Here is a 121,896-nt window from a genome sequence, read left to right as displayed (position 1 = left end):
ACGCTTTGGCATTGGCTTCGTCAAGTTTGGAAGGACTCGCCGGGTAGAGACACACCGCCGACTGCCCAATTCCAGCTGAACGAAGGCGCCGGCAGCGCAGCCCGCTCCCATCGGGCGACCAATCAAAGGGCGCCGGGCTGCATTATATAAGGAATGCGGCTGCCATTTTGAGGCAGCGACGGGGCCACGCCCACGCTGATAAATAATGAAAACATGTCGTCCGCCCCATTGAAAATAAACTCTGAAGTTAGCGAAACTCATCATAGAATTCTTTATCACAACACCACGCGCGCTTGTCTAGTTGTGAAATCTGTGTCCTGTGCGCTGGCGTTTTTAGTTTCGACGACGAAAATAGTTGAATTCGGGCTTAAAACAGCGGGGCAGTTGGCAGGCGGTAAGCGGTACGGTCAAAAGCGGTACAAAGGCTCACACACACACACGCACACATATATATATACACATATATAGATATAACACAGAGCAAACAGGAAACGGAAATCGCCAAAAGGCGGTAAACAGTTTGAACGCCGACGCCAAACCGTTTAACCGTTTCGAGTGCGCGTAATCCAATTATCCAGTCCAAAAAAGTCACCGACGGCGGCCAGTTAAACGTTCTTTAACTTCCTAGGCAACATTTTTTTACTGTGCTTTTTTTCTCAGTTTGTTTAAATACGCGCTTAAATCAATTAATAGCCCAACAGAAAAATAAAATAATAAATAAAAGTAGCCAAGCAGAAACTAACCGGTTAACGCAAAAAAAAAAGAAATAAAAAGAAAAGTGCCAGTGAATACGAGATAATCGAAGCAAAGCGAATCGAATCGAATCGAATCGAAGCTAAAGAAATATAATACAAAAAAAAAAGGGCGCAATCGAGCGGGCCCAGTGCTTTTGATATTTGTTGATGTCCTGCATGCAGGACTCGCGATAAAGCTGTCCCAGTAAGTGCTTCAAAATTTACTCGCCAACCACTTTCGACGCCTCCAGGGCGTTCAAGCTGGAGGAGGATTTCGTCGGCGGCTGCATGACAATGTCGATGTACTCGACGACGGATAAAATGAAAATGTCAGCGCCCAGTTGTTTTCCAGGACGCTACAGTCCCTCCTATCGAAGTTCGGAGCAAATGCGTCGCTGCATGCCAAATCCATCTGTAAGTATCGCCAGGGATTCCCGTTGCACTTACTATATCATTCCCATCGACCGACATCACCGTGTGCTCCATACCAACTCATAGGTTGAGGCCTATTTCTGATGGACAGGCTCCTTCGTAATCCCGTCGCTTATTGTCTTAAATGAGCATTCTTATGACAGTCCCCCTTTGTGTTCTTTTCTTGGTTCTTTAAAAAACCCAAGTTGTTTCCCAATTATTAACATTAAGCGTTTATAGCGAACACATCTCGAAATCAGAATTTCCCAAGGAGTTATATTATAATAAACAAAACAAAAATAGTACAACTATTTCACTGAGAAATATACATCTTTCATAATTTCTACAACTAAATCACCATTAGTTTCCTTATCCTAAACATGATAAATAAAACAAAACGGAAAGCAAACAAAAACAAAACATTGATTGTGTACTGAATATGAAGTTTTGCTTGTAACAATCATACAGATCTTTTGATTGTATTAAAGTAAACTACAAATGTGAGTAATCTTCCAATTAATATCCAACTGTATTTACTTCAGTGCGCTTCCTGCTCTTTTTTGATATATTTGGTAACACAAAATAAACAAAACCCTTCAGATCTTACAATCGTATGACTTCACTGAGCTAATGAGAAAGATTACTTTATTAGGTGTCCCAGATAATGTCGTCTCAATTAAGCTTAAAACGATATACAAATTATTTAAAAACATTTAACATTTATATCCATAGATATTGATCATTTATGAGACAGTTATTATACTACGGCATATCCTTCCTTCTACAGATTCACATCTCATCATCTTGCGATTCTATCGAGGTATGATTTCTACATCAGTACGTTTTCTTCAGAATTTCCATTAGTCATTGCAAAACTAATTGATTTTGCGATGGTATATAATCAAAAACTTTCCGCAATCATAAAGCTCCAAGTCATCCCATCGGTTATGGACTATAATGATGTTCTTACAATTAATGAACATTAATTAATCAATTTAGTTCACTTGACCTTGAGAGTCTTAGCTTTAGTTGCTTGATGTAAGCTGAAATCATAAAAATAAATAATATTATCTGGTTCTGCAATAGAACATTTCCCATTATCTCCAGACTGAAAAACGTTATATAAAATCAAATATAAAAATACAACAATTTACCGGGACTACATAACATTTTAGACTTAAAACTATATAAAGTTTCTGCAAATTTAATGTTTTCCGAATTTGTTTCTGATAAAATCCAATTACGAAAATGTTTTCTTAAAATTTCTTCCGCGGGAAATAATCTTGCATTTTCCAAATAAATTATAATGAAGGCGAGGATATAATATGATTTAATTTGTCTTTACTTTGTTTAATTCTGATAAGCTAATGTGCCAATTATTCAAATAATTATTTAAATATTTTACATATTTCTTGTGTGATGGGATCTAATGAATACTTTTTAGAACAACCTGTTCATTTACGTATTTAAAAAGGGGACTTAAAGAACACGATTCGCATTTCTCATTAAGACCAAGTTAGTAGCTATGGCAAAAGGGGAAAGTTAGCCATTGTAGCATAACCTGTTCCTGTGACCCGCAAATATGAGCTCCTTTCATACTTTCCTTCGCATTCCGCAACTGAATAAAATCCCCCGACTTACAACCCAGTTCCGCGATATATAGAGCTTAGGGATGCCCTGTTTTTCTGTTTTCCTGTTTTCCTGCCTGAATGCATTAATAACGAATAATTTGGAGTATTTGGCAGGCGTCTCGCAGTTTGCCAAGTGTCCTGCTGAATCTTTTATGAGCTTTGAGTTAAAAATTGAATGGGAACATGAGCAGACATTAAATGGTTATTACTGACAGTTCTCAGACAGGTTTATTGATGCCAGTCTTCTGGCCAGGATTACAGGTAAAAACGAATAGGAAACGGCCATGGATTTGGATATGGAAATGCATATTCATTCCTGCCCGCGAGACTTTTCCGACAAAACAATCGTCTTAATTACGGCATGAATGACGCTAAAGTTTCCCGGATTCCGTTGACCGGTTTTATGGGTCTTACGTTGCCCACTAAACCAACCCAAACTCAAGGGTTGTGCAGTAACCTTGAAAAGTGATTTGAAATTCATTTGCATTAATTATTTACCAACTATTTGTATGCGCTGCTGACCAGCTAGACAAATAAAAAATGTAAAAGCACAGAGTAGAAGAACAAAGACGGAGTAAAAATACGAGCTGGCTGAATGAAAATGGTTATACCCTTAGTGAAAAATGCGAATTTAAGAGGTTTTTAAAAGACTTAACAAATTAAGTCAAAATAATAGTCTTAATTTATATAAATTTAAAAATAAAATATTTTATCGAGCTTTTTTTAGCTTATAGAAATGATGACTTTTAAAAGACTGATCATTTTTAAAGCTATTTTTAAATATTAAAAAAAAACTGGTTAACATCAGGATTTATCAGATAGGATTAATACAATTTTCAGAGGCAGCAAAGCTTGAACACCTTACTTTTTCAATTAAATGTATTATAATTTCTTAAAGCAAAATAGTTTTCTTAAATGAGATCATGAAAAAATGTTTAAAACAAATAGAAAAGGTGATAAAAAGTTGAATAACGTCTCAGAGTTACATTGCGGCAAAATAAAGTGCTTAGAGTATGGAGTTTTTTAAAGTCTGCACTTTAATTTCAATTTAAGTTAAAAAACACCAATAAAAACTAAGTGGCCCGGCAATTTATGGAGGAAAAGTGTCTGATATTTTCCCGCCAAGTAATGCTACCCTTTGCTAGGGCATAAAATGTGCATAAAAAAATGAGAAAAGAGACTTGGAAATTGTACGAAAATGTCCAGGGCCGGGAGAAAAAAAAAGTTGATTGCCTGAACAGGTGAATGGCAATGGGGATACTGTTTTTCCCACCCCGCCGACCACGAATTTTCCTCGGATTTTCCAACCCCGCCTGCAAGTCCTTAAATTAATCCCACAGTGAAGCACTTTAAACACAAAAAAAAAGGTGGAAGAGGCAAAAAAAGAAAATCACTTCAAGTGTATTCTTCTTTAAGAGGCAACAACTACATTTGCTTATCGGATTTATCCTCTAACACTCATCCCCCGACCCTCCCCTCACCCTATGCAACTTTGACCTCTCACCCCCTTCAACTGGCCGTTAGCCACTTTTCGGCTTTTTGGAAGCTGCCAGCGGACCGAGTTGTTGAATGATCAAAGCGGCGGATTTATAGGATTTATGTGCTACCCTTGGCTGGGCATTAAGCAGGGAAAACGCAGGGGAAAAACCCGGGGGAAAGCGCAGGGGGAAAATACCAGGGGGGTGGGACACCGGCAGAGACGCGCTTTTTGGCTGGTTACAAAAACACTTAACGCCTTGCAGTCCATTAAATGGAAATTTGTCGCCGATCCCCTGGACCGAAATGTACTCGTCGTTGAAGGCAGAAAAACTGAAAACCGAAAACCGAAAACCAGAGAAGTGTGATTTCCAGGGGCGGGGACTTGGGCAGTGTCACTTAAGTTGAATTGTTTGCCTGCCGCGTTAAATGGACAGCGGCGGCGTTAATTTGATTTAAATATTCATAAACTGCATTAAATGGCCGCGACATTAAAACGAAACCAGCAGGAAAACAATTGACAAATTATTGGCAAAACAAAAATAAATTAAAGCGAAGGTTGCAGGAAATGTAAAACCAGTAATTCACAAAATGGAAGAAGTCGGATAACAAATTGGATCAACGGATTAGCAGCAAAGTTTTAGCTAAATGATGTTTTGCCATTAATATATCGAAACACGTTCTAAACATATACTCCAAGTAAAAACAAATTAATTACCCATAATAAAAGAAAACAATTTTTAGTAAAACATGGAATTGTAAAAATTCAACTTAAAACATATTGTTTTGTGTTTACATTTAATATACAAAAAACAATTTAAATATGCGATCAGTGATTTTTTGTGACAAATTTTAAGTTACACAAAACTTATTCAATAAATCCAAAAAAAGAGATCTACTACTTTATTGTCTTTTAATACTACTTTAATATTTATCGCAACTTAAATGATATCCTGCGGGTGTTTTAAAGTATTCCCTTCGTTCGAATTTAATTACTCCAGAATTCAGAGGCTTGTTTTGCAGCGCAATCGATAAAATTAAGCATTCAGCAATGCGTATCTATTTGCACACATCATAAATATTAAATTCCCACAAAAATACAAACAAAAAAAAAAAACAAATTATATATATAAGGCACACAAATACCCACAAACACACACACACACACACAGGCGTCGAGACTCACGTGGAGAAAAAAGGACACAAGCAAACAAGTGCGAGACAGAAAGAGAAGGACGAAAAGGAAAAAATAAAAGTTCACTTGATTAATTTTTCACACTAATAAAGAATTTATGTGCAAGTGTCAACCTGCACTGCATGTGTGTGTGTGTGTGTGTGTGCGAGCAGGTCAAGACAGAGTTCTGGCCATCTTCCATCTCCTTTACCCTCTTTCATTCCAACCCCCTCCCCCCTTTGGCGGCTAGGCTCCTGGCCTAGGTCGTGGCTAGAAAGAGATGGCACCAGGTCCTGGCGCTGCATAATTTGATGAATGACTGCGCATATTAATTCATAAATTAATTTACTCTTGCGTTGTGGTGCAAAATTTATTGGCCAACAAACTGTTGCGAATTCTGGTCAGGAGTGTTTTCCGCATTTTGTTAGTCCTGCAGAGGGCAATAAATGTATATTTGCAAGATGTTAAATAGGATTCATTCTAGTTTTAGGGTCCTTTTGGGAGCTGGAAGTTATCAAAACCAGTTTTGACCACTAGTTACATATTATAGGCCACTTAAGACAAATATTAATATCTCTATTTTAGGCTGTTTTATCAGCCATTTAATTCATCATTTATTTGTTTATTTATTTGTAAACTTAGGTATAAAATAAAGCTACAGAAAAGTTGTCAACCAAAGCTGCTGGGTATTTCGACTACCTATAACTTCTTCTTTTTTATAAATATTAAGTTATTACATAATATACAACATATAGGACCAAACATAATAAATTTTAATTGGCTAGGATATTGTATTGGGGGATAAACATTGAGTTCTTAGCCGTAACAAAGAAAGGTGTATCAAGAAATAATACCATAAAATATGTAGAATGTTAGCGGTGAAAGTCAAAATATAAAAATAAAACACATTAAATTCTTGAATACTAATTCTATGAACTTAGGTACTGAACTCTTAAAGCTGTTTTAAAAAACCGTCCTATAAAATAAAAGAATTTAAAAATATATCGTAGAGCTTTACAATCGTTTAGTGAAAATACAAATTCGTATATATAAAGTAATATGTTTGCTAACTATTTAAAACTACAATTAGGGACCGACTTAAGATCCCAAGTTCTCCAAGTTCTTCCATTTGTTTGGCCTTTATGTCTCGGCCCAGAAGAAGTAATTTCTTTGGCATCCCGTATTGGAAGCACGCATAAACGTGGCCATTAAGAAAACTGTCGCACTGGTAACAAGACCCCCTCCCACCCCCTCCCTCCCGTTTTGCTGTCAGATTATTTGCACAAAGCACCCCCCCTTCCCCTGTGCCACGCCCCCACCGAGGACGCCCCTTTTCGACCAAGTTTAAGCGGAAATAAGGGGTCGGCCATGGTCGAATGGTAAAATGGTCGACTGGTCGAATGGGCCAAGACGTCATTAAGAATGCACAACATTTTGATTTCTACAATGGCCGCCGCCCGGTTAATGCGGACCTCCTTGGGCCGAAAAGAGACAGACAGCTGCGGAGAGAGGGAGACGGATAGAGCGGGGGCGACAGAGAGGGGTAGAGCCTTACACAGAGATAATACAATTATGGAATTTTAATGTGGTATATAAAAAAAAAAGACTTTTGAAATCATCCTAACTTTATTTTGAAGACCAATAACTTAAGATTTCATTATACAAACTTTCATTTGTGTAAGATTTTTAAGGCTTATAAATTCCATTTCAAAATCTGCATCATATTTTTAACCTTATTGTTACCATCTTTAATTTACAGTTTTTGTTTTTTAACATTGTAAGCCCACAGGTTTTAATAACAAACAATTGTTTTCGTAAAAAATTTTTAAATTGGATATTCCTGACTCCAAAGTTGGACATTAGAATTCTGATGGCCAGGTTTTGACTTAGGTGTTTTCTATTTATTTGGTTCTTTACTGGCAATCGTTTAGAGTTTTATTTTCAATATTTCCAAAGTAAGTGATTTTTTAAACTTTGTGCTAGTTTTTGTCTGGGTCGCAAATAATTCTTTGAATTTAAAAGAAAATGTTTGAATGCCCATTATTTTTCCTGTGTATCCGCTGGGCCGTCGAATTACGCCTTTCGCCTGGAAATGGGCCGCAAAACGTGAGCGATGCCAATGCCGATGCCGATGCCTTTTGGCCATGTGGGTTCCATCTCATTCACACTTAACCCCCTCCATTTCCGTCTTTCGTTTTCGTCGTGCGGCGTTTTGAAGTTTGTGCGCATCTAAATAATTGATTAACTGAAAAATTCGTGCGAGTTTCGTATACAGAAGGAGTTTGCTGCATGCACAACATATATACATATATATATATATATATATATGTATATATATCTATATATAAAATATAAAATCGATAAGACTGGAATAATAAAGACGACGACGACGGCGACGACATGAAGATGAACAAGCGGGCACGGGATCCAAAAAACTTTTGATATTATTTATTTAAAAACCTGCTAGTGGAGCGGTGGGAAAGTGGGATGTCCGTAAAAATCAATACAAGCCGAGCTGGTTAAAGGCTTTAAGGTTCCAGGATACATTAAGTCCTTGCTTTTCTCAAAAAACAAAAATAAAATAAACAAAACACAATCAAACATAATTGCTGCAGTGGCACATCAATCTTGACACAATACTATCGCTGTTTGTTCCGTCTTTTCAGAGTCGTTTATTAGAAGATGCTTCCCTATTATGCAATTCGTGGTCAGCACGTCAGAATGTAAGTTATCATAAACACTACAACTACAACTACAACAAACCAGTAATCCAGTTAACCAGTAAACCATGTTTGTCTTGACTTGATTGATTTTCGTTTTCTGAAATTCATTTTTGATACGTATACATTTGATCTCGCTCGCCGACGCCGACCTATATATATACACAATGCCTCAGTATATCTATATGTATGCCAACGTGTATCTGACATCGAACTTTGCCTTTGTTTAACCCAAAAATTCGAATTGGATTTGGGTGATATTTGTTCTCTATTCCCAATTCCCTATTGTTTCGATTGTGTTCTTGCCTGCGGACCATATAACCATGTATATCCCTGCATCCCCAAAACATATTGCTATCACTACCCTTCCTTCTTTTCGATCACTGATTCCACTGACCAGCGATCTTCTTTTCTCCACTCCAGGGTGATATCTTCGCGGGCATCAACGACGGCATCCTCAGCAGAGCGGAGGCCCTGGCCGCCGTCGACATCCAGAAGCATCAAGCCCAGCATGTACATAGCCAAATGCCCTCCCAAATCAAGCACGACGTCATGTACCACCATCACTCCATGAGTGGGCCCCCGCAACGTCCATTGCAGGTGAGTGAATCACTCCAAAGTAATATAATGTTTGGGGGTACTAACCAATTTTAATTCAGATATAGGAGACCTCCTTAACATCTCTTTAAGCTACTCTTTCTATCACTTTCTTTTGACCTGCTAAGACTTCTTTAATTGGTATAATGATAAATCATAAATATTTTAATCACAAAACAATACAAATTAGTAAAGTTAGTAGGGCTCACATTGAATGGGTATTATGTTCACTTTTGGAATTTGAACAGATAAAGTCTGAGTGACATTACAATTTAGCTTTAAGAGCTAGACTTACTAAAAATATTAACTGTTTTATTTTTTTAAACCTCCAGTTAACAAGTCCAAGTCTGTGAGAAAGCTTAAATTATCAGCAGCTTATAACAGAAAATAAAACAACCTTTAGTCCATCATTTCTCTTTAGTAAGTCTTCAACGTACTTGTGTTCTATAAGCTTTTAAAAGGAAACAATTCCTACGACATCCGTTTAAATTTAACATCATTCTCCACTTTAATTCCAGAACCACTAAATATTAAATGAATCGAAAATGTATTCCTAAAGCTTTAGTTTTTAATAACCATTATTTATTAAAAAACGACCTGTCTAGGAATCTGTTATAATACTTTAAATTAAAACCTTTGTTGTTTTAAGAACTTGTCTTATGGGAACCTATAATTTACCTGTAAAATAGTAGTTTCATTTCAAATCCATCACATCGTTGTTTGATTAGCCAGGACAGCATATATGTATTGGGCAAAAGTCCCGTCCGGAAGTTGGAATCCAATGGTTGATTGAACCCAACCAGACCCCCCTCCCCTTCCCTCACTTTTTGTGGTCACCTCTTTGTAAGTGTATGGGTCGGATATGGAGTATTAGCCAGTATCTAGAATGCTGTGCTGCAATTTATGAAAGTCACTCCGTGATGAAGAGGTGTATTGGTGGGGGAATGGATTCGGAATAGGAATCGGAATCGAAATCGGAAACGGAAAGGGCAACTGTCGCATTGGGACAGCCGAGAACTTCAATTTCCGTTTTCGATGGTCACACGCATGTCTATCCACAGACACACACGAGTACGCCTGTGTGTGTGTGTGTGTGCGGTTAATTTGAAATGTTTCTTTAATAAAATTAAAATTGTGACGTGTAAGCCTTCTGGGAACGTGCCACGTGACGGTCGTTTGCCAGGTAAGCACATCATGATTCGTGTCGTTAATTGTATTGTACTTCAACTCGAACTGGGCGTTCCGCAGCGAAGAACTTTCCAAAGGGGGTTAAGGCCCGCATGGTGGTTGCTGCTCTATTAGAAGTTGATTGTAATCAAATTACACAAGCAACCTGTTCTTTGTCCGGGCCTCCAGCTAGTTGTTCTAGTTGCGTTGCTCGTGTTGCTGTTGCTGTTGCTCTAGCTGGTGTTGCTGCGGTGCTCAAGTTGCTGCTGCTGCTGTTGCTGTTGCTGTTGCAGTTGCCACTTGTTTTCGGCACAATCGAGCATGACGAAAGTGCGCCCTGTCCGCGGTGGTTGATGTGGTTGTGGACAGCCTACCAACCCACCCGTAGGCAGAATAACCCCCCACCCAACGCGAGTGGCAGTCCCTCCTGGCACATAACCCATAACCCATATCCATTCCCAATTGCCAGCGCGTGCTGTCCTTAATTTTCGGCGAACACACTCGCAAGCAGCGCTCGAGTGTTTCGATTTCGATTTCGGTCTCAGGTGCCGGCCAACTCTATCAATCACCCACACTCCAGAGTCCTCAAACACCCCCGATATATCTCCAGTCCCACTCCGCACACGATCTCCGATTCGATTGTTAACAAATTGGCTGTTCCGGGAAGAGGGTGCCCATAAAAAGGCTTATTAATGAAGACTGGAAATCAAAAAGCTCTCCGGTCTCAAAGTCTCGAATAACAACAGCAACTTTAGATGATTGGTAAAGAAAGAAAGACTTGACAAATTGTTTACAAACAAAATAATTAAAGAACACAAATAAAATTAAAGTTATTTTAGTGACAAAACATTTTCTCTTAAATCAAATGGTCATTCACAAATAACTCTTTCGTGAATAGCATATATTTTAAGAAAGATAAGTTTATGTATAAGCAAATACAAATTAATATTTAGTAATAAAGAATTGATTTATAATTTCAATATATGAAATTTGTGAATGTTTGGAGTTCTTTGCTCTGTTCTTAATCATTTCTTAATAACTGCCAATGAAGCTAAATTATTTGATTTACATTATTTGCTGCGTAAGCTCATTTAAACCTTCCTTTAAAACCATTATCATTTCCGTTAAAATCACCCGATTTAAATGGTCTCTTACCCATGGCTTCTGCATTATTTTAGGACTTGAAATACCGCTAGTGCTTTGGAGAACCAAACCTGGTCATAACCCTTCGATGGGAGACTTGACACATTGTGGCAACCGCAAAGCAACTGGGCAACTGACCCACCCAACCATAAGTCCGCAGTCCCACATCAAATATTGAGACCCCAAAGCATGACTATGTGGGAATAGCCCAGTGGGAAACAGCTGGACATTCGGCGCTGTAGTAAAGATATGTCATACCCCAATATTTGGTACATCGAAAATAGTTTATTTTTAATGGCGAACATGGGGAACGTTGCAGCGGGCGAAGTCCTGGCGCATCTGGTGCAATCCCTCGCCAATTTTACCCAGTTCGCGGATCATCTCCAGGCGATCGCGGTAGATCTGTTCGTACCGCTGCCTTTGCCTCAGGAAACTGGCATGATAGCGTCGCCACTCCTTGATCAAATCATCGGCTGACTCCAATCCATTCCCGATGGAGTGCTGCTCATTAAGATCGCCCTTCAACTCGGCCTCCAGTTTTGTTTTAACCTGTTTTATTTTGGGCACATCGCCTGGTGTTTGATTAGCCTGGGGTTCGTAATGCTGCAAGTCCTTCAGGAATTTGACATAATAACGTCGCCACTCCTCGATCAAATTATCAGCTGACTTCACTTCATCTCCGACGGCATGGTGTTCATGAAAATCGGTCTTCATCTCGGTCTCCAGTTTGGCTTTAACCTCTTTTGTTTTAGCCCCAGCGATTAATTTTTTGAACATCATTTTTGGGTTTGGTTGGTGTTTTTGCTTAGGCCTCTTTTTGAGCTTAGGAATCACATCCTCTTCAGTCTGCCTTATAACATCTGACTTGATTTGTGACATCAGTTCTGGCTTAATGTGCGATTCAATTTCTAGTGTTTTAACCTCCACTTTCTTTAATGGTATAACCTCCTGTTTGGTCTTAACGTATGGATTTTCTATATCCTTTTTTGTTGACCTAAACTCTTTTATACCCTTTAGTTTAGTTTTTGAAATAGCCTCGGGTCTTGACTGGGACATAGTTGTTGGCATCTTTTTTCCTTTTGCGATGGCCTCTGGTTTTGCAATACCCGCTGGTTTGAGTAGAGCATTCAGATTTGTTATAACCTCTTGTTTATTCTGTGGTATATCCTCACGTTTTGTCTGCTCTGCTTGTATCATAACCTCTGGTTTTGGTATAACCTTTAGATTTGCTATAACCGCTGAAATAACATCTGGCTTAATCTGTAAAACATCCTCTGCTTTTGATTCCGGCATTAGTTTTGCTCTATCCTCGGCTTGTCCTATAACCTCTGCATTTGTTATACCCTCAAGATTTGGTATAGCCACCGATTCGTTTACAATCTCTGGTAGTGGTTCAATTCCTGACTTTGCCACTTGTTCTTCTTTAACCACTGATTTCACCTTTCGCTTTGGTTTTGGCGGTACCTCCGGTTTTACTCTAATCTTAGTTTGTTGTTTAACCTCATGTTTTTTTATGGCTTCCGCCTGCACATTTAACTTTAATGCTTTCCTCAAAATACAACATAAGCGACTATGATTTTGGACCTGACAAATTCTCACTTCTGGCCAGGAATGTCCTTTTCGCATTCCATGAACTCTATAGGATAGCATTCTTCTTTGTTCGCCAAAAGCAGTTTTAATTTTGAATCCTTAAAGCTGTTTAAATATATAAATTTAAATTTATTTTGTTCTAAAGAAGTTTATTTTAACATCTAACCTTTTACTTATAACGTTCTGATTTCTTCTAATATTTTCCGGAAAATGAATCGAATTGAGGATGACAATTAATTCAGAGTATCATTGTTTATCAACATAGTATAGTATAGTATCAACAAATAGTCATAGGAACAACACTTTCTTGACGTACAAAAAAAAAAACTTTTAAAAATATCAAAATAAAACTAACGATATTTAAATAATACTCAAGACCTAAAAATATAACCTCTTAAGTTAAGAAATTAAGCTACAATCAGTGCTTTTTACCCATACTTTTTACTGCCCATAGTTTGTTTTTAAGATAACTAAAATAGTTAATAGTTTTCCCATGGGTTATTTGTATGGATGTAGTCCCAGTCGAGTAGTAGCTATTTTCCAAGGTAAAGTTTTGACAGCCTTGGTTTTCAAACTCCTGATAATTGTGATTCAACTTGCCACCTGAACTCTCGCCTCCCCCAAACCCTTTCGCACGGAACACCCCAACTCCGTGGAGAAACTCAGTTACGGAGATGGAGAGCTTGGCTGTCAGAAAGTCTGGTAACATGTGTCATAATCGTTATGCCAGAAGACAGAAGGCCCCCAGCGTTATGGCTATGGCCATGGCTGTGGCTGTGCCACCGGCACAACAACATTACAAAACTCATTAAATTAAACTAATTTACGAGCCCGCAGCCCCAATCCAACTGGTTTGCAACTGGTTCTCGGTTTTGCGAGCATATGAAAAGCCAATTATGTGGAGAGGCAATCGCAATAAAAACGAGTCGGCGTCGGTGGCGGCAAAAGGGTAAACAAGAGTAAATATAATGCTAATTAAAATAATCATATCCATCATAAAACTCGCTGCTCAGTGGGGTGGGTCCAGAGTTCAGAGTCGAGAGTCGATAATCGAGGGTCCAGGGATTGTTGTCAGGTTGTCAGAACATTTGTAACAATTACGGCAGCGGCAAATATCCATTATCAATTTCAGCCCAACTGTGCCAAATGAGCAGGGGATAAGTTATTTTTCGGGATGAGCCGGGCTGGCCACTTTGCAGGCATTTATCACAGATTTTTCCGGTGCCGAACTTATGCTCCGATCTGGTTATTCTACATTTTCCGGCCTCGCAACCCTCGCCCCAGTTCACTTAATTCAATTTAAATTACACTTACATATTTCCGGCCGGAGCACGGGCATATCCTGTCCATTAGTATTCGCAACATATGGCTCAATTTCCCTCGAATCGCTTTCCAAGCACGCACCGCCCAAAGGAATACTGGATTCAGGATTCAGGATTTGGGTTCAGGTCGCAGTTCCTGCAGTTCCAGCAGTTCTTGCAGTCCAACCAACCACAAGTGGCTTATATTGAAATTCATTTAGTGCACCTGTTTGATTTTTCCTGTCCCGTGCGGTCGGCATATTGTTTTGTAAATATCGTTAACTCACCATTGCCACTCCACACGCAAGCCATCTCCATTTCCATTCCCATTTCCACTTCCGCTTCCTTTGGCCCTTTGTTTTTATTTAGTTGGCCCAGCGGCGACAGGCGACAACAGCAAATATTTGTGTTTTGTGCACATTAGAAACAACTTACCGCTAACTAGGGTGGCTGCCAGGGTGGACCTTCGGGGGATCCCCGGCGAAGGCTCACAGGAAAATATCCCGGGTGCTGATGAAATGTATGTTCCCAAAAAGAGAAACTAAATAATGTGTTTGTAGTTGTGGGCTTTATATTTTTTTGGGATTCGAGCTCTCCTTTACTCGCTTTATTTTTCTGTACGTGTGAACTATCAAAGTTGGTCAAAAGCTCCCTTAGCCATGTACTCATTAAAATTAGTAGTAGTGTCAACTTATCAAAAAAAAAGACAATTTTAATATTTTATTATGAACTTACTCCCGCCATTTTTAAAATTCAATAGGAATAGCTACTTACGTTTTAAAAACGAAATATTGCCACTCATTTATTGAAAACATTTAAATAGTAATTTTTATAAGTTGGTCTCTGAGACCTTTAAATCGAGCTTGAAGTTTCTACTGTAATTCCTAAGGTGAGATAATTCCTATTTGTGTAACTTTCACTTTTAGTCAATTGCATTAAAAGGAAATTTAAAAACTCAATTTTTCCGAAGATTAACATTACGCCGCTTTTTTTGGAAATGACAAAAAAGTTTTGATCGCCTTAAAATGCAATTGTTTGAGGTATCCTCTCTCCAGCAATATCATAAATATTTTACGCGCACCACATTTAAAGATCTCAGTCCATTTAAAAACAAACAACAAAGTATTCCACTTAAGTGCATTAAAACTAAAACAATAATCGCAGCCATTTAGAAACGTTTTAGAACTTACTGCAATTTTGCTTAAGTCGTTTTACAAAGTCGAATTGCAATTCAAACAGAAGGCGACGTTCACGCATTTAATTCTTGCATAGCGGACATTGAACTTTACTTTTCTCCTTTACTGGGGAAATGCGACTTTTTCGAAGCTAAAAAGCCAACTAAACAAACTTGTCCGTCAGCAAATGCATTGGGCAAACAACTGATGACATTTTCTTCTGTCCGGAAAATCGTTTAAATTGGCCAATTATCGATTGACGTAATGCTTATCGTCTAGCCATTAGAAGCAATGTCTGGTTATCGATTACGCTGCCATTTATCGTCGGCTTGATTGACTTAATTAAATGTGTAACCATATGTAATGTTGACCAACTGAGAGCCATAAAAACCGTAGCCACAATATGAACTCATCAAATATAGAAGGAATTATGATTATTAATGCATTAACTTTATTTAGTGGCCGGTCGGGCATGTTGACGTTGTTTTTGCTTAGGTGAAAGTTCAATGTCTGTCTGTGAAGTGAGCATGTTTTCCATTTATTTATTTTATTATTTGCGCTGTGCAGAAAGCTTTGTGTCATCCAGTGACAATTTACCGAGCCCCCCCCCCAAACCCCGACTCCATAGTCCTCCACTTTCCCCTCGATGTTTCCTTTATTTATTTATTTAGTTTCCTTTTCTTCATCAATTATTTAGGTCCTGTATGTGTTCGTCTTTTTTATGGCCGAGACAATTGAAGGCACGGAGCACAGGGACATTCCGAGGGAGTAGAAAAAAAGAAAAAGAAAAAAAAGAAAAAAAGAAAAAAAAGAAAAAAAGAAAGAAAAAAAAAAGAAAAAAGAAAAGAAAAGAAAAGGACAGCGACACCAGGACACTACCATCGCTCATCCGCCAGGTGGCACCGCACCACTAGTTAATAGTTCCACTCAATTACACGCAACGGCGCATTAGGATTTCGACTACAAATTGCACTTTCTCCTTGCAGTTTAATGCATTTTTAATGGCCCGCTTCAAGAGAACCCGCTTTTAGCCCTAATCGCCTGATTGGCCAAATTGCAGATTACAATCGGCTCAGAGCTCTTGCGGTAAATCGAAAAACAAGACAAATCGGAATTAAACTCCCACCAACAACCAACTCAAGCTTAAGAAACGCTTTTGTAAATGTAAGCTATTACATTTACAAAAGCGTTTCTTAAACTTGAGTGCACCTTGAACCAATCAAAAGAGTGTTTTCAAATTAATAAGCTGCGAAATCGCAAGGAACTTCGCATTATAATTACTACTTGTAGATTTGCCTAAAAAGATGAAAGAAATGGCCTAATGGAAAGACTTTGATTTATCTCCTACAAAATCTAATATTTTTCTCTAGTTAATAAATATACATAGGTCTAATAGCTATCGAAATATCCTAAGTTTAAAGACTTACTTTAAATTAAAACAATTTGTAGAAATTACTCATAATATGTTGCAAATTATTTTAATAAAACTAAAATATTTAGGAGTTTTTAACAGATAAATCTGTAAATCAAGTTTTTCAATTATATGGTCCAAGTTTCAGATTTAAGAATTTAAAAAATATATGAATACGCTATGAGCTAAAAATAATGCCTTTAATCATTTTCAAATAATATCTGCAAGTGTTTACTTATAAATTTCAACTGCTTAAAGATTTTTTTTAAAACTCAGGGATGGCTTTTTAACCAACATCTGTCCACACTTACACGCACCTTGATAAATCGGCTCTAACTAAGTCGAACCCCCTGCCCCCAAAAAAAAAAAAGGGTTGTGACAGTTAACAGGTTAACCTGCTTAAAATGCACATCAACGCATCACTTGACCCACAATCCCCGCACTTCCACATCCACCCCCGGACTTCCCCGGTAATGTATGGCATATGTAGATGCCAGACTCTCCGGGACCAACTTCACAATTATCAGTTACAACTGTGACGAGGGATGGTCGCGGCAAATATGTTTTCTTTTTTGCTGTTTGCCGTTTTTCAATAAGACTGTTATTTACTTACACCGAAGTGAGCATCAAATTGATCGTATTAATGGCCATAACTAGTTTATCCCGCCCATCTTATCAGGGGCGGATTATACACGCAGATTTCCATTACAGAACAATGGGGGGGTGGCATGATATTGGGATGATATTCCTGGGAGGGGTCGGGTTGCGGGGTTATCTATCAGCCAAACGGAACATTAATGCAATTTCAATGAACCTTGCTACGGTCAAAACATCGAGCAAAATCCGGGGAACACTCTTTTTCGATTTGCGGCCTCCTGTTCCGGGACCAAAATCCACATCCAAACCCAACCCAACCGAAACCCACCAGAAAACCCACCCACTCAGAGCCGCAACCACCACGAGATGCCATTCCACCTGCCCGGCTGTTTGATCCGCTTGTTTTTATGCCCGTGCCCGGCACACAATTTGTTTTAGCCGTGTGGAGTAGAGAGGTAGATGGGTAGAGAGGTAGAGGGGTGGGGGGTTATTTTCCCTGATCCCGGATCCCCGGACCCGGCATCTCCCACAGGAATTCCCAGGCAATATAACTGAAAGCAAAAATGAAGATAACAGTCAGCACGGCAAGTGCAAATCCACCCGTCCATTTAACAACTTGTGCCACCCCACACGCCCACCCGAAATCCACTCCTCGATGTCCTCCTCCTTTGGTCCTTCCCCTTCCCCTTCCCCTTCCCCTTCCCCTTCCCCTCCCTCTTTCCCTTTTTTCGGCTAAACCAACTAACTGCCTTTTTACTCGGCGCGTCTGTGGGCGATTGGCGTGGCCCTGTTTGATGCTTGTAAAGACCACTTTACCCGCTATAATAAAAATAAATCATAATATTTCCCTTGCCCCCCGTGACCCCGCCCCTGGGCACAGTGGGCCGGATCTTTGATTTTATGGACTTTAAGCTGGCCTTTGTCGGGATTGGGACTTAAAGTAGGTTGGTTTATCAGCGTTTACGCTTCAGCATTAATTCTCATTAAATTTCAATAGTTTTTTATGGCTTGCTTATTTATAGTAACACATTTAGTAATTTGTTTTAAAAAACTCTTTTGGGGGTAAAATTTGTAAAATAAAATTTATTTCTAGTTTGAGTACTGAGTATTTTATTTATTATTTTAAATACAAGTTCTTAAATGTTTTTAAGACAAATTTTGAAAGTATTTGTACAAATTAAACCAACTAACTAAATCTTATCGTTTTTTAATAACGAATGTCTAGCGCTTTAAAATGTGACAAAATCCTTTTTTTATATACATATATATATATATCAAATATGATATGATATGATATGATATATATCAAATATGATATGATATGTATGATATATATATATATATAATATCATATTTGATATATCATACATGAGGTGAACTGAAGGTAAATGATATTTTCAGGTAGATAGGTTATATCAATTTCCCCCACTGTTCTACCATATCCCAACCACTGTGCCATTGTTTCTCTTACCATGTTTCCACCAGTAAATTCTGGATGCTGGCTGCGTACGCTTCCCCGGTTCTTGTTGCTCTCGCTGTTATCCCGTAGGTTGTAACCCCGGATAATGTACTTAATGCATCTACATATTAATGTCGCACCGCCGGAAAAGGGAAGGTGAGGGGAGGGTGAAGTGCAGGCAAAATAACGGGAGGGGGAATACGGTGAGATGAGGGGAGGTGGGGATGTGGATGTAAAAAACCTGTGCAACCCCCGGCTCCCTCGTGTTCGCTACTTTGTATGTAATTTCTATTACCACCCCCTCCCCCTTGGGCGTACGTGGAATCCCCCGTGTCCTTGTGTGTTTCTATGTGTGTGTGTGTCTGATTGTTCGTGTGCAGCGTGTCGTTGTGCTTTTTGTTGTTGTTTTTATTGCACAGACTTGCGACGCAGCGTGTGATTGCCACTTTCCCTCTGCACTACGAAAATAAATTTCCCAATTTTATCTCAAAATAAAAATGTAATTTTTTGTAGTTTTAAGGATAACTGAGTCAAGGTTGGAATATCTTTTAAAATTGTATATTGTATTGTCTTGCAAAAAAAGTAAGCTGTGAAAAAGATGGTTTTTTATTTTGAAGCTATAGCGCCTAAATACTTAACTACCCTAGTAAATATTTGCGTTACATTTATTCTTTATTCTAAACATGATTCTTTTATTTTTTAAATTAATTATAAACAAGAAAGGAAGCAAACTTCGGAAAACTGAAATTTATATACCCCTGCAGCTATAAAAAATGTAATATTCTATAATAATAACTTAAGAAAAATATAGGTCGAATGTTGGAATGTCATACCTCGTTGAATTCGTTATAAAATTACCAAACAAGTGGCGTTCGTAGCTAACAAATTGTTTGTTTTTTAGTTTTCCCAAAAAAATTTAAAAAAAAAATGGCCAAAATCGGGAAAAAATCAGTTCGATTTTTCGGCTTTTTTATTAAATATAGAAATAGTGATCGAATGTTGAAATTTTCTCCCAATGCATTTTGGTTTTTGTTTTTCCGAGTGTTCCCTCCCCCTTTTCCACTTCACCCTCCTCACCTGAGCACCACCGCTGCACTTGTTCATCGCCGTGTGCGTGACGTGGAAAAAAACACGCCGGAGAGGGTAGTTGGGTGGTTGGGTGGGTGGGCCATGTTTCCCCGGCCATAGTCCTATTGATATGTCTCCCAGTAGAGAAGGCCGGAAAGCAGCCGGTAGAAGAACCGTTAAGCTGGGACCGCAATGTGTAAAAAATTACGAGCAACATTGAAGTGGGAAACAAAAAAAAAAAATTACAACAGGAGTGGGCGGGAAACGTTGGCAGGTGGTCGCTGGAGGCGGGAAAACTCCGGACTTGCCGGTTTTCCACAGCTCCTTCATTATTTTCTTCTCTCACGCGTGATGAGCCAGCAACAATATGTTGCCATTAACCCTGAAACTTATTGCAGTGTATGCGTGCGTGTTGGTTGTTGTTGGTCGGCGAAGTTTATGAGTCGTCTGTCAGGAGTCGTACACTTAAAGGAGATTGGAAAATATTTCGGAATATTACCAGTAAAGCAGATCGATTAAATGGAGTGAATTGTATAATATACTAATGCTCAATGATATATGTTGGTAAAAATATACCGAGGAGGCTGTTTAAAAATAAGTGAAACTATTATATTTAAATTGAATTTGCAAATAAAACTTGTGCTTTTCTTTTCTTGTAAGGGAATTCTTTTTTATTTTGTTTAATTTTTTTAATTTACCATTTTTATAAAATATATTAAATGGTTTTTTAAAAAAATGCTTATAAATAGCTTTGCACAACGGAAATTTTTTATTTTTGCAAAAATTTCAACTTATTACGCAGGATTGGTTTTTAAATGTTGGTTAGTGATAAAAAATAAAATATGTTGTATAAATTAAATTGAGTTTCTTATAATTTAATTTTCTTGACCAATTTTGATTTATTATTAAAGGACCTCATTTCCGAAGATATAAAAATTAAATAACCATCAGAGTTATATACATTGAGTTTGAGAAGAATGGAATGTCCTGTTAAATTTGTTTTAGCTAAACTCTTAACTAGTATTATCAATATTTATCAATAAGTAAGAGAAACTAAGATTTATGGGTATGGGAAACTTATTTTGCACACTCCCCTAAGAATGTCGAACCTTTTTGCCTGCCAAACGGCACTTCGGGCAGTGTAGAATGTCCTGGGAATTCCCTTGAAATTCCCCTTCCCCCCTCTCCACCTCCCCCCTCCCCAGGACGCTGCTGATCGGAAAGGCAGGAGCAAAAGGTAAAAAGTAAAAGTAAGTAAGGCCACGGCTCACATCCCCCCTTCCCCTTCCCCTCCCCTTCCCCTTGGCCGCTGGCAGCGCGTCTGGCGGATATAAAAATAAAATAAAATCTATTACGTGGCGAACCACCCCACATTTATGCGGCAATTTGTTGTTCCTTGATTGTGTCTGTGTGTGTGTGTTTGTCGCCGGGGTGTGTGTGTGTGTAAAATAAGCAAAGTGTATCATTTTCCCATTTGTCGACCCCTTTTCGCTTTCCCTGGTCCACAGGCACTTCTCGCACTTTGTCTCAATTCCCAAAACTGTCGCCCCGGCAGTTGCAATTTATGAAGATTTGTGTGTGGCCAGGATGGAAACGAAGGGGAGGACCCAGGATTCTGGGCACTCCATCCACGATTCTGGATACAGGATTGAAGGACTCTGGAGTCGGCCCCGCCCACTCGCTTACGCCCTCGCCCCCATTCGACTGCACTTGTTTTGATTTGTTTGGAATAATAACAGATGCTTACCGTTCATATTATTCATTGTTAAAATTATTAACGCTTGACAATAAAAATTGGTATTTGAACAGCACTCGAGAAAAGGTTGCACCCCTCCAATATTGGCCTGGGTAAATTGCAATTTGTGCAAATATTTATGTACATTGAAAATTACTCATTTGTGTAACACCAATTAATTTCAACAAACAGCGGCAGCCGTACAACAATGGCCAAACCATTTATAAAACTTTGCCGTTGTTGTCCTTTGGCTTGCTGGTTAAACAAATGGTTGGAAAATGAGGTCCTTTGTTTCCCCAAAATAAACGATACTGTTGCTGTAGCTGTAGCTGTTGCTGTTTGCTGTTTGTTTTGCGGTGCCAAGCAGGACACAGGCCACAGGATACTGGACAAGCAGGACCACAGGACCACCACTGTGTGGTACAGTGGAGCCTGCCTCCCTTGCAGGTGCACCCTGCCGAAAAACAGTTCAATCAGCCCCAAAGTTGCTGCGGGGAAATGGTTTATGTTATATGCTATATGTAATATGTTGCTGTGGGGGAAAATGGTAGATGGTCGATGGTATGTGGCTGGGAAGGTGCGATGAACCCAGTGTGTTGGCTCATTATAAGGACACTGCATTCCCTGCCCTCTTCAACACTGTTTACACTGCAATTTTTCAAGTTGCGCTAACAAATTGCAGCTAATTACTGACCCACGAAATGGAATCCCTGCGAAATAAGCTCACATCCAGCAGTGGCGTAAGTCCTGAAACCCTCACAGCAAATGGCACTCGAGAACTTCAAGTTTTCCACTCAATCAGAGATAATAAGAACAAATGGGTATGGGATGGACGAGGGTCGCACAATTTCACAAGGGGAGGACACCTTAAACACTATCTTTTTTCCTGCTCCAAATTGAAGAGCTGAGAGAGCTTATAGCAACATGGTCTAGAAAATATGCATTTAAATTTTAGAAATTGGGATTTCTAGTAACTTCCTTTTCATTTTGGCTTTTCTTAATATTTTTCAACCTTCACAGCTCTGTCTGTCATCAAAAAACTCAATAGAATGTTGTTAAATTTGTTCACAAATAATATGGGGATATGTAATGAGAAATATCAAGCTTTAATCTTTTGCAATATATTGTTCCAATGCCTTGAAAATTGTTCGATAAGGAAATACAATTTTTTATACTTCCTCGGAAACAGGTTTTAAGGCTTAAACAATTTCAGTATTTGAAGGAGTTTTGTTAATGTGATAAGAAAAGTGATTTCTATATTATAAATAAATTAAAACGTTATCCTTACACATTTTAAGACGAGATATAAAATTTATATATACGGAATAACTGGAAATCTTCATGTTCCGTTTCTGAATTAAAAACCTCAACTCAAATGTAAAAATGTAGTTTGTGAAGCGTCAGGCTTTGATTTTTCATTCGTTTAGTTTTTAAAAAAATAAAAGGTCACCATCCCCGAGTCAAAATTTGTTTCAAAATTTCAACGCACCGCAAATAGTGACGATAACGTTGAACAGTCCGGTAAAGTCGAGAGTGCAGTGCAGATCCTGTTCCGATCAAGTCCTAATTCCGCATCCGCATCCGCATTCGTATCCGTATCCGCATGCGTGTCCCATTTAATGTGCGAATTGAGAAAATAACACCTGAAAAAGGATTTAAGATTGCAGGTAGACAGAGTGCGACTGAACGACGACACTAGACCGCGAGCGAGTGAAAGGGAAGGAGAGACAGAAAGCGAGAGGCAAGATACAGAGGTCAAGAGTGCAAGGATCAATATTTACCATAAAAAGTTCAGTGAAAGTAAGTCAACAAAAGGCTTAAAAGATCTTAGATCTTAAAAAGCCAATTAGCTGTTCAATTAGAAACTTACCTTAACGACTGAATCGCTAAATCGTTAAATTTTTGTCAGCTATTTAATACAAATTCATATTTCATAAATTTCGGCATTTAAGCATTCTCTGGGCTGTTGAATCGCTATAAAATGGAGTTGCCTGCCCTTTTTTTTATTAACCAGTCATAGCAAGTGAAAAATACTAGTATCGCGACTACAATTCGAATTAACCATGTTTGTAGGTCCCAAATATTAAAAAAAATTCAGTTTTGTATCCTTCTCTGAATAGCTAAACACTTGTGTTTAATTTTCAGCGAATCAGTCGTTTATGGAATACCCCAAATATTCTAAAACTATTTCCCCTCTAGCATAGAAGTGACTTGGCAACATCAAGTAGTCGGTCAGTTATCTGTCAAGGTTTTAAGAGACGTACAAAAACGAAACGAAAACAATCAAAACGAGAACAAATTGCTGAAATCAAAAAATAAATCAAATTGCCTGCAAGATTGCAGTATTACGAGGTCAAGAGATTATACAAAAGAACAAGTCTTAAGAACAGCAAAAGGAATCACCAAGATATATTGGTAATTGAAATATTTGCATAGTAACCTTGTATTTAATCATTTCACTGACAAATCAGGATTGCAGAAACAAATAGAAAAAGACACACCTCATACAATTTAATACACAAAAGAAGGTTGCAAGATTATCAAATAGCAGAAGAAGAGTAGGACCTAAAGCGGAGCAAAAGCTGTTACTAGAACAACTAGTGTTAGCCCAGGATCAAAGCGGGAACGTGCAGCAGCTCCTCCAAATCCTAGCCAAATCGGTTTCTCCGGGTGGTCCAGAATCAGGGTGAGTCCCTGACCTAAGCAGCACCAACGGCGTCCCAGGCGATTGTGCGATCCAGCCCGGACAACGTTGCCGCGGCACGCAAGAACGAGGTTGCCATGGCCGAGGTGCTCAACCTGGACAGCATCATATCCCGGCTGCTGGAGGTGCGCGGTGCCCGTCCGGGCAAGAATGTCCAGTTGTCGGAGGGCGAGATTCGCGGCCTGTGCCTGAAGTCCCGCGAGATCCTGCTGGCCCAGCCGATACTGCTGGAATTGGAGGCACCGCTCAAGATCTGCGGCGACATCCATGGCCAGTACTACGATCTGTTGCGCCTGTTCGAGTACGGCGGCTATCCGCCGGAGGCCAACTACTTGTTCCTCGGCGACTATGTGGACAGGGGCAAGCAGTCGCTGGAGACCATCTGCCTGCTGTTGGCCTACAAGATCAAGTACTCGGAGAACTTCTTCCTGCTCCGTGGCAATCACGAGTGTGCCAGCATCAATCGCATTTATGGATTCTACGACGAGTGCAAGCGCCGCTATACGATCAAACTGTGGAAGACCTTCACCGATTGCTTCAACTGCCTGCCGGTGGTGGCCATTGTGGACGAGAAGATCTTCTGCTGCCACGGCGGCCTCAGTCCGGACCTGACCTCCATGGAGCAGATCCGCCGCATAATGCGGCCCACGGATGTGCCGGATCAGGGGCTGCTCTGCGATCTGCTGTGGTCCGATCCGGACAAGGACACCATCGGCTGGGGCGAGAACGATCGCGGGGTGAGCTTCACCTTTGGCGCGGAGGTGGTGGGCAAGTTCCTGCAGAAGCACGACCTGGACCTGATCTGCCGCGCCCATCAGGTGGTCGAGGATGGGTACGAGTTCTTTGCCAAGCGCCAGTTGGTCACCCTCTTCTCGGCGCCCAACTATTGCGGCGAGTTCGACAATGCCGGCGCCATGATGTCCGTGGACGACACGCTCATGTGCTCCTTCCAGATCCTCAAGCCCGTGGAGAAGCGCAAAAAGTAGATCTCCGAATTTGCAGACATGTATCACCACTATATCGCTATCGTAACGCCACACTACACCACACATACAGCTCCACTCCTGCACCTACTCCAACACACACTCCTACACCCACTCCAACACCCACTCCAATAACCACTCCCACACCCACTTCCTCCTCCACTATCACTCTCATCCACATTCACGACATGTCGACATCGAAACGAATCCAAATCATGATTGCCAGACATGTCTGTCGTCAACTGGATCGAAGTAAACGCCTTGGACTCCATCTTGAGTCTCCATGGGATTCGATGTACTGATAGTCCTAATCCGCACTTTGGTTGTATATAAAGAAATCTATTGAGTTGAAAGAGTTGTTTACTGATCTTGGGGTTAAATTGGTGGGCTATAGATTGGTAGATATTATATAATAGAAGAATGAAAGTCAGCCTTAACTTCATGTTATTTTCACACTAATCTTTAATTTAAAAAGTATTTCTATTTTAATTCATTTTCTTATGATTTAAGTTATTTCCACAACTAAAAGATGGTAAAAACTATACAATTTCATTTAAATTCAATTGTATTTGACATAATATCTATTATATAAAGTCGTAACAAAAATCGAAATATCTGTTTGTTCTACCAACTTAAATATTACTTAGTAAAAAAGCCATTTAAAACTGGTTATGTCAAAAATCCCCTTACTGTCGTTTATTTTAAATCCTGCCCTAATGCTGCCACCCAGAAAAGTATGCTACAAAATCTGGCAGAAGGAAAAACTCGCCTCTATCTGTTCGTGCTAGGTGACAAAAGTCACCGCCATAATATATTAACAATGCTTAAAAATTAATGAACAATAACAAAGCGCACACACACATGCACACACACAGAGAGGGAGAACGCGATATGGGGAGAAAGAGATGGAGGGAACGTGTGCTGGGCAGACAGATTACAAACAAAAACAAAGACAAAAGATACAACAAATTGCGCCAAAAACGCTTTATTATGTCAAAACAAGATGGAAAAAAATAGAGAAAAGGTACCCAGTGTGACAACAACAAATTACATTATATATATAATGAGGTCATTTGCGCGTAAACAATCGGGGGAAATGCCAGAAAAGAAAATAGGAAAATGAATGCCAAGAGAGATAGAGACGGAGAAACCCAGTCACATGTTTATCAACAAACGGCAAATAAATAAATTATGTTCGCAAATTTGTTAATAAATTATGAAGCGGGCGACCAAAGTCAAAGCTCAAAATTAAAGGAAAGTAGGAAACAATTCTTAGAAGGAAAAAAGTCAACGACAACAGAATGCTCTTTTTTTGGTCTTTGAGGTTTCATAATTAAGAAAAATAAATAGAGGTCAACATTAATAAAAAGGATTAGAAAGTGTATTTCCTAAATATATTTAGAACAAATAGGAAACAAAGTTTTGAGTTGGGTAGTGTATGAATAACTTATAAAAGTATTAGAGATTCCAGAAAGCAAAGGATTAATAATATACCAAGCAGTAAATGTTTTCTTTCTATAAAGGTTTGTTCATTTATGAAAGAACATAAGGAATTGGAAAAGTAAATATCTAACTAGATTTAATGCATTCGTGTCGATCACTATCTATTAATATTTACAAATATGGCAGATTACTCTTATCTCTGTTAACTAATTCTAATTTAAAATATATCAAATAGTGTTAGTCATATATGCCCAACATCCTGGACAAATCAGGACTCACTCACCTATTTTTTGTAGGGTATTTCTTACTTAAAATGGCGTCTTCATGCACATACACACATACACACACATTATGCGCTGTGTGTGAGTGATGCTCGGTTGACGTCGCTGCTGCAGCGCAGATATATGTATATATAAATTTATATGGCCATATATATATAGATGTTGCAGCAGAAAATCAATGCAGACAACATTTGGCAATTTGGCAGCAGTGCAATTGTTTCCTCTTTTTCCGGTTAGCTACTCGTATTTATTTGTATCCTTTCTGTTGCAAATTGTCTTCTATTGTTGCATTTGATTTGTCCTCTGGACAAAAAAAGGGGTGGAGATAAGTGGCATGCCACACCCACACCCCACTCATACCCCTCTTACTCGCACACCCACCTCGTCATCTCGCTCTGTCTCTGATGGTTCAGATCTGGATACATTGTTTTCCATACACTAAGAAAAATAGTACCTTAACTTGGTCAAATTGTTTGATTACATTGATATTTATTGAATCTAAAAAACAGGATAGGTAATAGATTTTTTAAATATATATATATTGGAAGATTAAAGTTTAAGATTAAGTTTTTTTAAAAGGTATTTAAATCATATCTCTGCACTTATTCTTTAAATTTACATTTCAAATACATTTTGTGATTATTTGATAATAGGCCCATGTAATATTTTTGTTATATTAAATGCTTGCCTAAGCATTTAGCTTTCTTTATTAATATTTTATTTAACGATTTTTGTCCTCCTTTTTTATATACTTCTTGGGTTCTTTAAATAGTTTTTTCTTGATTTGAATCTATTCTGATGAAATAAATTCTTTCAAAATGTTAAATGAAAATCTTTAATTATATTTTAAATATTTTTTATAATTGAGCGGATCTGTACTTGATGTAATATTTCTATAATCTTCAATTTTTTTGTGTAGATTTCTTTCGTGTGAACTTTAAGTTAGAATTTGTGCTGCCGTTGGCCCCCTTTGAATAATTTTATTAATTACAAATTATGCGCCTAATGAAATGGCCAGCAGTGGGACTTTTCCGAAAGTGGGTGGGTGGCTGGTTGTGAATGAGGATGCGGATGCGGATGAGGACAGGGACAGGAACAGTGGGTGGTATATCCTTCGATGCCGACGTTGACGTTAACGGTAGCGTTAACGCTGGCAGCGACATCGGCACTGCCCACATGAATTTTGCATAAGCCCCAGCCAACCACAATGCAGCATATCCCGCTCCCCGCTCCCCGCTTCCCCGCTTCCTGCTCCCCGCTCCGGAAAATACTGCTCTACGGCTCTACGGCTACGGCGGGTTTTTGGCCACGGCTGCGACTACGGCTCTGTGGGTCCACGGCCAAGTCTCCGTCTCCTGGTCCGGATCTCCACTCTCTCGCTCGCTCTCTGGCGCCCTCTCCCTCGCGCCAGTCCCCTGATTTTTGGGTCCCGCTTCCCGGTTTTGCGTACGCGCAGGGTGGGTCCATGCTCTCTGCGACGAAAGAGATGGCACTAGCGATGGCGAAAGAGACGGCCTGCTCCCTCAGAACGCCCTAGTAAGAGGGAGATGGGCAAAGAGAGTGAGAGAGAGAGCGGGAGCGAGCGAGAGAGAGAGCGCCAAGGGTGCAAACCAATAACCGTCAGACTAATTTTGGGATTGGTTTATAATTGAAGAGTTTGCCATTGTATTCGGCACGAAAACTTTGGGTCGGGGGTTGTCTACATCTACATAGTTTTTACCATCCACATAAACACACAAATACCCAAATACCCAAATACATATATGTCTTATTGTTCTCCATAGGCCGCTCCTTATCATTTTAGAGTTTTACATAATTGGGCAGGGGTCCGGTTGCGGGTCCGATTTTCCGTAACTGTGTCCATTTTCCGGCTTTCCGTCAGTGGGGGCGTGGTATGTTTGCCGACTGTACATAGGAGAGCAGAACTAAGCGCTAGTTTTACCCGCCCGACTGCGCCACATTCACAAAAAGATAAATAAATATGAGTGACCCCACCCACAGCCCTCAGAAGCCCACCGCCTCCCCTCCCTTGGCCCCTTCAAATGAAAATGGGAGCTGGGAAAGCTGGTAAAACATTGCGGGAAAGGAGCAAAAAGGGGGGAGAGAGAAAGAGAGAGGGAAGTAGGGACTTAGAAAGAGCTAGGAAGAGGCCATCCGGGCTATTTGGCGTCCTGTTGTAGCATACTTTTCAGCTGTAATCAGTTTAAATGCTTAACAAAGCAACACAAAGGCAAAAGGAGGGGCACAAGGAGCTGCTGCTGCTGCTGCTACTGCTGCTCCAGCTTTTTAGTTGCTATTCATATTTGTATAAATAATTGAACAATTCTATAAATATTTGATGCCTAGACAAAAGAGTTGCGAGCGCCCTCGTATCCGTATCCGTATCCGTTCCATTTCGTTTCGTTTCGTATCGTTTCGCTCTCAGTCGCTTATGTTTGTGTCTGTGTGGGCCTGATTTCCCGTTCAATTAAAGCTGCCAAAGGGGATCCTTTGGCTCCTCGAAAACACCCCCCCTTCCCCCTTTCGGAAAAGTAACAAGTGCAGCTCGAGTAAAAGGGTTGTCAGTCATTCTGAGAATGGATGGGGGTAGGCCGAGGACTTTAATTAGAGGTAGCTTTAAATACATTTCTTATGCCGTGAGTGGAAAACTTTACAAATTATCCGCTAAGGGGGGCTTTCGACGGGGGGCGTGGGCAATGATTAGAATGTTAATGATTAGCCCCATAATGATGGTGTTTAAGATAATTCCATTTAAGTAGATACACGCACACACAAAAAGATAATTATGTAGGATTTGTATTTATCTATCTTGGGCTCTTCGACTTTATGTAAATGTGCATTAGTATATTTTTCATAATTCTATACAAATATAATTAACTATTCTATTGACTAAAGGCAAACATTTAATGAAACGTTAATGTGTTGATTTTGGGATATTATGTTAATATCACAATTATATGAGCTATTTTATTTAAGTAACAAAAGTATTTTATTTATAAGATTTGATTCACTTAAAAGTGGTTATTGAAGAGACAAAATATTAGGACTTGTTTAACAGAAAGATTTTCTTAAAATTATATTCATATTTTTGGATACTAAAAGAGATATGTTTGTTTTCAATATTTCCATAATATATATTATATTTAATGAAACGTTAATGTGTTGATTTTGGGATATTATGTTAATATCACAATTATATGAGCTATTTTATTTAAATAGCAAAAGAATTTTATTTATAAGATTTGATTCACTTAAGAGAGCTTATTGAAGAGACAAAATATTAGGAGTTGTTTTACAGAAAGATTTTCTTGAATTGATATACATATTTTTGGATACTAAAAAATATATGTATATTTTCAATATTTCCATAATATATATTTATTTGGGGTGCTGGTTTAATTAATTTAAAAGTTTTTCACATGCTAATTTTTAATGACGGTTTTTCTCCTCTCTCTCAATGCTATTTAGGAAAATCCTTTTTCCCGACAGATGCACCACTCGATGGACCAACTGGACATGCTGGATCCGACGGGCTCGATGACCACGTTGGCGCCCATTTCGGAGTCCCCACTGACGCCCACACACCAGCACCTGCACGGTTCCTATCACAGCATGAATCACATGATGAGCCACCACCATCCGGGCACGTTAAGTGGCCACACGGGGGGTAAGTGATGCTCCTGCTCCTGCTGCTGCTCCTGCTACTTCTCCGCTCATGGACACCTCTCTCTCCCCCTTTCCACTCCCCCCTCTCCGCCGATCTCCAGGACACCATGGACACTCAGCGGTACATCATCCTGTTATCACGGCGGCGGTGGCAGCCGCTGGCCTGCATCCCGACACCGACACCGATCCCCGCGAGCTGGAGGCGTTTGCGGAGCGGTTCAAGCAGCGGCGCATCAAGCTGGGTGAGTTGCCTGATCAAATCCAGTGTTAAGGAAAATAGTTAGTAAGTCCAAGCAAATTTTATTATGAAAATATATAGGAAGTATACGTATGTATATAAACCTATGTTACAACATTTACATAAGAGAAAAGTAGAGGAAACTTATTAATTAATATAACAAATAAAGCGTGCATTGTAAGGATTAAAAATAATATATAATTCCATGCCAATTTTATATCGAAAATAAACCGAGTTATGCCATTAAAATTGCCATCTAATAATTAAGCATTGTCAGTATTGAATAAAATGTAACCTTTTAAACGAACTTATTGAAAAGACAACATTATACAATAAAATACAAATTTTAAATTTAGATTTAAATAAATAAAGCACTTTTAAGCATATAGTTAAGAAGGCATTTGGTATTGTAGAAGAGGCCATTTTATGTATTTTCTTATATGAGTTGTGTTTATACCCGTTACTCGTAGAGTAAAAGGGTATATTGTATTCGTGCAAAAGTATGTAACAGCTAGAAGGAAGCGTTTCCGACCCTATAAAGTATATATATTCTTGATCAGGGTCACTAGCCGAGTCGATATAGCCATGTCCGTCTGTCCGTCTGTCCGTCTGTCCGTCTGTCCGTCTGTCTGTCCGTCTGTCTGTCTGTCTGTCTGTCCGTATGAACGCTGAGATCTCGGAAACTATAAAAGCTAGAAGATTGGCATTTTGCATGCAGATTCTAGGAGTTCCTACGCAGCGCAAGTTTGTTTCAAAAAGGTGCCACGCCCCCTTTAACGCCCACAATCGCTTATATACGATTTTGAAAATTTAAATATTTCGGAAAAGTAAAAATGCAGGTTTGTTGTGTTTATTAATACCTATCGAAATGTAGAAGACATTTTTCAAATCGGACCATTCGTTAAAAAGTTATGCGTGATCAAAGTTTCTATCTCCATCTCCCTCGCACTCGCTTTACCTGAGTAACGGGTATCTGATAGTCGGGGCACCCGACTATAGCGTTCTCTCTTGTTTGTTTTATGTTTGTCTAGGAATCGTTTACCTAGTTTTAAGGCAAAGCCCAATGTATTCTATTCTATCTAATTATTAAATAGTTTGAGAGTTATAGTAAGGTCATGAGCTAAACAATATATATAATGCAGATCAGAAGCCAAGAAAACAAGAAATATTCTAGGGCTAGTTCAATTGTTAGAGTTATTGTTCACCCTTTGTAGATATCTCGGACATGTAACTTTGAAAGTGACTATATGTATGTTTGATTGTGACCATCTTGTTCGAATTGCAGGTGTCACGCAGGCGGACGTGGGCAAGGCCCTGGCCAATCTCAAGTTACCTGGCGTCGGCGCGCTGTCGCAGAGCACGATCTGTAGATTCGAGAGCCTGACGCTGTCGCACAACAACATGATCGCCCTGAAGCCCATCCTGCAGGCGTGGCTCGAGGAGGCCGAGGCGCAGGCGAAAAACAAGCGACGCGATCCGGACGCGCCCAGTGTCCTGCCGGCGGGCGAAAAGAAAAGGTAGAAAGTGTTTTAATTGCCCCGGTAGCCTAGCCCTGCCCCATCCCAGACTAAGCCCCTTCCCCCGTCCCCCCTTCCCCCACACTCCCCATCCCGCTGAGAAATGGATGAACCACCATCCCATTCCCACAACCAGACCCAGAGCACCCTCCTCCAGCATCCGAGAGCGAAGTAATTGGCCAGACACCAAAAACACCATGAGATGTGGGATCGAATTATAGCCCAGCTGACAGCCAGTCCATAATCGAATTTATAAACATAAATTATATATTCATGGCTTAATTTGACCAGCTGTCGAATATGAAATTCATAAGTCACCACAGTTTAATTTATTTGGAAATAAATAATAAATAAATGAATAAGATAAAATCAGTGAACAAATCATTTGTGAAAGCGCCATCTATCTTGCAAGTTCATATCAATAAAAGGGTCAAAGTTCGTAAAGCGCTCTCTAGGGTTTTCTATGGTATATAATATCAAGGCAATATAAGCGCCACCTGTTTTTGAAACATTAGCACAATACTTATATTGAAACTTATAACTATTTTGTTTTTATAATAAAATATTTTCATAAATCGTGTTTGTTATAAATGTATATGTGTAAATTATTAGGTATTTACAAATCACATTACATTAAATGGTTAACGATTTTATAAAGAATTTTTTTCTAAGTTATATGGATTTTCTAATCCTTTATTACCCAGATATAAATTGGAAAGCGGCAGTCAAAATTTTTTAATATTTTTAGAACCCTTTTAATATAGTAAATGATCGATTATGGGCTATTGTCAGCCGATCCCCAGATAATACAAGTAAAAACGCAGATATCGAAAAGTAGGACTATTCGCATCGATCGACCATATCAGCACCACCATTATTCACCATACCGATACCGATACCGACCGTCCCCCAGCTTAGGGCCCCGCTTCTAAAGTAATCTATATCGAGTCTTTTTTCAAGAAAAAGGACTTCCATTGCGGCACCTGAAAAGCGTTCCCTGGAAGCCTACTTCGCCGTCCAGCCGAGGCCATCCGGTGAGAAAATCGCTGCCATTGCCGAAAAGCTGGATTTGAAGAAAAACGTGGTGCGCGTCTGGTTCTGCAATCAACGTCAAAAACAAAAACGTATGAAATTTGCCGCTCAACAACACTGACAATCAAATAATACAGCCACACAATTAGGTATAGTTAGTAGTGTAACACCCTCAATGACTGGCCACGGTTCGGCGGGATTTGGATACTGATAGTCGTTTATGACGGCAGCGGCGGCGGTAAACACGGCGGCAGCAGCTGGAGCGGCAGCGGCAACATTGGGAACGGCGGCGGCGGCGGCAACATCGGCGTGTCTGGGCGACTATTACCTTTAGGGATTCTGATTCTGGTTCTGATCCTGATCCCGATCCTCATACATATAGTAATCGCAACGATCCAATTGCGATGCAGAAGCGGCAGCAGCAGCAGCAACAACAACACCACAACCACCATCACACCAGCAACAGCAACTTCTCTCTATATCTTTCACTCAGTAATCAACCAAGCAGCGGCGCAAAATCGGCCAGAAATAATACTAATAATAGCAGCATACACAACTATAACATTTATACCCCATTCTCCAGTATATTCCCCGATTTTTCCCCAACCATTCAGAGAGCTACCCCCCCAAAAAGCAAATGGAGAAAACATCGATTGCAAATAATAATAAAAAAAGAAACGAGAATGCAAAATGAATACCAAGAAATACAAGAATTTTTTTAGGAACGAATAATGAAACAATGGACCAACATATCAAATGCAATAATTTATTGAATTGTATAAGAGAAAAAGGTAAGCGAATAACTATACACTGAAAAAATATATCTTTTTCTAAATACCAAAATGTATTTCATTTCACAATAATTCAGAATTTTATTAACTATTGGGAAGTCAGGGCAGAAAATTAATGCATCGAAGTTTATTTCAAAATGTTACTTTATTACTTTGAATTATTTGGCTTTTGAAAATTTAAAAATAAAAAAAGTCAATCAAAATCGAAAATTATGTTAAATATTAGTATCAGCAAACACAAATTTTAGCAATAGAAATACTTTTATTTTAATAATTTTTTAATTTAATTTGTCCAGTGTCAAATTTATAAATAATATATCTGAGAAAGCAACCTTTCATACAAAAAATATATTTATACTTAAAAAAAGTATTTAGGTATGCATTATTTTAGATATTACCCATTATATTTTTATATTATTGTTCTCTCTGTGCATAACCTAAATTTGCTGTATTTAATGGAAAATAAATTGAGCAAGCTAAGCCATTTATTCGTGTTCCTTTTGTTTTTGCAGAACAAAAACGAGCTAAAAAGCGGAGAACAAATTGAAATGATAAATCAATTGAACACGGGCCCCCCTCCAAAAAGAGAATCCCCAATCTGCTACTGCCCGACAACAAGGATACACAGGATAACACATACACCGACACAGACACACGCACACACAGACACAGACAAACACACACACACACACAACTACACAGACAGACACACAAAGACCAAAAGAATGCCAAGAAATTGCTTCAAGTGATCCGATAATAAGAATCTAAGCTTATAAATCTAAGGAAAAAGGCAAAATGAATGTGGACGAGCTGGGAAAAAAAACATTGACAGCGGCAACAACAGCAACGGAAATTGCAGCCACAGCAGCAACATGAGCTGCAAGTTGCAACAGCAGCAGCAGCACAAGCAACCACTACACAGACAACCCACACACATGCCCCAAAACACGAGCGATATGCATTAGCCACTGTATATATACTATATACATATAGAGAACTTTGATTCGATTGTAAATACCGCAGCAATATAACACACCCACACATCAACTGTAGCCAAAAGAAACCAGAAACGAGAAACAAGAAGATTTTCAGCTAGCTTACAGTAGAAATCCCAGCCAAAGCAAACGTATCCTTAATCACAAATCCTTTGTCCCAAAACGAACCAGTTTTACCCAGATTTTCCCCTCCCTGCCAAAAAAAAAACACACACACACACCCCAAAAACACAGCTAAGCAAAGGCATAATTTAATTTTTTTTTGTCTAATTATAAGTAAACTAATGCAAAAAGGATATCGTAAACCAAAAAACCAGGAGAAAACCCCCTCCCAAAAAAAAAAGTTAGCAGCAACTGGAGATATTGCAACGAATTTAAAATGTTGCCAAACTAAACTAAACTAATGCAGAAAGAGAAACCAAAAAATCATATATAAATAAAAACAAACAACTCTATGACAACTATGAATTACATATAAATATATAGTATATATATAAAGAATTTTAAAAAAATTATATACTATACATACAATTTTTTTTTTGTTTTTTTTTTATTGTATAATTTAGCACATTTCATAGTTTTAACTAGAATTGTACATATAAAAGAGGGAGAAATATAAAGGTATTGGATAATGATATATATATATATATAGAGTGCGTGTGAGTGATTTTGAATGAGTAGCCATAAAATAATGAAAACCCAAAAAATCCAAAGTCAAGACAAGCGCGAAATTCAATAATAATTTTAAACAAAAAGCTAAATATAATAACTCATAGTTTTGTATCAAATGAAATGAACAACAAAGAAACATTTTGCCGACAAATTAGTGCATAAAAAAAATGTAAACCAAGTAAAAACATAAAATTTTTTTCATAAAACCAAAACAAAATGCGCATAATAATATTTATAAAAAATTATAATACATACAATTGATAACGGACATGCCCAAGCTCATAACTACATTTAAATTTAATTTTAGTAGTTTCTAGACACAAGAAATACTGTAGCATGAAAATCAATTGATTGCAGCGCTCGAGTGCTGGCGGAGATATATAAGTAAATAATAAAAATGCAGCAAAAGCAACAAAAAATAAGAAAACTATTTATGAGTTTTTACTGGGTTCGATATTTTGGGGCACTATTATTTTTTTCTCCCAATGCCAAAGTCATAGAATAGATCAATTCGATTAAATCATTTTAAAATTTGTATTTTAATGAGTGAGTTCTTAGAAATGCGTTTAGTCTTTATTAAATAGTGACAATCGACTGAGTTTTTATTTATATGGTGAAGCTTTTATTGCTAAAACATAGACGTTAAAACTTTTTGTTTGTATCCAAGAAATACATTTATTGGAATCCCAATTAAAAAATAAGTGCAATTTTTTATAAATCGGTTCATTTCTTATTCGATATATGAATTCGATTATCCCGATTTGTGAAACCTAAAAGTTATTGTGCTTCGTTTGTGTATATAATTCCTAAATATCTTTAAACTGTCCACAAACCAATAGCTGAAATAAATATGTTTCGGTAAGCTCCTATCGTTTTATTACAATTTTCAACATCTTTACTCCAAATTAAACACAAAAAATATATCCAATCGATTTATTGGAATAAAGACGCTTGGGCAACTTGGTCTCAGACGATTCCTTACGTTAATCTGATCGTTAATCTGATTCCAAGGTACAGTACATAATCTTATCATAGCGAGTCGCTTTTCAGGGCAGGTGTCTAGAGTCTAGACAACCTTGTAGCGTCCCTTGTTAAAGACGTGATGAGCGGAACTGAGCTTCAGCAGCTCCTCTTTGATGAGCCGCGTGATCTCGCGCTTGGCCTTCTGCACGGCCAGCTCGCTGCAACTCTCGATGGCCAGGTAGAGCTTCCTTTCGCCATCCGGTGGATTCTTGCCCTGCGGAACGTACGTTCCGCGCACGGTGAGACCCGCTTCCGAATACTCGGAGATCTGGGCGAGGGCCTCCTTGGAGGTGACCTTCCAGCGTGCTTGCTGCGGGAAATCGTTGATCTCCAGCTCCTCCTCGTATTTGGTGAACGAATTGGTGGTGCCGCCCATCAGTGGGCCCAGTCCCTCCTCATCCTCCTTGGGCTGGTAGTTGAGCTTGTTGTTCAGCTTGGCGGCCATCTGCTCGGCCACCGTGCGTGCGGTCAGCAGCGGAGCGGCGGCGCCAGTGACATGTGGTCCCTTCAGCATGGGCTCCACGGTCACCACACTGCTCTTGGTGTCCAGGTTCTTGCTGCTGTTGATCTTGGAGGCCAGCCGTTTGGCCAGCTCAAGTTTATCGGAGCTTAGCGCTCCGCCCACAGCCGCATTTTGCGCACCACCCCCCGCCGAAGCCGACGCCGTTGCGATGGCCAAATTGGCAGCAGCAGCCGCTGCCGCCGCTTGAGCCGCCGCCGAGGCTAGAGCTGGATTTCCTCCGGAAACGGCGGCAACAGCAGCCGCCGCAGCAGCCGCAGCTGTGGCCGCGGCCGAAGTGTCTTTAACCGTTCGCTTGGCCGCAAAGATCTGCTCGATCTGCTGGTCAATATCCTGCTCGATATCCTCGTCATCATCGGAATCGGCCAGACCCAAGGCAGCCTTTTGCAACTTCTTGCTCTCCTTGACGGCATTGAACTCCTGCTCGTCGAACTTGAAGCCCTTGCCGCTAAAACCGCCGCCAGTGTGCACCGTCTTGCCCTCGGCCTCCTGGGCGGCCTTGTACTCCGTCCACAGGGTCTGTAGTTCGGCGGGAATCAGGGTGCCGGATAGGTCCAAAGCCCGAACGATGTCGCCGGCGTACCGCGACTGTTCGGGTGTGATGAACGTGAAGGCGCTGCCCTTCTTGCCCGCGCGACCAGTGCGGCCACATCTGTGGAAGTGGGAAAACATTTAAGGGCTATATTCTATCGAAAACGGAATCCCCAAGCTCACCTGTGCACATAGTCCTCGTAGTGGTTGGGCACATCGTAGTTGACCACCAGGATGAGATCCTTAACGTCCAGGCCGCGCGCTGCCACCGAGGTGGCGATCAGCAGCCGCACCTTGCCCGACTTGAAATCGATGATGGTGGAGTCGCGGTCGAACTGATCGATGCCGCCGTGCAGGCTCATGCAGGGATACGAGGCCTTCATGAGGTCGCGCAGGAGGATGTCGGCGTTTTCCTGCTTATCGACGAACACAATGATGCTGCCCGCCTCCTGGTAGATGCCAAGCAGCTCCAGAAGTTTGAAAAACTTGGCGTCGTCGTTGAGGATGACCACATTCTGTTCGACATCCTTGCACACCACCGACCGCCCGCCGACGATCACCTCGATGGGCTTCTTGAGGATGCGCCGTGCGAGCGCCTCCATTTGCCGTGGAAATGTGGCGCTGAACATGACCGTCTGGCGATCCGGCCGTACGTTGTCGATGATGCGCATCACCTGCGGCTCGAAGCCCATGTCGAACATGCGATCTGCCTCATCCAATACGACATAGGTGACGCGCCGTAGATTCGTCACACGTCCGGAATTCGCCGCCAGCATGTCGATCATGCGACCCGGCGTACACACAATTATCTCTGCGCCACGCTTCAGCTCGGCAATCTGCTCGGAGATCCCCGTGCCGCCGTAAACACAAACTGGCCGCAGGCCCAGCGACTTGCTAAACTTGCGGATGTCCTTGCCGATCTGCATGCAGAGTTCGCGCGTGGGCGCCATTATGATCGCGATCGCGCCGTCGCCATCCTCCAGGCTCGACTGGTCCAGAATGTGCCTAAACATTGGTAAAATGAATGCCAACGTCTTGCCACTGCCAGTTTTAGCAATACCTATCAGATCCCGTCCGGACATGATGGCCGGTATGGCCTGGCACTGGATGGGCGTGGGCTTCTCGAAGCCCAGCCGTCGCAGCACGTCCATCTCTTTCTTGCTGACGCCGCACTGCGCCCAGGTCTGGAGAAGATTGCAGAGAGATGGCATTGTTAAACAAAGTTGGTTTTTGTTTGGAACACGGAAATAGGTATTCAATCGGAGAAGGCACTGCATTCAACCCCCCTAAGAGGCCCCACATAATCTCTAGCTGGTTGGACTCACCTTAATGGGCTTTGGACAGCCTTTGCCCTTCACCTGGATGCCCTCCAGTTCGGTGCGATACTTCTCCACATCGCTGGAGGTCATGCGACCCAACTCCGGCACCTCGACATAGAAGTTCTTGCGGAAGGGCGCATAGGTCACTGAGGAATGATCGATTTTGGCCAGCTCCTTGCGATGCTTCATTGCCAGGTTAACGGCCGTGTCTCGTATGTCCTCCAGCTCGTCTTCGCTGGAATACTCCAGGCTGTCCATGTTTTGTTCAATCAGCTCGCCCTTCTTCAACGTCGCCGTCTTCTTTTTGGCCACGCCTGTGAGGATAACCACGCCCTGGGATTTGGTAGGTGGATTGACGAAATTGTTAACACGTCTCATCTCATTGTTGACCTCCTGCATATACGCATCCAGTGGATCGATGTCGTCTTCTGGCTCGGCCTCGGGCGGCGGCTTGTCTTCAGCTATAGGTTCTGGTTTGACTTCCGCCTGCGGCTGCTGCTCCGGCTCCTTCTTGGCCTTCTCCTCCGTTTTGGCGGCGGGCTCCTCGACGATCTCCATTTTGACGGGAGCTGGTTCGGGCTCCTTTTTGATCTCCTTCTTGGGCTCCACGGCGGGTGGCTCTTTCTTGATCTCAGCCTCGGTTTTGGGAGCAGCCAGACCCATGCCTAATTTGGCGCCAAACGACTTACTAAAGGTGGGACGCTTCAGAGGCGAGAACTTCGACTCGACCACGTCATCGTCGAAACGCTTGCGAATGCTGTGGAATTTGGAGGGCGGTGAGTCCGGTTCGGCGTCCTTTTTCCCAGCGTCCAGTGCCGGAGCGGGATTGCTGTCGTCCTCCTCGGACTCGTCCTCCAGGCTCCATTTCTTTGTGGACTTGACCACAGCCGGCGTCACGGCAGCCACTTTGGTGTCCCGCTTGCGTTCCGCCCGCCAGCGCTCGATACGCTCCCTCCGTTTAATCATCTCCTGCTCTAAGCGACGCTGCTGCTCCTCCTTGTCGATCTCCTCCATTTCTTCGTCTGAGGAGCTAGTTGATGGCACAGGGATGACCAGTGGTGCGGCTGCAGCGGCCCGTCTGCCATCCGACTCCCGTTCCCGCTGGCGGTCCCGCTCGCGATCCTTGTCCCGTTCGCGCTCCTTGTCCTTCTCGCGGTCGCGATCCTTTTCCCGCTGCCGATCGCGATCCCGATCACGATCACGTTCCTTGTCCAAGCGCCTGTAGTGGGGAGAACTGATATAATTTAGTTTTTTGAGTATGTACGTTTTATCGTAGTGTGGTTTTAACCGGTTTGACCGATTTATATAGACGTAGTCTTCAATATGATCGAAGTTACTTTTACACCTATAAAAATATACTATTAATTATAATGAGATTATATTCAGAAAAACAAAAGATAATATTGGTAATGGATTCAGCCTGGTAATATCCTAGATTTCTGTTTATCAAGTAATTTTTAATTGGAAATTACTAGATTTTATCAACAACTTGAGAAATGAATTTGGAGAATAAGGATTAAGCTGCAAAACAGCAGAGATGATACAGATTTTTTATGAACGTTAAAGAATATATATTTATAATATATTATTTATTATATATTTACGATATTCTAAAAGTAAAATACATACACTTTTGAAGAACATTATTTTGGGAAAGACATATTTAAAATAATATGATAAAGCTCCAATCTAAAAGTAATCATAACTTATGAGATGTTTTAAGATGTTTACATTTAAGTTCCTAACTCGATTATGTGTTGATCAATTAGAAGAGGAGTACACTACAAATCTGACTCACTTATCCTTCTCGTAGTCCTTTGACCTGGAACGCTTCCGCCTCTTGTCGTCCCGTCGGCCGCGGTCGCTGGTCATGTCCTTGCCGCGCTTGCGGCCATCCCGCGTACTTCTGGAGCCACCACCGCCGCCTCTTTCGCCGCCTCCGCCTCCATTCCTGGACTTGCCCATGTCATAGTCGCGGCTGCGACTGTCGTGCCGGTTGTCCCGCTCGCGATCTCTGTCCCGATCCCGATCACGGTCGCGGTCCCTCTCCCGCTCCCTGTCCCTATCCCGATCCCGCCTTTTTTTTGTGGGTAAGGTCATCAGTAAACAGCGGTTATTGGACAAAATCCATTTACTTACCCGGAACTCTTCGACATGGCGGTTCCCTTGGGTTCTTGGGCGCCGGCTCAGCGCTGGCGCGCTCAAACTCACGGGCTGTGCGGAGTATGTGCAGTACCGACTGCTATTGGTTCTCCCAACACTCACCGCCAGACAATTTAATGCTTTTTATTGAGATTTCACCCAATTTTCCTTCGCAATCCGGCACAAAATACAATTTTTATAATCGTTTGCAGTGATGGAATAATAGCCGATATTGTCTCTGCTTAAGCGATGTTTTTCCTGAAACTATCGACTGTTTGCAATTCAACCACTGGTTCGCTCCAAATTGCTACTAGATAGTCAACCTTTGGTCATGAAATTTAGTTAGCAAATCTAATTGCTTTGTCAGCTTAATCTTTTTTCTTTTAAGTTTTGTGTGCTTTTTTTTTTAAATTACAACTTTTTAATTATGCTTACAAAACCATGTTTAGGACCAACGTACGCAAACCTGCAAATGGCCACTATTGACAACTAGTCGTTGGGCCAAAATATATCTCTGAGAGATGATCAACTTCGTAATACCTCTAAATATCACAATACCTTTAAAAATATATAAAAATGTAATTATATATTATAATAAACATCGCTTCGAACAGGTTAAATAATTATTTGGCCAAGCAATAATTATAACGTACAATTTTGGAAGACGGGGCTGCCAGACACGCAATGAACCACTTGATCGTTCCAAATTGGCGTTGCCACTCCGCTGGCACACGTGTTGAGCGGATAAACAAATTGTTGAGCTCGAAAGTCGAAGCGAATTCCGTAATTCCGCCGAATCCTGACAAGAAATAGTCATGCCGCCCGACATCGAGATCATAGTGGGCACCTACGAGGAGTACCTGCTGGGCTACCAGCTGACAGCGTCGCCGGAGGACACCACTTCGGCAAAACTGCAACTAAAACAGACCTTTGCGGACAAGTCGCACGCAGGATCTATTAAATCGGTGGCGGTTCAAGGACCCTGGGTGGCCAGTGGCGGCAGCGATGACAGGATCTTCGTCTACGACATGCGGACGCGGAAACAGTCGCAGATCCTGCTGTCGCACGCTGGCACAGTGAATACGCTGCAATTCTCGCCGGATCTGACGCACTTGCTCTCGGGGAGCGCCGATGGCCACATGATAGCCACCCGCGTCGGCAGCTGGACCACAGAGGGGGACTGGAAGAAGGCCCACGCCGGTCAGTCCGTCACCCACATCAGTTGCCATCCCAGCAGTAAATTGGCCCTCTCCTTGGGCGGCGACCTGGTGCTGAACACATGGAATCTGGTCAAGGGACGTGTGGCCTACAAGACCAATCTAAAGAGCAAGACCACGCTAGGCAGCCAGCCGGATTGCCTGTCCTGGTCCACCCAGGGTGACCACTTCACGCTGAGCGGACCGTTGTATCTGGAGATCTGGGACATCAAGAACGCTCATGTGGTGCGGCGCTCCAAGATGCCAGCGAAGCCCATTTGCGTCGCTTGGCTGGATGGGAACGAGTGCCTGGCGGGTTTGGAGAACGGCAGCATTGCCTGGATTTCCCTCAAGGATGAGGAAGAGGCTCCAGTGGGTTGAGCACTTATTTTGGCTGATTTCCGTGGTACTTATATGGTTTTTCCTTGCAGCCAACTATAATTCCTGCACACGAGGCGAGGGTCAAGGCCATGGCCTATCTGAACGAATCACTGGCCACAGTCTCTAGGTGAGTTTTTACATAAGTACATTCACTCAAGTTTATTTATTTTAGAACTTAAGCTTTGAAAAGCCCAATTAAACCAAATTTTTAACATACTTATATCACAGCGCAGGAGAAATCAAAGCCTGGAGAATCGATCTCGAAAAGCGCGAGTTGGAGGAGATTGCCAGCACGAACATGGACTGCCGACCCACCGGCTTGGGACTGCTGGATCTCAGCCAGTTCGGTAACGCTCGTCCGCTGGAGCAGCGCATCAAAGTAGAGAGCAAAGCGAAGGCCAAAGCGGAGCCCGGCCAATCTTCCAAGCCAGCGGCACCACGGGGATTCGTGACCATCGAGTACGAGCAGGATGAGAAGCAGGAGGCCGAGGAAGAGTCGGCCACCATCCCCAAGTCTAAGCCCAAGCAAAAGAAGAAAGAAGCTAAAAAGGCGCCCCAGCAGGAACCTGAGGAATCCTCCGAGGAAAGCAATTCCTCGGATGGGGACAGCGAGAGCTTTTCCGACAGCGACAGTGACGCCTCCGATGATGGCGGCCGCCGGAAGAGGAGGCCACCCAAGCGGAAACAGCCGCCTACTCCATCCTCCAAACGAAAAGTCAAACAGCAGAAAAATAAGTAATTCCTTAATAATGTTTAGTTCCACACTATGTTATGACTGTCAATAAAGTTGAGTTAATTTAGAAATATATCTTAAATTAGCTACTGTGGTGGGCTGTTTTTAACAATATGTAAGTACGAACACCTAATGGATTTAAAAAGTTAAAGGCTAACATATGCTGAAAAAACGACCGAAATCTTTATTTCATTACCAATAATTGAAGTCTAATCAGAATAGGACAATACATTTTGATTTTTTCATGCAATGAATGAAAGAAACCTGATAATTAGCCACAATTTAAACAGATTTCTGGCTAAAATATACTCGAAAAACACTCGAAGTCTTTATTAGATCATTAGTTGATAACATTAACAATTTTTATTTGTAAAAATTTGAGGGAGCCAGGTGCCAAATGCCATGATCTGGATAACCAGTAGCTGGCTGGCAGGCAGCTCCCGAATTAACAATATTTTCCTGTTGTATATGTTTTTTTTATTTAGGTCAACTGGGATGGAGGCTAAGGGATGGATGGAGGGTGCAGGATGCAGGATGCAGGATGCAGGATGCAGGATCTAGGATAAGGCCTCAGTGAGCCAGGAAGTAGTGCAAGAGGTTAAGGTAAATGCGTTCCAGCAGCGGCCAGAGGTGCTCGGCCAGGAACTGGATCAGGTGTCTGAGCGGCGGGCACAGCGTGCACATGTAGTCCGTGAGGGCGTCCAGCACGCGGATGGCCAAGGGTCAGTTGTTGCGTTCCAGCTGAAAGCAGATGCCGCTGCAACCGGCGTCGTCATCCTCGTCCCGCCCGTCGGGTCCCAGTGGATAGCAGCCGTCCTCGCGCTTGGGACAGGCGTGCGTCCAGGGCATCGGCTCCTGGAACTTGGCCACATGCAGGGGATTTAGGTAGGCGTACAGGCGGGGATGGTCCACGTACGAGGAGCACACGTAGCACCACACGGACAGGTCGCCGATGCTCATCACGAGCGGATGCTGCGTCTCCAGGGAGTGCTGCTCCATGTGCTCGTTCATGTAGCGACCGCAGGCCACGATCCGGCAGCTCAGACACACCCAGTTCTCCCCCGTCACTCCACACACGCTGCAAGCCTCCACACTGCTTATTGCTGTGGGTAGAAAATCACACCGATGAGTTAAGTATTAATTTGCAAGCGGTTAAAGCACAACAAAAAGTGTGTAAAGAAAAATACATATTTTCCTAGCATGCAAAAAATTTAAAGTTGTAAATTAATCACCAGAATCGCGTGTAGTCAAAATCAATCAATAATAATATCGATTTAAACTTAAACGGAAATATAACTTTGAGTAAACACGTTAGCAGAAACTAAAACTACACATCACAGACACGCCTTATTTGCAAATTAAACAATAATGAGTGTTTCTTTCTTATTTTCAAATTATTAAGTCACAAAAGCTATTACTGATCACAATTATTGTTTGCAAATAAGTAATTCGTGTATTTCAGAAGAAAAGCATTGCAGGGTCTTATACATTACCGATTTCAATAAATATTAAGCAATAGCCATTTCAAAAAGCAAAGAAACACAAATCAGGATAGCAAAAAAAACGGCAATTCAGCCTCCAAGCACAACAAACAATAATAAATAATTTAGAAAAATATCCAATTTCCAATTTCAGGCACCAAAAGCAAATATAACCAATAGTTCAAGGAAAGTACAAAATGCAAATGCATTTAATATAGAACAAAATAATAGCGCTTCTTATAAACCATGATTTTTTTTATAATTTGTAGAAAATTCAATAAGATATTTATTGAAACGTATTCAAAAGCTAATAAATCAGTCACCCAATAGAGAAGTTAAATGAAATCATTGAATATTTCTTTAAACGGTTCACTCAAATATAAATAATAAGGTTTTTTGAAGACATAAATTGGTTTGATTGATTTGAACCTTTCTAAATACTATTTTTTACAAAAGAATATAATGAGTAAATCAGAAAAATAAAATAACATGACAACCTTTTGACAGATTTTTGTCAATAAAGATATAAAGAAATCCGCAAAATGAAACTGATCTACTTTAATTAATATTAAGAGTATAATATTAAATGACTAGCCTTTGATTACTGTTCTTGAATATTTACAAAAGAAGTTAGTACTGTGTACAAGAAGAGGGCTATTATTTTGAGCAAACGAAGCCTCTGGCGGAATGGGCTTGGGCTTGGGATTGGATGGGCTTACATTGCGGCGCCTCCTCCGGTCGCAGCAGACTCAAGTGCGGGCACGTCTTAAGCGGATACACGGCGAACATCTCGTTCTGCTCGAGGGCCTGGCCCGCGATTCAGATTCAATTCGATTTGGGATCGCGATCGAATGAGAGTGAGATCGAGATTGAGATTGAGGAGTTACATGAAATGGGGTGAGATAGAAGCACGCACGAGACGCGCGCGAAAACAACCGATTAATAAGGTCGGTAGTTTAAGGGATAAACGCAATGCCGATCTCGTACCTCCTTGTTCTCCGCCAAATATTCGGTGAGCGTCTTTACCTTGACTTTGGGCTTGCTGCCGCTGGGCCGCTCCTCGCCGCAATCGGGCTGATCGCCGGCCGGTCCGGCCGCCGCCCCCGGAGCGTCGTCACTTGAGATATTCAACTGTCGCAAGGAGGCGGTAAGAAAATCCTCGTTGTTGTTCTCGCCGACGACGGGTTCGCTGGGCAGCCGCCGGCCGACAAACTCCAGGGACTGCCAATGGCCACGCTGGACCTGCAGGCACGACTGCAGCGACTCCACGCAACTCTGGTAGGCCACCGTTGGCGGCTTCTGCAGGGCTGCGGCGCCCAGTTGGGGCGTCGGCACGGGATCGCCCAGCAGCGTCTTGGTGCACATCGTCATGGCATACGATATGGAGTTCACATTGTAGCCACCCTCCAGGCAGACGACAATCCTACCGCCGGCCAGTGCGGACAGCCAGTGGGTGAGCATGCCGTAGCCCTCGGGCGTCACCTTGCAGCCGCCCAGCGGATCTCCGATGGCCGCATCGAAGCCGGCGGACACCAGCACCAGCTGGGGATTGAACTCGTACGCGATGGGCATGATCAGCTGCTGGAAGGCCAGAGCGTACTCCAGGTCACCCATGCCCTTCTGCGGAACAAGTCAGATAGATAAATCGGGAACGACAAGCAAGAGTTCACCACCACTAGCAAACGCACCTTGTTCCAGGGTATGTTGACGTTGAAGCCCCTGCCGTCTCCTTTGCCCACCACGTCGAAGTTGCCGTCGGGTCCCTTGGGAAAGAAGGCTCCGTGCTCGTAGCGATGCAAACTGATGTACAGCACCTTCGGGTTCGACTCGAAGATGTGCTGCGTTCCGTTGCCGTGGTGAACATCCCAGTCCACGATCAGCACGCGCTCAAGTCCAAAGTCCCGAATGGCATACTGCGCTGCGATAGCCACATTATTGAAGATGCAGAAGCCGTGCGGCTGATCCTGCTCGGCATGATGGCCCGGCGGACGGACATTGCAGATGCCGCTGCGTGACTCGCCGCGCAGCACACTGTCCACCGCCTGCAGCACGGATCCGGCCGCCAAGGTGGCGCAGTCAAAGGTGCGCGGATGCAGGTACACCGAGTTGTAGCCCTCCGCCACCTGATGCAGTTCCTCCGGATCCCGTCCCAGCAGCCGTCGCACCGAATTCACGTGTGCTCGCGTGTGGGCCAGGCAAACCTCATCCGTGGTGGCCGCTCGGGAGGCGAGTTGCTTCATCCTCGGCAGCAGGGCGTACTCGTCGTGCATCTTGTGGATGTGCTGGATGCGCGCCGGCTGCTCCGGATGCCCCGGATCGTGGAGGTTGCAGTGCAGCAGCATCTGGGCATCGTAGGCATAGCAGACCCGCACCGACGGCATCGACAGCTTCGTTTCCGTGCGCAGCACCTGCAGCCGGGCCGCATTCCTGGCTATCTTCTCCGGCGGCAGAGGAATGGCCGTGTCCCTCGTCGGGTAACGATCCACTGGCGGCGGTCCGCCAATCCAAAGGCGCAGCACCTTGTGCAGATCCTGCCCCTTCTCCTGGTCCAGCAACTCGGCGGCCTCGTAGGTCCGCTGCAGCTGCAGACAACGCCAGTGGGGCCGGTGGACGGCAATGCAACTGAGCAGGGCCTGGGTCAGTTCGGCGCGCGGCAGAGGCAGTGCCTCCACCAGCGGGGGGCACGGATCGCCGAGCAGGGAGCGGAGCGTCAGGGCCGCACCCTCGGCCAGCGAGTCCAGGCAGTAGCCGCCCTCCAGGACCACGGCCACCCGCGAGTCGGCCAGTCGCAGCAGCGGGTTCAACAGGTGCGGATAGCAGGCCGGTGTCACCTCCATCTCGCCCTCCGGACATCCCAGCGCTGCATCATACCCGGCCGACACCATAATCAACTCCGGCTGGAACTCGAGGGCCACCGGCAGCAGGAGCTGCTGGAAAATGGCCAGGTAGTCGCCGTTCGTCATCCCCGTCGCATTCAGGGGCACGTTGAAGTTGTATCCCGTGCCGGGACCCGATCCAATGGCGTGGTAGTCCGACTCGTGCAGGTGCGGCCAGAAGCTGCCGTGCTCGAAGCGGTGGATGGAGAAATAAACCACCCTGAAAACACAGTTTGTTTTAGATACTTGATGGCTTACAAAGAGGTTAATCGTATTTAAATTTTATAAATTCGATGAGTCTTTGAAATCTCTTCCAAATCTAATTCCAACCTGACTCAGAAGAAATCTCAAACTTTCGCTAAAGATTAATTAAACTCATTAAATTAAATTCATTTAATTAATTAAAAGAAAATAAATTGCTAATGCTCCGAGTTACTAGTTAGTTTGTTGAGACCGTAAATCTACATAGCTTTATATAAATAAATCAATTAATTTGCATTATTCACCTGGGATCGTTGTAGAAGAACCGCTGCGTACCCTGGCCATGGTGGACGTCGTAGTCGATGATCAGGATGCGCTGTAGCTTGTGGACATCGAGGGCGTGCTGGGCGGCCAGGGCCACGTTGTTGAAGAAACAGTAGCCATTGAACTCCGCTTTCATGGCATGATGGCCGGGCGGCCGGATGATGGCCATGCCATTCTGGGCCTTTCCAGCGATCAGTTGGTCCACCAGCTCAATAGTGGACCCGGTGGCCAGCAGGGAAAGCTCGAAAGTGGACTGCGGGAGAGAGGCGGGGGAGGTTATCAGTGCTCTGTATAATCTACCCAAAGAAAACAAAACGCTTCGAATCTTATCTAAGTTTAAATAACATATGTGTGTACATAAGTGGGTATCACCACATAGGAACTTGTTTTATAAATTTACAGTGCGTTTCAGAGCAGATTGAGATTGCCAACAGAATGATTTGTTTGGGGGAATTAAATTGAAGGCTTATGAAATTGTTAGGCAATAAGAAAATGTTACACACAAGAAGGAAAAAGTTCTAAATAAGTAATATTACATGCAATTCGTGAGTCAAACTGAATTTTGTAAATTAATATTTATAGAAGCATGAAAACAATAGAAAATATAATTTAAATAAATTCTTGATTTAGTTTTGTCTTTGAAGAGTCTTAATACTAATTCATAAGAATACTGTTGTCTTTAATTAAAAATGGAATAAATTAATATTAAATATGGGATACTGCATCAATATTTCATTCCATTCAAAATAAATGTGCATTGAAAATGAATTTCTTTATCTCTTTCCGCCCCGATTGTTATACACTTGTGAAGCGTCAGGTATAGTGCGCTTCACAAGTGTATAACAATTCCTGTGCAATGGGTCGCATCTAATCTAATCCGCTTCACTTTGCATATATCAAGTCAGTGAACTAAAAAACAGCACAATCTTCGCAAGCAATCAAGCAAAAATACAATAAACTAAGCTAAATAAGTGCAAGCGTTTCCCTCCCATGTTTTTTTGGTGCATTGTTCTACGGATTCGACATCGCAGTGGGTGCAAATTGCTCACCGGATGAATGTAGATTGAATCGTAGCGGGAGCTCAGCTCTTCCATGCGCTCGTCGTCGCGAATCCCGGCGGTCTGCTTCAGCCGCTCGAAGTGCTCCTCCGTGTGCAGACGCAGAATCTCCTCCCTGGTGGCCGATCTCGATTGCAACTCCATGCAGCGCTCCGCCAGATTAAGTTCGCGGCAGCTGGAGAAGATTGAACAAGACATCTTTGTATAAATATGAAAACAAAATATACATTTTTTTAAATGAAAATTTATTCTCTACCTTTATACAATTTAATTAACTTTTTTCCAACTTTTTAAATAATTTATGGTTACGAATTATAACCCAGTGTCGTAAACACTAAACACTTGCTAGACAGCAAAGTAGTAACTAATAGTTAAATTTTATAGGGTTGAACTGAATTTAGTTTAACTGTTCTACTTATTTTTTAATGTTTTTTTCATAGAATACGATTTTCTGGATACATAACATATTTTGCCTAAATATATATACTCAAAATTATTTTGAATTACGAAATACTTTCAAAAAAATAAAGGGCAGCAAATTCTTATTTATTTTGAAGGTTTGTCAAAGTTATGTTGATATTTTAAAATACAAAAATAAAACAGCAATGCTAGTACTTGGTCCTAAATCATTTCTAGACCCTAAAATGACCTCCCTCGTGTGTGAACTCACCGCTCCAGGACGCGTGTGAAGCGTTGGGGGCACTCGTAGTGCTCCTTGTCCCACAAACAGCAGTGCTGGCTCATGGATTCATCGTAGATCAGGGCCGTCGGCCTGCGCTCCAGACCCTTGCAATTGACAGCCTTTGGGGGTGAGATAAATATGTTGTTATTCCTGGCTACATCAATGGACCATGTCCATACTCACATTCTGGAATATGTCCGTGACGCACTCCTGCATGGCGTTGCTCTGGTTCTTGAGCATGTTCCGCGCTCGACGTTTCGCCTCCAAGAGCGCTGCACTCGGTTTGTTCGCTTTTCGCGGATCGCCGGCATTTATTCCGCCGCTGCCGCTGCTGATACCGCCGCTGCCGATGCCGCCGCCGGCAGAGCCACCGATCACTCCCGCTGCCGTTGCCGCCGTCCCCGTCTTCGATTTATTGGCCATTGCCCGCGTCTGCATCTTCGCCTGCTGCGCGCTCCGTCGCGTGACGATGGGCGGGCTCTATGGAAACGGATTTGAATTTAGCTGCCAACTCGAGTGCGCTTAATGCGCCGGCGGTATTTAGTATCCAGTATCTTGGCAGTTTCCAGACACGAATTTGGGTACCAACTGGCCTGGCCACTCAAGTGGGATAAAGGTACGGGTGGATGGATGAATTTAGAAACCCACTCGAGTGGGATAATTACAAAGGTGGAAGGTGGACAGTATCCAATTTCTTCTCTCTTCCGAACTATTCCCAAACAACTATAGCAACCATGTATATCAAATCTGGACGAAAAACACTATGTAGAAGTTTACAGAAAACTTTTCGAATGTGAACACGAATAAATAACAAATAACCCATAAAGTCAAGGCACTTTTCGTTTGAAGATTACAACGGCTGACATACTTTTCGAGTTCTGGACTACAGCCCAAACTTCTACAACTAATCTTGGTACAGTCTATGCACACTAACCCGAGTACTTCAACTGAAAGTTATGTATATAATTTAAAAATAATAAAATATACATTTTTAAACATTCATAAGATGAATATAATTAAATTAAAATAGCACATTTTTTAATCAGGCAATACATTCTCATTTATATTTTGAATTTTTTCTAAATGTTAGATTGGGAATTTTGTTTTTTTCATATCTACAATTTAACTTTTTTTTATCAAAGTTATTAGTTATCAGTTTTTCGTAAAACTTGCTATATTTAACATTATGCACCTTAACTGATGATCTGAACCTTAAGATTTCGTTAAGTTTATTTAAACCGTAGGTACCTTATTAATTACGAAAACTGGATTTTTTAAAAGATTTCAGTGGGTTTCAGTTATATTGCAAGTTTTACTCTGCTTCGAATTTGAATCAAAATATAAAAAAACACGTTATATAAACAAGCACCTTAATACTTTTTTTTTTTTTAACTTGTAAGTCAAGCAGATTTCCTAATGTTTTCATTTGTGTTGTTTTCCGACCTCTAATGACTCAGACAATTAATTTATTTAAGCAGTCGGAGTTAAAAGGGTTACATAATATACATATAAATATTTCACATAAACCTATATGAAATACTCTAAGCAATAATTTGAAGCACTGGAATGTATTTTAGTATTTCCGACCCAAAAATTTTTCGGAAGTCGAAGAAGATACAAAAATATATCACAATCAAATGGTAACCCAAAATAATTTTTTTTGAGGGCTTTAAGAAGCTATATTTGTGTTGTCTACTATTGAAATCCACAATTTTCTAATATTTCACATAGATAACATTATGTTTTGAAACACGTTAACTATTACAAAGATTTCACCTCAAAGGTCTCCTAGGGTAGATCTTTTCGCGGGTTTCCGTTAAGAAGGTTTCACTGTGCTTCCAGTGGGAAGCCGCCAACTGTTGGCCACGAAGTTTCGACGGGAACTGCGGCCACCATTCATGTCCATGGAGCTCACAAACCTGGCCAAGAAAACCGGGTGTGTGTGGGTGTTGTTGCCACAACCGCTTTTGGCCAAAACAACTCGAAAAGGCGGCATAATCCACCAGTACTCACCATGTTGTGGGAAAACGTGAATTTGTGGATTTGGATGTGGAAGTGGAGGCCGAGTCAGAGTCCGAATTGGAATCACAATGTCCGAATATCCGGAGCTCGAAGTGGAAGGCGGCGGAGCTGAAAGCGGGGGGAACGGGACGGACTGATTCACAGCTGCGAGGGCGTCCGCTTCTTGTTGTTGCTGTTGTTGTATATAATGTGGGTTTCCAAAATTTCCGGCTCCGTTCCCGCTCCTTGACTCCCGTTATTTATCGATTCCGTGTAACACACTTTTCTCTTATAATTAGACTTTTTGTGTGTGCTATAAATTATGCCTAGTTTATTTCTATCTCGCTTTCACAATCCCTACTTTAGCTGCGTGTTTGTGTGTGTTTGCGCTTCAGTTGCTCTGCATTTGTTGTTGTTGTCTTGATTCTCTTGTTTTTTTATTTTATTTTTGAATTTTTGTTTGTTGCTTGCAATACAAATGTGAAAACACTGAGCAACAAAATTATGCCCTGGCCAGCGGTTTTATTTTATTTTGAAACAGCGCTGCAGTTGCATTCGTGATTTTTTTTTGAGCAGACGAAGATGCAGCAACAGAAACAGATACATAGGCACGGCACAACAAACACAATCAGAACGTGAACCAGAAATCCCGCACACACACACAACACACAGCCCCAGAGAGGTGGGGGACGGGGGGCAGCAGGGGAGCACTGTTGGGGGGCGGAGAGAGCAAGAGAGAGCTGGGAATCGATGACGCGCGGGCGGAGAAATGCAATGTTTGTGTGCCGTGATGTCTTCTTCTTGCCGCTTACAAGCGATCAGCTGTTCGGCCGATAGGCACAACTTGTTGAATAATCGGTGGCAAGCGATAATTGCATCGATAGTTGGTTATTGCTAAAAATGTTTGCTTTTCTGAATGAAATTTATTAAAAATTTTTGAGATTGTGGTTTGAAATGTTCAATAAATGCCTCCTGTAAAGAAATCATAGAAAATAAACCCACTTTTCATTTAGCGATAGCAATCGGATGAAGTGCATGCATAATTTTTATTGTTTTTATAATTGTATTTTGATGCATGAGTGTTTCAAAGTAAATTTAAGTTCCCTGACCATTGTTGGACTGTTAGTCAAATAATGAAAAAATAATGAAAAAATAAATAACACTCTTCTTTTGGGAATCAAACAATCAATTCAATAATGATAAGCTTAAATCCGATAACGTTAGTTATTGGTTATCGTGCCGGTGTCATCGCTACCCGCGAAATCGTCAGATCTATCAATTTCCATTCGAAATCGCCTTGTTCACTTTGTGGATTCCGTATCCATGTTGCCATCTGTCCAGAATAATGTACCAGAATTGCTCCTGCAGCGGTCCCAGATCGCCTTCTGTACTTCTTTCTTCCAGGGACGTCCGCGGGACCGATTCCGGAACACCTCCACTTTGCTGTTGACGAGGAACCTCAGGTTCTACGAATTCCGGCGTAAGGATCTGCTGCACTACATCGATTTGCGGGGCACGCTACTCCAAAAGGTGGCCAGCCAACTGGAGAACTACGATGGACCCATGAGCCCGTTCCTGCCGAAGGAGGAGCCCACTGACGGAAGGCTGGACTGCAGCATGCTCCAGCCGACGGACGAGCTGCCCCTCAAATTCGGAAAGTATGTGTGGCAGCAAGAGGAGATCTTCCTGCTGATTCACTGCTGGCAAGTTCTGCTGATCCTGCGAAGACCCAAGGAGTACGGTTCCAACTTTGAACTGGTGGCAGAGCACGAGGATGTGGTGGCTTTTCATGTGGTTGGTGGCCCCATTCCCTACCAGGCCGTCGTGGAGCTGAAGTTTGGCAATGGCAAGCGGCTGTGCTGCGACTTCCAGGATGACTCCTTGGACGAGGAGCCAAGCACCTCCGAAAAGGCCGAATTGGCCTCCCAAAATTGCGAGGCCCTGCTGCAGAAAGTGCACGCCGCCGAGGCGGAGCTCACCACCCAGCGTATGCAAACCCAGAGGGACTTAGCCCTCGCCCAGGAAGTCCTGTTATTCGGCCCGCCTGCCCAGCGATCTCTGATCCTGGAAGAGAAGCAGCCACTGCGGCGTTTTGGTGATGTGTGGACCCGGATATGCGGCGATTATTTCGTTTGTGGCACCCTCCTGGTCAACGTAGCTGGCAGTCACCGCCTGAGCATCGCTAGAGATCTGTGTCCGGTGGTTGGTTTGGATCCACCCAGCAATTTTAGAATGGAGCACCGCCTGTACGAGCTACCACTGCAGCCGGATGGCCAGCCGCCCCTGGATTACGACCAGCTGGCGCAGTTCTGGGCTTGCCAGGATCAGCACAGTAGGCAGCTAAAATGGCGGCCAGTTTCCAAGGCGGGACAGCTGCCGCCCGAGTGCTCCGCGGTGATGGTCGTGCGTCTCCGTCTGGTCGATCTCCTCCAGGCGGAGCAACTCCATCTTTTGGTGCTGTACGAGATTAAGAACTCAGCAGAGGAGGAGGCATCCCCCAGGCAGATGCACCTGGTTACCTTTGATGTCAAGAAACTGTTGGATGCGACGGAGTCCCTGGCTCCCAGTTTCTCACCCGCCACGCTGCACCAGGACTTTCTGGCCGTGATGATGACGCAAAGAGCACGTTGCTGCCTGAAATTAGAGTTCCAGGCGACTGAGGACTGCGGGACATTCGAGCAGCTGCTGGCTTCCAAGCTGCAGTTTGAGTTGATACAAGCCCAGGAGGCGGGAAGGGATCAGGGTGTGTACCTACCTCTAATAACTCCTTTTTCGTCCCTATTAACAAATGATCTTTTACAGATTCCGACATTCTAGACGACTCGTGCGCTGGCGCAGCCTTTCAGTCAACCTCGGCCGCCGCTGATCCTGTCCAGCGTATCTTCTACAACCGTCAGCCGCTGTCGCAATGGTGTGGCGTCCTGATCCTTCGGGATGATCCCGGCCAGCTGTGGCATGTGTACGCCCAAACGGAAGACCGACTGCGCCTGCTCCAGCATCGCCTGATGCGCGATCTGCTCCAGCTGCACTGCAATGTTAATGTTCTGGAGGTCAGTGATCACAACCAAGCGCCCGCAGATGTGGCCCTGGAATTGGAGGCCAGCTTGAACGAGGAGCTGGAAGCCTGGAAGGAGGTGCTGAAGCCGGCAAGCAGTCACAAGCAGCGCCTGGAGCAACTGACGCATCTCCACCGGGTGCAAATGGCCAGCGATGTGCTGGCATCTATGATAAAAAGCCCAAATGATCCCGAATAGCACTGCATTCATATACGAATTTTATTTAGCGCATGAACTACTTATTTTTTAAGTAGGTTTTATGAATTTTACATAGATAGCGTAAAACATTTATACGAAATATATGCCATTTTTATACCCTTGCAGAGTATATTATAATACCTACGATGATTCCATTTGTTGGCTTTGCAGAAAAGTGACCTAAAACCTGCAATCCTAAGCCGATAGCTTTTCTAATTTAAATCCGATTTTGAATTGGTATACCTCTAAAATCTTGTAGTTTAAGTCCTTAAAAATCTGAATTCAAATCTTGTTTTAGAAATTTTTTAGGTTTTTGTCATTTTTATGTGGTCACCCCTTTCCAAATTTTCGAAAACTGGTGTTGAATAAAAGTGATCAAAAACATGCAATTCTAGGCCGATAACTTTTCTAATTTAAATCCGATTTTGAAGTGGTATACTTCTAAAATCTTGTAGTTTAATTCCCTAAAAATCTGCATTCAAATCTGGGCTTGTAATTTTTTTTCGGTTTTTGTCATTTTTTATGACAATTTTTCCAAATTTCAGAAAACAAATTTTCGAAAAATGGGTTTGCAGAAATGTGACCTAAAACCTGCACTTCTTAGCCCATAACTTTTGTTACGGACATCCGATTTCAAAGTGGCATACTTTAAAATGATTGTGTTTTCATTCTTTGAAAAACTGTGTTTCCAGTTTTTTTTTTGTTTTTGGGTCGAATTTTCATCATTTTAAGCAATGTAACCCCTTTCCAAATTTTCGAAAAATTGGTTTGCAGAAAAGTGACCTAAAACCTGCACTTCTTAGCCCATAACTTTTGTTACGGACATCCGATTTCAAAGTGGCATACTTTAAAATGATTGTGTTTTCATTCTCTGAAAAACTGTGTTTCCAGTTTTTTTTTGTTTTTGGGTCGAATTTTCATCATTTTAAGCAATGTAACCCCTTTCCAAATTTTCGAAAAATTGGTTTGCAGAAAAGTGACCTAAAACCTGCACTTCTTAGCCCATAACTTTTGTTACGGACATCCGATTTCAAAGTGGCATACTTTAAAATGATTGTGTTTTCATTCTCCGAAAAACTGTGTTTCCAGTTTTTTTTTTGTTTTTGGGTCGAATTTTCATCATTTTAAGCAATGTAACCCCTTTCCAAATTTTCAAAAAAATGGGCTTGCAGAAAAGTGACCTAAAACCTGCACATCTAAGCCCATAACTTTTCTAATTTAAGTCCGATTTGGAAGTGGCATACCTTTAAAGTCTTGTGGGTTCATTCCCTAAAAATCTGCATTCAAATCTTGTTTTACATTTTTTTTTTAGGTTTTTGTACTTTTTTATAATGTCACTGCATTCATGATGTTATAGGCATGTTTTATTTTATTTATGAACGTTTTATAATATTGCATTCTTGTCGGATTTTTAAATCTACAACTTAAAGCATTTATGCGAAAATTAAAGCATTTTTTCAAAAGCATCGGGAAATTGGAAGAATCCGACTCTTAATGATATGTAAATTGTAATATATGAATGATTTGTGATCTCATTTTGTCAGGATTATTTGAAAATGTACAACTTAAAGTAAAGCGGACTTGGTCTGGCTGGAATTGATATCTGGGCTAAGTGACATCCTGATCCTCACGTGCTGATTCGCCTCTGCTGCTCCTCACTCTTGATGATGCTGTCCAGAACGTTCTCCAGATTTTGGGTGGCCGCCGAGAGTTCGGCATTGTCGCTGTACGAGTCCTCGACGATCTCCTTGACCTTGTGCAGCAGCAACTTAAAGTTGACCATCTCGGTGTCGCGACCATCGCCGCCATTTGCTGGCTGCTGGTCCAGCAGGGCGCCCAGTGGCATGGGCAGGGCCAGAGGAGCTGGCAGGGATCCAGGTCCCGGCTGCACGCTGGAGCGACGCTGATCGAACCACAAGCTAATGTCGTTAAGGGAGTAATCCGATTTGTTGGCCTCTAAGTAGCTCTTATTCAATTCGGCACCATTAACTAAAATATATTAAAATGTTTTGCGATTGTTTTTGTTAATTATTTATGTTTAGTTCTTACTAGAGTGCGTGAGATTGGCACCAACGGGTGCATACATATCGAAGATCTGCCTCTGGGGAGTGCTAGAGCTGAGAAAGGTGGAGCTGACCAACGGAGCAGCTGGAGGAGCCACGCGGGGAGTCGGCGGAGGTGGCGAGGCTGCCACAGATGAATGCTGCAAATTACACATTTAATAAGTACATTCGTATAACTGAAATATGTAGCAATCCCACCGATAGCTGTCGCATATCCTCGATGATTTGCAGCAGAAAACTCTGATGGGCGCTGAGAAACTGTGATATTTCCGAACTGGAAGTTGTTGCCACCGTTTGCAGCTGGGTTTCCAATTTCCTAGAAGAAAACAAATCTCTTAGGCCTGGCAGAAAAAGGGGTACCAATGGAAAAACCCACGCATTCTGAAGCAACAAGCGATCGATGATAGACTGAAGTCGGCTAGAGGCCTTGCTGGCCAGCCCCGTCAAGGAGCACAACTCCTGTTGCTGCTGGAGGATCACAGTGCGGTCCCTTTCCTTTTCTTTTTCTTTTTCCTTCTCCTTTTCTTTTTCCTGGCACTGACTACGCAGACTGCGCGTCTCCGCGGGAATGGGCGTGGCAGCGGATTGCCCTAAGGCGGCCCCACTTTCCTGGGCATTGCAGAACCCACGACGTTCCTCCTCCTGCGTCTTCCGGGGGATCACCAGCCAACCGCACAGCTTGGCCAGGTGGCGAGTCCAACGCAACGGCGGCTGATCCTCCACGAACACCTCACACATCCGGTGGCCCGGCTCGTGGCGACCACCAGCAAAGCCCACTGCGAAGCAAGGCAGGCACAAAGATATATCGCGGCACACCTGACAGCGAAAACGAATGCCCACAATGTGCTCCTTGCGACAGCCGGCGCAGGAATTGCTGTGTATCAAATGCTCGGTGTCCTCGATGCGTTTCACCAAGGCCAGTAGATTTCCATAGATTAGGAACCGTGTCTGGACACCCGCTCCCGTCCAGAGTTTGTGGAACTGCGGTTCGGCGAGTCCGCCCACGCCATGTGGACAGCGGGCAAAGCTCTGCTCCATCGCCAAGGGAAGATTATGGGCGCCATAGGCCTTAGCCTCGCCCAAATAGCTAAGCAGCTTGCTCAGCGTGGCCAGGAGCTGTTCGAAGGCATATCTGGAGATGATCTGCGTCTTGGCATCCGCCAGCAGGCCAAAGATGTCACTCACTAGGTGATCGCTGCTATAAAGCTTGCAGAGCAGAATAAAGGTGATCTTGATCTCCAGCAGCGAAATGGAGTGCCGGCGTTGCCTAAGGAAACGAAAGAGTGTTAGTACAGGGTTTGGATCGAAGCATGATGAGGACAAAACCCACGGATCGTAGACATTCCAGAAGAAGTTGGCCAGCAGTCCGGTGGCCCTGTCCAGTTGGTAGTTCACATCCTGGTTAAAGGGTCCCAGCTTTTCGCAGGCAAAGTATACATCGTGGAGCAGGGAGGTCAACTGAAACGGGGGAACCATCAGTTCCAGGCCGCCGCTCAAGTTATGGCGATCCAAAATGGCCAAAACCAGCTTGTAGGGAATTTTACCGGCTGCAATTTAGAGGTTAATCCTTGGAGTTACTTGTACGGATTAGTGCATGTGCAGACTACCCACTGTGAAATATCTTTTGCAGCGCCACGAATTTACTGGCACACCGGTAGACCGTATACTTGTAGTCTCCGAAATCCCGCTGCAGATCGTCCATTATGGTGGCCAGATCTTTGCCCACCTGTTGCTCGTGTCCTTGGCCCCTCGGCAGGGATCCCTTCTCCTGCGCTATGGACGCCACCGCCTCCGCACTGTTTCGCATTTTTGTGAGCTGCACTGGCACCGTCACTCCCAGCATCTCGGAAAGGATTCACTTTACTCTATTTCCCACGGATTTCGGTTTCTTTTTTGAGTCTCTTTTGTGACCGCGTCGTTTCTCGCGATCTCTTCCTCTTCTCTTCCGTTAGCGCAAAAGTCAAATTTGGCAGCCAAGAGGTGGCAACGCCGCTGGGCTATCGATATCTATTCGCCTAACCGTTACTTTTCGATTTATATTTAAAAAAGAGTCGCCTTGTTTTTAGCCATGTTTCAGAATAAAAAATTTCTAGGACCAACAGTTTTTCTTTTTTTTCTTCATTCTTTTAAGCAAATATAAATGTTTTTTTTTGTCAAAAAAAAGTCAATTACATTTTTTTTTTTATTAAACAAGTTATGGAGAAGGTTGCCATAAAAAAAATTGAGTAGAAAACTAAATTGAATAAACAATAGCTTTGTTAGCTGATTGTTATTCCATATAATTATTTATTATAGTTATAAATTTAAGACCTTTAAACTTATTATTAATATCAGTAAGGGTCTTAAATATTGTGATTTTGCTCTAATCAAAATATTTCCTAAAAAATCCAATTTTAACATAATCAATAGTAAACTAATAACCACTTTATGCAAAATATTACGATTTATTTAAATAACGATGTTGATCTCCACAGTTATAGAATTTGTTAAATTGTTAACTAATAATACAACTGAAATAAACTAATATCTGACAAAACTAACAATAATTTGTTGCAGGATATTCCAGAATATAAATATCTAATGAGTCAGTCAGTTTTAAGATAAGAATAATTCATTAAAGACATTAATAAAACCACAAGTTGTTCAATTTTAAAATTAAATATATGTTGTATGTATATTTGCATCATTCCATTACAATTACATTAACTTACGCTTAATTTTGTTTTTTTTTATTTTCATATATTTTGTTTTTGTTTTAAAATAGGGGTTTTTCTTATCATTTCGATTCTTGTTTTTTCTCTGCTTATATCAATATTGTAATATGCCAAGTTTATATGTGAGTGGGGAGGCGGGGCGAAGAAGGGTTTTTAATTATTTTATTTAACTCTTGTTGCCTTTTGAAAGCATTGTCCCGCTTCCGTATGCGAATCCACGACATACGTATATAAATGTGTATGTTCATTAATCACTAATTATCATATGTGTTTGGGTTGCTATTTATATATAAAGATCGTTCTCCACTTGCAATGCGCGTTTGCAATTTATACTAGGGGGCGTGAGGCGAAATTTCCATCGGTTTGCGTATTTAAAAATTAAAACTACATACAATCATCATTCATCAATCATCATAGATCATAAATCATACATGGTGGGGATGGGAACAAGGTATAAGGTGTTCTTAACTCTCTTTCTAATAGTTCCATTTAAATCCACTCTCGGTTCAGCGGTTTTCGAATAAAAACGGTACAGGCTGCAACGCAAATTGAGTAATTACAAAATACAATATATATTGATTGCGAGCCGCTGGACAAAAAGTGGCCCCAAATGGACGCTCGATTTTTACAGGTTGTGTTTTAGCTTACTTAATTGCACATACTAATAGATCCTATATGTATAAAGTTCCATTCTTTTAGATTAGAGTTTTCGCTGCGACTGTTTGTTGGCTGTGGTTTTGGTTCATTGATTGATTGATTTGCAATTGCTTACATGTGTTGTTGCTTGGATCTCAGAACAGAATTTGAAACCTGTCTATAATTATCATAAGGGCTTAAAGTATAAAAAGGTTTGCGAATGAATTTAGCAATCGTTTTTTATTTTAATTGTAGCTAAAATGATAAGGTACTAAACAAAACCATCTCGACATCTACAGGTTCTTGTTCTTCGTTTTCGGGGGTCGGTTAATTGCGCTGGATCATAGTTGAATTGAATAAATTATGCTATGCTAAAAGTTGGTCTACAAGGATTCTCTGTTCAATTAGCACTTAAATACGTTATCGTAGTAATCGTATAATAATATTAATTAATAGTGAAAGACATTCTTTGCTAAACAAAAATCAACTATATGTAAACATAAAAAAAAACTGGTAATTTTATAATGTTTCGTTTGCTTGCGTTTTGTTTGATTTTTTTTTTTAGTTTTTTTTCTTGTGTTTAATTAATGTATAAAATTAAAATATATAAGAAAATTCCTATTTGACAAAAAATTTTGTTGTGTAGATGGTAACATAGAAAATTATGTTCTTGTTTTGTTTTTAGGCGGCGGCGACGTCTTACACAGGTTTCTCTTCTCTTGGTGTTCATTTATATTGTTTTATATAATATATATATTGTGTTTAATACATATATTAATAGTGGGAGAAGTGTGAGCTTGTGTAAGTGTGTGTGGGTTTGGTGTGTACACCTCGCAAGTTAAACTTCAGCGTAGTGCGCACTTAAAACAATCGAAATCAAACGTTAAAAGCAGACAAAACAGACAGAGAAGGTCCGCTTCCCCATCCCGGTTTATCCCTCTCGCTCTTTTTCGGGGGATAATCCCGAAACGCACTTCCCAAAAGTTAGACATATGCACTACTCTTTGCATAAACTTTTTTGGGAAAGTGTGCGGATAACCTGGAGTCTAAAAAACCGGCCTGGCCCTGTGGCGAGTGTGGTCTTTCGTGGTTCCTGTTTTTGTTTAACCAGCAGTGTCTATGCTTTGTGTGTTTGTGTGTGTGGGGGGCATTGCGTGTATATCTAGGCGTGGTTGTGAGAAACCAATTAAAAACGATAATCCTCGTCGGCCATGTGGACGGCCCACAGAAATTTGGTTCTTTGCGTTTTGTTAAATATCTTCTCGATCGGCACTCCATTCTTTTTACACCTGCAAACGAGATAAAAACATCATCAGCCAGTTTTTAATGGCAATTGGTTTAAGGGACACCCACCAAGCCACCGAAATGCGTGGATCAAGATAGTTTAGCTTAGATGTGCCCAGGGCAATGGTCTTATTCTCGTCTCTATCAGTCTCTTGTAATTCTAGTTTCTTCAGCTGATCCTTCAGGCGCTCCAGCTGTTTGCCCTTCTTGTCGGCATTGACCTTCTCCTTGACGGAGCCACGTTTGGCGGCCTTCTTAAAATCCTGCAGATAAATGTAATACAATCAATCATATATAATGGTAACGAAAAACTATTTGACATATACTTACATGATACTCGGCCTCGCAATCATCGATGGCATCACGCTTGGCCTTGATCTTCTCCTTCAGGTTTTCCATCGACTTCTCGTGGCCCTTGGGCACGGAACGCTGATGGTTACAGAGGATGGCCACGGCACGGTTGGCGCGATTGTAGGCCAACAGCTTTTCCGGCACGGTAGCACTCGGATCGGTGAGCAGATCCAACTGGCTTTGCAGTGTTTTTGAGGCGTTGTACGTACGGAATACCTTGGCCGTGAGTCCTAGTTTGGACATCAAAATATACAAATAAGTAGGGGAAAGACCAAAAATACAGGGATAAATACGTACCATCCATTAGCTCCTTCAGATGCTCGTTAAGCACCTGGGTATTGAGTCGATCAAAGAGGTCGTCGCCGTCTTTCTTGTGCTCCATAAACAGCTCGAGGTTCTTAAAGACACGCTTCTCCACCTCGACCTCGTTGTAGTAGCGAATGGAATCCTTACCGGGGAAGTCGAACACCACAACGTTCTCCTTGCCATTCAGCTCCTTGTGCAGCTGGACGTGCTCCACGCGCAGCGAGCAACAGCCCACGGTATCAGCCTGGTCCTCATCCTTCTCGTTACCCGCACGCAGCGCCAGTTTATCGATGAAGTAGAGGGCAACAGCTCGCTGGCGAACCCTCATCTCCTTGGACTTCCACTCGTCGCGATAAGTGGCACGGATCTTATCAATGACCTTGTCCAGGCGACGCGCCGTCTCGTACTTAATGTGATCCTTCTCGCCCTTGAGTTTCGAGGAGGGATTCAGCATGATGTACTTGACCTGTCCCTGTACGTTCTCAATCCAGGAGGCCAGCCAGGTGACCGTGTTGTCGTGGCGCACTTCCTTCCAACGCGAGCCGCCCGGAGGTGGCGGCACCTTCGAATCCTTGCCACAGTTAATCGACACATCGCTGGCGTGGATGCGTCGTTTAATCATGCCCATTTTGGGATGCTCACCACGGCCGCGAAACAGGCCTGGCGGCTCCAGACGGAAGTTGCCTATCTTCTCCTTGTGGCCGTCAATCATACAGAATCCGTACTCCTTCATCAAGGCCTCGTTCTCGTTCTTTTTGACCAGCTTCTCCTCCTTGGTGGCCGCCTTGCGCTTCTCGGACTCTGCCTGGAAGAAGTTAAACATCTCCTGGAAGTTGCACTTGCGGAAATCCTTGATAATCTCCTTCTCCTTGGACGTCATCGACTTGCGGAAGTCTTTGAAGAAGTTATTGTTGAACACTTCCTTGGTGCAGTAGTCATGGTTCAACATCTTCGCGTAGAAGGTGGCCGCCTCCTCTGTTTCCTCGGAGAGTTCCAGCGGCTTGCCATCGTAGTAGAAACGAACATTGCGGGGCACACGCTCGTACGGCGGAGCGAACACGGGTCCCTTGTGCTCCAGAGTTGACCACTTGACGCCATCTGCGCGCTTCTCCTCCTCCCACCTGGAATACAAGAAATTATGAGGGATTAAAGTAAGTATCTTACATATTTAACAAGCTTTTGTGTTTAAGGTCCATTTGTCCTTTTAGTATAATTAGATTTTTTGAACCTTCTTAAACATTTTCGATCTTCAGAAGTTTAAGAAAAAGTATACCTTTTCTTGTGAAAAAAGTAAATGTTTGTATCTAAGATAAATAAAAATCCATAAGGTGATTAAAATTGCTATATCGATCTTGCACGGTACAAATGCGTATTCATATTCCTAATCTGAGAACAGGGTCCAGTCTATTACAAGAACGGAGCACCCTAATCAAATCGCACCATCGAATTTGCTCTTCCTGAACGCTCTTCCGTCGCACTCTTCTCTTTTTGCCCGCAACAGTGGCTATGGCGACGATCTGTTCCCCGAAAACCAGGCAAACACTCCGGTTCCCGAATAGACGTACTGCCGCCAAAGAGCGCGACACGACCGATGTCATCTGTGATCTATATTTCAGTTTAAGTTTATCACATTACGCAAAGAAGCGGCGTTCGAACCCAACCTCAAAATTGCCCTGCGACTGTGTGCATCTGTGTGTGTATTTTGGGGAGCTCAGCTGTTTTTGGAGCTTGGGGGAGTGAAAGGGGGGTGGGGGCGGCGCATGCGTTTCGTGGCGAATGGAGCCCGCACAGTGGCTGCCAAGAGTTTCTGCCCACATGCGCTCGAACTTAAATAAAACACACGCGGCACAAAACTTTAGGCAGCCACAGTGTGTGACTTTCAATATGTAGGTCAGTGACATTCAAAATTCACAGTGAACACATGGCACGAACGCACGCACACACGTGTCACACCGACACGTTGTTGTTTTTCTAACCGGTACTTGGAAAAAAATAAAATAATACAAACAAAATACACAAGGCCAACCAATTATTTGTTTAATACATATAATTCGAACGCTTTCCCCTCCATAAATTTAAATATTTTGCTGTGCGAAAGCGTGAGTTACCTGTTTCAATGATTAATAAAAAGCCTTTCACCTCGAATAACCTTTGCAGAAATTCACTTTGCTTACATATCACAATAAATACGGCAATATCCTTTTAAAATTTAATCTACAGGTTTTCAATTTGGGACTTTAAAAAAGCTACTTCCCTCAATAATCTCAGTTAAAATTTGTAATATTCTCAAAAATATTGATCAGCTGATTTTAGATTTATTTATAGAGTTGAGAAACATGTTTCTAATGATATTTTAACTGTTGAAACGAATAACACTACTTTAAAAAGGGTTAAAAGTTCTTTGAAAATATACAAAAACGTTTTTGACTCTACTTAATAATCACCGTAATAATGTTCACAATAAATATTGATCAAGAAAATTGTTATAGTATTTTAAAGACTTAACTTTAAGAAATATTTACAATGTGTAATCAGTCTCTAAGCAGATTCTTCAAAAATGTGGCATCAAAACGTACTTTTCTTTAACACAAACAAATGGTAATTTTTAGTTTAATCCCTATTTCTCTTGTTTCTTCAGAGGTAAGCACACATTTAAATTTCTAACCTATATCACCAATATCGATTACTTCAGCAAAAGTACTTTTTTAAAATTAATTTTTTTAAATTTGCTATTTTTCTAATATCCTCTCAATACTTCTTGATATTTAAGTAATTATATGGACATTATGGACAATTTTCAAGCAATTGCAGATTTTTAGGATCATAATTTAACTGTTTTATGAGGTTAGCATTGCTTAAATATTATAAGGCTTACCAGCGCCACACCTCCTCCTCCTCCTCCTTGATCTTCTGGCGTTTGGCGGGGGATACGGCCTCGGTCTTGACCTCGGCCTCCTGATCGAAAAAATATAATTGTTTTATCATCTGTGTTGAATGCAACCGAAATATTTAGGGACTACCTTTTTGATCTTTATCTTCTTGGGCTTGACGTTGGCGTACATGTCGTCGGCCTCCTCCTTCACACGCTTCTTCGACTTCTTCTCCTTGGACTCCTTCTTGGGCTTCTTGCGCGCCAGCAGCGGAATGTCGTCGTCGTCGTCATCCATGCCGCCATGGGCCTGATCGGGTGCCTCCTGCTTGCGCTTCCGCATTGCCAGCGGCACATCCTCCTCGTCCTCATCCATCTCCTCGGGCTCCTCGTATTGTTCATTATCGTTCATGGTGCTATCATCTTCGGCGTAGCTCTGCTCGTGCTTCACCTCGAATGGCGGCTCATCGGAACGAAACTGGGACAGGGAGTAATCACAGGAGCTGGCCTGCGACAGATTGTTGAAGCTTTCCTCCTTCTTGATTTCCACAATCGAGTCCTCGTAGCCGTTCTTGTAGTTCGCTCCGCCATCGTTGCCATTGCCGTTGCAATTGATGGCGGTATTCGGGTTGTAGCTGTTAAACTCCTCCGGCACATGGAAGGGTTCGATCAGACCCCCGGGAATCAGGGGTTGGGAAACGGGCTCCGGCTTGACAAACACTCCATCGTACGATGGCGGTTCCTTCGAGGTCGATGACGAGCCACCGTGCCTCGAACTGGAATGTTTGCTCTTCGATGAGGACGACGACGAGGAGCTCTTGTGACTGCTGCTGCGCTCTTTATCACGGGAGCTAGATGAGGATTTGTGCCGACTGGAGGAGCTGCTGCTGCGATCCTTGTCCTTGTCACGCCGCTCCTTGTCCTTCGAGGAGCTCTTGTGGTGGCCGGACGAGGACGATGATGAGGACTTGTGCTTGCTGCTCCCATCCTTGTCCTTGTGGCTTGACGAGGAGCTGCTGCGATGCGAGCTGCTGCTACTGTCGCGTTCCTTGTCCCGATGCTTCGACGACGAGCTGCTGCTCTTGTGGCGGTCCTTGTCGCTATAAGAAATAAAGTGAGGGTTATTACATGCTTCCTTTGATGATTGTAACCACTGAAGATGATATTTTCAGTAGTCTGCGGCTGATCAGGCGACATCGGGGCATTATAAGCTATAGCTCTCAGAGAAACAATTGGGTCAAATGGTCATTACTACCGTGTTTGTGTAGGTAATTGAATAAAACTGGTCTGATTGTAGTTTTCACGAATTTAAGAGAAACTTTCCAATACATAAGCTCTATATCTATACCATATGGGCCTTAGAGTTTAATGGGTTTCTACATAAATTGCTTAAATAAATAAATGAATTTATATACTTTGTACCTGCTTAAGAAAACAATTGCATTGGGAAGTTATAACATTTATATTTTAAATGTAGTTACGGGGGATTTATTTAGCTTCCTAATCTGGGGTTGATTTTTACAAATTATGAATCCATTGAGTTTGGATTGTCTAACAAGAACTCCTTTCTAACATGTGAATATATTCAAATCATGAAGAAGAATATAAAAATAACTACATACAATTGGGAAATTGAGGTATTTTGAATATCACATGTATATTTTTATGCTGACGGCTATATCTCGTCGATTTCACAGAACTTTAAATAGGCATTAATTTGTTGTTTCTTGAGGTCGGGAAACTCAAAACGTTTACATTGACCTACTTGTTTGAGATAATTCTAGACAGGTGTCTTAACATTTGATTGCTATATCGATTTGATAGACTTTATTTGGTTATTTCCAAGCTATTGTGACCAATATCATCTATTGTGAGCATGGTTCTACTCGAGTTTCCTTAAAGGTTATTACTATATTCTCGTACCGACTGCTCTTGTGGTCCTTCGAGGAGCTGGAGGATCCGGAGCTCTTGTGCTCCCTGTCCTTATCACGGTGCTTGTCCTTGCTATGGGATTTATGCTTGCTCCCGCTGCTGTGGTGGTGGTGGTGTCCATTACTGGTCACCCCGTTGGATTGAACCACCTCGCTTCTGCCACCATTTTGAATGTGGATGTTCTGCGGGCGAGAGAAAGAGAGAGAGAAAGATGGGTATAGAGTTATACATGGGACAGCTGAAAAAGTGAGAGTGAATCCGGGCCAGAAACCTGTGCATCCGTCATGTCCCCTGATGAATTTTTCGCTGCTCTCTTGCTGATTATCGACGTGGATTGACTTCTTCTCGATTTCGGGCGACAATTAGTGATTATCTCGTGTCTATTCGCTCACCACGTGGTGAAAATCAACCCTAACAAATGCCGCGTAGGAAAATTCACTTGAAGCGGGCAGCAATGGGTTAAGCGAAGAAGAAGCAGCGCCAGAGAGCGATGGCGACAGGAAATTGGAAATTGTTCCCGAATCGTTTGGAATAGGTTAAGAAAACTGCTGCCAAACAATGGAACACACACACACTTGTGCACTGGAGAATACAGAAAATCGTTTTTTACGCTCTTTGCAGCATAATTCTTTTTCCTTTTTTTTTCAACGTGGGCGCTGCATCAAGGCTACACTGTTCACACACACACACACAGGGTTGTTGTTGTTGTTCTTGCAGCGTATTATTTCCCAAATGCGTTTTTTTTTGGGGTGGCACATCTGTCTTATCAGACGAAACACAAAAAAAACTCTATATATAAATGTAGTTGCAAAATGGGACACTTGCAATTACATACATGAACGCTACAGGGCAACAAAAACAACAAACATGTGATTTTTTTTTGTATGTGGAAAATACCAGTGTGACCGAATTGGGAAGTAACAAAAGGAAAGAGTAGTCGCTAGCTGATATTTCAAAATAATTCGAAGAGGTAAAAGAAAATTCATTTTTGGAAGAGTTAATTAAAGAGTTTAGTTAAGTTGAAGGAAGGAAAATCAAGGAAAACCGCTGCAAAGTGGCCGTCAAAATACCAGTTTTGGTATTTCAGTTGCGGCCACACTGTGCCAAATACATTTCGTCTGCTTCGGCTTTTCCCCTCTCTCTTTTGACTCCTCTTCGACGTTTTGCCACTTGCATTGTCGCCATTTTCGTCAATTACCAAAAGCCTCTTCTTTTTTTTTTTTGCTTTTTCGCTGCATTTTACGCACTCTGCTGGCAGCGACGTCGACTGCGACGGCGACTGCAGGCGGTACACTTGCAACTATTCTGTGTACCCAATTGCGAGCCCATCTTTTATTTTGCGGCAGGCTCGCTGCTCGCTATTCAACACGTTTGCACTTTCCTCCTTTGGCCTTCGTTAAATTACATAAAAAGAAGAGATTTTTTTTCGTTCACTTACATTCTCAGCGGCCACATCCCCACTCATTTTGCGGCGCTCGGCGTTTCTTTCCCAAAAATATTTTTTTTTTCTTAGTCTTAGACTTTTTTGGAGCTCCGCACTGTTGTAAGAATTTATTATTCTGTTCACTCTAGAGATGGAAAGTTTAACGACGGGGAATTGACAGCACTGAGTTTTTAGAAATGAGCAGCGCTTTTTGCCCTTGCTTTTTTGGCTATTTTTTGCGTTACACACCGCGCAGCCACGCGAACGTCGTCCCGAGTGTTCAATAGGGGTGGGGAGTCAACGATGTTACTGTCGATGTCGTCGATGTTCTCAGACCATCGGTGGTATCGATGGTCGGCGGGGCGTTATCGGTGTGCTTTAACCTTTAATGCCCTCTTCCCACAGAGCTCCATCCACCATCCACCATCCGTTGAACGGATGGTCCATAAGGTTTTGCCGTTCCGAAAATTCCCAGTTAGTTCCCCATCCAAATTTGACGGACTTTTTTATGCGATAGTTAGGCGATGTTTTTTTGGTGCAACTCTGAGTTCTTCTTCTTGACAGTGGAAATTGGAACATTCACTACGAAAATTTAAAAAAATAATGGCGGGTAACTTTTGAACAGGAAGGCGCCAATTCAAAAATGCTGTTTATACTTGTAATAATTAATTAATTAGTGCTCCATCCGTGTGGCAGCATTAGGTGTTGCTCCACTCTTTCCTAGGCGCATACCTTACTCACAACATTGAGCAGAACATTTAAAATGAAATAAAATATGAAATTATAATAAAACAAAAAACAAACATTTATATATAATGAACTTGATTTGTTACCATTTAGACAATATTGGGCAATAGCTGTTCATATTTTGTCTGCAGGCTGGTAAAAATCTGCAGACGTATTAGTTCGTTTTGAATATTCGCATAGATCACTTGCAGTCTGTTACCAAGTATCATTTATAACGCTGTTGTGCTCATTTTAAATGTTGTGCAAAATGCAACGGGCTAAAATGATGAGCCACAGCTGTTCAGATCAGCTGTTATCGGATGGTGGATGGTGGATGTGCTCTGTGGGAATCGGAGTTTCACATTTGTCAAAAATCCCAACCGTTTCAGACGGATGGACTCTATGGGAAGAGGGCATAAAAAGCAATAAAATGGTATATGTACTCGTTAATATCGGAGTAAGTCCATTGTGAGGAGTTAAATTACAGGGATGGGGGCGCTTCGATTTATAAGCGGTCGATTGGCACTAGACGATAGTGTCGATCGATGGGCTCAGAAAACTGGAGATGACGGCACAGGAAGGGTCACACTAAAAAAAATATCGCCGCAACCGGATGGCAACGCTGCAATAATTCGAATCATCGATATCGGCTGGAAAACCGATCGGGAAAGCAGTAGTGTGACCAGACAACGAAGGAAAGGAGATGCTTAGAACGCGAAGCATATGGGGGAAACATCTTGGGCGGGACATTCAAAGGAGATGCGAAGGAGAACACGAGACGTCTATGGGGGAAACATCTTGGGCGGGAAGAGGAATGGAACATCGGCGCTGTGGAACTCAGGTACGAGCTGTGAGCGTCGAGGGAACCATTTGGAGGAGCAAAAACACTCGAAGGCTACCAGGATTTACAAGGAAGACAGCCGGAGAGAAGGAAATCAAGTCTATGGGGGAAACATCTTGGGGCGGGAAATACATAGAACGAGAAGGAGCGACGTCGAGGGAAGGAGGACCAACATCAGCGATCCAGAACAGCGGATCCAAGGAGAACTCCAAGATAACAGCCGGAGAAGAGGTGCAAGTCTCATTTCGTTCCCGAAGAAAGGGGAGAATGTGAGGAGTTAAATAACCCCTCACAAATGAATGAGAGTTTGGAGAATACAGCTGGAGAGAGTTTGGAGAAATACAGCTGGTGAGAGTTTGGAGAACACAGCTGGAGAGAGTTTGGAGAGATACAGCTGGTGAGAGTTTGGAAAACACAGCTGGTGATAGTTTGGAGAATACGGCTGGAGAGAGTTTGGAGAGAACGTGTAACGGTAGAAGGCGACGGACTTTGGACCGAGTATGGTGCCGTGCGCAAAAACCGAAAAGGAGAAGCCGAGAATTAACGGGATACGCCGGCCTATAAAAGCGGGCCGAGCGCAGGAAGCGGGATCAGTCGATCACAAGGAGTCAATCCAGCAAGATCAGTAGACAAGCAGTAAATCAGCGAGGAAAACAAGTCAAGTCAACATCAGGAGGAAGCAGAGCCGCGCCGAGTCAACAGGAGCAAGATCGCTACATCAAGACGTTCGGGACTTAGAGTTGAAGTCGCCGAGCTGAGAAACAGGTAGCTGAGGTCCTTGAGGCATCACGCGGCTAAGTCCAGGCGCTTTGTTCTAATTCCTGTCGCGACGTGAGCTTGGCATATTGCTCGGCGAGTCCGACGGAAGTGAATAGAAAGAGTCCTTCGACCGAGAACCGTGGGCTCGAAAGGGAAGTTGTCCAGAACGAGCGGCCGTGCGAAAACAATTGCCATATCGAATTCCGGCGTACGCCTGAACCGACAGGCGAGAATTGTGCAGGCCCTGGTGCGACTAGCCACGAAGGACGCGCGTCTGAACCACTGGTGTCTCGAGAGGCGTATGCGTCGAGAGCACGGTAATTCACCGCCAGAGTCCTAGACAGGCAACTGACCGAATCTCGAGAGCCAAAGACCGCTGCACCTAGTCTCACTAGAGCACGCAGACCACGACGTGAGCAGAGCAAGGGCATCGAGAACACAAGGAGCGACGAGCAGCCATCGCAGGCCCAGCGGCAACCAAGCCATTCCACAACACATCCAGTCCACGGCTAAGAGGCGAGGGCGGAAGCGTTCGTCTTAAACCTAGCGTCCTGCCACAGGGACTGCATTGGCGGCCTTCCGGCGTATGCTTGAACCGTCAGGTGGAAACTGTGCAGGCGTCTGGTGCGACCGGCCGGGACAGAGCCAGGGACAGGAGGCTGTGGCTGCGAAAGGCGTACGCTTTGAGAGCCCGGTGCCTGTTCACCCTAGTCTGGGAACGGTGACGCATCCCTAGACCCTCAGAAGCCCCGAGGCCAAAGACAGCGGAGGCGTTTCGGAGCAGCGAGCAGCGAACAGCGAGGCAGCGGAGAGCGACGGTGGAGCGACAACAATTCTTCAAGGGAGGCGTTGAGATACCCATCTGTCACCATTAGTCCCAGGCCGAGGGACAAGTCGGCGAATAAAGATCCCAATACAAGCATCCCAACATTCTGTGCGTTCTCACTAGACAATCGGGCGGTCACGTTTATATAAATTTGGTGGGACGAACAACACACATCTTCTGAGCTAGCCGCACGAAACTCGTAGCGAGCAGACATTCAAATCAGTTCGTTACATCTGGCACATCAAACATAATAAACGCGCACAATACAAACAAATAAATAACACAAAACACAAAAAAAAAGGGTACAGGCGGCATCGGTCTTCTCGTATACGACATCGAGGCCCGGCGGCCAAGGGCGACTGGAGGGCGAAAGGCTAAAAGAGAGAGTAAAGTGAGAATGGTGAAAGTGGAGAAAGAAAGGAAAAAACTTACCATTGAAACTTTCTTGTCATGTCGCTCATACAGGGATGGGGGCGCTTCGATTTATAAGCGGTCGATTGGCACTAGACGATAGTGTCGATCGATGGGCTCAGAAAAACTGGAGATGACGGCACAGGAAGGGTCACACTAAAAAAAAATATCGCCGCAACCGGATGGCAACGCTGCAATAATTCGAATCATCGATATCGGCTGGAAAACCGATCGGGAAAGCAGTAGTGTGACCAGACAACGAAGGAAAGGAGATGCTTAGAACGCGAAGCATATGGGGGAAACATCTTGGGCGGGACATTCAAAGGAGATACGAAGGAGAACACGAGACATCTATGGGGAAACATCTTGGGCGGGAAAAGGAATGGAGCATCGGCGCTGTGGAACTCAAGTACGAGCTATGAGCGTCGAGGGAACCATTTGGAGGAGCAAAAAGACTCGAAGGCTACAAGGATTTACAAGAAAGACAGCCGGAGAGAAGAAAATCAAGTCTATGGGGGAAACGTCTCGGGCGGGAAGAGGAATGGAACATCGGCGCTGTGGAACTCAGGTACGAGCTGTGAGCGTCGAGGGAACCATTTGGAGGAGCAAAAACACTCGAAGGCTACCAGGATTTACAAGGAAGACAGCCGGAGAGAAGGAAATCAAGTCTATGGGGGAAACATCTTGGGGCGGGAAATACATAGAACGAGAAGGAGCGACGTCGAGGGAAGGAGGACCAACATCAGCGATCCAGAACAGCGGATCCAAGGAGAACTCCAAGATAACAGCCGGAGAAGAGGTGCAAGTCTCATTTCGTTCCCGAAGAAAGGGGGAGAATGTGAGGAGTTAAATAACCCCTCACAAATGAATGAGAGTTTGGAGAATACAGCTGGAGAGAGTTTGGAGAAATACAGCTGGTGAGAGTTTGGAGAACACAGCTGGAGAGAGTTTGGAGAAATACAGCTGGTGAGAGTTTGGAGAACACAGCTGGTGAGAGTTTGGAGAACACAGCTGGTGATAGTTTGGAGAATACGGCTGGAGAGAGTTTGGAGAGAACGTGTAACGGTAGAAGGCGACGGACTTTGGACCGAGTATGGTGCCGTGCGCAAAAACCGAAAAGGAGAAGCCGAGAATTAACGGGATACGCCGGCCTATATAAGCGGGCCGAGCGCAGGAAGCGGGATCAGTCGATCACAAGGAGTCAATCCAGCAAGATCAGTAGACAAGCAGTAAATCAGCGAGGAAAACAAGTCAAGTCAACATCAGGAGGAAGCAGAGCCGCGCCGAGTCAACAGGAGCAAGATCGCTACATCAAGACGTTCGGGACTTAGAGTTGAAGTCGCCGAGCTGAGAAACAGGTAGCTGAGGTCCTTGAGGCATCACGCGGCTAAGTCCAGGCGCTTTGTTCTAATTCCTGTCGCGACGTGAGCTTGGCATATTGCTCGGCGAGTCCGACGGAAGTGAATAGAAAGAGTCCTTCGACCGAGAACCGTGGGCTCGAAAGGGAAGTTGTCCAGAACGAGCGGCCGTGCGAAAACAATTGCCATATCGAATTCCGGCGTACGCCTGAACCGACAGGCGAGAATTGTGCAGGCCCTGGTGCGACTAGCCACGAAGGACGCGCGTCTGAACCACTGGTGTCTCGAGAGGCGTATGCGTCGAGAGCACGGTAATTCACCGCCAGAGTCCTAGACAGGCAACTGACCGAATCTCGAGAGCCAAAGACCGCTGCACCTAGTCTCACTAGAGCACGCAGACCACGACGTGAGCAGAGCAAGGGCATCGAGAACACAAGGAGCGACGAGCAGCCATCGCAGGCCCAGCGGCAACCAAGCCATTCCACAACACATCCAGTCCACGGCTAAGAGGCGAGGGCGGAAGCGTTCGTCTTAAACCTAGCGTCCTGCCACAGGGACTGCATTGGCGGCCTTCCGGCGTATGCTTGAACCGTCAGGTGGAAACTGTGCAGGCGTCTGGTGCGACCGGCCGGGACAGAGCCAGGGACAGGAGGCTGTGGCTGCGAAAGGCGTACGCTTTGAGAGCCCGGTGCCTGTTCACCCTAGTCTGGGAACGGTGACGCATCCCTAGACCCTCAGAAGCCCCGAGGCCAAAGACAGCGGAGGCGTTTCGGAGCAGCGAGCAGCGAACAGCGAGGCAGCGGAGAGCGACGGTGGAGCGACAACAATTCTTCAAGGGAGGCGTTGAGATACCCATCTGTCACCATTAGTCCCAGGCCGAGGGACAAGTCGGCGAATAAAGATCCCAATACAAGCATCCCAACATTCTGTGCGTTCTCACTAGACAATCGGGCGGTCACGTTTATATAAATTTGGTGGGACGAACAACACACATCTTCTGAGCTAGCCGCACGAAACTCGTAGCGAGCAGACATTCAAATCAGTTCGTTACACCATGCAGAATATGGTTCGACTCCATGCTAACAGGGGACTAACTATCGATAAAGTTGGTGTCGATGTTTTTGTATATATCTATCGCGATATACCACTACAGTTTTTGCCCGCTGTTAACGATCGCACTACAGTTCTGTTAGTTTCCGCTCCATTTCCGGTGCGCACTATGTTAGTTTTCAAATACATAAAGTTGAATTTTAGGGAAATTAAAAAAATCAAAACGCGCATAAATTATTGTGCAGAGGATTCTGAGATGTAAATAAATAAATAATAAATGTCGCAAAAATATAAAATATAAATATTATAAATATATATATTATAAAAATAACACTACAAGTGTAAGCTTACCTGTTTGAAATCTGTAAAAAATAATAAAATTAATCGAATCAATAGTCTTAGCAAAACACCATTAATGTTTTTTCATTGTTTTGTATGTAGGTACACAAGTTTATTTACTAATACATTAGTTTAATATTAATTTAGATAAAAAAAAAACAAATGCATAACAAACATTTAACAGAGTTCTTTTTATTTTTTTGCCTAAGCTTTTTCTGGGTTTTGTGTGTGTTTTCCTCACTTTTATTTTCTTGTTTTCTTACATAGATTTATTAGTTTACATCGAACCATATATGCATCTAAGTATGTATATATTTGTGTAAATTGTACTTGGCTCACTTGCAGTTTTTAGTGCACCGTGCTTGGCCAAAATCCATCAACTCATCAGGATTTAACTTATACCATAACAACATTAAACATCTATAAAAAGTGTTCGTACAGTAAATTTAATTTAACTACGCCACGCCGCCTGTGGGCGTGCCTAATATTTCTTTATATATCTATATTTATATATATATATATATATTATACCGAATTAAGTTTACGTTTTAGTTATAGATTTACGGGTGTATCCATGTGTGTAGTATGTGTGTGTATGTAGTTGGTAACAGTCTTTTATCACGTTTAGTTTGGGCTATGCGCATTACGCACAACGTATGGTACATAGGTATATATATATATATATATATGGTAATTTTAATGTATATTCCGATTTAGCCTAATAATTGTTTAAATCCTCCCTTTTACGCTAATCTTCATCCTGTCAGAGTTTGTTTCCTTTTCCGTTTTCGATTTCGATTTCAAGTGGTTGTACTTTATAAGAAAGTCACGATCAGTATAATTAACTATATATCTTAAAAGAGATAATTTTAATAGAATTGAAAAATGTTCATTTAACCAAAGTTGTTACATTCGATGCAGCGAAACCGGAAACCGGAAACGGCAACAGCTCCACTCTACACTGGTAACTAACTAAGCCGCACACGCGTTTAAAAGTCCTCTCTAAACTTAAGGTTAAAAACAACAAACTGAACTAACAGAGTGTGTGTGTGTGCGTGTGCAGCGTGTGTGCGTGTGTGTTCTAGTGGGCGGGGCATCTAAAGTATCTTTGTCTCAGGCTCACTCATAGGTTGGGGTTAGAGGATATCTATGCATATCTGATCTGTGTCTGTTCGGCATGAACCCATTGGCTGGGACTTGAGCTGGCTGCCAGGACAGTAGTTATCACATCGATGAAACCCTTCAGTCGAGAGCTGCTCTCTCTCTCTCTCTCTTTTTGCCTCTAGTCCTGATCCCGATCCAAATCCCGATCCCGATCCTGATCCTGCTCTTGATTCCGATCCGACTCCAAGGACTTCCGGGTGCTGGCCTTGTTCTGCAGCTGCACTTCGTACTCACTCTTGATGTTCACAAACAGCTCGCTTTGTTTCTGGTGCTCCTCCTGCAAAATGATTACAAATTATGGTTGTTATACACATTGCCTATTAAATTCAAGGTGGTTTAATTTCTGTATCATGCCATGGAAGTCTCTAAAAGGGATTATTTTAAACATCTTTTGAGCTGCTTTTAAATCGGAAGTGAATTCTTATGGCACTCCCTTATATGAAAGTATTGCTTTTCAGTCAAAAAGTTATCTGATTTTGCATGATGTTGCTCACCATGATCTCATCGAATCGCTGAACAGTATGGGGCAATTCGTATAGCTGCCCTTGTTCCCGCAAATTAATGGCATCATTGAATTGTTGGGTTAGATTTCGGCCAAGTTGGTCCAGAGATTTGTTTAGCACCTGCTCGATCTCTGCGGAGAAATATGGAAACATTTAAATAAATAAAGTAGTTCAATTGCAATCACTCAGTTTTAAAATACTCGCTTTAAAAATAAATTGACCAGGTGTTTTATAATTTAACCATTTAGCTTTAAGTTAAACCCAACAGCTGTCTAGTAAGAATTATTGATCATTTAACCGCCAGTTAAGGCAATTTTAATGATCTTTTTTACCATAAGCTGTCTAACAGCTTGCCAAAAGAAACATTTAAATTAAGAAATATATGATAATCTAGCACTTAACCACCACCCTTTAGAATTTAAGCAACAGCTAACCAGTATTTAACCGACAGTTAAATTAGGATTCGAACTCACCAGTGCTGGGTATGTAGCGTCGCTTGGCGACCTTCTCCTCGGTCTCCGCCAGAGCAGTGCTGCTCCTCTTCAGGGTGGACCCAACGGCCTGGGCATCGGGCGTGAGTGGACCCTGGCAGAAGTCGCAGGGCGAATGGGACTCGGTGCAGGAGCAATTGCCCACGGAGCTGGGCGACTTGACCGAAGCCGATCCGTGGACACCGCGCAGATGCTTGGCCGCCGTCACGTTCACCACACTGATGCTCTTGGAGATCGAGGACTTCACGGAGGCCGCTTCGGGTGGCACCAACGCCAGGGGCGGGGTCTTGGAGCTACCCTGTCCGTGGGAGGACAGTGCCGAGGAGCCATGATGATGATGCCGCGTGCCACCGTGATGCGGATGGCTGACTGTGACGGCATAGGGATCGCCGAACTCGGACATGCTGCGCACCCCATCATCCGCATCCTCGTCATCCTCCTCATCGTCATCCTCGTCCTCCGCCTCCTCATCCTCGTCGCCCTCATCCTCGCCAGACTTCTGCAGATTCTGGATGAGCCGCAGCACCGCCTTCTCCAGCAATGCCGGATGCTCCGAGGCCGGCACATCGATGGTCGACTGCGGTATCTGCGTGTTGATGATCACCGAGAACTTCTTCTTCATCTCCTGCACCCGCCGCTTGCCCTCCTCCTCGCTGAGCAGCGTGTTCACGCAGACGAAGGAGTGCACCTTGTTCGTCTCCTTGTCGATCTCCAGGTAGCCCTTCGACTGCAGGTAGATGATGTTCCCGTTTCGGGTGAACAGGCGGTAGGTGGACTCGCCGTACGAGCTGTTGCAGTCGTACACTGTGCGCAAAATGTTCAGGTTAATAAGTGCCAATCAATTAGTGTTTATATGTAAGACACTCACTTTGCCGCAGGGCCACGATCACCCAGCGCACATCGTCGTTGTGCATGAAGGTGAACGGACTGAGATTGCGCACCTCATCCGTCATGTACCCGGCCACGATCCCAATCCGCTGGTCGCAGTCGATGATCCTGCCGTCGATCAGGTGCCGGGTGCGGTACTCCAGCGTGTTCGCGTCGATCAGCCGACTGGCGATCTTCGGCGGACGGATGATCCGGGCGCGGGCCGTCAGAATCTGAAAGGGTTACACAAATTTTTCAGCATTATTGATTTAATTTGCAGTACTGATGTATCATGAAGTTCTTGGGAATAAAGAACATGGGAAATCCACTAGAATCTTGAAGCATTTCTCACAACTCCGACTTATTCAAAGCATACTTTTAGGCCACTTTTAAATTGCTTTTAAATCTTGTGGCAATTCTGATAGAAATGTTATAACTGCAGATATAAGTGTTAATAAAAACAAAGTAAATAGTTTGTTTTGTTTATATGATCAATATAGGTATAAGTTACATTTAAAAGCCCAAAGTAAAATATTATATTAAAAAACAAATGATTAGTGTTTCTATTTTTTAGTGATCATGTAAAAACTAACTTGAAATATTAATTGTAATATTAAACATATTGTAAAGTTCAACACTAGAGACGTAAGAAAAATGTATGTTGCTCCATAAATAATACTAATAACAATAAAGATCATTCAATTTGTGTAACGAATGCATTCGTCTTAAATATCTGATTTAACAGCTGTTATCTTAACAGAGGCGCCCTCTATCGGAATTCCTGAAACGTAACATTGCAGATTGGTCTTCTGTGTCCTAAAACCACTTTTTTGGATTTTACGACTTTTCAAAAATGGGTTTTGGCCAAAAAAAGTGGTCGTTGGCCCTTATAGTGGAATGTATAGATGGGGGATCATTGGAAAAAGGGCAGATACCTTAAGTATTAGTGATTGGATATTATTGGTGGACTTACGATATCGTTGCCGCTGATCGTGTGCAGGGGAATGACATCGTCTCGACCGCGAGTCCTTCGGATCAGCTGCAGATTGGAGCTGAAGGTGTTGGATCGCACTCCCCGTGGAGCCTCATCACTGCGCCGAAAGCAGCCGTCGATCTTGACCACCTCGTAGGCGATGGGTTCCGATCGGGGACCAGCGCGGGCCAATCTGGAAAGGAAGGGATTGGATTTGATTGATTCAAATGGCAATAAATGGGCCACATTTGGAGGACGACCTTAACCCACCTCACGCGAAAGTTGCGCCTATCCTCGCGCAGCCGGCGATCGATGTAGTCCTCCTCCGACTTGCTCCTCTGGCGGGGCTCACCCTCCGCATCCGCCGGGTCGCCATGAGCGTCGAAGAGGTTCTCCAGCTCGGTGGGGATCAGCTGCTGCTTGAGCATGCTCTGGTCGTCCGGATGGGTGATCTGCATGATGCTCTGGCCATACAGGTCCGTCTGGCAGTGGCCCAGGTGCTGCTCGATGCTGGACGAGATCAGCAGGATGTGGCCGTGGCAGGTGAGGGCGAGGAAGAAGCTGTCCAGCATGCTCATCAGCGTGTCCGTGATCTGCGGCCGCTGGTGCATCAGACTGTTGCCAAAGGCTAAAGTGGTGGTTCATTAGGTGATTAGTTTATATTTTTACACCGCATTTACTAATTGCTTAATCCCATTTATATACATTCAATTGTTCTTCATCTTACCATGCTTTAATCGCAGTGCATGGGCGGCGAAACGCAACACGGCTGTTTTGTCCACTCGACGCGGCGACTCTGCCACATGGGGCACCATCGTGGACAGTTCCTGGATGGATCCGTTCAGTTTGTCCCGTCGATTCTTTTCCGCTCGATTACGCGCCTCCCGGCCGCTGAAAAAATACATATTTATTAGGTTGTTTTTTTGAGCATTTAGTATGAAATTCTAACAATAATTGAAGTTCCCAAAAGCTGACCATAAAATTAATTTATATGCTTAGACATTTTGAGACATAAGAATGTTATTAATTTTAAATGCTCGTTTTCCGTAGCAATATAACAACTTTACCTTAAAATAAAATTAAACCTATATAACGCTAATTAAAAAATAATATTCCACCTATTACGATAAAACGCAACGCTATACAGTTGGTTAAAAAAATAAGTAAAATATTAATAGGTCTGTCGAACTAATAAAAAGCTCAAGAAATTTTGCATTGGGGCAGGTAGTGCAGTTTGGCAACAGCTTAGCAGTAGTTTGCATCTATTAATGAATTGCCCATTGCAATTGCCAGCGATGCTCTGACTAAAATGTCAGATTAATGTGCATAATAAAATTGTGCTTGGGTCGGTGTAAATTTATAGATAAATACTCGATCATGTACTGTTTGACGAACGATAAGCGATCGTTCGTTGAGGTAGTTATTGGGGTTTTCTGGACTGGGGGATTGTGGTTATGGATGGCAGTGTAATTGGCAAAAATAAGTTTCCCGAAAGGTTATTAATTGTATTAATATCCCAGCTGTTATCTGCTTGAGATTATGCACTCAAAAGTTCGTTTGTCCGCAAGTTGTCCGTTCTGTCCGTTCTGTCCGTTCTGTCCGTTTTGTCCGTTCTGTCCGTTCTGTAAGTTCTGTCCGTTCGTTCACATACTCGTACTATAAATTATATACGGCGCATGACTGGGCATTTGTTTGTCCGTTACGCAGTCGCAAGTATTACATAGTGCCCGGGCTAGACTATGACAACAAAACACGGTCTCCCCCGGTTTCAACCGCCCCTCTCAGTCTGTCAATAATTATCAGTTTTGCATGGGTGGCGATTGGGGAGGGGGGCTGGAATGATGCGATTCAAGTGCAATGATCACGTTCTGTTTGGCGCGGACCTGGTTCGTTTCACTTGGCGCCAAATGTCTTGAACGTTATTATTGTGATTGCATAACACCGAACACAGAAAATAACAAAAATTAATTAAAATTGAAATAAAAAGATTTTTCAATACAAAATTTCAAATAATCAATATTTATAATTATAAGTTTCTCGAATACATAAATAATAATAAGTATAGTTATAAATATAAAGTCAATTTAACGTTTTTATTTATAATTAAAATACATACTTATTTATAGGCCAAAAATATGAAATGTTAGTTAGAAATTGTTGATTACCAAAAATAGTTTTGCTATGTGAATAAATTCAAAAAAAAAGACAGTTTAAAAATGAATGATTGAATAATTTCAGGGCTAATTGTTCTCTGTGTGCCCCTTTTCATCAGCATTTGGCTGGGTTTATGAGTAATTTATACGGAAATGTGAGATCGCTGCGTTCGATTGGCAATGGCTACCGCTGTCCGCCGCCACAAAGTTGTTTTAGCCCCCCCTAAAAACCCCACCGCCCACCTCCCACTTGCAACTGGCCACCCCTATCACCACCCCGCAAACTGATGTAATTTATTTTAAAACGCAATTGCAAAACAAGTTCGCAAAATACACACAGACACTGGCAAGTGCGAAACGAAGTGCAGGAGCAATTGCAACTGCAATTGGCAAAAGCAATGCAAACAGCAGAAAAAAAATGAAGAAAAATCGGAAAAACAAAAAAAGGCCATCTCATGCATAAGGAAAGTGCGCAACAGGCAAGTAAACAAATTCAATCCAAAGCAAATACTTGGACAAAAATATAATCATTTTGAAACTGATATTATAAAGAACATTGTATTTATTGTTAAAATTTAAGTTAAAACAAAATAGTTAAGTTCGTAGCAATAAAAAATGTTTAAAATTATATAGTAATTACCGAAACAAACCTAACTTAATAATAAGTTAAGAAATTCTGATCAATTTAATTACTTTTAAAATATGTTTGTAAATTATTTAATTCATATTATTTATCCTTTAATTTTATCACAGTTTTTTAAATCGCAAGCAAGAATTAATTTGAAATGCAATACCCCGTTGCATTTTTGCTTATTAATGCATTTAGTGTTCAAAAATAGCAATAGAAATGACCAATAATAAAAACCAGCCATTACAAATGCTATAAACAAAAATTAATTAAGCCGCAAGAACTTTAATTTATGTAGGTATAAAATTAACCTAATTTTCATTTTTCTTATTGTTATTTATATTGTGTATATTGGCAAATATATTGACAGAAATGGGGAATATAAAATTGGCATTTCCAAAGTTCATTCCAGGGTAATCTACAAGTTCGAGCGATTTGCAATTGCCAAGGCAGCGATTTGTTGGCCTTGATTCAGTTGGCGCAGTGCATCGCTCCCTTGCACTTGATGTCAAATTGTTGTCGGTGCAATTGTTACCGCACTGCCGTCCAAGTGGCCAGCGAATGTTGTTTTTGGCCACTCGAGCTGTCTACTTTTTAGCCAATTCCAAGTGCCATTTCGCTGGTGCATACACTCGAGTGTATACATATAGTATACACATTCGCCGGCTGGGTATTTCTGTTATCCGCGAGAGTGTGATTGTTTGTTTACTCAACTTGTTGCATTCGCCGCTGAATGGAGAACCGAACTACACTCACAAAATCCAAACAAATGCCTGTTAATTCGGAATTTAATTATAGATTTTTAAGAATGGAATCTGGCTACAGAGGTTGTCTACCTCTCGTTTAAATTTAATTAATTGTCGAGCTGCTTCTATATAAAAATGGCCAACATTGCGTATGAGTGATTTACCATGAAAGCATCGTACAGAAAATCCTCTTGCTTTTATAGCTATAATTTAGCTTTACCTTAAAGTTAATTATAAATCGCTTTGAATTAAATAAAGTAGGTAGCAATTAAGTTTTTAAAATTAATAATTTGCCATATGTTTTTAATTAGAAATTTAAGTAATAATCAATATTAAAACTGGAGATTTAAAATAGTAATACAAATGATTCTTGTAATATATATATTTTTTAATAATTATGTAAAATCTGACTAGTACAAAAATTCTATGATATTTTTTGTACGATTATGGAAAATCATGTTTTTCATATTATATTTAATGTCCAGCATAGAGTTATTATTTCTTAAAAAAATGTTCTTCTAAGGGGAACATCATAGTATTGTGTGTTCCTAATTGTTTTCCTTATAAGTTTGAATATTTTCTGCAAGTGTACCGTTAGAGTCTCCCTCGCTTCCGCAGTCTGTCTCTGTCTCGCTTTCTGTTTGTTTGCCGCCGCTTACATTGTAAAGTGCGCGCGTATCGATAACTACCGGCACCACCCACCACCCACCACCCAATCTTCACCACCGCCTCCTCCCCCCCGAACGGACGGATGCAGTGCGACCTTGAAGTCGTGCTAATGACGTATCGAAACGCATTGGATTATAAGGCCGAGAGTAACGGTACAGCAACGGCAAAAGCGATCACACTGAAATATGGCCAAGTAAATAGGGAAACAAATTTCAGTGTTCTGTTTACGGTCTGTCAATCAAAGTGGGTGGTTGGGGGCAGAAAGAGGGGGAGGGGGAGGGGGGTGGGTTGTGGGTGATTTTAGGCCAGTGGGTGGGTGGACTTGTGCAGCTCTCCAGCAGCTCCAATGAATGGCGATTATGCTGAATTGAAAGCGAGTGAATGAATGAATGTTTGTCCCGTCTCGGTGACCAAAATAAATCAAGAAAATGTTGATAAAAATACACGAGATACGAGGGTATAAAGTATACCACCCACGGCCCAATCAAGTGTGTTTTTTTTTCTATTTTTTTTTTGTTTTTTTCGGTGGTTTGGGGTGCCTAGTTGGTGCCACAAGTGGCACAAGATGACGCCTAATTGGGAGGAGCAATCTTCAATCAGGCCAGACACTCAGCGGGATGTTGGTTGCGGGATCGGTGGCTCAGGGGGTCGGGGGGTCAGGGGTCACTCTGAATAACGGCAAATTGGAGGACCACCCGTCGAGGGGCCACGGGTGGATGCGGCCCCCATTAGCTCGGTGGGTGGGACCCTCGTCTCGAAAGGGGGGGGCACACAAATCAATGGGGAAACAACACCATCCGCCGATTTAATACGTGCGTCTTCAGCTAATACATTCATTAAGTTTCATAATTCAAAGCAAATATTCTCGTTTCAAAGCTTAAAGATCCAGTTCTCAGATCACGAACACAAAATGCAAATAAACAAATCTATAAGCATAAATGATTGCATGTATCGAAATAAGTAAACTAAGATAGTACTGCATTATTTCAATAAAAATTTTAGCTGATTATATTAAAATTGCAATGATTTCAATAAAAAAGTAAATATTTAAAAAATATTTCAATGTGAACTTTGCAAATTTTTAATTTGTAAAAATAAAGTAAATAAAAAAACATCGAAATAAGTAAATTAAGATAGTACTGCATTATTTCATTATAAATTTGAACTTTTCGCATTAGCTTGGTGCTGATTAAATTGCAATGATTTCAATAAAAAAGTAAATATTAAAAGAATATTTCATATATTGTGAAATAAAAACACTCGGAAAGAAAAGCCAACTAAAAAACTCTGTAAGTCAACACAATTTAAATGGAAATATGGGTTTAAAAACAAAAAGTGTTTCAAATATTTTAGGTATGTACCTACTTATTTAGGAAGTCACAAAACAAAGTTATTTTTCTAACGAGTAATGACCTTTTTCTAATTTATTGTTTACTTTACAAGGCTTTACATATTAAAAAAACAAAAGACAGCAAAAAATGACGCATTAGTGGAGTTATTTGGAAAAGATAAATGATCTTTTTACAATATATGGTTAAGTTAAGTGCATTTAGAAAAAATTTTAAGTAATTTAAGACAGCAAAAGAAGGAAATCATTAATGGTTGCATATTTATTATGTGCATTTTTTTAATGTTTTAAAACAGCTTCACTGGGGACTTAATAAATAGTTATAGTTCTCACCTGTTCGAGAGCTGGAACATCTCCATCATGGTCTCGTGCGGATGCTGGTGGTGCGGATGTGGCGGATGATGCGGATGCTGCGGGTGGTGCGCGTGGTGCGGATGGGCGTGCGGATGTGGCTGCGGATACTGGTGGTGCAGCGCATGCATGTGGGTCGAGTGTCCGGGATATGCACCTGTTCCCGTCCCCGAACCAGGTCCTCCACCTGGTCCATAGCCCATGTACCTGCCACCGGATGCTCCGGCTCCGACTCCGGATCCGCCGGATCCGCCCGATCCACTTGATCCACCCGATCCGTATGGCGCATTCGGATACCACATATTCGGATAGAAGCCAGGCGGTGCTCCATGGCCCGGGGAATGTGCATACGGATGCAGACGTCCGGAGTTGGCTCCTCCCACTCCTCCAACTCCTCCACCCGGAATCGAAATGGGCAGCGGACTGCCCGGCGATCGGTAGTTGAAGTGATACATGGAACTGGACGGCGGACGGAGCATCAGATCGCATCCGGATCCGGCGGCGGAGGGTGTGGGCGATTGGTAGAAGCTATTCGCACCACTGCCACTCCCACTGGGCGCATAATCGCTGCCCAGCACCGAGCTCTCGTTCTCATCCGGATAGTTGTCCTCGAGGTCGAGATCGACGGGCTGTGCCGGCTCCAGCCGTCCATTCACATCACCATCCGCATCCGCATCGGCATCCCCATCCGCATCCGCATCCGCATCGGCATCCGCATCGGGATCCCAGGCCAGATTGTCCAGTTGGCATTCACTTTTGCCCAGGACGAGGAGATCGCCGTCGATCGCCGGCGGATCTTCGAAATGGAAGGGAATGTCTTGCTTGAGATCCTCAATGTCCTGCACCTGGCCGCGACGACCTTGACCTTGACCTTGACCCTGACTCGTGGAGGAGTTCCTGCTGCGACTCGCACCCTCCATGTTCTCCAGCTGGAAAATAGAAGAGGGGTGAACGGAAAGTGTGAGTGAGAAGGTCATTGCATAATTGACATCCGATAGGAATTTGTGACCCCCATCCCAAATTGCCCAATAGATTATTTTCCCATTTAAAATAATATCACCGAAATGACCCTGATAATTGGTATTTTTAAGCCATACTTGTGTGACCAACTAAAATAAACTAATGTTTCCAAAATCGAAATAAATTGTATTCCTATTTCAACTAGATTTAGAAAACAAAATAAAAATAAACAAAATATGAAAATAACACATTTTTAACATTCTGGGCTTTTGAATTTCTTAATATATTATTATCTACTTCTTAAAAAATGTTTGTTTAAGCTTCATTTTTTTATGTACAATTAAGTAATTTTTTCCTTAAAGTTTCTTATAGATAAACATAAAAATGCCGAATTTTCATTATGATCCTACTATATTTATTAAGGAATGTAAAATTGCATATTCAAAAATATTAATAGTAATTACTTTCATAATATATGAATATTTTGTTGTTATTGTTTATTTAGTTCTATTTTTTTTTTAAATTTATTTTAAGGAGATCTTTTGTGTGTTTTATTGCCGTTCTCAAATTATTATTTTGTTGAGCGAGTATTTTGAAAAATTAAAAATAGCTGGCAGCGGCGGAATTAAATAGTGAACGAGAAACGAGAGCAATTGGGCTCGACGATCCTGGGATTTTTTATGATCGAACTCGTAAAACGCTGAAAGCCATAAACGATTGTGAGTCATGGGCGGCGGAGGGGGGTTATTTTTTTGGGGGGGGTGGTGTGCTCGGCTGAATGACAAAAGCACAAGTCAAAGAACGGACCGTCGATGTTCTGCGTTATTTATATGCGAATGTTGTCCAAGTGCCGCCTATAAATAATACCAACACTATATACACCCATGGTCCATAGTCAGATCACACACACACATACGAGTATGTCCGTCTATTCAGGGCAGATCTTTGAACTATATTTACTCCCTCCATTTCCTTTGGCAAACAAATATCTCTTTTGTGCCTCTGATTCACATGACAAACGCCTTTGCAGATCGCGGGGATTGCGGGGAATTCTAGTCATAAATTTTGAATTTTTTGCCCTCGAGCTGGCTGTTTATTTGTTTTCCCTTGTAGACAATTGAAGCTTTTTATATATTAGTGCGAACTTTCATTGGCGTGGGAAAAGGTTGTCTATCCTTGAAAATTTCACTTGGAATTCTATTTAGTCTAGGTATTTATTATTTGAAGTCACTTTAGCTTTTGTTTCTCATTTATTAAGAGTAATAAAATGTTATTTTTAATTTATTTACCAGAGTTCTTAAGAAAAACGGGTAATGGCTTAATTAAAATCGAATTTATTTCACTTATATATACGGACAAATTTAGATATTTAAAGAAATATGACAATAAGCATAAATAGGGTGTAAAATGGATTGTTTGTATGAGTACACAACGAAAACCAAAGATTTTGATATGCAGTAAATAAAATATAATATTTATAATATAATATAGTTAAATACTTTTACGACTTACGTTCTTAAAATTGCTTACTATGACTTAAATGCATTTTAGTTTTTACCTTACAATGTTGACTTTCGAAGCCCTTTGACTAGCAAAAATAGCCATGGAAAAATAATAAAAAAAAAATGATAAAATTACAAAATCAGATTATGGTCAACAAGGAAGTTGACAAGCACTCGACAACTAAGTAATATGCAATCCAGACATTTCTTTTTTCAGTTGTTATCATCGACGGTTGCCGTAATATTTGCGCTACTTCTCTTTATTAGTTTATTTTGCTGTTGCACTTTTTTCCGCCTTTCCAAATTTGTTTTGTAATTGTTTCCAAGTGCCGGGTAAACAATGGCCATAAAGGCAACGAGGGGGAGACATGTCAATTGCTGCCAAAATCGCCAGACAGCGATGATGTCGCAGCGGGCTGCCGCCACTTTGCATGGCTGACTGTCGGTGCAATGGGGCGTATACGCAATGCGGTTAAAACATGACAAGTGGCAGGCAAACAAAAAATGGGGGAGGGGCGCTTTCAGACCTATTCAATTGTGGCTTTCTATTTATATTATTTATAAGAATACTAGTATTTAAGACATACAATTTACCCTAGCTATTTAAATATTTTATAATGTTGGTAAAACGGGGCGTATACGCAACGTTGTATTTGAGTAGAGCGCCTATTTCATTTCATTTAATTTGTACAATTAAAGAATTAAACAGTTAAAGTATTATGAAACAGAAATATAATAAAAATTAAGACATACAAGCAAAAAAGTTAGGCTCAAATTAGCCAATAAAAAATTATTTATCTTATCTATGCTTTCTTTAAAAAATCTCTAAGTTTGAGAGTACGTTTTCAGTGCAATGGTCTGCATAAGCACATTTTTGTACTTCGTTTTATTACTTATTTGGTTATATATATACCATTTCCATATCCATTTTCCTACCCCTATTATTAAAGTAATTGTAGAATGAAAAAAAGTCAAGAGCAGCGTTACAGGCTAATTGGCAATTTTTAACTTGATTTATTGTATTTCACTATAAATGGGAATGGCTCTACACAAAAGACCCCGATTTAGGGTTCGTTATCTTTGCCAAAAAATCGTGCCTCAATACGCATATCGCTCTTATCTTCATAAGCTATCTTCGACAATCATTAAGTGGCACACGACACGCCTGCAAATCCATTACCCACAAATCGATAAAAGTTTACAAAAATTCCCATGGTAGGCCGGAATTTAATGGGACGGCGAACTTCTCGAGCTGAATTCCATTACTCCCTCGACTGGCCATATAAATGTGTATAATAATAATCGTGTGTACATATGTATAATCGTGTTCATATGGCTCAGTGTGCCGTGTGCGAGTGTAGGGCAATTATAATCTTCGTAGATATTCAACATGAATATTGTTTTTGATAAGCCGCCGACCGTCGCTTGTTTGCTCTTCTCGATTGCCATTCTACCAACAAATTCCATGACCATGGCCAGACACCGCCAATTTGTTGCTAGACTCGTTGGTGTTGTTGAACGTTGGTGTTGGTGTTATTGGTGTTATTGGTGTTGGTGTTGTTGAATGTTGGCGTTGCTGGTGGTGTTACGTATAGTACTGCAGATATCGCCGTGCTGATTAAACTCCGAGTGTTGAGGTCAAGTTTTGACAGTTACTTTTGGGAAAGTGATATCTACTTATTAGTATATAGCTTTTTTTAAGCGTATGCCTTGCATTTATTTTTAGTTCCAGAAATTTCTAATAAGTTTTACTATTTTATTGTGTAAAGGTAAAATTTGCTTAACTTTAAGTAGTTAGATTTTTTGTTTTTAAACATATTGAATGTTAATGCTCGATTTTTTGTAATTGAAATATTTGTAGGTGGGTTTCAGGAAATGGTTACCATTGCAACACGATAGACCATCATCAAAAGTTCTTATCATGTAGTTTAGTTTGTAAATCAAACTAGACACCATTGTAATCCAACAATGTTGCATTGTTTTGTGACTCACTTGATGAATGACCTTGGCGTAACAGGTAATAACGATGGTAAACTATTATTCACTCGGAAGTGATAATGCAAGTGATTGCAGCAACTAGTGAGCTGGCAATGGTCAACAACTTTAGGTGGTATTTTTCTAGAAATCTATAAAACAGATTACTTAGATTAGATTTAAACCTAAACAATTGGGTAATATTTGAAGGCTTGCTACACACATATTTATACTTTCAAAAATCTGTTAAACTAATTTCACCAGAAATACTATATAAGCTGCTTCAAATATGTATCTCGATGCAAACTACAAGGAAAATTAGATGATCCTTGTGTTTAATGAATTAGGATTATCCTAAAATCTTCTGGGTTGCCACATTCATGAGAGAAATTTACCGTAAGCTTGTTGGTTTTAATATTATTATAAGCTATGGAATGGTTTTTTCACCTACTTTTGTATATTCCATCTGCAAAAGATTTGCAATTGCCATATACCGTAATCTTCACAAATTCAAGGTTACTTCAACTGTGACCAAAATAACATCCGGTGCATTTTTTTTCTACCTGTGTGCATTTTGTACAGCATTCATTTATGGATTTCGTCTAAATATGTACATAAATGTGAGATTATCACAATTTCTTCAGGACTGCCACCTGCGTGATTGCAGCAGCGCAATACCGTAAGCTTTCTCTGGACTCCCATAAATCATGAAATGAAATATTTACGTCTAATGCTGGCCATAACAATAACAACAATAATAACAATCAAATAAAAGGAGAGGGCGAAAGGCAAGAGAAAAATCAATTTCACTTACATGTTTTGCGCTGTTTCTTGTTTTTCTGCATGAAGCTTTTCGCTCGCTCTCTCCCACACTCTCTCTCACTTTTTCTTTGCTAGCTCAGCTCTCTCGCACGCCCCCTCACCCACACTCGTCTGAGCGGTTTGTTTATTTCTCTGTCCGTCTCGCTCTGTCTGCTGGGTGTTTGTATTGGCGAATTATTTATTTTGTATTACTTTGTTTTTCTTTGTTGTTGTTTTTGCTGTCCTGCAGTTGCAATTTACTTTGTTATCTTTGCATTTATTTGTTTTAATTTTTCTTTGTAGTTCTTTGTACTTTACTTTGCAAGAAAAAAAAACGAAAAAAAAATAATAACAGTATTTAAAATTACAATATTTTTTGCGTTGCGTTTAATTCAGTTCACTTGGTATTTTCCGGTATTTGAATGTTCGTAGTCTCGCTTTGTAACGGCATTTATTCTTTAGTATTATCTTAAACCTTTTTTTAAACACACTCTTGGTTTTTTTTTTAAGTGGACGGGTTTTGGGAATATAAGCTTATGTTACATTCTTTTTAGTTTCTTTTCCAACAGCTCCTTGTTTTACTTTTCTTATTATTTTGGTATATATTTGTGTATTTAATTTTTTTGTTTTTAGTTTTTCGATATCAATCAATATTTGTACAGCTGGAGGTATTTTGTTGTTTTTGTTTCACTTTGTGGTTGTAGCTTTAATTTGTGTTGTTGTTCTGCCATTCAGCTTCCAGCAAGTGTTCATTTGTTGTTGCTAAAGAAATGGATAAAAAAAGAAGCGGTATGGAAAAACCTCTTGTTATTATCATTATTCCTAAAAATACGTATATCTTAAAATACATTTAAATGCATTATTTAAAGGTATTTAATTTAAAATATTAAGTAAATACCATAAAGCGTATTGAAAACTTCGTTTCGTCTCTCAATTTATCTTTGTTCTTCACGTTTTTATAGCTCTATTCTAAATGTAATTTTGTTTTTGCTCTGTCCGCATTTTGCGGTTGTTGTTTGCTAATTAAATGAATTCTTTAATTCATATATTTGAATTTTTATTTCCCACTAGCTGGCGAACGGACACAAAAAAATGTTAATATTATTGTTGATCGGTTCTGTGGCGTCACCTGTTGCTTTGTTGCTCTGCAGCTGCCGCTAAATGCTTCTTAAATGGTTTTTTTTTGTCTTTAGCTTTTTGTTATCTCGTTGGCTTTGTAGCTTTTTTGTGAAAATATAAACCGGTTAAAGCCGACCCAAAAGTTAGCACCACCAGGCTAAAATGGTAGGTTGCAAATTAAGGGAATTATTGAACCCGAGTTGAACCACCATTGCTGATAATTCACTTGACTTATTTTTGCTGAGTGCGACATTTTTTCGATGGGTTACAAAACTCCATCTAAGCTGGCTGATTTATTTTTCATGTTTATTTTGTTGTTTTATTATTGAAAAAAAAATATTTTAAAATTGTAGAATTTAATAGAAAATATGGAAAAGTTTTATATAATCACTGATCAGTTTTTGTTCACTTCTTTCAAACATTTATCTTAACCCTTAAGCCACTGAAATATAAAAAATTATATTTTTATTTGTGAAATATTAAAAGCGATTCGAAATTATAGAACTCAATATGTCCTTTGCTTTTGAATTATTAAATCAAATCGTACTAACCTTTGAGTGACATCTCTACTAGTTTCTATCCCTACCTTTCATCTCTAAATTCATCCTTGATTCCTTCCACAAAGTATGTATACAATATATTTATTTGTGCCCACTCAACTCAAGAGTTGCCTGGCAGTCTAAATCAAATATACATATAAGAAGATAAACTTATTTACGAGTGCCCCCGAAAGCTCACACAGACAAGCACAAATACTGCTGCAAAAGTTTCTGTGCGTGTGTGTGTGTGTGTGGAGCAAGGACAACGAAATCCTGAAGTATTAGGCTTCCCCCTGCGCTGCGGGGCCTGGTACGTAGGTGGGCGTGTGCACACACAGAAGGAGATTCCCACTGCTTGCTGTGGGTGTGTGGGTGAGCTACAGTAAAAACTGAGGAGACGCGATTTTAAAGAAACTTGATCTCAAGGATTTATCAACTACCAGAACAATCAAAACCAATCAAAAGTATTGTATAAAGCTTAAGATTACTTTTAAGGTGTTTCTTTATAATATTCGACGAATCCCAAAATAAAAGACGATTATATATTCTATATATTGCCAACCTTAAAATAATCATTTTAGAGATTTATACAAATAAAATATGTATTAAGATTTATGAAGAAACCGTTAAATATTATAATTTTTATTAACATAATCTTCTTGAATATATAATTTTAAAAATACTGTCTTCAATTTTATATTTTATAGATCCTTACAATCCCTTCAGCAATCACCATTAAAATAAATAAATATTCAAGAACAAGAATAATTATTAAGATTTATTTTTATACGTCCGTTTTCCTTTTATTTTTCAGGATTTTTCTTATGGCGGCTTCACTTTTCCTTATTTTTCTGTTTATTTGTCTTGGATTTCAGGGACATCGCAGGCACGCAGAAAATCTTTGCAAACATTTTTCTGAGTTTTTTGTTTGTGCTGCGGTTGACAAGTGCGAAGCACACTCGCACACACGCACACACACTCACCACCCACCGAACCACCCGACATTAAGCTGCAGCGGCTCCGGTTTTGGAGCGGTATCTGTATCTGTATTTGTATCTGTATCTGGTTATGGGTCTGGATCTGGATATGAGGTCCGAGTCTGGGGCCTGGGTCAATCACCCACCAGCGGGTCGTAATTGCAAAAAAGCTCAAGGCACACACAAAAATAACAACAAATTAAAATGTAATATAAAAACCTTTTCTGCTCACCGCGTTTTTATTTTTTGTTCTCGTTTTTTATTTGCATTTCAGCGACGCGACGCGACGTAGAAGAAAAAGTAAAACAAAAATAAATTCAAGTGCTCCGTCAAAATAAAGCCGAAAAAAAAAAAAAAAAAACGAGAACAGCAGAAATGGGCGAGCAAAAGGCGAAAAGCTATTTGCCAGACAACAACGACAACGAACGATAATCAGAAAAAAAAGGGAGAGAACCTAAAGCAAACGACACCCAGAAAGAGAGAGAAATAAATAAATTATATAATTTGCTTTGACGTTTGACGTACCGCCCCCTGACACCCAATCCCCGCCCCCACCCCCTTGTTTCGGTTTGTTTACATTTGCAATAGTTAAAGTTACAACGAACAGAGCGCCTTAGATTGTGTTTGAGCTGCGGTACGTATACGCAATATTACGTATACGTCTCGCTGCACGCCATTGTATGGAAATCATTTATAAATAGAGCAAAAAAAAAAAAAATAAGAAAAAGAAAAAATGCCTGCTAATAGATCATTAGAGAGGATCATTTTGCCAGTGGTGGGCAGATTTCTAAGAGGGGGGGGTGGGTAACTTGTGATATTTACGATATGCCCTGGCAGCCCCTTTGATGTCGGTAAAAGTGTTAATATGAATTTGAATGAACTGCATTGAATGTGAGACATTTTTTCCACCGCCTTATCATTTTTATGAAATATGTAAATATTTGTTAGATGTCGGAATGGGCTTGTAAACATTTACTTGAACTTGACACTCTTTCAAAGATATGGGGTTACACAAAATAAAAAATTACGTTTGCCCCTCTGTTTAAAAACTACTGATTATAGAGCAGTGCTGACATACTTTTAAGGAAAGTGGCTATTTATGCCAAAAATATTAATATTACAAAATAATATACTATTTTTCCCCTGATTTATTCATTAATTTCTGGATATATTTTTTTTATTTTCAAACTTTTTAATACAAAATTTGTTATTCATATATGTACATATATGTAAGATAAGAATGAAAAAATCCTATGTTCTATGAGCACTTAACACTTATCCCATTCGTTGATCCAGCGATAAGAATATTTGAGAATTCCTTAAGTAATAGAAAACGGCTTGAAATATTTTAAAATGTTATAGCAAATATATAATTATATTGTTATTTAATTCAAAACTAAACTATATTTAAGGGTTATTTATTACAATTTAAAAGCAGTCTCGATTTGGCTTGAAAAGGTCTGAAGAGGGTCCTTGGAAAAATTCAGTGGAGAGTATTCTCCTCTCTTTTTTTCCCGCCCAGTGGGTCTGTCTCAGCCACTGCCGCCGCTGTTTCGACCTGGCCCAAAGCACATCAGGTGGTGGCTGGCAAAAAGTTGTCGCAAAAACCAAAAATAGCCGAGCACTCGAGAAGAGAGAGAGCAGCTGAAGAACGGTCGAGGGCGGCGGGTGGAGGGGGAAGAGCGGCGGGGGAGAAGAAATGGAGTGGGAAGAACGTGGCCGTTGGAGCACGTTCTACAAAGATTTCCGAGTGCACTTTGAATAACATTCCCCAACATACATACATAGGTCTTTATAATCATAGTCTATGGAGGAACTATACGTATGGAAACACTGAAAACCATATCAGTTTCTTTTTTTATTTGCTTACATCATTTTAAAGGCACAAGGAAGTAAAATCTAGCAAAACATGAATATAAAAATTTTAAAATGCCAACATTTCTTTTGTATAGTTTTATTTTAAATGATTGAATAATTCAAAAAAAGTAAACAAGTAAATAGAAAAAAAAATAGTTAAAGTCACTATCTGCCGCAATAAATTGTAGAGCTGTATGAGTACTTATAATCTTTATACGAAATAAAACTAGTTTGACCTATTGAAACTTTGAGGAAGGAAAAATATGTGGTCTCGGTATGAAAGGTTATCTTGATACATTATAGAAATTAAGAGATCAACTTAGTTTTTATGGACGCGTGCCAATAAAACTTACTAAAAGCAACGTTAATATTAATACTGTCTAATTTGATAAAAGATCTTTTATTTATACATACATACATAGCCAATGTGCGTATGCGTAATGTGGGTTCTTAAATATTGCGCATACGCCATGTGAACCGCAGCGAGCGGAGCTGATCTAAGCCGAACTGATTTAATTAGCATAGCAGCCTAAGATGGCGTCAAGCTATCTCAGCTGTATACGATCCAATCAGGCATGCTAAATTCGCCTCCAATTAAGATTCAGTTTATCGATAAACTTGTGTTTTGGCAGTCCACACATTCTTGGCGGTTCGATTTGATTGCCCTTAATTTATGGACGGATCGTTACAATATATTTTTCATTTTCATTTAACAATTTATAATACACATTTTTTAATTGGTAATCTATATGAATTAGAGACCATTATTTATATAAAGTGATTTTAAGGATTTAAAAATGATTCATGGGTTTCCAGCTTACACTCAATTTTGTATTTGTAACAAAAAAAAACATTTCAGAATACAAATGAATAAAATGTTAGTTTGTGTTTATGCTTATTTAATATATTTAATATATAAGGTTTGTAGTATATGATTTATTTAATTTTCTTTTTGGGGTTAGTCTTGAAATGAAGAGAAAAAAATCAAATTGACATGCTTATTTTTGGATTGAACATTGATATGTGAAGGTTCGTCTCCCCTGATTGTCAAGAAATATGACATATTAAATTGAAAATTAAATATTTAATTTAATTTTCTATCTACCCAAGAAGCAGGCGTCAGTTTTTGGGGTCTCCAGCAATTTGTACGCCTTGGTATTGTCTAGGTTAGGTTATCAATTGCTGCCGCTTAGGTCTGCTTTTAGTATAAGTTTGGCTTTCCTTTTCTCGCAGCTTTAGAGCGTCTCAGCCCCTCTCTTTCTAGCGCCGCCGCTTAACAACACCCCCCCCCCCACACTTCTCCTTCTTAAAAAAAATTCCGTAGCGAGCTTTTGGCTCTCTCTGCGGCTCTCTACCGCTACCGCTACCGCTTGGCCCGCTCAACGCTCAACACTCAGCGCTCAGCAAAACGACCGCTCTTAGACGCGACGTCAGCAAAAATTTTTTAAAATTTCATAAAGGCGACAAGAACAACAAATTATAGAAAATATATATAAATATGTTTACATATACGAACTCATAAAAATAAAAAACAAAAAATAGTACAATAATTTGCTCGAATATTTTATTGTCTTTTGCAAAAATACCTTGAGAATCTCAAATTGTATGACTTTATACATAGACATAATTAAAAACAAATAGCGGTATTAAAAACTGCTATATAATCTTTAAAAAAAATCCCTAGGAAATGCCTAATTACATTCTATTTTATTTAGAAATTGCCCATAGACTGTTAAAACATTTAAATGTATTTATAACACACAAAATGTGAAACATTCACCTTCCTCCACGCAATTGAAGAGCCCCAACATCAGCTTGCGACGTTGAAATTAATTATCAAACATAAAACAAAACAAAAACGAAAACGAAAAACTATGGGCAAAGTAACAGCAAAAATAATAAAAAAAAAAAGGCACACACAAAAAACATCATCATTCGGCAACAGCAAAGAAAACCTTGAGAGCAACACAGCAACACAGCCGATAAAAATGGGAAAGAAAAAACCAAAAACATTTTTATTGATCGGAACTCGGAACTGGTAAATCATTGAAAAATTGTTCCCAAAAAAAAAAATGCCTGATGTTATGCTGGGCTATTAATATTTACTTTTATTGTTATTATCATCTAAAGCTGAGATATATCCCCATTTTGGTTTTAGGCGCTAAACGCGAACAGTTCAAGGGAGGCTAAGGCCCCATCATAAAGTGCACCCGCCATATAACATCTATGTATGTATATCCATCGGAATCCGTCGATCTCCGTTCACCCATTAAGCCGCAGATCTGGAATTTGACTGGGCAATACGTAAATCACTGAGCTCCCTCAATAAGTATCTATATTTCCCCCTTTTCATAATTTTTTAGGTATTTTAAAGTCGATAGAATCGTATCCAGTGTTCTGGGTTGTTTTTTTCTTTTATAAAAAATTAAATAAGCCGAAAAAAGAAACTGGAAATTCATTAATATGTTAATTTTTTTGTCTTGCCTCATTGATTGTGTCGCTGTGACTGTGTGTGTTGGCTTTAAGAGTGTGTGTGTGTGTGGCTGGGCGAGCGTTAATGTTGGCTAAGCAGATTTTCGGAAGATGACAAACACAGACAGTGGGAATGTTTTTCGTAAATCGAAACTTTTCCCAAGTCAACAAAAACTGAAGAGTTCTCGGGTTTCGATCGCGCAAAAATGCGCGCACGCGCCGCTGATTTCAGCACTATGAGATAAGGGCTTTGGTACACAATACACCAACATGCATTCAACAATGCACCAACGAGGAAACATCAACACCAGCACAACAAAAACAGATCACTAGAAACATAGCAGCAGCAACTGGTCATTTAAATTGGTAATCTATCTCCAAAAGTTGTTCTTTAATATCTTAGCACTCTACAACATTAACATTAATTGTTTATAAAGGACGCTAAGCTACTAGCTCAACAATTCTCCAACATTGGTATTTAAACACCCTAACTATGGTAGTGTAAAACTTTATAAATTAGGGCTCTAAAACTTTAACATCAGTACTTTTTAAACAAACATAAAACTATATACCAATATGAACAAATAATAATACAAAAAAAAATACTCCAACACTTTTTCAACAAAACACCAAATATTTGTAAACTAAAACTCTCAAATGTGTTCTCGTACTTTAACATCTAATACCCCAACACTGACAACCACTCCAATTAACCAAAGCCCAAAAGACACTTCCAGGCCTAATAAGTAATACTATTGTATGATTTCATTAAGGTCACCGCCATCTACCTTCTTTTATTGTATTTCTTCTCGACCGCGTTTTTTTATTTTGTTGTTTCGAATTGTGTTTTACACATAAGCACAAACACTGGCACACACCCGAAAAAAAAGCGCAGGGGCAACACGGAGTTTTGTTTGTTGCTTGTTGTTTTGTTTTGTTTTTATTTTTTTAAATTTTTTTTGCTTTATTTTTATTCGATGTTTTTTTTTTATTTTTTATATGGAACTTTGGGGGCACTGTTTGATATTCCAATTCCATTCGTTAGCGCGGCGCCATTTACGTTTCTCGAGCGTGTTCTTTGCATTTTAGCAGCGGCCCACGAAAAAGGCAAGAGAAGGAAACCGCTCGCACTCGCAGTGGCATTCGTGCTCACACGTACACAGCCCAAAACTCAAATAAAAATAAAAAATAATAATAAATAAGAAACAGCGACGGCAGGCGAGGCAAGCGAACCGAGCGGCGGACCAAGCGAACGTCGCGACGCGTCCGTCCGAACCGCTACAGAAACAAAAATTAATTACATATATTGAAATCACAAACTAAACTAATCAGCCAGACCAGACCAGACCAGGCCAGGCCACCGAGCACCGAGCACCGAGCGCCGAGAGCCGAGCACCGAGAGCCGAGCAGCGAGAGCCGAGCGGCGAATCAGCTGCCGACGAAAGCTGCCGCTCCCGCTGCCCCAAAAAAAAAAAACAAAAAGCTTGCTCCGCTCGGCTCGGCGGCGGTGCGATAGGGATGGCGAAACGCCGACCGCCGGCGGGAGCGAGCGAGAGGGCGACAACAACCTGCGTCGGAAAGCTGGTGAGACCTTGACTAAGGTTTCCGGCCGGAAAACCCTCGCCGAGTTCATGCTCACCAAGTGCACTGGGAGAAAATCCACAGCAAATAAAATGTGGAAAAACAATCGCAGAAATCTCTAGTGATTTTAAATCACCTCAAGAAGGTGTTTTAACGTACGAAATTCAAACCATTGCATTACCACAAACAAAAAACAGTTATTATAAGCACCACACAAACATAACTGTATATATTGTCATTGAAAAACAAGACTGCCAAAGAATTGGCAAAGAATTAAATCAGAATTTAAAAAATAAATTATTCGAGAGCTAGGCTAGACTCAAACAAAGAACAAAGTCCCTCAGCGTGCCTGAAAAAGGACACAACCAATCCAGCAATATTTTCTGTCAGTGCACAAGCGCCGCAAAGCCAGCGACTTGGCTCTCCGCTCTCGCGGAGCTTTTTCTTGGGGCAGAGGAGAGGCGCGACAGTTTGTCGCTGTTTAGTCTATGAACTTGACGCTGGCGTCTTACACAATGCTGCCGCCGTCGCTGCTTCTCTACACTACCACACCACCACACACCAATACACCAACACACCACCTCACCAACACAGAAACACCGAACGCACACTAACACAAGCACACTCTCAAAAAAATAACACTCGCAGTGGGAAGGCAAACACTCGGTTGGGGATAAGGATATCAGATCGAAATTCGGGGCTCGAGGCTAACCTAGGAATTGGAAACGGGACTGGACCGCCTGGGAAACCTTTGGGAGGACACTCCGCCATAAGACTAGGGACTACGGAGGCGCCACTGGGCCAAATGGGCCGCTTCCACTGCAGCAACGGCCGATGCGGAGCGACGACGCGTCGTGGGACTTGGACAGATGCCGACCGACTGCCACCGATGGGGCCCGGTCCAAAGGCCCCAGTGCCCAAGACGTCGGACGGATGGATGGATGGGTGGATGGACGGACGAACGGACGGATGGCCAGCAGCCAGAACGCCCGCTCAGACAGCTTTCAACAGCGGAGCTTTTCAGCCCCATTGAGCCGTCTTTCGCTTTTCCCCATCTTCGCTTTTCCCGAAGAGAAACAGTAGTAGTAACGCACAGGAGTCCAAAGTGGCCGGGCACACAGGGCGCATACGCAACATTCGAGCGATACCACTCGAATGTCATCTCGCTCGCACTGAGGCAACTCGGTCACAGTTGCGGTCACAAAAACAGATCTCGCATAAAATACGATACAAAAACCAATATAAAATACAATCGGTATAAAAAATTATAATCAATAATAATTGCGTTTTAATCTTGATTTGAAATTTAAGTAATTTTATTTTCTATTTTTCCAAATTTTTTGAAAAATGGCCTTGCAGAAAAGTTACCTAAGATCTTCACTTCTAAGCTTATAACTTTTTTTACAGACATCCGATTTGGAAATGGCATACTTCAAAATGATTGTGATTTGATTCCCTAAAAATCTGTGTTTTTAGTTTTTTTTTTTTTTTTGTCGATTTTTCGTCATTTTGAATTTTCAAAAAATGGGTTTGCAGAAAAGGTCCAAAAACTGCACTTCTACGCCTATAATTTTTCTTACAGACATCCGATTTCAAAGTGGCATACCTCTAAATGATCGTAGTTTGATTCCCAAAAAATCTGTGTTCTCACTTAAATTTTTTTTTTTTCCGACGATTTTTTGTCAGTTTAATGATGTTACCCCTCACCAAATTTTCCAAAAAAGGGCTTTGCAGAAAAGTGACCTGAAACCTGAACTTCTAAGTTCATAACTTTTTTTACAGACATCCGATTTCAAAGTTTAACACTTCTAAATGATTGTGGCTTACTTCTGTAATAATTTGTGTTCAAATAATGGTTAAGAATATGCGTTTCAGGAAAAAATCACTCATATAATCAAAAACTTAATTTTTCTACGATTTGTTTCTAAAATTCGCAAAATTGATTGTACTATAGAAAGTTACTTCGCTCTAAAATTGAGAAAACATGTTTAATGTTTAAGTAAAAATATATATATTTCAGAGATTATTATATAATTATATTTAAATTTATGTCCAAGTGATGTTCAACTCTTTTATCACATTATTTTTAAGCATTTATAAAATCTACACAAATTTAATACAATACACATAGTTAAATCGAATTTAAAATCAAATTGGTAAATCATGATACTTTTTTCTGCATTCTCTTGGTCCTAGAATCGCCCCCGCAAGTGTGTAACGCTGCTCTGGGCGCTGATTTGGTTTATGAGTTCTCTTCGGTTATCTCGCGATAACACAATCAAAACAATAAACACAACAAAACGCCAAGGTCGCAGGAGGAGCGGGGTGGCAAGCAGGTGGAGTCAAACTAATCTCTGCCATTCGATATGCGATTCTCAGAGTGATTCCCCGCGGAGCTACGAGTGATAAAGTGGTGGAATTTTTTTTAGCATAATCAAATGTTTAGCCGAAAAGCGAAATTTGAGATTCACCCACTTCACTTTATCGCAGCACACTTGTTAGTGGGCCAACTTTGATAAGCGATTATAGAGAGTAAATGAAGATTTATTTTTGGCCTTTTTCTGTACATGTTATTACACTAGTTAAATTAAACTAGAGGGTCTACTTCTGGCAGTCGCTGGTGTTAAAAAAATATATCATATCATATCACATATAACATTAAATACTACGACTCCCGCAAGATGTCCAGCTCCTCGGGCAGCGCGTAGATGCGGAGCTCCTTCTCGGTCATGACGTCCTGAAGATGGGGCATGTCCTGCGGCACAAACTTGGTCCCCTCCATTAGCAGGGCTTTGTCCCAGGGGCACTCGTCCATTGCAGTCAGCAGGCACTCCTTGCTGCGCTCGAAACTGGTCCTTGTGTCCGATAGGCACTGTAGGTACATGCGCCAGTACAGGGAGTTCCTGCGCAGCAGTCGATACTGTCCCTCCTCGATCTCAGAGCGATTCTTGTTCGTTGGCAGGAATGTTTCGAACATGCTGACCAAGCGATTGCGCACCGCCAGCTGGACGTGGTCCTCCAGAGTGCCCGGCAGCGTCTCCCTGTCGCTTGCCATCGCAAAGCGGCACCGGGCGGCAATAACCAAGTGCACGAGGGAAATAATCCCGGCTTGGGCGCGGATGAAGCGTGCTCGCTGCTTGTGCCACAGCATCGTATTGAAGCCGGCCCAGCACTGCAGCATCATCAGATTGCGCGGAAACTCGTCGAGTCCACGAGATACTAGATCCACCAGTTGCGCGCTTCTGGACATCAGGGAGGTTCTCTTGCCACCAGTGTTTCCTTTCTTCGCCGTCTCTCTGAGATTTTGATCCACTTCACCGGGTGGGGAATGGGGCAATTGCAGCTGCAGGATCTGTATTTCCATGACCTGCTCCCTGAGAAAGCGTCGCCTCTCGCTGTTCTTAACTGCCTCGGGGCCAAGTTGGTGCTGCAGGAGCTCATCAAGGATTCTATCCACCACCGAGTGGTTCAGATCCAGCATAAGGAGCAGACAGCGAGCGCGCAACAGGATGAGTAATTTGTTGGGCAGGAAGTACTCCTCCAAAGGCATCTCGGCGGGCAAGGTGTCGAGGGTGGCCACTTCCTCCTGCAGCAGATGCAATCCTCTCTTCAGGCTCGTTTCAATCCCAGCGGTTGCCGCTTCAGTGGTCAGCGAATCGGCATGTTGGCACATGCACAAACAGCTGAGCAGATGGACTGCCTCGTCCCTGCGACAGCATTTTATTAACATCTCTGCACATACCAAATAGGAATGCATCAAGTCCGGACTGGTGAAGTCGCTGTCCATCTGCGAACCAGTGGTTATGATATTCTTGAATAGGTCGAAGACCCGGTTCTCATCATCGTCCTTCTCCAGACCCTCGAACTCGCACATGGCCAGCTCGGTGTAGAAACGTAAAACCCGACGATTCTCCGGCAAAGCCAGCTGTTTGCGAATGCGCAGGCGTGTCTCTTTCCGATAGGATTTAGTCAATTTGCCCGTAAGTTTATGCAGCACCACAAGAAGGCGCTGGAAACGCATCCACAAGACCAGGAACACCATTCGCTTGCTCTCCTCCGACCTGAAGGCTTCGCTGCATTTGAGTAGCAGGCTGCTTATGGTGGCCGCATACAATTCGTAGCCAATTAAGTGCGGCATGAAGCTGGGCGTCACGCAAATATCCTTGGCCAAGTCCAACATGGCTGCATTGAAGCCTGCATTTCGCGACAAGGGCACGGCATAGGAGTGTCTATCCGCCAAGCTAGCGAAGAGCATCTCAATGGCCTCGGACTCGCCGAACTCATCGATGCGAGGATTCAATTTGGCGGCCAGGCAGGCACTCCGAACGAATGGCATTTTCGTTAGTTGAACGACAAGGAGCAGCAGGTGCAACCGATTGTCCGGCGACTTAAGTGCATGTGCATAGGCCACAACGTCGTCGCTGAAGATGCAGCGCTGTGTGTCCAGTCCCCCGGCCACTGCGTCCTTCTCCGAGTGGGTCAGTTGGGGATAGGGCAGGTAACAGTGGGCCTGACGCAGTCGTTCCACTCGCGACCAGATCTCTGGCATCGGCATTCCCGAACGCAGCACCATTTCCTCGTACTCAATCAATGGTTTTTCACTTGCCGCGCACGCCTCAAAGCAATCCACCGACAATCCCGGGAAATTCAACTCCAGGGTCAAACGAAGTAGGGCAAACATCATGTTCAAACTGCCTGTTTGGCGCATGAACAGCACGCAGTTGTGGAAGAGTTTGAGCATTATGCGATCCGTGTCCACGGTGGCCAATTCCCGGCTGTGTTCATCGGTGTGTCCAACATGCATCCTGCGCATGCTAAAAGCGTAAATCCGGAGCACAGCGGGCACATTGCAGCGCGCCATGTTGCCTTGGGTAACCATGATCAGCGCAGTCCACAATGTATATTCGAAGGGATTCTTGTCCAGCATCTTTGTAAAACGTGCAGCGACCTGAAAAAGTTTTTACATTTTTTAAAATATTTTATACATTATAGTTACTAAGATAACTAGAAGAGAGATAAATCTTACGTTTAATTGAAGTTTAAAAACATTAATATATACTGAAATTTCAATGGTAATAGGGAAATCGGAAAGTTCTAGGTGTAACTATAGATTACCTCACTGGCTTGATAGGTGGCGTTGGCCACATCCGTGTAGAGCCGCAGGATCTGTTCATTGGACGGATGGTGCTCCAAAGCCGTTTCCAGGGTGTGAAGCTGGTGCTCCGCCACCGCCAACCGATTGGCCTTGTCCAGATTGAGATCGAGCAGGCGGTGCAGCTCCAGCCAGTGCTCCACCCTCTGTGGCTCCCGCTGGACGAGCACCTTGCTCTGGATGAGCTGCTCCTGGAGCCGGCGAACTTCCTCCGTTGAGGGAGTGGCCTCGCAGTCCACATAGTTCCTCCCGGTGTAGCGACTGCTCTTCGAGGACAACTTGGAGCGACCCGATTCGCGGCGGGTCTTGTCTTCCAGATCCCGGAGACGGGTCATCCGGCTCTTATAACGGGGTCGCGTGGGTTTCGTCAGGGTGGACAGGGATCTATACATCGAATTGCTATTCTTGTCCACATAGAATTCATCGTTGGCATCGAATTCCAGGAGCTTCGCCTTGACCGCATCCTTTGCTTTGATGGGGATTTCGGAGGCTTCTGCGGAGGAGTCCTCGCTGTCGGTAGAGCTGTCCGATGTCGGTGACTGCGTCGGTATATTTATATGATCTACGGCTATATGTTTCTGATTATAGCTCTCGTTATTCTTCCAATTCGCACTTTTTGTTCCCGCCTCTTTATCTTTCTCTGGATTCTTAATTTCTTTCGCCACCGAGAAAGCCGGAGATTGGCCACCGCCATAGGCGGGAAAGAGAGACATGATCAACAATTACTTAACTTACTTAACAAGGAATTTCTTCGAAATCAGTCTGGTTTACACAATTTTGTAGTTTGTTTTGGTTTGGCATTTGCTTTTTAGTGGTGGAGAAACATCAATGACATCGATGTTTGGCATGGCATCATCGATGTTATTCCATCACTGAAAATAAAATAAATGGGTGGCCGTACCTGCTAACTGTGGAGTAAATCACCACTACTTGCGGGCCGAGTCCCGACTATCTGGGGTTCTTGGTTGAGGTCTCTGGTAATTAAGATAATATTATAACTTATAATTAATGAAGTACATATTTCAAAATCTCTTTACAATATGTATTTTAATTTTTAAAAATATATTTTATGCCTATTTTTAAAAAATTGTATTGCCATAAAAAGTCTTTTACAAGTCACAAGCTTTTCAGAATAAGAATTTAAATAGATTGTGTCCGTAAATGTGGTATTGCCAAAAATATTACCAATAAAAGCATTTAATATTTATATTAATCACATTTTATATTTATAAATTAGTGAATATGGAATATGCGCCAAATTTAAAAATGTATTAAAGCTTCAGCCAAGTCTCCACTTTTGGAGACCTTTTAGTGGAGCCCCCAACCATTTTGGGAAGACAAATAGGGTTTTGAATTTTTGGGTATGATTAACACTTTAAGAATATCCCGCCCATCCGAAAACCCGAAGCCACATATATACATATATATTTATATAGATGGGTGAAAGGCATCAAAAACGAAGTTATACGAAATGCAACATATATACACACATATAATGCGTGTTGTTTACGTGTAAGATACTTGTAATTTTGGCTTGCTTTTTGGATTGACCCATTAAAATCGAAATATTTTCACTGTTTAATGAGTGGCTGAACTTTGTAATTAATATTTATTTGTATTTAAGATTATGGACAAGCTACCATCTCAATTTTAAAATTGCTTGTGCCATCGAAACCAGTCATTTGTGGGCAGCTGAATAAATAAAACTAATTGTCAAAATAATTGTATAAGATATGTTTATAAGTTAACTTAAATTTAATTAGATAAAGTGTAGAACTTTAATTTTAAGCAACATTTTTGTTTTAGTTTTTATTTTAGTGGAAAGTTTATGGTATCTTTCATCAAAGGTTCGCTTTATTTATTAAAAGAATTATTAATTAATATTTGTTTTTATCTTGAAAAAGGCTTTATTAGAAAATATAAGTTAAAATTCAAAATCGGATATTGCCGTGTTCTGAACATTCGTTTCCAAGCTAACTTTGATTGGCAAACAAATGTTTTTGATTAAATCAAAACTACATTAAGCATAAATCTAATTTAGACTACAATATTAAAATAAAAATAATTGAAAAACACATTGTGTTAAACCGACAATCAAATAGAGAAGTCTTTAAAACTCCTCCCTCAAGATTGCGAAATGAGAAATGGCATATGTTCCAAATCCCCAGAACATATTATACTTGTTAATAATTTGCTTAAAGCCCTTGTGCCACACGTGATATCAGAGAATAAAATGCTTAATGTCAGTCGATTTGCAGCTTAAGCTTTATGCATATATCGATAACGAGAATTGAGGGGGAGGGGGGCAGTGATTTCAGCTAGACTTTTTCCGCCTCTCTGCGAGAGCTTCCCATTTTTTTTCTCATATTTTTTCATTTTTATTCTTATACATCTTTACTTCGCTTTGAGCATCTGAAAGACGCTGTAAAATGCGCTCGTTTACACCTCAAGTGGCAATCATTTGCCATCGCCCCCAGTGACGTTATCGTGGGGTTTCCTTGGCCACCCCCCTTCTCCGCTCCTCTCGCTAATCACCAGCAGTGAGAAAGTGGGGAGGGGAGGTAGAGAGAGGCGGAGAGAGGCAGAGAGAAAGCGGGAGTAAGCGGGCGAGAGAAGCGTTGACTGCTGCTGTTGTTGATGATGATGAAGTGCCAGCAATGTGACAGTTACAGGATGAGACAGAGACAGACGGAGAAAGCTGAGAAAGAGACAGAAGGGTGATGTGTGTGTGTGTTAGTGTGTGTGTGTCACAACAATGGCCGCCCACACAGACACACATTTGTAATAATGGGTAAACAACAATACGAACAACATCCCATGACAATGACAAGGCAAATAGCAAGGAAAACTTCGCAAATGTCAGCTGGCGGTTGTCTCTCATAATTCTCAGCGCCACCCCCGCCCCCTCCCCAATTACTTTTCCACCCCCTTTGGAAAATTGAACAGTAATTACTTTAGGCTTTCTCCCAGCGGACGCGCGGGGGCGTAAAGAGAGGGAAAAAACGCAAGGGAAGAATATTAAAAGGCAGATATTAAAATGAAAACAAATCTGAGTCTAGCTTTAAAGTGCCAGACGGCTACAAAAGTTGCCAGCAGCAACAGAAAAACGGATGAGGGGATGAGGGGCGTGGGCAGATCCGTCTAGCATCTATACACTGAGCAAAAAATAGAGCCAACTGATAATGGTTTAATTATTGCATATAAAATTAGTATACAACTATGCCTTTTTGCAAACAAACCTTAACCAGATAATGTTAAATTTATTATAATAGATTTTTGAATACATTTGTGATGAATGTTCTCTATTTTTAATACAATTTGAATATATTTATGATAAATGTTCTCTATTTTTTAATAGATTTTTGAATACATTTGTGATGAATAATTTATTGTTCGAAGATAGTTTATTTTTTCTAGTGTAGGGGTGTGTTTGTATCGCTTTATATTTACAGCTACTAAACTGTAATCGGGCCACACACCGGAAGTCGAAATGACTTGAAAATTTATTGCATTTGGTGCACAACGTCGACAGCGACAACAGTGTTGTTGTTGCTGCTGCTGCTGCTGATGTTGCTGCTGTCGGTGTTGGTGTTGCTGTTGCTGATGCTGCTGCTGCCGTAGCTGCTGATGTTGCTGCTGTGCATTCAGCAGGCGAACGCTTGGCTGCCTTTGGTGCTCCCATCGCCATGGCCATCGCTTCGCCATCGTCAACGAAACGGAAGTGGCGCGGCAGTCAATTGGGAAGACAGGCCAGGACATGGCCATGGCCGGAGGCATCGGGATCCCGATTCCCTCCCCTTTAGGGGCGTGGCCTCAGAGCCGGCGATTGCAAAATTGAATAAGCCCACAGAACCCGATCCACGGAGTTGAAGCGAAACGGAGCGGAGCAGTCGGAACAGGAACCAACTGCATCACTGAACAAAAATTAGTCTGGCAAACAAAATTATAAATGATTTTAGTGCTAAAAAACAGTTTACAAGCTGCAAGGATAATGCCTTTAAAAATTAATTAAAACATTTCAGATCATTTTTATAAATTAAATTTATTTAAAAAACAATTTTTATTCATAACAATTAACTTTTTTAATGCCTATGAAAATGGCGAAATGAAGTACTATATTTGAATATAAATTCAAAGGTCTAAAATTGCTTATTAGAGAATTAGAATTATGAGACAAAACCACTATAGAATATTTAAAATTATGAAAAATATGACATAAATAATACAAATATATGTAAATATTATAGACAATTATAATTGTGAATTTATGTATTCCAAAACCCCAAGCAGAGAAGCTTTAAAAATGTAATTGATCAATACAAAAACTGTAAATGCTGTCTGATTTATATTGAAAACAACTTAGTTCACTTGACAGAAGTTAAGTGAATTTTTCCCCAAGTGCCGATGCAGTCCCCAAACTCATCCTTATTCCGGTCGACACGAATTTACGGCGATTTTTCCGTCACTGGCAGGACATTTTTCTCCAGGCATTCCCCGGAATTGGCTGCACTCGGCACAAATGTCTCAAGCCGTGGCTGTCGGGGAATCCGAAACTGGTTGAGTGAGTGCATCCATTCTGCGCGCAGTTTACTGCTCATAAAAATCCATTAAATTATTCAAATTGCATAGGAAAAACTGTTTTTGCCCGGGCTTTTTTTGGGCGATGACGTCGACACACAAGCGGAGATTTTCCCGCTTGGGTTTTTCCACCGTACAGGTTTTCACTTTGGCCAGGTTTTGTGTTCAACTTCAAGCAATTTCTCTCTCTCTCTCTCTCCGATTTTCCGTTTTAGGTATTTTTCCGCGTTGGCTGCTTAAAATAAAAGACAGCCGGCGGTTGCAGCTGAATAAGAGGATGGAGGATGCAGGATGGGTTTGTGGTTGAAGGATGAAGGATGAAGGATGAGATCGGAGGATGGGCATAGAGCCCAGTGAGGCATGCATCAACAACAGCAGCGAGCGCAGCCACAAGAAGCGGGTGTTTCGGAGGACTGGATGGAGCCCACATGCATCCACTTGACTGCCAGCTTAGGGCACACCACATCAGTTCCAGTTGCAGCTCCAGGACCACCCCCTAACCTGCACTGGGAAAAATAGTGTGTTTGTTTAATTTGGTCACAAAATTAAAAACCTTGTTCCATCTTAAGCTTTAAGGAAAGATTTTATTCAATTGATTATTTTTTTAAACGCAAATTAAGGATCTGAAAGCATTACCAACGTTACTATATTTAAACATTAATTAAAATAGTAGGCATTCAGGTTCAAAGTTCAAAGAGATCAATATTTTATGGAAAGAAATGCTTATAAAAATCTTGATTATTAGCATGTATTTAAAAAATAAATTTATATAAAAATGTTACTTTCACAAATATATATGACTGTTGGCTTCGTATTGTTGCGGCCATACATGTAAAACCATTACAAGATCAATTTGATATGGAGAAAAAGGTTAATGGCAATCTTGATTTAAATATAAGCATGTATTCAATTTTTAATACTCTTGCAAACAATTATGATTATCTTTGTTAATATATGTAGAACCATTAAAATACTTTCAATATAGATAATGAAAATAATAATACATACTTTCACAAACATTTATGATTGAAAGCATGTTACTTGTCCAAATTCTATTTTATACACTTGGTTCTGGTCTGTGTAGGCCAAAACCAGACTCGAATTCCAACTTAGACTCAAGCGCAGACGGACCCAACCAGATCCGACCATTCCAGACCAGAATAGCGCAGGTCAGGATGCTGGAAAATAGGACAGGATGCGGAGGAGGACCAACAGGAGCAGGAGCAGGAGTAGGAGTGGGGGAGCTGCCATCGGCTCCACACTAAAATGTAGGCGGCTAGCGGCTTCTCCACGTATGGCGGATATTTTGCGGGCGGTGGTTCATGTGGTACCATGGAAAATGGGCGGGAAATTGTTGGGAAAATCTCGCTGAGCTTAAGTCCTTTGGGAAATGAAAATCACCTTAGGTTAGGCTTAAATTTCACTTGGTTAGGTTGGGTTTAATCAAGATACAAAATGTTTGCTTCACCCATATTATGTAACTTATTTTATATACTCTGCATTATGAATTGGTAATTAAGGAATTCAATTTCAATATGTATTACAATTATCAAACTTTTTATATTTAAAAAATATTATTTATCAAGAAATAGGATTACAATATATTTTACAATAGCAATGAAATTTGTTATATAAATATTTATAAATTGATAATTAAGAAATTCAATTTCAATATGTATTACAATTATCAAACTTTTTATATTTCAAAAATATTGTTTATTAAGAAATATGATTAGGATTGAATATATTTTACAATTATTTATTATATAAATATTTATAAATTTCAAGAATATTCAAAATAATAACATATCATTTCAATAAAATTATAATATTTTAATATTTAAATAAATGTAATGTGCTTTTTATAATGGCTACAATTTAATATGAATATTAAAACCCATTAGCATCCAATTAATTTGGCCTTCTGTCTTATTTTGTTGCTTCTCCATTTGGAATTCCTATTGAGCTTATGTAAACCCATCTAAATAATAATAATACTTTTAGATTAAGTTTTAAAAAGTGGTCGAAAATTTGAGCCACTGTATCAGGTGCACGATGTGCTCCACCTGTGTGTTGGCCGTGTGGGTGTGTGTGTGTGTTTTTCTGGTGTGTGTGCCTGACATTCTATTCACAGTCTGGTTAGCCCAGCGGCATATCTAATTATTTGCCCACAGAGTCATCAGCAAAACGCTCCGCCCCCAATCCGCTGGCTCTCCTTCCCTTGAGTCCTTTGTGGAGCCTCATTATGCTGGGAAATGGAAAATAGAAAATGGGGAATGGGAAATGGAGAATGGAGAATGTAGAATGGAAAATATAGAAAACGGATTTTGTAGTTTGCCATCAGAGCTGCGGCTGCACACAGGCAAACACGAAATTTTAGTAATTACATATTTGCACTGTTATTACCTGCATCAGGCAGGACCTCCTCCTCAACCCCCATCCACATTTTGTTCTTTATTTATCTGTTGGAGGCGTTCTTTTGCATTACATAATTACGCGAATGTGAATATAAAAGTGCGTAATGGATGCGGGTGGGCAGTGGGCTAGGGATTGGGATTGGCATTGGGATTGGGATTGAGATTGGTGGCGCTATGGGGATGTACCTTCAAGGGCACAATCCCCACCAGAAACGTAGCATATGTTCACGTGTTCATGCCCATGTTAAGCGTTGAATGTTGACTGTTGGATGTTGAATGTTGAATGCTGAATGCAAAGGCGAAAAACCAACACGATGTCAGGGGAGGGGATGGCAGAAAATGAGAGGGGGTTTTTGGGGGGTGAAAAACATCTGCGTGCCTCTGCCTTTCGAAAAGATTAGCCGGCTAAGGGGACAAACTGAAGATACGCTGCGGAAAAACAGCTGGCTTCAAAAATAAAGACATAGGGAAGATTTTTCATAACCCAAAGGGCACGTACAATTTTTGTTTATTTTATTTTATATATACAGGAATGTTACCTAAATCTCTAGTGATTTAAAGTCATTTAAAATCTCATATAAGGACCTCAAACAAATTCTTGTTACTATGCGGAATTCATCTTAAATTTATTTGTTTTCTTTAAGTAGCTTTTTACCTTTCAAAAAAATATTTTTTTTTAACTTACGATTTGTGACTACGTTCGGTATACTTAATTTCTTTCTTATTTGAAATAAAAAGTTCTTCTTTTATGATGAAATTGTTTTGAAAAATTGTATTTAAAAAGAAACGGTATGACCAGTAGAACCTAATGGTATTATTTTCATGAATTTATGAACTAATGGTCTTAATTTGGGAAAACGTTCTTTAAAAAGCATAAGAACACCATGTGAAGTAAGCTATGTTTTTCTGGGTGTCGTTTGTATCTCTAGCAGTTTTCAGGCCGCTTTAAAATTTGAAAGGTCCCTTTTCCTTCCTTTGGGGAGGATATGGGCGCACATGTGATGCTCATATTATCCTGGTCGAAAAGCGGCTCCTGAATGCAGCGTCGATAAAAGACCAATCTAACCGCTGCCCGGAGCAACTACTCGTTTCGGTTCGAAAAGTAGGCGGTCGCCATTTGAAAGTCCCGACTGAATCGTCAATTTCAATGTAGGAAGTCCTGCGTCCTACATCCTGCGACCCCCACACACCCCTCGTCCATCGGGAGCGGGGGAGGCGGGGATTTGGGACGATGGAGGATGGCCGATTCAGTGGTCAGGTGGGTCAGTGGTCATGTTATCGTCCTGTCGCCGTTTGGTTTGTGACACGTGGATTGCCGGGAGATTTCCTTGTTAGCTTTCTGCATTCCTGTCCTTTTTCACGTCGCACTCGTTAAGCATTCACTTTCTCGCCCTATTTCGCTCTATTTCCCTCAGGATTAGGTGGGTTAATCTCATCAGCCAGGCTTAATTATAATATTACAAGTGTGACCTGCTAAGCCCTTAATTTTAAAACAAGCGGTTACTTTGTTTTTTTTGCCCTAAAAGTCTGTCAGCAAAAGAATTTGCAAACAGAAGAAAACCAAAATTGTTTTTTAATTGTTTTATGTTTACATTTCTTATGCGGTTTTTTACTTTTAAATATAAAATATATAACTCAATTATTTATATCTTTTTTTCATATTTATTTTATACTTTAACAACAATTTCAAATAAATTAATGTATAAGTGTTTGTTCGCTAACAAATGGAATTTCATAATTGTGAATGCGGCTGGAAAATGGCCCAAAGTGTCAGTTAGTATTTGCATATATGGATTTGACAGCACAGGGAGATTCAGGTCGACTGTGAAATTCCCTTCATTATATATATATTTAAAGTAAATAAAATTGTATATTGTTTTCGATTATTCGCTTGCAACTTTCCCCATTAAATAGCTCATAGGGTATCTCATTTATATAACTCTTTTGGCTGTCAAATATCGTGAATTCTGTTGTCATCGCAATGCGAAAAAATTCCGATGCGCAATTGTCAAGTGTCTGTTGTAATTAATAGCGAGCAGTTGCGAATACAATAAATAATCGATACACTCTTAATACCATTTTTTTTTCCATGTTGCCTTGACTCGAATTTAATTAATTTTTTATGAACTGCGATTGTGTGTGTTGGTAAGTTGTAAATATATTCGCCAGCTCCCCGATTTCCGTCTCCTTTGTTGAGGAATTTCACAAAATGGAGCACAAAAGCAGGCGAATGATGAATGACTGCCAAATGAACATGTTTGAGTGGAAAGTCGACCGATATGAGTCCAAAGATAGAGTCGGAAATGTACAATATAATCGAAACGATTCGGGCGAGGCACGCAATACGTAGCAAGGATACGAGGATGTGGCCAGAAAGAGCTATTTTCCAATTTCAGTTGCATTCCACGGTGGCGATGCGGTAAAACGAATTTCATTTAGTTACATACTCCAAACTATACAATTTTCACTTGAGACTTTGCTTTTATTATGCAATTGTTAGGATATGTACATACAAAAAAATAATTATAAAGGATTTTTATTACACAAACACTTTTTTTTGCTTTTAATAAATTTAAAATCTTATTGAAATTTTTTTTTAGATTTCATATAAAAAACAGATTTTTGTTAGAAAATAACTTTGATTCTGTGCTTAATGATTGAAAAACTATTTACATGGCGAAGCAATTTCATCTTTTCAAATATACAATTTTTAAAATATAATTTTGAACATAATTTGGATCATCTTGACGCACTTATTTTGATTTAATAATTTTAATTTTAAAAAAGAATATTAACTAGTATATCGATTTTATACGAAATAAGATCAAACTGATTGAAAATCATTTAACTGCGAGGAATCAGGTTCTTTTCTATAATGATGTGTAACAAATTCAAAGTTTTACTTGTTATTTTAAAAAACCATTATGACTTACAATTTTACACTTATAGACAAAATGTAGCTATACTTAGTGGAGCTCCACTGTACGTGATTATTGATGGCAGCTCGGGCAAGTTTCGGGTTACCTGTCCTAGGGATTAGGCATCTGTCTCAGTCTCATCATCAGTCTCGGCCCAACCTCCACTGCCATTTCCATTTCCATCTCCATCGCCATCGCCATCGTCAGTCCTGCAGCTCTTCAGGCCCAATCTCTGTAGCTGTAGGAGTACATGTCTCATCTTCCAGCTGTCATTCGCTCACTCACTCACCGAGAATTGATGGCATTTGCCAAAAATACTGATGAGACGCACACATCCACACCCACACACACGCCCCCACACACCCACACACACACACACATCCATGGAACTTTTGTTGCATACTTAGTAGGGCAGGACAATGCGCCACTGATTGAATTGCATGTAAATTAACTTGCTGATCCGATTAGGGCCGACTTGGGCCAACAATAAAAATAATATCGAATGCAGAGAGAACTATTTACACGGAGAGAAAATATTGGTTACAATTTTACAAGGCCAATTGAATATTACTTTTTTGGTCAAATGCCACATTATTATAATTCAGATTATATCAAATTAAGGTTTTGCCAAAAAAAATATTTTTAAATGTTAATACTGTTAAAACTTTTAATATTTGTTCCCTTTATTTTAATTAGTGCATTTTTAATTGGCGAATTCAACTTTCGGTTTATTTTTGGTGAATTTTTTGCCATGCATTTGCGTTAGTCAATGTATTTTTAAAAGTGAATTTTCTTTCTCAATCTTATTGATAAATTACAAATTTTTCTTTTTTTGGCAAGCTCTTAGTGTTTAATTCGGTTTTTTTAAATTTAGTTTTGAATTATCATTTTCGAAAGGAAATTCACTTTTGATATATTTCTTTTAATTATTGTTTTGGTGATATTATTAATGAACTCTTATTGCTGAAAATAAACTGTTTATGTGTGAGTTTTTTTGGTATGTTCCCTTTTTAGAACAAAGACTAATTTTGATGTTTTAAAATGAGACCAAATTCATTGAATTAATTCCGAAATATTTGGCCCGATTTTCCTCCGTGTTGGACAAAAAAAACCGCATGAACTGCCAGCAGGTAAATGGCGAACGAACTTCCACACAGACACAGATACGCATGAATAAGCTAAGTACTCACACACCCACACACTCACACACACTGGGATAAAGCCAGCTGCACACGGATACACACCCACACACATGCCCACTCCGGGCAATTTCATTTGCCGCTCAGCTCTCACACAATTGAAATTTTTGTTGCATACTTTCAAGCAATTTGTTTGCAACTCAAGTTTCCCCAAAAAAAAACAGGGAGAAAGAACAAAATTTCAGAGGGAAAGCGAATACAAAAAAAAAATACATCCCGCCTGCCTCTTCACTAAAGCCATGCCCACAGTTGCCCCCACAACTCGTCCATCCCAAAAAACTTGGACTCGATTTATTTGGATGCACTTTTTATTTTATTTTTATTTTTCTTCTATACCACCAAGCTTGGCAGGGATTTTTAGGACGGATTGGAAAAAACTTGTGCATACTTTTCGTGGCATATTTTCATTTTGCTCCTTGTTCGTTATGAAAGCGGAGCTTGGTTCAAAGAGCTGCGACCACAATTTTGCTCTATCCACCAACTGCCATTCACCCTTCAGTGTTTTCCAGTCCCCTCCAACCTCCCTTCCCCACCTCCCATTCAAATCGAGGGGATATCTCTTGACCAACACCGCCATGAAAACAAAAAAAAAAATATCGCCGAAGAAAAAGCGGGAAAAACTGTAGACGAACTTATTTATTTTCATACTTAGAGCTTTGGTTTCGGCTTTGGTTTTTCTCTTCTTTGAGGATCTGAAGAAAAATACACGAAATGCGCAAAAAGAAAATAAAAATAAAATGAAAAAAACTGGTTAGAAATATTTAATTAAAAACAAGCCAAGAAAAACTTTTGGCAGTTGCTCACTTTTAGTGAAAATCATTAAAGGGCACAAGACGAAGAGCAAATCGAATGGGGAGTGTCGCATACATACAGTATTATTTATGCACATAACAATGTGGATTCTGGTTGATTCATTATCATAATCGCCAATTCATAATCCTGCAAGGACTTGGAGGATAATAAAGACAAGGGAGCACAAAAATACACAAGCACACAAAAGCCTCGGCTTTTTCCGAAATTTAATGAAATGTGTCGCATTCGCTTTGGGGATTCCCAGGGCAAAGTCACCTCCTCGGGAATCCATTTTCAATCCACTCCCACACATCGAGACATCCTTTTCGAGTCTGTGTGGGTGGAGCACCCCCAAAAAGCGCCCCAAAAACCACCACCCACTTTTTTCGCCCACTCAGACTCAGGAATTGACTTTAATGGCACTTCGAAGCTGTCAAACATTTGGGGCCACAACCGAAAATACTGGAGAGACCTTCTCGACTTAACTCGACTTTTTATTAAAAGCACTGGACAAAGTTTAGTGTCTGCCAAATAAATTGAAATTGTCATCTAATAAAAAAAACATATAAATATTCTAAGAGATGCTTTTCCATAGACCATTGCCATAGAAAAGAAAGGGGTGCATTATTTTCCATTGCAATAGTCTATGGAAACTTGAAAGCACAGGAAATTGATTTTGTTTCTTTGTGAAGTTGATTCCGATTATAGTTGTTTTCGGATAGAAATACTTATGTTGTAATTTCAATTAAATTGAAAACTAGAGAAAGAGTTGTATAAGTTTTTTACAAGCATGTCAACATTAATAGAATATTTAAATTAAAGAATGTATTGCAAATAAAAATTGTTCGTTAATGGTATAACTTAACTTTCAACTTAACTAATAAGGATCACTTTAGAGAAAGCCTTTTGAAAATAAAATACACATTTTTTTATTCCTAATATAGTTTAATGCAAATTTGTCTTAAATTTGATTGTGGACGTTAAAGAAAAGCATGGTGCAATTGTTGAATATGGATAAATGCTGATAAACATAGCTTTTTTTGGAGATTACTCTCTGCTGTCTTTCCGAATCACTTCATCCACTCCAATTGCTTATTCTTGCCCCACTCAAACCAAAGGACACTTTACCTTTATGGTCACCTACGGCTGCATCAATTATACAGATTGCGTATATATATAGTGGGTATATACCGAGAAATGGAGTAGTTGGGGCAGATAGTGGCTGTTAGCTCCGGGATAGTCGCATAATCAGTGCCAAATGCTCTGGACACAGATGCGGACATTGGGACAACTCATGAAATTCATGAAGAAGCCCCTCAAATCCGAATGAACTTTTCCAGGCTTCACTGGCTTACGGTACATTTGAGCCTTGGCCAATCTGCCATTTTTCCCCGGAAAACTCAAACCCAATTTCCCACCCGCACTGTCACAGATTTTCACACTTCACGCAGGCAAATATCCGGGGCAAATGAGATGGAATTGTTTTGTTGTCTCGGACATTTTCATGGCTTGATTTTCATTTTGTAGTTAACAAATTCATAAAACGAATTCCTTGTCCATGCTTTCAGTTTCCAACCGGCTGACCGCACCAAACTCATTTCCAAGTCAGAAATTACAACGCCACAAAGGAGAAAAATCTGAAAAATAGGCAGGGTTCCAAAAACAAAAAAAAAAAAAAAGAAGGAAAGGAGCAAAAATACAGTGCCAGGAACCTCGGAACCATTCCCAAAATGTTATGCAGGTTTTATACCATTTTTCCCCCCCGTCTGAACAAAAATGGTTTAGCCAAACAAACAACACAAAAAAAAAAAAGGCAATAGAAAGACAAACAAAAAATGGTGACAGCGGTGATAACATACACACTCCCGAAAAAGGCGCCCACAAAAAAAATGTGAGAAACACACGAAAAAAAGGTATAAACCATTCTGCAGTGAAGGAACAATGTGTTGGATTTTTGTTTTTTTTGTTTTTGGCTGGGGTGCAGAGGGCGTGAAGGACTCAAACGGATATATAAACACGTTGAATGCCCTCTCTCCACCGTTCCTCCGCCTCATCCTTATTTCCCTTCTAAGCAGATCCTGATTCGAATTGACTTGATTCAATCACCGCATTCAAATTGAATCAAATCGAGCAGAGCACCAGAATGTTATTCCCAACCAAAATCGAATTAAGTGCAAAAAGGGCAGTAAAAACTTGTGTCGATTGATTAGAAACCGTTTATGCAACACAAATACAAATAGGTTTAATAATAATTCTTAAATTGTCCGACACTGGCATATATATAAATGAGTACTTTAAATATTAACGACAGAAATGGTTAGTAATTGTACTGTAAAAGCTCTGTTGGTAGCTCGTGTAATGAGCGTCAGAATCATTAAAATGATTTCAGTCCACATGTTCAAGTTCCCATGCAGTGCGATCCATTTGAAAAGTAGAGCAAAAGTTGTGCAACTAAAATTGCTGACCACCTTTGTGTTGCTGCCTGTCCGTTTCCATTGCCATGGGCGTGGGGTAAGGGAGGGGTTGGACGGGGGTTGAGGTGAAACTTGTGGCGCCGCCGGCACCAGGAAAATTCCGGAAAATGCTGCACAGAGTGCCGGTGTGCCCGGCGTAAAAGTTCGCTGAAATTGTGACACAATTTTTGACGAATGTCAAAAACTGAACCGTAACAAGTGGATGCACACAGCCAGGGCGAAAGACAAACAAATGAAATGGGGGGGGGCAAAAAGGGGACACATGGGCGCATGGGGGTTAATGGAGGCAAGTGCCGTAAGCCCGCATCAACGCAAATGTCATTTGATGGATAAGTTTTTTGGACCAACCTCGCATCCCGGCACCCAAAAAACAGGGATAACTATGTTCCATATTTAATTATTCATGAGGCGGCAGAAGTGCCAGGGCGCCGTCCCTTTTGATTAATGAAGCAGCTGAGACAACATCAGCAATCAAATTAATTTCAGTTACATGAGCGGATTATAAAGAAACAACAGCAATAACGAGGATAACTATTTGTTTAAAGTCACCGACTTTTGGATACCATTTAAAACGAACAGAAGGCATTAGTAATCGCATTGTTTCGGCAACAGTTTTACAAAGAAATCGTGAAAAATTATTGTGCGGGGTGGCTGTTGGGACAGCAACAAATCGCTTTGGGGAACAGAGGCAACAACGCGCAAACATTTTTCACAACTAAATGAAGTAATTTAAAATAATTATCAATGCTAATTTAATGAGGCTTGGGCCAAGGCGCCCGGCAGGATATATGTTATTTTTTTATAGCTCTTGTTTTTGTTTTTTTTTTTAGTTTGCCTTTCTTTTGCGTAAAGTTTCTTTGGGCGAAAGCTTATTTTAATTTATAGTTTTTTATGTGGGTAGTGGTGAAAAAAAAAACGGTTGCAATTAAAATGGGGTGGGGGCGGGGGCGTGGCACTTAGTGGCAACGTTGAGCCACGTCTAGACGGCATGTATATGCACATACAAATTAGCCAAGTTAAATTGGCTGAGAAGAGGGCGGGCAGAGGGGGCGGGGCAGTGGGGGGGGCGGACTGATGAGAAATGCATTGGGAATCGTTTCGCTTCGTCGTCGACAAGTATGCAACATAAATTGTACAAGCCGCTAACGGTAATTGTTGCGCCGCCAACATGACGTATACGCGATATTTGCCTAGCTGCAAATGAGGCTGCCATTTTCCCTCTCGCTCTCGCTCCTATTTCCGGCTCGCGTCTGTGTGTGTGTGTGTGTGTTGGCGTGCTCAAGCGCCTGGAAAATGCCGCTAACGATGACGTTAACGTTGGCTTTTACCGTTGCCATCAGCGTTACTCTCCTCTCTCCACTCTCCACATCTCTCCACCTCCTCTTCTCATTGCCCATTCCCCCTTCCTTCTCACCGCCATTTTCGCTTCATCGTGGCCGCCTAAAAGCATGCAACAGCAATTTAAATTTTGTGCGCATTTCAATTTGCGAAATGGCGGAATAAAAAAAAAGGAAAACTCCCACGCTAAACAACAAAAATGCAGCTCGGCAATTAAAACCGTGTGCGGTAAGTAGCAGGTAGAAAAGGAGCAGAAGAAAAGACACTAAAGATGCAAGAAAACTTTAGAAAAGATGGTAGATATAGTAACGAATTCGACCAATAATTTTAAAACCTAAAAAAATCGAAATCCCTTTAGTAAATTAGCCAATTTAATGGTTATTAACCAAAGTAAATATACTGAACAGCTTTAATTTTTCATAACCACCACACTTAACTTTTTTTTTTTTGGGACGAAAACAATTAATTTATAGTGACTATGTTGCCTGCGGGCTTAATTACACAATTATGTACAGTCGCTGAATTTTAATTATTAAATTATTTATTTGTGTGATAAGTAACTCATTTTGTAATTGCCTTTGACAGTGGCGGATCTAGGATTTAGTTGGGGAATTCAGTTTCTGCAGAACACATTTTTTTGTTGCATCCTTTTTTTAATGCCACATTCTGTCACTTTTCAACCGAGTGGGGTGGGATTTTAATTCAAAACAGCTTAGTTATGCATTAAAAATATATACTTCCTGACTGATTGACACTGACCAAACTAAAATATTAAATGTGTTCAGAAATCTTATTTACTTGACTAAAAAGAGATTTTAATAAATTTGGACTAGTTGAACCAAGTAAAGTTTTATTTTAATTAAACTACCGGTATTTTTATTTATTAAAGCAACAAAAGAAAAACAATTAAATATAGGAATCAGGTGGTTTTCAGTACTATAACTATCATGTACAAATAAAAAATGTTTATACAGGAGTATTTTGTTTTTACTATAACTGGTAAGACACACTATTGGAAAGGGAAACTCTATAAATCTTTTTAAAACAGTATCTGCACCTGTTACTCTTTTTATAACAGTGTCTGTTTCAGAGTGCTATGTGGGTTCCTCTTGATTGAAACGTTTCGCCAACGCGTGGCACTTAAACTTTAATGCAATGCCAAATTTCATTGGCCAACGGGAAATGCGCGGAGAAAAGCGGAAAAGTAGGGAAAGTATAAATTGGACTGCGATGGCAAAGGGAAGCTGGAGAACTGGACAGCGGACACAGCACGCACATTAAAAGTTCAAATGGTACAAAAATATAAAAATCCGCTTACGAAATTCTGAGGGCGAGAGACAAAAGGCGACTGCAAATAGGGCAGAAAAGACTGTGGCAGTTAAAAGTGGAATAGCAGCGGACAAAATAATGCGACCCCACGCAACGATTTCGAGTTTGCGATTCGGGGGGAAAAATACTATTATACTACCCTTTCCCCCTCCCTGTTTTATACCACTACTGTTTACACCATTACTACATCCATGTACTTTGCACTGATCGATAACCGTTCTCTTTGCCTTTCGGTTGGCTATCATCTGTGCCCCAGAATATAAACTAAACTGGAAAGCAATCATAATAAGCGCTTTACTTGGGGGACATTCCTAATTAAATTTAAAGGGATGACCTTATACTCTTCATTTAATTATTTAATTGCAAGAAATTGCAAGAGGTCAAACATAGTATAAAATACAACAAATTGCAAGGATTTCTGTACTAAAAATAATGTATATTTTGCAAATAAATTTGTCATACTGATACATTCAGAATAGTTAAATAATGTAAAATGTCTAATGGATCTGATAAACATTGTATTTTGGTTAAGATTTAAAGCATTGTTTTATCTATTTATGAGACATTTCCGCTTGGAGAGCCCAAAAAGTGATGAAAAATTCTTTAGAAAATCGAATGTTAAGTCACTTAGATGTTGGCAAACTAGAAAGTCTCGACGGGATTGCATATCTGAATCAAATACTCGGCCTGGGGTCAAACTGAC

The 121,896-nt window shown here is 41.2% G+C and overlaps 10 protein-coding genes and 1 long non-coding RNA gene across 20 annotated transcripts; 5 read left to right on the top strand and 6 right to left on the bottom strand.

Annotated features, from left to right (window-relative positions):
• The first annotated feature begins 278 nt into the window (after positions 1–278).
• LOC108040517 (inhibitory POU protein) lies at positions 279–34,044 on the top strand. Of its 2 annotated transcripts, XM_017118017.2 has the most exons (8): positions 279–1,148; positions 8,093–8,149; positions 8,570–8,746; positions 30,269–30,467; positions 30,568–30,708; positions 31,990–32,221; positions 33,188–33,345; positions 33,403–34,044. In XM_017118017.2, the coding sequence occupies exons 1-8, from the start codon at positions 1,023–1,025 to the stop codon at positions 33,462–33,464; spliced, it is 1,152 nt and encodes a 383-aa protein (XP_016973506.1). In that variant the 5' UTR covers positions 279–1,022; the 3' UTR covers positions 33,465–34,044. The 2 variants fall into 2 exon arrangements, with proteins under 2 accessions (XP_016973506.1, XP_016973507.1); XM_017118018.2 differs by lacking the exon at positions 8,093–8,149.
• On the bottom strand, positions 11,325–12,838 carry LOC108040516. Its single transcript, XM_017118016.1, has 2 exons — positions 12,810–12,838; positions 11,325–12,748 (listed from the first exon to the last, which is right to left on the bottom strand). The coding sequence occupies exon 2, from the start codon at positions 12,701–12,703 to the stop codon at positions 11,345–11,347; it is 1,359 nt and encodes a 452-aa protein (XP_016973505.1). The 5' UTR covers positions 12,704–12,748; positions 12,810–12,838; the 3' UTR covers positions 11,325–11,344.
• Positions 22,814–23,985, top strand: LOC108040520. 3 transcript variants are annotated; one of them, XR_001769073.1, is made up of 3 exons: positions 22,814–23,189; positions 23,589–23,804; positions 23,869–23,985. It is a non-coding gene; the product is annotated as an uncharacterized LOC108040520 (long non-coding RNA). The 3 variants fall into 3 exon arrangements; XR_001769074.1 differs by having other exon boundaries at positions 23,594–23,804; positions 23,861–23,977; XR_001769072.1 differs by having other exon boundaries at positions 23,861–23,977.
• Positions 24,050–25,190, top strand: LOC108040519 (serine/threonine-protein phosphatase alpha-3 isoform). The gene has a single exon (XM_017118019.2). The coding sequence runs from the start codon at positions 24,171–24,173 to the stop codon at positions 25,077–25,079; it is 909 nt and encodes a 302-aa protein (XP_016973508.1). The 5' UTR covers positions 24,050–24,170; the 3' UTR covers positions 25,080–25,190.
• Positions 34,045–36,276: 2,232 nt separating the features above from the next.
• Positions 36,277–41,487, bottom strand: LOC108040521 (probable ATP-dependent RNA helicase DDX46). 2 transcript variants are annotated; one of them, XM_017118021.2, is made up of 5 exons: positions 41,244–41,487; positions 40,903–41,181; positions 39,111–40,338; positions 37,969–38,969; positions 36,277–37,906 (listed from the first exon to the last, which is right to left on the bottom strand). In XM_017118021.2, exons 1-5 carry the CDS (start codon positions 41,258–41,260, stop codon positions 36,778–36,780), a joined length of 3,654 nt encoding a protein of 1,217 aa, XP_016973510.1. In that variant the 5' UTR covers positions 41,261–41,487; the 3' UTR covers positions 36,277–36,777. The 2 variants fall into 2 exon arrangements, with proteins under 2 accessions (XP_016973510.1, XP_016973511.1); XM_017118022.2 differs by having other exon boundaries at positions 39,111–40,323.
• A 464-nt stretch (positions 41,488–41,951) lies between these two features.
• LOC108040504 (p21-activated protein kinase-interacting protein 1-like) lies at positions 41,952–43,629 on the top strand. Its single transcript, XM_017117998.2, has 3 exons — positions 41,952–42,814; positions 42,874–42,950; positions 43,052–43,629. Exons 1-3 carry the CDS (start codon positions 42,062–42,064, stop codon positions 43,560–43,562), a joined length of 1,341 nt encoding a protein of 446 aa, XP_016973487.1. The 5' UTR covers positions 41,952–42,061; the 3' UTR covers positions 43,563–43,629.
• A 226-nt stretch (positions 43,630–43,855) lies between these two features.
• Positions 43,856–59,433, bottom strand: LOC108040503. Its single transcript, XM_044460840.1, has 18 exons — positions 59,108–59,433; positions 58,827–59,043; positions 57,873–58,763; positions 57,695–57,812; positions 57,483–57,636; positions 57,065–57,422; positions 55,031–55,401; positions 54,437–54,636; positions 53,779–54,009; positions 53,485–53,697; positions 50,362–50,658; positions 50,167–50,297; positions 49,488–49,671; positions 48,420–48,691; positions 46,726–48,133; positions 46,025–46,657; positions 45,757–45,844; positions 43,856–44,659 (listed from the first exon to the last, which is right to left on the bottom strand). Exons 1-18 carry the CDS (start codon positions 59,337–59,339, stop codon positions 44,280–44,282), a joined length of 6,378 nt encoding a protein of 2,125 aa, XP_044316775.1. The 5' UTR covers positions 59,340–59,433; the 3' UTR covers positions 43,856–44,279.
• Positions 53,430–55,563, top strand: LOC108040536. Of its 2 annotated transcripts, XM_017118038.1 has the most exons (3): positions 53,454–53,526; positions 53,584–54,922; positions 54,982–55,563. In XM_017118038.1, exons 1-3 carry the CDS (start codon positions 53,503–53,505, stop codon positions 55,431–55,433), a joined length of 1,815 nt encoding a protein of 604 aa, XP_016973527.1. In that variant the 5' UTR covers positions 53,454–53,502; the 3' UTR covers positions 55,434–55,563. The 2 variants fall into 2 exon arrangements, with proteins under 2 accessions (XP_016973526.1, XP_016973527.1); XM_017118037.1 differs by having other exon boundaries at positions 53,430–54,922.
• A 2,548-nt stretch (positions 59,434–61,981) lies between the features above and the next one.
• LOC108040508 (DNA topoisomerase 1) lies at positions 61,982–69,317 on the bottom strand. 3 transcript variants are annotated; one of them, XM_017118004.2, is made up of 8 exons: positions 69,027–69,317; positions 67,580–67,770; positions 65,808–66,756; positions 65,663–65,742; positions 62,779–63,908; positions 62,461–62,711; positions 62,200–62,393; positions 61,982–62,135 (listed from the first exon to the last, which is right to left on the bottom strand). In XM_017118004.2, the coding sequence occupies exons 1-8, from the start codon at positions 69,051–69,053 to the stop codon at positions 62,033–62,035; spliced, it is 2,925 nt and encodes a 974-aa protein (XP_016973493.1). In that variant the 5' UTR covers positions 69,054–69,317; the 3' UTR covers positions 61,982–62,032. The 3 variants fall into 3 exon arrangements, with proteins under 3 accessions (XP_016973493.1, XP_016973494.1, XP_016973495.1); XM_017118005.2 differs by lacking the exon at positions 69,027–69,317 and adding an exon at positions 67,860–68,447; XM_017118006.1 differs by lacking the exons at positions 65,663–65,742; positions 65,808–66,756; positions 67,580–67,770; positions 69,027–69,317 and adding an exon at positions 64,228–64,400.
• Positions 69,318–75,398: 6,081 nt separating this feature from the next.
• On the bottom strand, positions 75,399–98,750 carry LOC108040507 (aryl hydrocarbon receptor nuclear translocator-like protein 2). 3 transcript variants are annotated; one of them, XM_017118003.2, is made up of 10 exons: positions 98,204–98,748; positions 90,465–91,213; positions 85,422–86,143; positions 80,047–80,210; positions 79,590–79,947; positions 79,320–79,512; positions 78,348–78,579; positions 77,462–78,283; positions 76,980–77,119; positions 75,399–76,762 (listed from the first exon to the last, which is right to left on the bottom strand). In XM_017118003.2, the coding sequence occupies exons 3-10, from the start codon at positions 86,132–86,134 to the stop codon at positions 76,604–76,606; spliced, it is 2,781 nt and encodes a 926-aa protein (XP_016973492.1). In that variant the 5' UTR covers positions 86,135–86,143; positions 90,465–91,213; positions 98,204–98,748; the 3' UTR covers positions 75,399–76,603. The 3 variants fall into 3 exon arrangements, with proteins under 3 accessions (XP_016973492.1, XP_016973490.1, XP_016973491.1); XM_017118001.2 differs by having other exon boundaries at positions 85,197–86,143; positions 98,204–98,747; XM_017118002.2 differs by lacking the exon at positions 90,465–91,213 and having other exon boundaries at positions 85,197–86,143; positions 98,204–98,750.
• A 2,705-nt stretch (positions 98,751–101,455) lies between these two features.
• Positions 101,456–104,940, bottom strand: LOC108040530 (nuclear exosome regulator NRDE2). Its single transcript, XM_017118030.1, has 2 exons — positions 104,112–104,940; positions 101,456–103,944 (listed from the first exon to the last, which is right to left on the bottom strand). The coding sequence occupies exons 1-2, from the start codon at positions 104,859–104,861 to the stop codon at positions 101,662–101,664; spliced, it is 3,033 nt and encodes a 1,010-aa protein (XP_016973519.1). The 5' UTR covers positions 104,862–104,940; the 3' UTR covers positions 101,456–101,661.
• Positions 104,941–121,896: the final 16,956 nt, after the last annotated feature.

The sequence above is a fragment of the Drosophila rhopaloa genome, unplaced genomic scaffold, assembly GCF_018152115.1.
Source record: "Drosophila rhopaloa isolate 14029-0021.01 unplaced genomic scaffold, ASM1815211v1 contig_3, whole genome shotgun sequence".
NCBI classification, from domain to species: domain Eukaryota; kingdom Metazoa; phylum Arthropoda; class Insecta; order Diptera; family Drosophilidae; genus Drosophila; species Drosophila rhopaloa.
This window is presented reverse-complemented; position numbering and strand designations above follow the sequence as displayed.

What these genes read in the sequence shown, in the direction of transcription:
- LOC108040517 (XM_017118017.2), top strand. Translation starts at nt 1,023, where the DNA reads ATGACAATGTCGATGTACTCGACGACGGATAAAATGAAAATGTCAGCG. An exon ending in CCCCGCAACGTCCATTGCAG is followed by an intron (nt 8,747 to 30,268) that starts GTGAGTGAATCA and finishes AATGCTATTTAG; the next exon opens with GAAAATCCTTTTTCCCGACA. An exon ending in TCAACGTCAAAAACAAAAAC is followed by an intron (nt 33,346 to 33,402) that starts GTATGAAATTTG and finishes CCACACAATTAG; the next exon opens with GTATAGTTAGTAGTGTAACA.
- LOC108040516 (XM_017118016.1), bottom strand. Translation starts at nt 12,703, where the DNA reads ATGCTATCCTATAGAGTTCATGGAATGCGAAAAGGACATTCCTGGCCA.
- LOC108040519 (XM_017118019.2), top strand. Translation starts at nt 24,171, where the DNA reads ATGGCCGAGGTGCTCAACCTGGACAGCATCATATCCCGGCTGCTGGAG.
- LOC108040521 (XM_017118021.2), bottom strand. An exon ending in AAGGACTACGAGAAGGATAA is followed by an intron (nt 40,339 to 40,902) that starts GTGAGTCAGATT and finishes AAATTATATCAG; the next exon opens with TTCTCCCCACTACAGGCGCT. An exon ending in GCTGTCCAAAGCCCATTAAG is followed by an intron (nt 38,970 to 39,110) that starts GTGAGTCCAACC and finishes AATCTTCTCCAG; the next exon opens with ACCTGGGCGCAGTGCGGCGT.
- LOC108040504 (XM_017117998.2), top strand. Translation starts at nt 42,062, where the DNA reads ATGCCGCCCGACATCGAGATCATAGTGGGCACCTACGAGGAGTACCTG. An exon ending in AGGATGAGGAAGAGGCTCCA is followed by an intron (nt 42,815 to 42,873) that starts GTGGGTTGAGCA and finishes TTTTCCTTGCAG; the next exon opens with CCAACTATAATTCCTGCACA. An exon ending in TCACTGGCCACAGTCTCTAG is followed by an intron (nt 42,951 to 43,051) that starts GTGAGTTTTTAC and finishes CTTATATCACAG; the next exon opens with CGCAGGAGAAATCAAAGCCT.
- LOC108040536 (XM_017118037.1), top strand. Translation starts at nt 53,503, where the DNA reads ATGTTGCCATCTGTCCAGAATAATGTACCAGAATTGCTCCTGCAGCGG. An exon ending in GGAGGCGGGAAGGGATCAGG is followed by an intron (nt 54,923 to 54,981) that starts GTGTGTACCTAC and finishes GATCTTTTACAG; the next exon opens with ATTCCGACATTCTAGACGAC.
- LOC108040503 (XM_044460840.1), bottom strand. Translation starts at nt 59,339, where the DNA reads ATGCTGGGAGTGACGGTGCCAGTGCAGCTCACAAAAATGCGAAACAGT. An exon ending in TTCTGGAATGTCTACGATCC is followed by an intron (nt 58,764 to 58,826) that starts GTGGGTTTTGTC and finishes TCGTTTCCTTAG; the next exon opens with GCAACGCCGGCACTCCATTT. An exon ending in AGGATATGCGACAGCTATCG is followed by an intron (nt 57,637 to 57,694) that starts GTGGGATTGCTA and finishes TGTAATTTGCAG; the next exon opens with CATTCATCTGTGGCAGCCTC.
- LOC108040508 (XM_017118004.2), bottom strand. Translation starts at nt 69,053, where the DNA reads ATGAGTGGGGATGTGGCCGCTGAGAAT. An exon ending in AAGGACCACAAGAGCAGTCG is followed by an intron (nt 66,757 to 67,579) that starts GTACGAGAATAT and finishes TATTTCTTATAG; the next exon opens with CGACAAGGACCGCCACAAGA. An exon ending in AGAAGATAAAGATCAAAAAG is followed by an intron (nt 65,743 to 65,807) that starts GTAGTCCCTAAA and finishes TTTTTCGATCAG; the next exon opens with GAGGCCGAGGTCAAGACCGA.
- LOC108040507 (XM_017118002.2), bottom strand. Translation starts at nt 86,134, where the DNA reads ATGGAGGGTGCGAGTCGCAGCAGGAACTCCTCCACGAGTCAGGGTCAA. An exon ending in ATGTTCCAGCTCTCGAACAG is followed by an intron (nt 80,211 to 85,196) that starts GTGAGAACTATA and finishes GTATTTTTTCAG; the next exon opens with CGGCCGGGAGGCGCGTAATC. An exon ending in GATCGTGGCCCTGCGGCAAA is followed by an intron (nt 78,284 to 78,347) that starts GTGAGTGTCTTA and finishes TTTTGCGCACAG; the next exon opens with TGTACGACTGCAACAGCTCG.
- LOC108040530 (XM_017118030.1), bottom strand. Translation starts at nt 104,861, where the DNA reads ATGTCTCTCTTTCCCGCCTATGGCGGTGGCCAATCTCCGGCTTTCTCG. An exon ending in CCACCTATCAAGCCAGTGAG is followed by an intron (nt 103,945 to 104,111) that starts GTAATCTATAGT and finishes AAACTTTTTCAG; the next exon opens with GTCGCTGCACGTTTTACAAA.